We start from the raw sequence: 121,896 nt of genomic DNA, 5'->3' as shown, positions 1-121,896 counted from the left end.
AACCAGACAAACACTCCTGCTGCGGTCAGGATAGGGATCAGGACAGGGTGACAGCTGGGTGAGGAGGGGTGACCAGAAGGGAGCAGCAAGGGAGGCTTCTTGGGTGCTGTAACATTCTGAGTCCTGACTACAGAGGTGTGTGATTTCTGGGGAAATTGCTTGTATACTCAAGATCTGTGTAGTTTTCTGTATGTTATACTTTAATAAAAAATGTTGGGGGAGAGAGAGATGAGGGGGAGGGGGCGGGGGGTGTGGAGAGGGGACAGCAGGAATGGACACACTAAATAAATTACCTGGCAGAGCTCAGGAAATCAGACCTTAGTATGTACAAGGTTGCCTTTTTCCCAGGGGTGCATCCTGGCAGGCTCTTGGCAGGGGCAATGTCCACCAGCCCTTCTGAGCAAACCAGGCTTAAAGTGCTTGTGCTGAGCCAAGTCGGTGTCTCTGGGCATCAGATGTATCTTTGCTACAGGCTTCTCTGACAAAGGCTGTGAGTGAGCATGGGGTGGGCCACTTGCTGTGGGCATATCTGTGGTCCAGAAGGCACCAGACCTTACCTCCCATGGGCCCCTTACCTCCTCCACCACCATCCCTGTCAGCTTGACTCAGAGGTCCACTTGGCTCAAAGGCAGAAAGGCCCAGTCATCAGTCTTTTTGCCATCCATCCATCCATCCAAATGTCCATCCATCCATTCAAATGTTCATCCATCCATCCATCCATCCATCCATCCATTCAAATGTCTATCCATCCATCCATCCATTCAAATATTCATCCATCCATCCATCCATTCAAATGTCTATCCATCCATCCATCCAAATGTCCATCCATCCATTCAAATGTTCATCCATCCATCCATCCATCCATCCATTCAAATGTCTGTCCATCCATCCATCCAAATGTCCATCCATCCATTCAAATGTTCACCCATCCATCCATCCATCCATCCATCCATCCATCCAAATGTCTATCCATCTATACATCCAAATGTCCATCCATCCATTCAAATGTTCATCCATCCATCCATCCATCCAAATGTCCATCCACCCATCCATCTAACTACCCAACCATCCATCCATTCACCCATCCACCCATCCACTCATCCTTCTATCCTTCCACCCATTCAAATGTCCATCCATCCATCCATCCATCTATCCATCCACCCATCCATCCATCCATCCATCCATGCATCCATGCATCCATCCATCCATCCATGCATCCATCCATCCATCCATCCATCCATCCACTCATCCACTCATGCATCCATGCAAATGTCCATCCGTCCATCCACCTTTCCTTTCTCCCTCCCTCCCTCCCTCCCATATCCATCCATCCATCCATCCATCCCTCACTCACTCACTCATTCATTCAGCACTTTCTGGTGCCTCCTCCATGCCTGGCACTATGTCAGTGCTGCTTCCTGGCCTCTTTTCTGGCGAGTGTTAGCATTTCTCTACTTTGCTGTGGCTCTTACAAAACATGGATGGGTGAATGAGTGTTGCCGAAGTGCGGGGCACACACCACCTGTGGTGGGGGGCACGGGAACCTATAGGTGAAAGGGTGTGGGTGCTGGGGATGTGGGTGCCGGGGGCAGGGGCTCTGAGTCCAGCCTTGGGGAGGGGACAGCCCTGTCTCAGGCACACACCTTGGCCAAGCTCTGTTCCAGGGAAGCCCACAGCTGGTCCTGGATCCCAGGACAGGGACCGGGCCTGTGGCTTGTCTAGAAGGGCCAGTGACTCCAGGAGCTGCAGTCTCAGCCGCCCCCTCAGCCAGTGGGAGAGTGGGGAGAGGGGCCGTGATCGTCAGAAAGGACACGTGCCTTCTGAAGAAGAAGGGCCACCACTGGTCTCCAGTCAAGTGTAAGAATGTGACATGGTGAAAAATACAGCTGTGCCATCAGATGGCGTGATTTTTCAAGAGAACATACAAATCTGGATTTTTATGTGTATGTACCGGGTTTTTATATATTAAATTAACTAAAAAAATTTAACAAGCACTGAACCTATCAAACAGAGGCATCTTGGGCTGATTGCAGCTCACAGCAGGCTCCACCTTCAAGAGAGCTGCTGAGTCCCCATAAAAGATGCTGGCATGAGTGCCCCCGGCCCCAGACCTCAGGCCCCCTGCAGGCCCTGGTCCTTCACTGTCTGTGCTTGGGGGCCCAGCCCTGCCCAGCTCCCGCCACACCACTCCGGGGACCAGAAGCAAAAACTGTTCAGCGCTGGGTGCCAGGGGCCTGGGTCCGAGGGATGGCTGTGTAGCCAGCTTGCTGTGTGACCGGAGCAGAGCCCTGACCCTCTCTGGGCTTCACTGTGTCCATCTGTGAAATAATGGCACCGTCTGACCAGCTCATCTCTGGGGGTCCTTTTGCTGCCAGATCCCAGGTCTTTGTGATGTTAATCTGTTGGCTTTCTTCCACCCACGTCTACCACCCTCGTCCAAGTCCCATCATTGCTCATCTGAATTTCTGCGACTCTCCTCTGTGGCTCCCCACCCCACTGCAGTGTCCACCCAAAGCCACCAAGACCTCAAAATGTGAATCAGGTCCATCACTGACCTGGTTAAGACTGCCAGCCCCTGCCCTGGACTTACCACGAAGCTCGAGGTCCTCACTAAGCCGGGGGCTGGTGTGAGTTGGTCCCCGATTCCTGCCGCCTCCTGCCCCGTCTCCTGCCACCTCTCCCCCGTGCCTCCCCTCCAGGCATGATGAACTTCTTGCTGCTCCTCCAAATCACCCAGCACACTGCTGCCTCAGGGCCTTTGCACATGCACTCTGCTGCCTGAACCATCCTACCTTCCTCCAGGGTTTTACATTCTGGCTCCTCCTTGTTCAGACTCCAGGGGCCTCCCTGCCCAGCTTGGTCACTCTGAGTGACTCTCAGTCACACCTCTGTTTTATTTACATCAGCGCCCCTTCCTTCCTCGGAGATGATCTGGTGCTGGGTTCATTTTCTCGTTCAGCCTCTGATGCCCACTGCAAGAGGTCATCCCCTGAGGGAAGGGGCTGTGTCTCCCTTGCTCACGGCTTCATCTTGAACGTTGCCTGGATGGATCTCTCTAAGGGGTGCCAAGGAGCCCTGTCATCTTGGGCAAGTCACCTCCCCACTCTGAGACTGTTCGCTCATGTACTCATTGGGGCCAAAGATCCTCCCCCTGGGAGGACCCATGAAAGGGGAGGGCTTCCGGCAATGCTGGCCCTGGGAGCCACCCTCATCAGGACTAAGGAAGAGGTTCCAAAGCTTTAGAAGGAACTTTTATTTTTTTATTTTTAATTTATTTTTTGGCCGCCTTGCACAGCATGTGGGATCTTAGTTCCCCGACCAGGGATTGAACCCGCACCCCCTGCAGTGGAAGCGCGGAGTCTTAACCACTGGACCGCCAGCAAATTCCCCAGAAGGACATTCTTGACCAAGCAGCAGTCAGGGCCTCGTGAGCTCGGGTTTGCTGAGACTTCCCTGGGGACGCAGCAGCACAAGGGGCGCCCGAGGCCCGCCCTGGCCCTGCAGGTGTGCTGTTCGAGGTCTTGCTGACGCTTGAGTGCGAAAGATAGTCTTTCTTTCATGAAATGATGGTGATTATAGGTAATGAATTAAAGAAAAAGTGCCACCACTTGCCCAAATGAAAGCACTGGCAACCCTGGGATGGTCCCAAAAAGGTTTGGGGGAAATTTTAGGTCCACAAAATCCAAAATACTAAAATCTCTGTCGGGTTGCGGGCACCAGGGGTTGGGATTTGGGTATCGTGGAAGAGGCTGCTGGGAAGGTGTGACCACAATTCCCCCCCCCCCCTGCCCGGCGCACATACGTGTACAGGCATGCACACACACAGACAAAACAACACAAACGCATATGCACGCAAATCACACACGTGTGCACACAGACACACACGCCCATGCACATACTCGCGGACAGACAACGTCCCAGGAACATCCTGAACGAGCCATGTGTCTGGGGCTGAGGATGCGGAAGCTTATGAGTCCCTCCGCATTTGCAGGTCCAACCACGGGGCTCTGGGGTTGGCCCCTCGAGTTTCCTGGGGCAAAAGTCACGCAGACAGGGTTTGAGAGGAAGGTGTCATGTATGCAAATTTATTCAGACGAGCGTTCAGCCACGGTCCTCTGTGGATTTGTGTACATTCAGTTTTTTTAAAAAAAGAATGGTTTCCATAAAAGGATTTTTGGTAATCACCTCATTTTTAATACAATGTTTATATACAAAAAACCCCATTTCAAACCACTTACTGTACAAGAGAAAGTAGAAGCATCAGATTGCATGACTTTAGCAAATAACGAAAATCTGCTACACTTACGGACTTCCCCCCTACTTGACAGCTCACAGGAATGTCAGCGTCTCACCGACCACACGTTCAAGACAGACACGTTTATCTTTTCGTGCCTCCCTTCGGTGAAACATTTCTTTTATGTTTCTCTGGGCGCTTGAGAAATTTCAGATCATCGGTTAGTATAATGGCTGCAAATTGAGATCATTCTTATCAGCTATGAGATTTGTTTTCACAAGCTTTTAAAATGATAACAGTCCAACAGTAACATTCCTGTAAGTAAAAATATAGAGAAGTGTTACCAAAATAGAAGCCTTTATTAATAAAAATCTTTGGTATTAACAGTATTTTAAATTCCTCTCAATGATATTTGGTTAGCTAATAAAATAAACGCCTTCCGCCTTTGCGCTACAGAGAAAAAACCCTTACATCCACTGTAGAATTGATTAAAAAAAAAACCCAATAAATATTCTGAAGCTGCAAAAGTACCCCCAGAAGCCTTAAGACTTCTTGCAACCCTGAAGCCGTCTGCAGAAATGCCTCCGAGGTCATAATCCCTCACCGCCCGTTTTTCTGTCACCCTGAGGTGGGGGAGGCATGTGGTTGCTGGTGGGGACCCCAGAGGTGCCAGTCACCGCTCATTCAGGACACCTGCACCCTGCTAGTTCTCCAAGAGTAAATTCAGAGCTTCCTGGCCCTCTGGGTGGACAGAGCCAGGGCACCTCTCTTTCTGACCAGTGTCTCGGTTTCTGAATCCAGGGAAGGAAAAGGTGATGAAAAATCTCACTTTTTCAACCTAGAGACAGGTGATGTCTTTTGGAACTGGTGTCAGCATCGTTTATTCCTTACCCACTTCTCTGTTTGCCCTCAGATCTCGCACCAGCTTTTGTCTAATGCCTTGGAATACCACCTCGCCTCTCTCTTAAGGCATCAGGAGGATTAAAGACGATGTCTTCTGGGGGCTGTTGCTCACCGCCAACGGCCAGGGAGACCCCAGACTCCAAGCATCGCTTCCGCAAAGCCCCTGCGTCCGCTGTGTATCACCCTGTCCCCAGCAATCACTCTGATTAACCTTGAATACTAAAGATAACAGAATTCCCTGCCTAATGGTTTTGTGCAAAAACAAGAAAAACAAAACAAAACAAAACAGAAAAAGACGGGGAAATGTTGTCCTATCAGAAGAAAGTGGTCTTCCAGGCTCGTCACAAACCCAGGGGCCACTGGGCCAGGGGGTTGTGCGAAGTCGCCTGCCCCGGGAGAGGGTGCGCGTCGTCGACGGGGATGCCGGCAGCTACAGGGCGCCCCCGGGGAAGTCGGGGCTGTCCGGCGGGGCAGGGGGCGTGGGGCTGTGGTTGTTGAAGGGCTCCGCTTTCTTCCGGTCCTTCTCCATCCACGTGCCGAGCAGCTGCTGCTTGCCCTGTTCCTCCCTCATAAACAGCTCCACCATGAGGACCTTCTCCTTGTGCATCTGCTGGCTGATGTCCTTGGGGATGTCAGGGATGGCCCAGTCCACAAAGTCGCTCATGAACATGACCAGGTTCTGGAAGGAGAGCCAGCATCAGGGGGTGGGAAGGAGGACCTGGGAAGCACTCCCCCTTCCACCTGCACCCCACCTGGCAGTGCCTTGTCCCGTCACAGCCCGGCCCTGGGACCTCAGACACACCTGGACTTCCCAGGCCTCGGTTTCCCGGAAGGTATAAATGAAACAGGAAACCAGCCAGGGGGGGGCCTCCGGTGGCCGACTTTCTTGAAAGAATCTGAGCTCAGTAAATAGGAAACGTCTCTGAGTGGTTCTGAATCTCTTGGCTGGGAGGCTTAAGAAATGATCTGATTGGTTACACATCACCAAATATAACAAGTGTTAAGGCTTTAAGGGAAAACAGTCAAAATACAAAGAGTTCAGAAACGCAGGGAGCTTAAACTGTCTCTGATGATTCCGCAGGCCCTTCTGCCATTTGTAAGGTCTCCCGGGATCACCCTGAACGTTTGCCGCCTCCCTGGATGCATTTCTGGTCCCTAAGGTGCAAATGAGTTGGCTTTTACGGAAAAACGGAAATCTCTGGTTTTTAAACTTCTGTCTGACCGGCACTTGTTAGTATGTATGGCTGAGTTAGTCACCTTGTCACGGAAGGTGCTGGTGCCCCGCCATCTGCCATCACCTTTCTGGGTTGATGCTCCCAGCCCCCAGCTGTGGTGGGTGCTGGCCGCTAAGGCTCACAGAGGCTCGTCTCCAGGGAACCGTCCCCCCCCCCCCCGTCTCCCTGTTCCCGGCCTGGACGGCTGCAGTCAATGACTGGCCAGGTGGGCAGACTAAAGGCACTCTTTTGCGTCAAGGTGGGCCCACGTGTGCGGTGGGATTCATGGTCCAGCCCAGACCCCCTCCCAGCCGAGCTCCGTGCCCCCAGCCCCTTGCAGGGCCTTCCCTCAATGGCCGGCTTGCACCAGAATCCTTGGCTCAGGCTCTACTTCTAGGGAACTGGGCCCCAGACACTAGTTCTGGCTCCAGAGGGTTATGGAAAGCTGGAGGACAAGACAGTGGGGCCTCGGGGGCCGGAAGCCCTGCCAGGGCCCACACTGTGTAGAAGGGGCAGGGTTGGGGCTTGAACCCAGTGTCTGGATTCCAGGTTCTGGGGGCCACACAGGAGGGCAACCCCAGCACGGCCTCCCCGGCTGGGACCTCAGGGCCGCGTGCATCAGCTGCTCCCCAGTCTGGGGTCCTGTCCACTGGGAATCGCTCGGGCCTCAGAGTTAGCCCCCCTCCCCAGAGACTGGGCCAGGCGGGGCCAGGTCCCCTGCCTGCGGCAGGGGGCAGGGGGGCGCTGGTGTCAGCTGGGAGCCCACTGCCCTCCTGTCCCTGCCAGCCCTGTCCGCTGGGGCGCGTCTCCCGCTGCACAGTGACAGGGGAGACTGAGGTGGGTCCCTCCCAGGTCTCCTTCAATAAAGATGCCTTGCATTTAACTAAACCTGCGTTCCCTGGACGACTCCAGTCCTTCCGGCACCCCGTCCCGCCTTCCTTTAACTGAGGAGGGTCTGGGACCTGTCCTTGCCCAGGGCCTGGGGTCACCAGTACTCCCCACCCTTGGGTGCCCAGGGCAAGTCCTCCAGCCTCCGAGCCCCCGACGCCGGCCAGCTGCTGTCCCCCTGACCCCGCTCTGGGCACAGAGCGCCTCCTCGGTGCCTCAGTTCCCAAACCTTCTGGAAGCAGACAGGGCCCTCGCACCTGGAAGACGATGACAAAGGCCAGCCGGGCGGCCAGGACGGCCCAGAAGTCCTTGGAGATGTCGTACTTGTGTTCCGACCATGGTGGCTCCCGGTAATCTTTGTACCTGCAAAATGAAGGTGGGTCTTCGACAGGAACTGGGGTCTGGCCGCACCGAGGGGCTTGTGAGTGTCAGGAAAGCCTGAGTCGGACCCTGGGCCAACTGTAGGACAGCGCCCTCCCTGGAGGAAGAGGCCCCCCTCCAGCCCACTCACACGCCCAGGGAGTCTCCCCACGTTGGAGGGGGTGCCAGCACCCACGTGGGCTGGGCAGGCCAGAGGGGCGTCCCCATACATCCAGCCGTGGGCCCACAGAAGGGGGCTCTGGGACCATCGGGTCCAGGGGTTCCAAACTTCTGAAGGCAGTGGAGCCCATTTTCCAAAAAGAAATCCCACCTGAGACTCCGGTAGGTCACACAAAGCAAGTGGGGCCTCCCTGGTTGAAGAGGGGTGGGGTCCCTAAGCCTAGAACCTCAACCCAACCCCCATCATCCGCAAAACTCCAGGCAGGGTTCCATGAAATCCAGTTCTCCAGTCTCAACCCTCTCTGTCGGGGAAACGATTGGAAAAAATGAAACATTTTCTCAAAGTAGCCCTTGTACGATGTTAACCATACAGTTGGTGTGGTCAGGGCACCAGGGAACTGTCCCCAGGCCCGCCCTGCCCCACGGGGCCCAGTGCATGTCTCTCCCTCTCCCAACTGTTAGCTCCTTATCTCCGTGTAATAAATACCAGCCCACCCCTCTTCTATCACTTCCAGACATTGCCCACGAGCGCCTGCTGGGAGACAAGTTTGCTTACTTCCCTGGCCCCCAAGGTCCCACCTCTGTCCCTTGTGCAGCGGGAGTGGTGGGTACCTCCTGGGCTTTAGGTCTGCCTTTTTCTCAGAGGCCCAGATATGCCTGATGTGGGGCAGGTGAGGATGAGAACCCGGGTTTTGTCCCCACCAACCGCCCCCAAATTTGGGGGGTGCTTGGTTTTAACAGGACTGACCCCCTCTGTGGGGGAAAAGCTTCCGTAAAGCCGTGTGAGGAAGCCATGGCCGGGGCGGTTTCTAGGTGCTGGGCTGCAGGTGTGTCCTGCTGGTTACTGAAAAGCTGAGGCCCAGTTGGGGAGACTGGGAGAGGAGGCACCTAGCTCTGTGGGCACAGGCCTCGCATAGACCCAGAGCCGGCTCCCGCCTTGCTGTGCGTCCCTGCACCATCGCTTGGCCTCTCTGGGCCTCGGTCTGCCATTCCCTCACTTAGTCATGTCGCAGGTATTTATTGAGCAGCTACTGCATGTCCCTGCATTCCAGGGGCAGAGCTTGCGGGGGGCACAGACAGAGCCCCTCACCCAAAGAGCTTTGTGTCTGAGGGAGCTGGATGGGAGTCTCGGAGGGCCTGTTCAGAGCTAAGCTGCCAACTCCAGAGATAGGATTGGGCTGGGAACACACCCTCTGGTGCCAGCTGCTGAGCCATGCAGAAGATGCACCACCTGATCTCCGATGGGAACAGGCATCCCCTGTTCTCCCGGCATCAGAAGCCACACACATTTTCTCTTCCCTCTTCTTTCTGTTCTCAAGGCCAGCTGCACCAGGATGCTGGGAAATGTGTTTGGGTCACCTGGCAAACTCCTATGCATCCCTCAAAGCCCACTTACATAAGAACCGTCCAGATGCCAGCCCCCACCACCTGCACTGACCTCTAACAGAGATGATCTTACAGTTTTCCTTGCTTTGCTCTTGTGCTAAGCCTGCCAGCTCTCCCTGGGGAGAATAATAATGCCCTCTCTGGGGCTGCTGTGAGCATTCAATGAGACCATGCCTGTTGCAGTGCAGGAATAAATGGTAGCCAGCAGTGGTCACAGTGCTCAGCTCTGCTAAGCTGTCTTTCCCATACCTGCTGCCCCAGGCTGGGCTGGGTGCTGCTCCTCCCACAGCCAACCCCTCTGGGAGGCGGCTTGACAGGGGAGCGGCCGGCAGTACGGAGCTCACGGCACCTACAGCACTTAATAGTGGGCAACGGTTGGGTGGGCCTGGCTAAAGCCCGAATCCAAGGGAGCAGAGTGGACTGGCTCATGGCCTTCCTTCTCTGTGGGGGTAAAAGTAACAAGGGTCTCACTTAAAAACCAGGTCTCTGCTCTGTCTCCTTGGCCTCCCCCTGCGTGGCCAGGACTCCTGACCGATGCTTGGATGGGGAGCTGCTTCCGGGGGCTGGATGCCCGATGCCCGATTCTTACCCAGGAAACACCAACACTGACATTTCTGAGGGAATTTATAATAAAATGACCACCTATATCCCTGCCTTCTTTGTTCTAAATCATTCTTCCTCTAAAATTCATTTTGAGTTAAATTGGTCGGCCTGAGTGTGTTCTTGGCGTGGGATGTTCAAACAAAGCGAGAGAAGTGCAGCGCTGGCTGAGAAGCGGCAGGGGTCCTGGACCGGAAGCTCGGGGGTCTCTGGGGCCCGTGCCTGCGGAGGAGGGGGAGGAAGCGACCTTGAGCCCCTGCCCTTGACCCCCAGCTCTCCAGGCCGACCCTGCCTGAGGCGACCACGAAGGGGGCTGAAGCAGATCACCTGGGCCTTTCCTGTGACGTACGTGCTCACATACATGTGCCTTGAAACATGCGGTGGGTGGGATTCTGAAAAGCGGGAAGCATGTCGTGTTGCATGTTTGTCTGTCACATGCCCTTTCTCGTTGGCAGGCCTGGCTGTACCAGGTTCCAGAGTAGGTGTGGTCCCTGCCCTGACACAGAACACACGGCACGTCGTGTAATTTCTCTTTAATCACTCGGGGTCAGCCGGGCACATCTGCTGTTGCAAAGCCATCGGTAGCACCTATGCTGGATAGGTCTGCCTGCCTGTTCCAATGACCGCACGCAGTGCTGTTTTTCCATTTCTTGGACCAGTTTTTTTTTTTGCAAGCAGCCACATGCCACTGCTTGTTGCTGTCAGCACCCTGGACCCTGGCAGTCTCCTCCACTTCCTGCTACTAGGGCAAGGGTATGAAGACAGACAGGTAAGCTTGATAGAACTATGGGCAAAGTAAGAGTAAATAGCCTTGCGGTAAATTATCCGCCCTACGCAGAAAGGGCTGCGCGTCATGGCGTGGGCTTTGTGACACATGTTCTGGCCCTTGCAGTCTTTCGTGTTCTGAATCTCAGCTGGGCTGGAGGCGGTTCGGACTGCCAACAGATGCTGAGCGTGCCCCACTCTGCCTCCCCGGTCTCAGCCTCATGGCAAAGCCCGTGGCCAATCACTCCACAGTCGTCTGTTTCCTGACCCAGGATGCCGTGCCCCTGCCTGCGCCTTCAGTCCTACCGTCCACCACGTTTCCCTTTACGCTCCAGAAGAGGCTGCAGTTTCCCACCCACAGACACCCCTGCTCACCACTCTTCTTTTACCCACTTTGCCCCTCCCCTTGGAGTGACCCCTACTGCCTCCACCCTCTACCTGGGCTTCCGGCTACTATCACCCCTTTAACTCGATCTGTTTATGCTTCTGTTGCCCCTGCACAAAGTCCCTGGGCAGCAGGGATCATGTGGCCCAGTCCCGAGCCCCCAGCCCTGAGCCCCCAGCCCCTAACCCAGCTAGGCTGGCACGGGGAAGATGCACAGTGAATAGCCAGGCCTGGCTCTGCCCCTCACTCGTGCCCCCCCCTTCCCCGCCTCCATCTTTCCTGGGGTGCTCCCTGCCCGCCCTGAGTGTCTGGCCAGCTGATGGGGCCCCGCAGGTTGGACCCTCTCAGACATCTGTTGCTTTTGCCTGCCCAGCACCCAGCACCCCAGTTTTCCTTGGGATGCCCCCCCAGATCGATGGCCGTGACTCCATACCCTGGCACACGACCCAGACCTAGCCAATAAGAGCCCCGCACGCTCTGGCAACAGTGATTGGTTCAGGGATGGGCCTCTGACCCAAGACAGGTCATTGAGACTCAATCCTAGGACTTTTGCTGACTAGTGGGAAAGAAAGTCCCCCTACTGGGACTGCTGAGCAGAGAGGACTGCTGGGGGTCACTTACTGCCTGCCAGGAAATGATGCCCACATGCAGGAATGTATAAAATCGGGAGGCAGTGTCAGAATGGGGCCGGATGACAAACGGCAGCCCCTGGATCCAGCCGTGCCCGAAGCGTACTATGGACTTCTTAGTTAAAGAACTAATAAATCACCTCCTACCCCCACCCAGGGATATTTTTTTTTTCCCTTGAAGCAAGATTGAGCTCTTCTGTGATTTGCCCTGAAAGAATCCTGGCTTGAACCGGGGTTTTCCCAGAAGCCCACCAAATGGGGCTCTTTAAAGAGAGCTGCCTGGGTGGTACCTGCAGATCTGCACCTCGTAGCCCAGGTCTAGGGGGTCGTTGGGGGCCGTGCCGTTCTGGAAGTCGCTGACATTGAAGGAGGAGAGGGTGTGGTTGACAAAGCCGTGCATGGTCCCGTTCTCACTGTACATGTAGAGGTACACCAGGCGAGGGATGAAGTCCGACGTGAAGGAGATCACGAACGCCTGGGCCGGGGAACAGAGCAGTGAGTGCGGACGCCAGCTGGGAGGGGGAGGGGGACGCACCCCACCTGAGCCAGGGCAGCGCTGGCCCTGGGGCCCGGCCATGTGACCCAAGCTGGCAAACATGACCCCATGGCCTCGGCTCGTCAAGTGACAAACGAAGGGTTGGGGGCATTCCTGTCAGCCCCTCCAGCACCCTGAGGAGAGGGCCTGGGGGCTGGGAACAGGGCGCCCCTGAACGAGAAGGCTTGGGGACAATGTTGGCTGCCTCTCACTGAATGTGTGGCCCTGGACAAATTGCCTGACCTCTCTGTGCCTCCATTTTCTCTTGTCAAACAGGGCTAACAGCGCCCACTCTAGGTGCTTCTCCTTCCTGGCTTGTTTGAAAGAGAGCAAGGCAGGGAGGAAAAGTGCTTTGTAGACTGTGAAGTTCAGACCCAGCTCACCCTATTCTAGAGCAGTCCCCGGGGCAGCGTAGTGTGAGGCCAGTATCAGAGCATGGACCCGACAGCCTGGGGTAAAGTCCAGCTCTGCCTCTTGTCGGCTGTGTGACCTTGGGCAAGTCGCCTGACCTCTCTGTGCCTCGGCTGTATCACCTGCAAGATGGGGCAATAAACTTCTGCCTCCATGGGCCGTGTGTGCACTAGTGGGTGGGTGCACTGAATGGGCTTAGAAGGGCCTGGAGCATTCTAGATGCTCAATAAATGTTAGCTGCCATTATTATTATTGTTGCTGCTGGCTGTTCTCACGAGACGTCCAGCTTGTTCCTAGCTGCTCTGCTCTCAGCGCCCCCATGCTCATGCCCCAGAGGGGCTGTACCTTGGTGTTTCCAGCCTCTCCCCATCAAAATGTGCCCCCCAGCTCAGCCCGGGTCGCGGTGCGGAGATGTCGCTGTCCAGTGTGCAAGCTCAGCCCACGGCCTCCCTGTATAAGTGGGGTTTCAAAGCCTTAACCCAGGGAGCTGTCAGCCAGCAGGGAAAGCAGGTCCCAGGGCTCTGAGGGTCCCTTCTCCTGGGCCGAGCATCACTTCCTGTGCCATGGGAACTGAGTGTCAGGGCCTCACTGTGACCCTGACCCAGCACTGTGACCATCTGCTCCAGGGAGCTGCCTGCCCGCCCCCCGCCAACCCTACAAGACGCAAGGTGGCAGCTTCTGGGGGGCTCAGGCTTGGCCGGCTGGTGGAGGGGTTAGGGTCACAGGGCTGAGGCGTTGCAGACCCCCCTGGGGTTCTCGTGGACCAGATGCTGGGGCAGGGCCATGGAGGGCGGGGCACTGTCCCCAGCAAGCTCGTGTGTCTGTGTGTGCCTGTGTGCGTGTGTGTGCGACTGGCAGCTTCCTCTTCTCTCCGTGTTTCAGCATTCCTCAAACTTTCTTTAAAGAGCGGGCATGAGTTTCACATAAAGGGGGAAAGTTAATTTTGTTTTTTTGGCCGTGCCTCGTGGCCTGCGGAATCTTAGTTCCCCGACCAGGGATCGAACCCGTGTCCCCTGCAGTGGAAGCACGGAGTCTTAACCACTGGACCTCCAGGGACGTCCCCAAATTAACTTTTTAAAAAAAGAGCAGAAGAGTTGCTAATGAGGAATCTCTGTGTCTCTCTGTGTCTCTGTGTCTCTGTGTGTCTATCTCTCCTGCCCTCCCTGTCTCTGTCTCTCTCCCTCCCTGTCTGCCTCTATCTCCTTCTCTTGTTTGTTCTCAGGACTTGGGAGAGAGGGGACTTAGGGGCCAAGGTGGGCACGGTGGAGGGTTTTGCCCCCGGTTGCAGAGAAAGGTCGAGGAGATTTTGTCATTCCCGCCTGAGCCCGCCCCGCCCCTCAACAGGACCCATCCCCTCAAAGGATGCTTCTGAAGAGGAGATGCCTGTGCCAGCTGGGAACCGCTCTGAGGCTGGAGGGACGGACCAGCTCCCTGCAAGGGGAAGGGGTGCCCGACCACGTGGCAGCTGGGCCGGGCTTCCCGGCCGAGGTCCTGGCGTCACCGGTCACTTACGTTGATTATGACAGCAAGCTTCCCGACGCCTCTGAGGATATTGTACCAGATTCCTGGAGGGAAGGGAAGCACAGGTTTAAAGACCCCCTTGCCCTGGCTCTCAGTAACCCGGGCTAGCAGGCAGCAGCCCGGCCTTCGCAGGGGCCGGTCTGGTCCTTTTCTGGGGCAGGTCAGACACGTGGTAACAGGGAGTTGTTTGGGGAGGGCCTGGGGGAGCCTGGCTGAAAACAGAGCCCATGGCTTGTCCTGGCTCGTCAGCTGTCTGTAAGCAAACTGTGTAGCTTCTCAAAGAGATGCTTAGAAACATCTGGTCCCTGGTTCTGAACAATCTCCTGCGAAGCTGCGTAAGCTACTGATCGGCTTGGATGGAGCCTTTTTCTAGAGAGACAAAGATTCCATTTGGATGCAGCTCCTGCCCCAAAGAGCCCACGCAGCAGTAACTGGAGACTGAAACCACGAAGTTTGATGTCCTATGCATTTTCCGTAGCTCTAGTGCCAGGAAAACTGAATTTAGGGACAGGCCAGATGCAGGGCCAGTGTCAAGGAGCAAAGCCAGGGCCCCCGGCTGGTGAGGCTGGGACCATGGCCTGGCTATAATGACTGGACAGCAGTGCGGTACAAACCGTTTCCCGTCTGGATGCCCCCTTGTTCCCGTCGCCCCAAGGTGCAGCACTGCACCTAACCACAGGTGAACAGGAGGAGGATTACACTGCACCTAACCACAGGCGAACAGGAGGAGGATTACACAGCACCTGGAGAATCATGCGCTGCTCCACTGGCCTCGCTCCCGGCAGAGACAAGGACCAGAAAGTCCAGGAAGGAAGCACTTTACCCAGGGCCAGCCCCGCTCCTTAGGGCCTCAACGCTGCGACTCCTGGAAGGGCGCCCCGGGCCCCTGCTCGCCCCTGCCCCCGACCTGACCGCGTTCCTATCAGGCTAGGCACACATCATCGAAAAGTTGGGGCTGGAATCCCGTCCCAGGCACTCTCTCTCCCTGCCCGGAGCCAGATCTGAAGTGGTGACAACAGCACTTCTCAGAAAGGGCTGGAGGGGCCAGTGGCCGGGGCTTGGGGGTCTCTACCCAGGGCACACAGAGCCGCTCGTGGGCGTTCCTGCCCTCGCAGTGAGCGCCCGTCTCGGGGGTGTATGCTGGGGGTCTGCAGAGACAGCAGGGGTTCAGGCCCATGTAGCCCAGAAGCTGGAAGCCGCAGGCTGGGACCCAGCACCTGAGGTCTGCTGTGAGGGGGTTCCCCAGCCCCCGCCGGGCACCACTCCTCGAAGCAAGCATTTACGATGCCCGCTGCAGACCCTTCTGCGGGGCCTGGTGGGAGTAACGCTCACCTCCCTGCCCATCAGCCGTCCGTGCAGGCTATCACCGAACCCGAGATGGGAAGTTCGTCCCGATTCTGTTGGGTCTTCCCACGAGGGCAGCGGTTTTTGACTCACTTTCACGCTGGAGCAGTGGCAGGGCGGTCACGGGGCCTGCACTCCTCGGGGCGCTAGATCCACCCACCCTTCCCGTCTCTCCTGCAGGAAGCACTTGAGGTGCAAGTGAGCGGGAGGCGGATCCTCGGGCAACACATCCTTACAGAATCAGCGCTGTGCACGGCCCACCCTCACAGCTGGCCGTCTCGGGGGCTGGGAGCCCTTCTGCAGACTCCGAGCTCCCGGGGAGGCTGTGAACGGCACATCCTCCATCCCTCCCGGGCCTAGCACGCAGCCTGGCACGTGGGGCTGGGTGCTGTTGGGTAAGCGTTGGCTGAGTGACTGTATGAACGTAGAAAGCCCTTCCAACTAGGCTTCCCGCCCAAGCAGAGGTTGCCACATCCAGGTGCCACATCCAGGGTGTTTCCTCGAGCTTGCCTGCTACTTAAAAAATGCTGATGGATGTTTACAGATTGGGATGACATATTATTATTTTTTTAAATTAATTATTTATTTTTGGCTGTGCTGGGTCTTCGTTTCTGTGCGAGGGCTTTCTCTAGTTGCGGCGAGCGGGGGCCACTCTTCATCGCGGTGCGTGGGCCTCTCTCTATCGCGGCCCCTCTTGTTGCAGAGCACAGGCTCCAGACGCGCAGGCTCAGTAGTTGTGGCTCACGGGCCCAGTTGCTCCGTGGCATGTGGGATCTTCCCAGACCAGGGCTCGAACCCGTGTCCCCTGCATTAGCAGGCAGATTCTCAACCACTGCACCACCAGGGAAGCCCCGGATGACATATTTTTAAAAAGCGAAACTTGCTGCTTCTAAAGGAGCCTCAGCTCTTAGTCAGCAGCGGGCTGGCATCTCCATGACAACAGTTGGCCATGGCTGGCAGTGGTGCCTCCTTCAGGCCACACAATGCACTGCAGGTCTCTCTGTACCAAGGCAACTCCCTTTATCACCACCAGTCGCTTAGAGAAACATTTATCCAAACCCAGACCTGACTAAAGTGGGGAGACAAAAAACCCCGAGGGTTGGGTGTTTCGAGGGAGCTGGGAACAAGCACGCCTGGTGCGTGTGTTTTGTCCACTCCTTCTTGCGGCCCCGCCTGGCCCCGAGGGGTCTGAGTTTGAGAACTCCGAGTGGGGGACCGGGGTGCCGGTGAGCCGGGCAGGTTGAGGTTTCCGGGCAGGGGGCTGCCTCGGGAGCTGGCTCCTGAGCACAGCAGGAGGAAACGAGTCTGCGGCCGGCCCAGGGAGTGGCCCAACGGGCCGAGACAGGTGACAACAGAAAATGGGGTTGCTGAGCTGGGAGACGGATGGGCCAGTGAGAGCTTTCCCTGGCCCGGGACTAAGCCTGTCTTCCAGGTCCTGCAGTGCCTTTATGTCCAGGCCGACGGTCTTCTGTGTGATCCCCACCCCGGAACTGTGGGCTCCTGTTGAAGAAATGCAAAACCCGGACGCCGCTCCGGCCCGCAGAATCAGCCTCTTTTGGAGCCTTGACCCTGCGAGTTATTCAGACACACGCTCCGCACTCCAGGATAAGAATCATTGCTCTGACGACCTGGAGGTACAAGGGGCTGATGCTGTTTGGGACAAATCTTGGCTTCCTTCATGAAAATCTCGCGGGGCAGATGCCTCATTTCCATCTGCCTACTTCTTCAAGGCATCACTGCTGTCCCAGGAGACGCTAAGCCCCGTTTCCAAGCACATGTCAGGGAGGTGTTTAGACGTGCCTGTCAACTCTCAGCACCCAGGAGCTGAGCTCAGGCAGAGTTCCCCACTCGGAAGGCTCTGAAGAATGAGCATGAGGGCAGGGAGCACGTTGGTCTGGAGTCAAAGGTCAGGACTGGGATGCTGGAGCCGGTTCCCACGTGCGCACGGGGCTGGGTCCCCGCAGCCACTCGCCATGACCCGCCCCCCCGCTCCAGGGCCAAGCAGGGCAGTCGCAGCGCCTGTGCTTCGTGGCAGAGCTTCCTCCAGACACCCCTGGCGCCGTGGGTGCAGGTCATGGGGGCCACTGGGGCCCTCTGTCCCTTCAGGGCCCTGCACGGATCACAGGAGGAATACAAAAGCCTCTTCAAGGAAAGGTTACCGTGGAGGAGTCCATAAACAAACCCAGATTATGCTCCAACTGACCAGGCAGGAACCAGGAAGTGAGCAGCCAATCCGTAAGGACTGGGAAACATCGAGGAGCCGTGAGCAGAAACCCTGAGGATATGATCCAAGCCCTGCTCGTGGTGGGAACGACAACGCCCACCAGGGCCGCGGAGGGCCGGTGGCAGCGTGGTGCCCTGGTGCTCCCTTCCACCCTGGGGGGCTGCAGGGTCTGGGTGCTGCTACAGGACACAGCCACGGCTCTGCCAGGCACAGAGGCCAAAGCAAACTCTGGCCGCTGTGGACACGCCTGGGGCCTCTGTGTGCCTGAGAATCGGGCCTTTGTAAGCAACAAGTGGCGGGAGGCGACGCTCTTTTCTTCACGGCCACTGGGCACGGGCTCAGGATTCCCAAGGACTGTCCAGGGAGCGCCTGGCAGGCTGACCGTCTGCCCCATCCAGGCCTCAGGCGTGCACCTCACGGAGGTGTGCCAGGAGGGGCCGAGGGCTTGAGTTCTCCGGTTCCAGCTCCACTCCGCTAACCACCTGGCCTCAGTCTCCCCATCTGGAAAGTGGGACCAAGGATTTGCCCCAGCTTCCCCATGAGGCTCCTGGCGGGACTCGACAGATGAAAGCCCCAGAGAAAGTTCAATGCCAGACACAGCTCTCCAGGGTCGTCCTCAGAGCAGGGCGTGGTACGCTTCCGAGAGCCCTGGGTTCCACATCACCTTGATCTCGAGGGGGGGATTTGCAAATACGGCCTGTGGCCCAAATCAGTGCATGGCTGGTGCTTGTTCGGATGACCCACGAGCAAAGAACAGCTCTTGCATTTTCAAGTGTGAGTGAAAAAAGTGTGAGAAGCTTCGCCTTTCGTTGAGAATCCGGCACATCACCTCACGGTCCACAGAGACAAAAACGTTTACTCTCCGGCCATTCATGGAAACGTGAGCCGGGCTCTGACTCAGCGCAGCAGCAAATCCACTGCTTTGGACTGCTGTCCCGCCCGGCCCTGTGGCCACGGCCCTCCTGGCTCCTTAGGGGTGTGGTGTGAGGGGCGAAGGCTCGCTCCAAGGCCACAGATGAGGCAGAATCAGGGACCCTGGGGGCCAGAAGGGACTTCACAGGGCCAGTGAGTTCAGGGGCCTTAAAATCTTTTAAAATCATAAACGAAGTCTAGGAGGGAGGACATCTGTTTGCTGAGTCTTTGCTGATTGTCTGGGTCGTCCAGATGGGAAGGAGATTAAAGTGTCAAAACACAGGGCGATGACCTCTGGAGCTGGGAGCTGGGCTTAGACGTCCCTCCTGGTGGAACAGCGAGCGTGCCTGGACCCTCTCTAAGTCTGGGGCCGGCAGGTCACATCATGGACCCCAGAGCACAAATGTAAACCAGGTGAAATCACCGATATCTGAGCGTGTTTGAATTGTGAAAACGGCAATTTCATCCGGTTCAACCTGAGAGGCTGCACCGTGTAAAGCCGGATTCCAGGCTTCTCGGGGGGCAGGGGTGGATGGTGGAGAATCAATGGGCCTGGAATCATCAGCGGGTGGGGCCCGCACCATGGGGCCCAGCACGGGCCAAGGAGCCCCTGGCTGGGGATGCAATGGCCTCAGGGGCGTTTTCAACAAGGGCGACCCAATGCCAAGGGCAGGAGAAGGTTTTGGAAGGAGTGATGAAGCCCCTGCATTTTTGCAAGATTATATTTGGGCTACAAAAGCCCAACCCAAAGATCTCGCTGGTGTGCAAACCTTATTTTGGTAAAATGACAGATAACATCCCTAACACACAATTCAATCTTGTTTATTCTAGGAACCAGCACAGAACCAGCACAGGTGCTGTTGTAAATAAAATTGTGTTCAATAGGAGATAAAATGAATATATTTTGTAATTTTCCATCTCATTTCAAGATAAAATCCCAATAAAGACTTTCTTGTTTTCACCCTGAAAATTGGGTCCCGGATTAAGTTGATTCCCTTTAAGATACGATGAGCATCGTCCTTGTTGGTGAGGGCCAGCTCTGGCCAAGGCGTGCATGGGGCTCTGAGCCCTGCCTGCTAGATCCCCCCACTCCTGGACAGACGGGCACCCACATCCGCTTAAATGCCTCTGGTGACAGGGAGCTCACCACTCCGCAAGGATGTCGGTTCCACTTTCGACACCTTTGACTATTCGAAAGTTATTCCTTATGCTGATGTTAAATGACCCCCAACCCCAAGCCCCTCTTCCACATGGATGAGGAGCCCCTTAGTGACTCGGGGTTAAAAAGCCCAGGCTGCTCTCGGCCCTGACCTGACAGGCAGGTGACACGATGCTCTTCCTTCATTGGTGGGAGGGGGCTCCCTCCTTCCTTTACTCTTCTGTGAACGTTAAATGACTAAATGATACACTCTGTAGGAAGGCACTGCTGAGCAGCTAATATTAGCTGGTCTGGCTCTGTGCTCTGGGGCCATGCAGACATCCGGGGAGGGGCAGGGGTGCTGAGGACCGTCAGAGGGAATGTATCTTGTGGACCTCCTGGAGCAGCACGCCGGGGAGATACTCAGATATCCGAGACACGAGCTCTTTCCCAAATGTTCTCCGCGGCCCACACATCTCAGGAGTTGGGAGTTCGGGGTAGGGTGGAGAGGGGCCTGGAGGTCCTGCATCCTCACCCCCCGCCCCATCTCTGACTCTCTCCCCAGGGCAGGTGCAGTGAGGAGCCCAGGACCCCACTTTGCCAGCTCTGCCTCTGGCTTCCGGGGAGCAGGATCCTTTCCCCAAGCCCAGTATGTCCTCCAACCCCAGTGCCCGGGGCACTCACCGATGTCCTTGGCTCTGACGGCCACCGGCCTTCGGAGCTCGGTGATGAACTTTTTGGCGTCCAGGCGGATCTCAATGATGTTGTTCAGCAGTGCAAAGAGCGGGGCCAGCGGGAAGGACGCAACGAACAGGGTGACAAAGCCGAACTGGATGACTGCAGAGAGGAGGAGGCGGTGGTCAGCATGCACTGTCCCTGTTCCGGAATGGCAGGACCCCCGCCCCACACGCCCGGGTCGGACGGGGCCCTGCCTCGCGTGTGTAAGAGGGGATCTTGGACACGCCCAGGCCGGGAGGGAGCTGTGGGCAAGGTTCCAAGTTCTGCTCTGGACCTGAGTCTTGCCTCTTGAATAAAGGGAGTGTACTCACTTATCATATGTCTGATCTTAAAAAATCACCAATAATGGGAATAAGGTGCCCGTGAGCACCAAGGCCCAGCCTCAGTCACCCTGTGTGCGGGCTGGGACGGTGCCCTAGTGCTTCCCAGGACCTGGGGGGCCCGCGAGCATCACTGCGTCTCCAACAGCCCCCAGCGTCCCCCTCCATCGGGCCTCGGGGAGCCGGTCGGGGACCACCGCCCACTGTCCGGACAATCTCGCCCCTCTGCCGCACTCCCTTGCTTTTCCTTGTTCTCCTCATCGTGGACCGGCGGGGCAGGTCGGGGAAAGGGTGCCGAATGGAAGCGAGCGGGGGAAGCTGGCTCAGGAACCGTACAGCCGGACCCCACCCAAGGGCGCTCGGTGCCAGGCGGGAAACAAGGAAGCCGGCAGAATGTCGCCCCGGGCCCGGCGGGCTGAGCGTGACCATTGTTAGCGCGACGGGGTGCGGGTGGAGGCCCCGTGTGATCCCTCATCCCGGAGCCACGTCCCTGGCCCCTCACGTGCCCCACGGGGGCTCCGCGGGATGCTTCTGTGTGGATGCTGGCCTCGCCTGAAGGCTCTGGAGGTGATGGAGGGGATGGAGGCCACTGGATAAGCTCGGCGTCGTGGCCAGGGGGCTGCTGAGCCCCGAGGCTGCGGGTTCCCCGACTCCCGAGTGACACTGCCTTCTCTTGCAGGGACAGCAGGGGGGAGGGCAGCTGGAGGTGCGGGTGGGTCATGCCCACTGGGCCTTTTCTTCCACCTACCCCATCCCAGCCCGAGTCGGCCGGGAGGAGACTGCCAGGCACGGGGCAGCTGCTCCTTGGGTGGGCAGGAGGGGCCTGCCCCAGGAATTTCATTTCACTAAACCCCAGAGGACCCAGGACTCTCCAGCCACCATAACAATTAAAATTTGGGGACTTCCCTGGTGGCGCAGTGGTTAAGAATCCGCCTGCCAATGCAGGGGACACGGGTTCGAGCCCCGGTCCGGGAAGATCCCACATGCCGCGGAGCAGCTAAGCCCGTGCGCCACAACTATTAAGCCCACGCGCTGCAGCTACTGAAGCCCGCACGTCTAGAGCCGGTGTTCCACAACAAGAGAAGCCCCCGCTTGCCGCAACTAGAGAAAGCCTGCGCACAGGAACGAAGACCCAACGCAGCCAAAAATAAATAAATAAATAAATAAAATTAAAAAAATTAAAATCTGGGGAAACGACCGACTGCAGTCTCTCAGCGGATCATAGGCTGCTGTTCTCGGTGTCCATCCTCCCACGGGGTCAGGCAGTGGAGACCCTCCTCCCAGGCCCCACGATGAGTATAAACAGCCAGGCAGAGGGCAGGCCTGGGGAGGCGGCACCCACAGGGCAGGGAGCTGCCCGCCTGCCTCGGGTTCAGCCTGGGTTTGATTCCGGGACAAAACAGAGGATGTCACCCAAACACCACACCATCTCCTTGTTTTAAGTCTCAGAGTGTATGGCACCGTCATCCGGGAAGCTGGGAGTGACTTACTGGGACCAACTCTGCCAACAGGGATAGGGCAGGGAAGCGCCCGTGGTACAACTAAACAGAACCGCTCCTGCAACCCAAGGCCACCCCACCCCTGACCAGCTCACCCTGCAGACCAGTCCCTGGCTGGTTCACCCAGGTGCCTGTTAAAATGCAGAGTCCTGGGTCCCACTCCGCGCAGACCAGGATTGGGCCTGGGAGCCAACATTAAAAAATTTTTTTTTGGCTGCACTGCGAGGCTTGAGGGACCTTAGTTCCCCGGCCAGGGATCAGACCCGGGGGCCCGGCTGTGGAAGCCCGGAGTCTTAACCACTGGACTGCCAGGGAAGTCCCCCAGCATTTAGGATAAGCTGTCCATGGTGGTCAGGGGGCACGACACTGTGGGACCCCTCTGCGTGAGTCTCAGCCTTCACTCATCCATTCATTCAGGGAGCACGTATTGAGCACCCACTGTATAGCTGGACCTGTTCTAGGTGCAGGGGGTACAGCAGTGAAGAAGGAAAAAAGACCTGCTTTCATGGAGCTTTGATTCTACAGGAGAGGCAGATGGGGGAGGAATGAGAAAGGGGTGGGGACTAAAGATATCAGCTGTGGTGAGAGCCAGAAAGCAGGGGGAGGGGCTGCCCCTTGTAAATGCTGCGGTTGGGAAGACCCCTCTGGTGGGGGACATTCTGAGCAGAGCCCTGGAGGAAGGGAGAGAGGGAGTGACGCTCATACCAGGGGAAAGCATTCCGGGCAGGGCACAGACAGTGCAAAGGCCCCATGGCAGGAGCGACCTCTATGAGTTTGGGTAACAGCAAGGAGGCCAGTGTGGCCCAAGTGGAGGGAGAGGTCGGAGGTGGGGTCAGGGAGGCTCCAGGTGTCTGCCGTGCAGGCCACACCCGGCCTGTCCCCTCTCTCCCTCGCCCCACTCCTGGGGGGTCATGTGCCGCCTCCGGCCATCCTCCCATCCAGCAACACAGCTGCAGGTGACACGGCTGAGTCCGGGGTGTGTCCCGCTCCGTGTAGGGACCGCAGCGAGCCCCAGGCGGCCAGCTGGCCCTTTTCCGTCCTGCCCCGTCTCCCAGGACAGGATTCTCCCGTCACTCACTCATCTCCATGTACTCCGGGGTGAGGCCCGCGAAGGGCTCCAGCGTGTAATCCACCTCGTACCGCTGCTTCTTCTTCACGTACTCGTCGTGGTCAGAGGGGCTCTGGTGCTTCAGCCTCAGATAACGGATAAACTTCTTCATTTTCCTGAAAGACACACGACGTCACCTCGGTTAGGTTTCCAGGAAGGTGGGCTTGGGGGTCTGGCCCCTCCAAGTTGTTTTTCCAATTCTCTGAGGCATTGAGTGTTCTAAATCCTGAACTAACATCTTTGCGATGACCCCTCTGTGGATGATTTCCTTTGCCGTTTTCCCCAGGGGCAGGGGGCAAGCGTCACTGCTTTGTTTGTGACATAAGGAAACGGAGGCCAGGGAGGGCCCCTCAGGTGTCAGGGGTCTGGCTGGGCCCAAGCAGACTTGGCTGCCTTGGACCATGGAGGCTGGCACGTGGGTTTGGGGCCGCCTATGGGTACCCTGCATCCTCAGCCAGTTGGGAACAGGGGTCATCCTGGCCTCGTCCCTGCCCTCGTCCACTAGGGGTGGCTACTGCCCATCTTCCTCCTGTGTCCTCACCATCTCCCCGTTTCCGGTGCCCCCACACCCTGGCCCAGGCCCCGCATCACCTGCCACCCAGACTACTGCAAGGGTCTCCCGAGCAGCCCAAGGCCCTGATCTCCCCCCTGCTCCGCTGTGACCTGAAGCTGACGCTACTCACGGGATGCCAATCTCAAACAGGTTGTTCTGAATCAGCTGCTTCCCCAGCATGATAATGCTCAGCTGGATGCAGAGTTCCATCAGGCATCCCCCTGGGGCGCACTGCGGCACAGAGAACAGGGGCGTCAGCCCCGACCCCCGCCCTGCCTATCGGGAGAGACGACCCCAGCCCCCAGCGAGGGGAGGTCGGCCCCCGTGCTGAGGGTTGAATTGTGTCCTCCACATCCCAACCCCCGGAACCTTGGAATGGAACCTTATTTGGAAATAGGGTCTTTGCGGATGTGACCGAGTTAAGATGAGTTCGTGCTGGCATAGGGTGGACCCTGCTCCAATGGCTGGTGTCCTGATAAGAGGAGGAAACACACAGGCACACTGAGGGGAGGAGGCCCTGTGAAGACGAGGCAGAGATTGGAGAGGCCCGTCGATTAGCAGGGGGACGCCAAGGATTGCCCGCGGCCGCCAGAGCTGGGAGAGAGGCCTGGAGGGACCCTCCCTAAAACCTTCGGAGCGAGCGTAGCCCTGCTGACACCTTGATTTTGGACTTCTGGCCTCTGGACCCATAAGAGAATAAATCTCTGCTGTTTTAAGCCACGTGGTCTGTGGTATCTTGTTACAGCAGCTCCCGGAAGCTAGTACAACCTGGCTGACAGGCTCTCGGGGCTGGAACAAGGCTCAGAGAGCGAGCACACTGCCAGGGAGTAGGCAGCGGTGGGGCTGGATCTCAGGGCTCCTCCTCCCCCAGGGCCACGCAGGCTTGGGCCGTGCAGCTGGGAAGCCGTGGGGTGAGGAAGCCGGCCACCCCTCGGAGGCCTAATGCCCTGTCCTTCGTGGGCTTGTACTGGGGGCCGGGCAGGCGGTCAGAAGCTTAACTTGTCCAAGTGAAGGGAACTCAGGGGACACTGGGTGACACTCTGGGGCACAGCTCACCCCTCTCTGAGTCCTGAGCAAAACTTTATACACCATTACCAAAAAATTTATCTGGGACAGCCATCATTTCATTAAAAAAAAAAAATACGTCCTCTGCTTTATTCTACTCCACAAAGGCATTTCCCCAACTTCTCCAACCATTAAAGAGCTTAACAGGGTGTCATCTATGTAAATGATGTGTTATATAGCGGGGGAGCACATCGTGGGCTTTTTGCAAACATCCCTTACTGCGGATGAGGCCTATGTCTTGGGATGTTCAGGGGCCGGCATTCAGGTGGCTGAACTTCTAGACTGTGCCCCAGGCAGCCAGATCACCCCGTACCTGATGCCCACCCCAATCCTCCCTACCCTGTTTCAGAGAATCTTTATCAAGAAGACCCTGATAAAAAAGAGCCTTCTTTTCCGATAAGCTGAATTATTCTGGAAGTTGGGAATTTGGACTGGTTTCCCTAAGACCTGAAGCCTGGCTTGGTCTGACGGAGCTGACAGACCAAGTCTGGGGGCCAGGACTCAGCGGCACAAGGCAGCTGGACGACTCACCAGACCTGGAGTGGCCGGAATCGCTGAGCAGAAGCCAAAGATCACCAGCATTGTGCTTGGCGAGGAGAGAGGTGGGCATTTCAATGTTAAAGTAAAAGAAGTCTGGCTGAGTCCTGTTTTTTCCTCACTAATTCATCTTAACCAAAGAGAAAAACATTCAAGGTCTTACAGAAAAAGAAAAAAAAAAGCGGGTGTAACTTTTTGGCTTCCATGACCCTGAAGAGATGTTCTCCTTTTAGGGTAATCCTATATGGACAGGCCACAGAAGATCGAAGCCCCATCCCTGCAGCTGGAGAACAGAGCAGGGGTCTTTCATGGCAGGGAACTGTCAGGTTTACTGTGTGAACAGAACCAAGAAAGCAGAGCAGCGCGTACGATCTCGTTACCTCTTCCATCCGGAAAGAATGGAAAATGTACACATAGTCGCCTGGGCGTCCGACGAACCTGCAACAATTGGGGCTCATTTAGAGAGGGGAGAGCGGGCTCGGGGAGACCCCCAGGTGGGGACTGGGCCGTATCATGATTCCCCAGGTCAGAGCCTCCGGAACCTCACAGGCTTTTCTCTCCGCCCATTTCACCGACTAAGAATCAGCCACAGGGGTTTTCTGTTGGTCGAACGTTCATGTGATTCCCAAACCGACAGGTGGGTAAGAAAACATAGCTTCAACAGGAAACCGAGAGGCTGAAGGGCAGATGGAGGGGAGGGAGCCCAGGAGGGGAAGAAGGTACAGCAGCCTAAGGGCAGAGGGTGCCCCCCGCCGTGGCAGGGTCACGGAACCACGCTGGGGACCGCGGACTGGCTGCGGTGCGGGTGGTCCCTGAGGCCGCCTCTCAGCCTCCTGTGGGATGTGGGAGTAGGGGGCCTCTGAGAGCCTGCTCCGATGTGGGTGCTCTCAGGGGGGCCTGGGCACCTTGGCCCAGCTCCAGGACCCCAGGGTGGAGTGGTACTTATAAATCACATGATGCCGAGGAAGGTGACTTCGGGAGGGGTTCTGGGATCAGCCCTGCCAGCCCCTAGGCGGAGGGGTGGTGGGGAGTCTTGGTGGGTGGGCCACAGGCCCCGATAAACCCAGGACGGCTCCAGAGGGTCAGGGCATGGGGTTCACACCCCCCACCAGCCTGGAACACCAGCGGCTGCCCTTCCTGCATCTTCTCCTGCAGCCCTCATCCCCCCCACTGTGGGACCCCCTGGAGCTTGCTGCCTGGGGTCCCTGTTCCCTGGGGTCCCTGCTTCCCAGGGTCCTGTTCCCTGGGGTCCTCAATGTCTAGGGTCCCTGCTTCCCGGGTCCCTACTGCTTGGGGTCCCTGTTCCCTGGGGTCCCTGCTTCCCGGGGTCCTTATTCCCTGGGGTCCCCGATGTCTAGGGTTCCTGCTTCCCAGGGTCCCTGCTGCCTGGTGTCCCCAATGTCTAGGGTCCCTGCTTCCCAGGGGACCCTGTTCCCCGGGGGCCCAGCAGGAGCCAGACCTCTTCCCAAACTCGGCGGCAGTGGGAGCCACACTGACTGCTCTGCCCTGGGCCCAGGTGCCTCCCACCTGAAGAGAGATGAGGGAGGGGAGCCTTGTACTGGACTGGGGAAAAGCAGTGCGTTTCAGTCACTGAAGAAGCCCCTACCGGCCTTTGAAGAACGCCACGTAAAAGATGGGGGTGTAGGAATTCACGAACTTCAGCAGGAAAGCCTTGAAGATCAGCCTCTCCTCGAAGCTCTTCTCGGTCTTTGGAACCTCTAGAAGGAGTGAGACACATGCTGCTGAGCCACTGCCCCGGGCCAGGCTGACCACGTCCCTCAGCTGTCACAGCAGTGACGCTCAGAGAGGGTGGGTGACCAGCCCAAGGCCCCACAGCCGGAGGGAGGCGACCTGGGGCCACCTGGTTCCAGGGCCTGGCCGGGGCACTCACCGATCTTGGTGAGCCACCTGGCTATGCAGCCGTACACCTCGTCCAGCAGGATGATGACCACCAGGTTGATGATGACCGCCGTGGCCGTGACAGTGACCCGGATGTTGGACCGCACAGAGGGGGAGGAGTTCATGGCTAAGGCGGCGGCCGTAGAGATCCTGTAGATGATGACGCCGAGGACGATGGCGAAGGTCACTGCGATCTGCGGAGGGAGGAGGGGACTCTTGGCTGGGTCCCCCTGGCCCATCGGACCACCTCCTCTGGCTCCCTGGGCCCAGCTGTCCCCCCACCCAGGAGCACTTCCGCTTCAAAACAAAGATGGGTGTTTCTTGACACCCACCAAATGCCACGGGCTTTATCGGTGCTAACTTCACAGATGAATGAGTGGCTAGATTCTGTTTTATAGAAGAGGAGACAGAGAGGTTGGGTCACCAGGCCAGGTCACCCAGTGCATGAACTGGGATTTTCCAGGTGGGTCTACCAAGCTTGGAATGCAATGTTCTGCTGCTCGCTATGGGGCATTGCGACATCTTGCCCACTGTCCCCGACAGGATTTAGGGTCGCTGCAACCCCAGTAGCTGCCTGGCTCATGCGACGGCAGGCTGACTACAGGGGGGGCTTCCCCTGAGCCTGGATGACCGTGTGTGGAAGCAGTGACGTTCTCGATGCTATTGCAGGAGGTGGGTGGGGCGTGGGGCGGTCTGGTCCCACCGGGCGACGCTGCAGGCCTGGCTGGGACAGACAGATGGGGTCCCTTCTCCCAACCTCCCCAGGAGCCACCCACACCCTTTGGCTTGTCCCTGGGAACGAGACCCTCATCTTGCCCAAACCACTGTGGGACCAGAACATTCCCTGAAACTTGGACTGGCGGTTGCTCGAGAGAGCGGGCTGGGCGAGGATGACAGGTCTGCTCCGTGTGGAGCTGTCTGTCTGCCCGGGCTCCTCTTCCTTGCCCTCCAAGGCCCTGACTCACCCTGGAAGACCTTGTCCTCACTCTGTCCTGCCCTAAGCGTGAGGACGCCGGCAAATCCCAGTCCCGAGGGGACACTGAATGGAGGGCAGCTGTGCAGGGCGGTCACCCGAGCCCGACTACACTGCACCCTCTGTGTGTCCAGGGTCCCGGGCGTGTCACTCCCACTGAGGCAGTGCAGGTCCACCCCTGCCAGAACGGCCCCGCGAGGCTCCCAGGACAGCCGTGGAGGGGCACCGAGCCATGCTGTGTGCCTCTGACTGCACCTCGGAAGGGCTGTGGCTGCTTCACCCCACAGGGAGGCCACAGCGACGGGCATCTCCCAGGAAGCTCTTCTTGTAAATTTTGGACCAGTAACTCTGTAGCTGTCCCCATCTGCGGGTGACTGAACGGTGACCACACATGCCCGGGGAACGTCCTGACGAAGGGGGTGTGCCCTGTGGTGAGGTGTGGGTACCTCTCCCCGCCAGCTCCCAGCTCCCGGAATGCGGGCTTTCCTGGGAAAATCCCTCGCTCCTGCCAAGAGGCCCCTCCCAGGGGAAGGCACCGCCCTGGGCCCTGGGATGTCCCTCCTGCCTGTGTGTGGAGGTGCAGACAGGGCGCCAGGCCTGCAGGGTGACTCAGCAAGGTGCCCCCTTTCCCTGTCAGAGGGCCGGTGCACCCCCATGACAAGCCCTATAGCTGTGTCCCCTCCTGGGTGCAATGCCCCCTCTGGAAGGAAAGGGCTGTGAGGGCCAGTGTTCGGCCATTGTGCTCATACCAGCATCTCCAGGGCCAGGAGCATGGGGGCACCTTGTAGGTGCTCCATTGCTATTTGTTCGGAGAATGAAGCTCCCGAGTGCAGGACAAAACTGATTCATCTGTGATGGGGTCCCCAGTACCTCAAGGGACAGCTAGTTCCCTACCCACTGTCCCACCTTTGCGGCAGTGACAATGTGCCCATTTCCCCGCCTCTCTGCAGACAGGGGTGGCCAGATGCAAGCAGAGGTGTGGGCAGGCCTTCTGGGAAAGCACATTCAAAGAGGGGCTGCCTCCGCTGGCCTCTGTCTCCTTCCCCTTCCTCCTGCCTGGAAAGTGGAGGTGATATTGGAGGTGGAGCAGCCATGTTGTGACCAAGAGGGACACAGGCACAGGACAGGTGTGCAGAAGGCCAGAGAAACCTGACGGAGGTGCCAGACCAGCCCTCCACTGCCCACCACCTTGATCCTTATTACGAGAGAAACTCAAACCCCCCTGAAGATGATTCAAGGAAGTGACACGTAACCCGAGGGCTCTTGTCCGAACTTGCCGTGGCGCAGAAGGGCCCACAGCCTCCCACCTCCTGTCACCCCCTTGCTGGACCTTCTGTGATGACATTGCTTCTTCTCTGCCAGGAGGGGCTGAACCTTGGTGCCTGAGTCCCCTCTTTCCCGCACCCCATCCCCTGTGGGGTGAGCCCCGGGGATGCTCTGGGCAGGGACCACGTCATCCTAGGTTACCCCGCCAGCACTCCTGTGCGTTTGGGGGGTGTGCTCCAGGACCCTCAAAACACGGCTGCGCCCACTGCCACCCAGTCATCCTGACAGCCCAACGGCCCTCCCCCCACCCCCCAGTGGCTCCCACCCCGTGGTCTCGGGGGTCCCCACCATGGACTTCTTTACATCAGAGAGGTCCTTCTTGCCGTGTGAGAGAGCGTGAGGGGAAGCGGAGTCCTGCCTCTGCTTCAAACTGTTCAGCTTAGGGGGCCTCAGATGCCACCCCCAGTGGAAAACCAAGGCAAGCCCACCTGTGTGTCTCCAAGTTCATACGGAAGGGCGGGGGCGTCTCAGGGCAGACTGTCTGTCTGGCCTCCGGCCTGGGGAGGGGGGTGAGACCTCTGGCCTCCGTTTCCTCATCAGCAGGAGGGGGACAGGCAGGTGTGAGGCCCTCAGGCCACTGGGCACAGCCCAGCCCTTGGTCCACAGCAGCCATGCGGATGACCTTGATAGCAAGGTCATTGCTACAGTGACCACGGGTGGCCCTGACCCATTGTGGGGGGAATGAAAGCACGGCTAGCACGGGCCTGAGGCCTTCCAGGGATGCAGCCCAATTAACTGGGGATTGAAATCCCCTAATAGAGCCGGCCACGGTGTTGGCAATTTATTCACATCAGCAGCGTCTGGATGAGCCTGGCGTCACGGGCCCTCCAGCACCTGAGTGGCATCGTCCTGATTTTTGTCCTGTGTGTTCTTCACTGACTGGTTTTCTTTAAAAGCCCTCCGTTTTGTCTTAAATAATACCTGTGAACTCCTGGGTTTGAATGACTAGTTACTTATATGTGTCACTCTCAGAACGAAAGATGTGTGTGTGTCAGGGACCAAAGGAAACCGCCGCACGGGCCCCAGGGCTTGGGAAGCCCCCTGGGGGTCACTGCACAACCCTGGCCCCTCCCCAGTTTAGGGGGCTGGTGGAATCCCCCCATCACCCTGCCCAGCCTGGGTTGAACACAACTGCCACGAGGATGGCTGGCCCCATCCAGGTGAACACCGCACACCTTGGTACACCTCCCTCCTTTACCTCCCAGAGCTCACCATGAAGATGATGGAGACCAAATTGGTGAAGTAGGCTGGGAACCGGTCTTGCCAGGTCAGCTTCACCTTGTCCGTCTACAACACGAACAGGGCTGGGTCAGCGGTGGGGACCATCCCAGTGGACAGATGTGTGTGTGTGTGCACATGTATATGGGCGTGAACAACTTGGACAACAGAAACACGGTTAAAAAAAAATGATGATGAACGAATGCAAACATCTGGCATCTGGGGCCTTATCCCTGATGAAATGATGCTACGAAATGATAGAAATAACAGTTGTCTAAAAACGTGAGTCCTCTGTGTACGGGGCGTGATGGTCCCAGAGGCTTTTCTAAATTAGATGATCAGACCCCCGTCTGGGAGAAGCCCGGACTCCTTTTCTTGGCTGAAGGTCTCATTTCCAAGGCCAGAAGATCTAAGCTGTTTTCCTTCGCCACCCAGACCATAATAGTAATTTTCCTTTGCAGAGCAAGTTGAAACAAGCCACCAGCACTCTAAGTTCAAACGCTGCCCGCCACGTAGCAACGGCGGAGAGCGGGGACACGTGGTCCGAAGGCTCTGGCACAGGGAGAGCAGGGTCTGGAGGGACCTGAAGTGGACGCTTGTTGCTAACCTGGGATGTTTCAAGAATGGGGTGGATTTTTAACGGGAAAAATGCATGGACGAGGTCAAAGAATGGTGGCAGGCATGACACCCGAGGCCACGCGTTCCAGGGCAGGTGGCATGCATGTTAATGAGACCAGGGACCGCTGGCAGGCAGCTGTGACAGGCACGTTTCACAAGCTCCAGAGACAGCCGAGCTCCCCCCCATGAACCCACCATAGCCATGCACAGACATCTCAACACACGTCACAGCCCGGGGGTGCCGAAGGAAGGCAAAGGAACGTGGATGTGAATGTTAAAAGGATGATACAGCAGTCAGAGTCGGTTGAGGAAAACACAGTGGACTTTGATCATCTGCAAACACTCAAGACTCGCAACGGCCCGACGTGACATGTACCAATTTCACCCCCGCCATGGCTGTCTTAACCCTCTGCCTCCATTTGTTTGTTGGCTCCTCCGGAAGGTGCCGGCGCTTCTGGGGCGGGTGGAGGGAACAAGAGAGCACCGTGGGGTGAGACCGCCACCCAGGCCCCCATCGGCCCCCTGGGCAGCCAGTGCATCCCTGGCTGTGCCGGCTGCTGGGGCTGATTCAGGCTCTGGGCATCTTAAACCCATCGGAGATGGCAGAGACCCACATTCTAAAAGAAAGGCTGCCACAAAGGTAATGGAAATGAAAACTCCAGCCTGGAAGCTCGGTGGGCTCCACGGGGCCCCTCTCACCAGACGGTGGCCGTAATTCGGACGGTGCATCTTATGCAAAGGCGAGGATGACCCTGAGCATTTTACGCCAACGAGAAGGAAGCCACGCTCAGAATCCTAACACGCCAATGAAGGGGTGGACCTTTTCTTTCCTAAACAAATTTGGTGCCGTAGCTGGGGGGGAAAATTAAAACCACAAAGTTGGGAGCCAGGGAAACGGAGGAGAAAATCAAGGGAGGGTGTGGCCCCGCGGAGGCATTCAGGGCCTGGCGTCACCACCAGAGGCTGGCAGAAACGAACCCTGACCTTTGTCTCTCTTGTGATCAAAGAGCTTGGGTCAAAGCCAAGAAGCAGATTGACCGGGAATCTGGCATGGCTGCCCAGGCCCGGCGCTCGGGCTTGGTCGAGCCCCTGGCTTCAGTGGATGTGACGTGGGCCACTGAGCCCTTTTTCCCTTAGGAAGGAGTGAAATCCCATCCACGTTCACGCTACGAGGGGCCACCGTAAAGCCGTGGGCGAGGATGCCGCACTGCACGCGGGTCGTGGTGGCTCACCGTGGGGGCCTGGGGGCTTCAGAGCAGCGGCGATCACGCCTCCCCCTTTAGGAGAGGGGACGCAGCCCGGGGGGGGGGTGCTGTTGGAGCCCTTGGTTCAAGGCCACAGGGCGGCTGCTCTGAAGGCAACGTGCACGGGACATGCAGGCGTTCGGATGCGTTAAGTTAAACGGACTGTCTCCTCATTTGGGGTGAGGACTCACGCTTTTGTGCTTATTTCCTCTGCACCCGCGGTCCCTCTCGGACTCTGAGTGCAGGGAAGTGCACCTGCTTTCTGGCTGCAGGAGGACTGAGCTGGGCGTTTGCTCTGTTACGGGAACTGGGGCCCGAGAGGGGGTTTTTCTGCACCCACTCTGCCCCCCTAGAGGGGACTTTTGGTAATTAGGACCCCCGGCCACTCTGTACCAGCAAACTCTGTCCATGGGACACAATGACAAGAAAAGATCAATGCAGGGGTTTGCTCTGGTCACTCCCAGCGGCCGAGGGTGCAGATGTGACCCAGAACACCAGGATCTGGGAAGAGTGTCCGCAATTGCTCCCCATCCCTTCAAGACCTGACTTTCCAGCCTCAGTGAGAGGTTGACAAGGTCCCGGGGGCTCTGTGCTTGTCCCATGTCATATAAAAAGGCTCCGTTAAAAAAATAACCAAGCACCCCCAGAGGTCTGTGAGAATTCAGGCTGTAAACATGACTGCCAGTTTGAATGAGAGGTTTTGGGGGAAAAGAAAGGCATTTGTTATAAAAAAAGGTGATGGCTTCAGGAACATCACAAAAACACTTCTCTCTCTCATTCTCACGGTCTGTGAGTGAGACAAGGAACTGGCCAGCTGCTCAGGGACCCTGCTGGGGCAAACCCTTCCAACCATCATTCAATGTAGAACTGGAGGGCTGGACAGAATGACCACCCAGAGCAAAAAAGCTGCAAAGCTACTCGGTTCTTGATGTTGAAATGTTGTCTGAAGTTTGAGATCACCCTCAGGATAGATCAAGAAGGTAGATCTCTACTCTAGCAGGTTTGACAAATCGGCCCCTTGCTTGTTTTATAAATAAAGTTTTATTGGCACACAGCCAGACCCATTTGTTTACCTGTTGTCTATGGCTGTTTTTCTCCTACAATGGCAGAGTTGAGTCGCTATGACAGAGGCCTGCAGGGTCTAAAATATTTACTATCTGGCCCTGTCTGGGGGCCGGCCCCCCAACTACACGGTGTTTGCTGATCCCTGGTCTGAAATGTTGATGAATGTAGAATGTTTTACTGCTGGGAAAGCCAACTGGCAGCGGCCACCGTACCTCTTTGTTTTTGGATTCTTTCCTAAGAGACTTCTCCAAAACTCTGGCTTCGTATTCGGCTCTGGGATGGTCCTGTGAAAGAAACCAAGTCAGCGGGGAGCCTTTGTTAATTTTGTGAGTTTGAGACCCTCAACAGGAGCACGCATGGCAAAATCAGCCCAGACATTCCCTTGGACACCCTTTGGGGCCAGTTCCTAGCTGGCTGTTTGTACCATTTCCAATTTAGAACTCATTGCATGCAGTTCATCCAGGATTCTCCACCTTGTGGGGAACCCTAGCCCACTGGGAATGCCACAGAATCGGGCTCTGTGTCCTACAGGCAGGTCAGTCTGCACCAAGCTGCAGCCCATCCTGCAGGCCACTCACTCTGAACACCCAGCCATGAACTGGCCCCTGAGAATATCCTATCTGGAGCCGTGGGGGTCAGAAGAGATGGCAGTAAGTGTCAGCAAGCGGGGGCAGACCAGAGGCACCAGACCTCGGGGGAGCCCAGAGCAGATCAGCGAAGGGCACTGGAACAGAAGAACAGGGGTTAAGAGAGACCCAGAGGTGGGGGAGGAAACGGAGACCCCTGCCCGCCATGGAAGAGCTGCAGGGAACCGCTCAGCAGAAACAGACGGATCAGGTGTGCGAGAAGGTCCCTCTCCCAGGGAGACAGGCTACCGGAAGACAGAGGAGTGACAAAAAATTCCAAACCTTGACAGCCTCCTTCCGGGAACCAGAAACGTAAAACAAAAACAAAAAGATTTCATTACTTGTGTTGTTTTTTTAAGAAACAGGCTACGTCTGCTAAAGATGATATTCTTAAGAACCTGGATGAACGTAGTTGGACGTGGGTGGATAAGGAGGGCTCGCTAAAGGCTGATGCTACTTTAGGGTGACCGTGTGTGTTGCTGCTTCTGCAGGTCACATGGTCTAGGTAATTCCCGAGGGAGTGCTGGGCTGAACTGTCTTAGACTCAGGGAAGGAACACACAGGCCAGATGACTGGGTACAGGTTTCCTTCTGCTCTGAGAGCGGACACCTGGGGTCCTGTCGCGGAGAGGCTGCCCCTTCGTCTCGGGTGATTAACCCCAGAAGAGGCCCTGGCCAGCCGTGGGGGGCTCGCTTTCGGGGACTCATTCAGGGCCCTTGGGGACCCAGTGGCTCTGATCGCCACCCCACCATCTAGGGTCTGAGCCATCAGGGTGAAGAGTTCATGGGACGGGTCCCCAAGGGGTCGAACTGCCCCAACCCCAGGGACATCATGAAAAGGGATGTTCTAAGTCTACTTCCAAAATAACAAGACAACACTGCTTTTTGTTCTGTTTGAATCTTTAGAACACGCTCTGGCAAACAGCTGACCCAGGGCCCGTCATAGGGGATGGAGTTCCACGCCTGTCTCTGCCCCTAAGGAGCCGCGCGTCTCTCCTTGCATCAGCCTCGGTCCCGCCATTTGTGAAACGGGACGATGAGACCCACTGGGGAAGAGGTTGAACCCAGAGGTGGGAGACGGGTTAAGGGACACCCGCTGGTGCCAGGCCCTGCTTGAAGTGCTTTATATCTGCTGACCCAGGGAGACCCCCTCAAACCCTACTCCTCCATCCCTGTTTGAGAGGTGAGGACACTGAGGCACAGAAAGGTTAAGCAACTTGCCCCAGGTCACACAGCGAGGGTGGTGCAAGGACAGCCTGGTCCCAGAGGCTGTCTCGTCTCCACTAAGCTGGTGCCTCTTCCAGCAAACTAGTGCCCTTGTCTGTTGACAATACTTTCAGCACAGAGCCTGCACAGGGGATTCTCAGCTACACATTTGGCTAAAAAGTGATCCAGTCTTGGAGGGAGTGCATGTGTGGGGAAATATAATAATAGGGATGTTTAAAAAGATGATGGAAGAGATTTTCACATTACAGTGAAAACGGATGAGCAGCTTCTCTTTAAAAAAACTGAGCAAAAGATTTCATAGCATGAAGTTGTGGTCATTGTGGCCACACCTAATGGCTCTGCTATTTGGGAGACCTTGTTCCTTTTTATTCCCACTCATACCATGGGGATTCTGGCTGGAGCTGGCAATTCGGGATGGGGCAGTGGCAAAGTTTCTCCTGGGCAACCCCGGGGAGGGGGGTCCACCTGCCATCGCAGTGGCCATTCGATCCCGAATGCCCCTCTCTTTGGTGCACGAAGATGCCCAGTACGTGGCTTCCCTCTATTAGGGAAGGATCTGCCCCACTTCTCAGCCACGTCCGACTGCAGGCCAAGAGCTGGCTCTAAGGATCGTGGGTTTGGTGCCTGAGGCAAAGCCTCACGGCTGCCTTTGGGGACTCAGCCTCGTGGGTGGTGATGATCCCCTCCCCAGACCCGCGGTGCTGCCCCCAGACAGGATGAGATCAGCATGGTGAGCCTTGGCCGGAGTCCCAGACCACGCTGCTGGGTGGTGTGTCCATGTGAGCACGGAGATCAAAAACACTAGAACAGACATCATACGGTTGCCCTGGCAACTGCGGGGGATTCAAACATCAGGGAGGTGAACTGAGAAGCAGGCAGGGAGCAGCCTCGCCTGGGCTTTAGGACCTAGGGCTTCCACGTGAGTCTCCCAGAAGGAGCAGGGTGGGGGCCCGGGGGGGACACGGGGGAGGGCACGGGGGGCGCGGTTGCCGAGCCCACTCACCTCCTCCTCCTCGAAGCCTGTGAGGTCCCAGCGGTAATTGAGCCGCATCTGTTTCCGCTTCCAGTGCTCCATGAAGGTGGCGGCTGCAGGGAGGGAGGAAAACCGGGAAGTTAGGGGCTCAGAAGCCCCACGACATCAGATGCCATGAAAGCATTCTCCTCTTCTGCACCATTTGGTAAGTGAGGGCAACAAGTGCTGGACCAAGAACTTCACGTGAATTAAACTGTTCAGCTCTCCCACTGACCCCGTGAGGCAGGGATGATCTATCGCTCATTTAAAGAAAAAAAAACTTATTTATTTATTTATTTGGTTATTTATTTATCTGGGTCTTAGTTGCAGCAGGCGGGCTCCTTAGTTACAGCACGTGGGCTCCTTAGTTGCGGCTCGCCGGCTCCTTAGTTGTGGCATGCGAACTTTTAGTTGCAGCATGCCTGTGGGATCTAGTTCCCTGACCAGGGATTGAACCCGGGCCCCCTACACTGGGAGCGCAGAGTCTTATCCACTGCACCACCAGGGAAGTCCTTATTGCTTACTTTACAGTTGAAAAAACTGAGGCACAGGGAAACCGAGTCCCAGCCAAGGTTATTCTGCCAGCCGGTGAGGGGCTGGGCAGGCTGGTCCCAGAGCTTGTGCTCTTAACCATCCTGCTCCATCGATCTTGGGGATCCCAAGTCACAGGTGGGGTCAGAAAGAGTGAAGGGGGAGCCAAGGCCACTCACTCAAGCTTCAAACCCCCGCAGGTGGCCTGACTTTAGAGCTGCACTCTTAGCTGCTACATCCTGCTTTGTATTCCCAACAGACTAAGCATAGTTCAAATGCCACCTCCTCCAGGAAGCCTCCGATCATCCCCCTCAGTGTCAGGAAAGAAACCAACTCCTCTTGGGACCTCTCTTGTTCATGCTGTCCATGCCACCTTCCATTATGATCCCTGTCCCATGTCTCGTGGCCCTTCTGGGGTGTGGGGCAGGGATGGGGCCTTGCCATCTGGGTCCCCCACAGAGAGCCCAGTGTCGGGCAGAAACAGGTGCCTCAAGAGAGCTCACTGAATGAATGAATGGCTTTTATGAGTAGACACTTGCAAATGGAGATATCACTGACTGAAACATTTATCATTAATTCTTCCCACCCATAAGGGAAAATCAGCAGAGGCTGAGGGTTGGAGTAGTGATAAGGGTGGCCATAAAGTTAACCAGAGCTCCGGATTCTTGAGCTGCTATGTGCCAGGCACTGTTCAAAGAGCTATCACATGAAGTATTAATCTCATTTAAACCTCACAGTAATCATAGGAGGGAGGTGCTATAATTTTCCTCATTTTACAGATGAGAAAACTAAGGCTCGGCAGAATTAAATGGCTTATCTGATAAGTGGCAGTGTCAAGATGGACATTCAATGAGGACTTTACTGCAAATTCTCCAATGTCATCCTTCACCAGGAAAGAATACAGGCGTTGGACCTGGCAAGAGATGGGTCTGAATCTGACTCACCTCCTGGTTCAGAGAACATGCCCGCCTCCCCATTAAGGTGAGGTGAGAACAGGGCCTCTGAGCTTGCACATATCTGTGCATAATGGGTATCTGCCCATCAAATATTAGCTACTGTACCAACCAGCTCCAGCCAGGAAACAGGAACCTCTTAGGTCTTTCGGACTGGGGTAATTTAATCCTGGGACTTGGCCACGTAGACAATGGGAAGAGCTGAGAAGACAAGCAGCGGATGGTGAGACCACCCAGAGATTAGCTGCTGCCTATCTAGGGGTGGCGGGACAATGGGAGGTGGGGTCCCCAGAGCCAGAAACTGGAGCTGCCCAGAAGCTAGGATCATGGAGGAAGGGCTTTCTGGAGGGAGGTAGAGCCAGGGAGAAGGCGAAACCTTTGCCAGAGGTGCCCCAGGAAGCAGAGGAAGAGGAGGAGAAATACCCTGACTTCTCCCTTCCTCCCACCTTCTGGTCCCCCATCAGGGCTTCCCATTGGCTGAGCCTTCCAGGAAATGGGACAGCAAGGGAGCCTGGGAAATGTAGTTCCCTGTGATACAAATGTACTCTCAGCAGACACATATGGCTGGTGGGGCAGGCCCATCTGCAGCCTGCACCGCCTCCTAAGAAGGAAGGTGTGAGGATGTTTCCTTCTGTCTCTTTCAGCATGTCCCTGGGTCACTGTAGTGGAGGCCCTTGGTTGGGGCCCATTCCCACACCGCCACCAGTTCTGGAAGGCCTGTCTCTCCTTCACTGTGTTCTGACAGCGGTCCCTCTCCGGCCTCCTCTGACTGCCCATGGCAAGGCCTCCTTTGAGACCTTGGGCTGAGTGGGGGAGGAGGGCTGGCTCCACTCACAGCAGGGGAGCTGGCCTGTTAACCTTCCCTGTCTCAGCCTCCCCATGTCTCCCCATTGCTAGGCTCACCGACCCACACCTCTACCTCCTGGACCTCCCCTTCCCTCCACTCACCAGCCTGCAGTGTGATAACTGTTACCTTTTAATGAGGACTCAGTCTGCACCAGGCTCTGTGCTAGTGATTTAGCGACACCAGTTACACGAACCCTCAAAACAACGCCATGCAGTAGGAGTGATTTCCACTCACTCTTTTACAAATGAGGACAGAGACTCAGGATTAAATGCTCTGCCCAAGGTCAACTTCAGGTTAACAGCAGGAGTGGGATTTGAACCGAATTCTATTTGACCCCAGAGTCTACACTTAACCACCATACTTGACCGACCTTCTGCACAGATATTTGCTTTTCTTTACGGGAATAACAACTGTAGTCGTAATAAGTCTGATGATTACAGCAAAACTTGTATTGCCATTTTATGGATGAGGAAATAGAGGCACAGAGAGGTTAAGTAATTTGTCCAAGGTCACACAGCTAGGCAGCTAGTATTTAAACCCAGGCATTCTTGCTCTAGAATTTTACTGTTAAATGTCTTAAGACAGATACAAGGGCCCTCTCCCAGGGGTATCTGTAGGTTGACCAGGACCGAGAATGGACCTGAGGTCACACCTTGGAGGCCAAGGAGTGGAGATGGTACATAGACAAGGCTTGTTGTGCTCGGCTATGTTTAAGAAATGCAGGCATTTTATATAAAATCATGAGTTTCCTGCTTCTCTTTTAAAAATCAGAAACTCTGGCACCAGGAGGCTGGAGCCGAGGAATGACAATCCATTTGTCAAGGTTTGGGCATGCCTTCTCTGCCGGGCCACAGACCCCACCATGCCCTATTGCCTGGGCTCTCTGGCTCCGAGTTTGCCACGCCTTTGCTCTGCAGCAAAGGGGCGGAGCTGTGACGTTCAGGCTTGGCCAGTAGGACGGGCGATGGGAAGGCTAACGCTGAGTTGGGGGCAGTCCTGAGGTCTCAGCTCAGAATCAGGCATCGTGAGCAGTGTGAAAACCCGCCTGCTACTACTGGACTGGGCAGAGGCAGGAAGAAAACCGAGGGCCCCTCCTTTGCAGCTGTGCTACTGCGGCCCTCCCTCCCTATACCAGCCATGTGGACAGCAGCGGGTCCTGGCAGGTTCCCATCCCTTGCCTTCAAGGTACCCAACAATGGTTCTCCTGGCTGACGTGCCAACTACATCACACAGACGTAACGCGGTGTCTACCTGGTGTCAGGTGCTGGGTATGCTTGGGGCATCTCCTTTCATCCCACCCGCAAGCCCTCAGCGCAGAGATAACGCACTCCTTCACACTGATGGGTAAACTGAGACCCTGAGGAGTCAGGTGACTGGTTAATATACAGCAGAAACCTGGATCCAGGACTTCTGACCCCAAGATCGACTGGGGTTAGGGGTGTGGCTTCCCACCCACATGAGGACAAGCTGTGGGCTAAACCCGGTCCAGGGTACAAAAGACATGAAGAGACGGCCTTGACCCCAGCAGCCATACAAGGGGGCCAATGAGACAAGACCATCCTCCCAAAATCCAGAGCCCAGAGGGCAGTGCAGCAGAAATCGCAGGTAGTGAAGAGGGAACCCAGGCCAGGGTGCAAGCAGGTGTTTGAGCTTCTCCCTTCACACATTTGTTTTAATGACAACGTGTTAGACAAACACATTCTTGTAGAGGAGCCCAGAGGCAGCAGGTGAGCGATGGACCCTGGATCTACCGTGGATCAAAGCAGGTATGAGCTTGGGCATGGGACCGCCCCCCCCACCTGCCTGCCAGCCTCAGTCTCCATGTGTGTACAATGGGCTTGATAACAGTGCCCGCTGTGGGGCCTACGGTGAGGCGTCCATAAGCCGATGCGCCGCGGAGCCCAGGGCAGGGCCCACCCGTGGCAAGGGGCTCGACAGAGGAGCGGCCCCATGACCCGGCTCACCTGAAGGATCTCCACCGCTTCTCATTAAGAGGCTGACGATAGAACAAAACATATGGTTGGTTCCATTTATACAAAGCATCCAGAATATCTACAGATAAAACCATCATAGAGGCAGAAAGCAGACTGGTGGTTGCCAGGGGTGGGGACAGGGGGAAAGGGACAGATTGTTAAATGGGCCCCAGGTTGCCACCTGGGAGGATGGTGGTAATGGTGGCACGACATGGTGAGTGTACTAAATGCCACTGAACTGTGCACTTAAAACAGTTCATTTATGTTATGTAAATTTCATGTCAATTAACAAAAAAAAAGAATCACAGAACAATGGGTACAGATCCTGCTTATGGGCTTAAGTGCCCCTGCTGTAGGCTGGAGCTGCAGAGAAAATGGACCAGGACACACCTGCATGGTTACGTGGGGAGGGGACAATCTGTCCATTTCCCCCAGGATTTCTTAGAGTGTGGGCTGTACCGGAAGACGCACCGCAGGGGGCTTGCTGAAATACAGATTCCTGGGCACCACGCTGTCCTGGAATCTGCGTTCTGGACAAGCTCTGCACGTGGCGCTGTCCACACAGGTGTCTGGACGCACTGACCTACTCACTGTCTGTCCTTTCCTTCCATCCATCTCTCTACCCATCAGATGAGCTGCCGGTCTAAACCCCACAGGACCCCGGGCCTCTGCTTCGGCTCTCCTCCCAGGCCGCATCCCACCCTACCTCCCTCGGGCCCTGCTTGACCTGTCCAAACTGCTTTCACTCCTAGGCCTGACCCCAATTTCCCTAATTCTGGATGCTTCCTGGGCTGGCTGCTGACCAGCCTCCCCCCACCCCCACCTTTCTGAGCTTTCACCCTCCCCTGAAACGCTGCTGCTGACCCTGTGGCACGATCCTGGACGTGTCGTTAGACCCTCCTGGGTCGGCCGTCCGGTGGTCTTTTGTGCCCGTGGGAACCTCACAGACTCTCAGGCCTGCTGTGGGAATCTCACAGGCCACGGAGGGAAGGTTCTGACGGATGCTGGGGCGCTTCTGCGGCTGCCCGGAGAACAGCCCCGTCTCCCTGGTGAGGTCCAAGCTCCTTATGGGCCGGGGTCTTGTCTCCCAAACCTGTGCCAGGCACTCTTGAGCCTTGGAGGCCCCGGGGGGCAGGCAGGGCCGCACCCTCCTTAAAACAAGACCCCTGAGAGCAGAGACCAGCTTCTCAAACCTCTGGCTGCTGACAGTCCGACGTCTGCTCAGCACAGACTCCTTTCTCTGAATGTGGAGATCAGAGATGCATGTCCTCGGGCTGCAGGAACCGGACAAGAGAGTGACCTGAAACTGAGCGGGGCCCTGTGGGGCTCCCTGGCACGGAGGCCCTTTTTGTCCCCCATTTCTTGTAGGCAAGACTGCAGCCCCCATGACCGTCCCTGAGTTCCGAAGGGTGGATTCAAACAGTTGCTAATCAATGGAGAAGCAGCCAAGCAACCACCGGGGGCAAGGTTAAAGGGACCAGAGAAACTCATCAAGATCAGGGGACAACCGCTGGGCTTCCCTGGTGGTCCAGTGGTTGAGAATCCGCCTGCCAATGCGGGGGACGCGGGTTCGAGCCCTGGTCGGGGAAATAAGATCCCACACGCAGTGGGGCAACTAAGCCCCCGCGCCGCAACTACTGAGCTCCGCGCCTCAACTAGAGAGAAGCCGGCGCACCGCGATGAGGAGCCCACGTGCCGCAGCGGAGGATCCCACATGCCGCAACTAAGGCCCAACGCAGCCAAAAATAAAATAAATTAAAAAATCGGGAGACGACCACCTGAGATGAGATTAAGGGAGTGCAGGCCCTGCTCACCACACCCTAATCTTGTCAGAGAACGACCCCCCTGCCCTTTGAACCACTGCCATAAAGCCCTTCATCAAATCCTCTGGCGGGGGACACACACAGTTTTTCGAGGCAGAAACCGGCGTGTCCCCCTTTGCCTGGCAAAGCAATAAAGCTCTCCTTTTCTACTTCACCCAAAACTCTGTCTCCGAGATTTGATTCGGCACCGGTGCACAGAGAGGCCGAGCTTTCGGTCACAAACACACCTGTCGGCCCACAGGGGAGACAGGGCTCCCGCACAAAGGCCCCCCGCCCTTCATTTTCTCACTGATTCTATTTATTTATCCCCTGAACAAGTGTTCGCTCACAAACCCGCTGCTGGCCTTTTAATTCCAGCAGAGACTCAGTCTCTCTCCATTCGTCCCCACCCAGTGTGGGTGACTCAGCCGGTGACCTGCCCACTCCATTCAGAGTCTCGGGTGCAGCCCCCCCCCAGGAGGGGTTTCAATCACACCTGTCATTCCACTAATGCCGGGACCATCTTTCTCCAGTTCCGTGCAGCCAGGCTCAAATCAAATAACCCCCTTTGTTCTGCCTGGAACTGACAAGGCTTTAAAGCCCCATTATTATGCCATAATTTCAGAAAATTGATCTCGGGTGCCAACAGCTAAATGGAGCTCAAAGTTTCTTCGTGTGACACCTTAGTGAATGAAGGCTTTGAATTGTCATAAATCCCAGGCAGCGGAGAGCTCAGCCAGAGCTCAGGGCTCCAGGACCAGCGGGTCAGCCTCTGGGCAAACCGGACCCCACAGCAGAGCAGAAGCGACATGAAAACAGCGGCCAGAGGTGACTCCTGGGGCGGTACAGCCCCGCTACCGTCAGTGTCAGGTTTGGGGTTGTTCTCTGTCACCGTGCGAGCAGAAACCTTAGCAGCTGGAGGACAGGAAAAGAAAGGACACAGCGGGAGAAGAAACACCAGTGGGAAAATGATCCTTTAGAGGGTAATGAACAAGTAACTGAATAAGGGACTAAAAAAAACCCCTCAACAATGGCAAGCTGGCTGCTAATTACGCCTGACAGCGTAAAGTGTGAAAGAGCCCGGGGGATGATGGAGGGACTGAGTCTCCCTCCACCCTGGGGGCAGGGGCGGGTTGTCAACAGGCACCTCTCAGCCCAGCAGGCCCTTTCCTGTTGCTTCTGTCTTGATTTATAATAAGCTCCTCTTTCCGTAAGTGCTTCATGAGAGTGGTTTGGCTTTTTTGTTGTTTTTTTCTTTCTCCCCCAAATGGGGGGTGTGTAGACTGAACTTGCCCTTGACACACAGGCACCTCTGTTGTCTCCTATGGTGGAAGTGGAGCTGGAGGACGTGGGGACAAACAGCGGAAACACAGATTTGCCCGTTTCCCTGCATCTTGGATAGGGGAAGGATGGGACCATCTGTTTTTCTCCCAAGGACGGGGCTACTGGTAAGGGCTGGCCAACACCTTTGAGGCTGTGAAGTGGTACCCCTTTGCACACAGTAGGTGCTCAATAAAGAAGCATGACGTGACCAAGCTGGCTTCATTGAGGGGGTGCACAAAATTCAACCAACTCCCTGCCTCCTGGCGGGCTGAGTGGCATTGCTGCCTGTGTGCCCCTCACCGCCAGCTCATGGTGAATCTCTGCTCCCCCAGGAGGGCACAGAAGTGGGGCGGAGGATGTTTGGATGGAGAGGTGAGACCAGGGCACTAGCTTGGACCGCGAAGGCCGGCGGGCCAGGCACAGGTCTATCATGTCTGTTACAAATCTGCTAGATGTGTGACCTTGGGCAAGTCACTTAACCTCTCTGTGTTTCCGTGTCCACATCAGAGAATAATAGGGTTTCTCTCCAGGGTTGTTGTGGGGACCAGTGAGGTAGCCTGTGCAGAACTCTGTGCAGAACTCTGGAGGGGAAAAGGGAGCCTGTTTGTTTGGAGGGAGCTGGGGAAACTATTCCAGGTGAGAGAATGAATTTAAGGTAAGCCTGCCAGGAATAAGCACACACATGAGCTAGACCTGATTAGTAACGCTGACAGAGGGAGTAAAGCCCAGGGGTCAAGTATTTGGGGCTGGGGATCCAGAACGCTGGGGTTCAAGTCTTGCCTCTGCCTCTTGTTAGCTGGTGTAACCCTGGGAAAGTTGCCTCAATTTTTTCATCTGCTAAATGGGGTAGTAAAGCCTGTTTCCCTCCTATAGTTACTGGGAGAATTATTGAGTCGCTCACATAAGATGCTCAGGACAGTGCCTGGCACACAGTAGGAACCAGCCAGCCAAAGCTAGTGTTCTTTTCTGAAGGAGATGAAGTGACATAATTCACAGAGACCCCCAGGCACAAGGTGACAGGTTAGATCTGAGCTCCAATCTCCAAGGGTCTAGGCTGTTTTCACATTTTCAAGAAGCAAGGGCTCACTGATCCGATGTAACAGCCAGCACGACATGACAACTAGCACCAGGCACAGCCCTAAGACATCACAAGACGTGACTCATTTGGCATTCCCAACCACTGTCTCCATTTTACAAACGGGGAACCCAGGGCCCAGAGAGTTGAAGCCACTTTCCTGAAGTTGCACAGCTGGCGGGTGACAGAGCTGAGAGCTGAACCTGAGTCTGGCCCAGGGACTGGTACTATTACCTGCTGACTAACCATCCTGACCCACAGCCAGCACAGCTGGGTACTGAATTGGACCAAACCGTCTAGCCGGCAGCTGTGCATCTGGGCTCCGCCGTGGGCGTGAATGCTGACGGGTGAGCCTCCCCCGCTCGGAGCTGGGGAACCGGGAGGCTGGGTGCCCAGCCGGGAGGTGTTCCAGCCTCAGCTTGGAGCTTCCTGGGCCCCGATCAGAGAGGAAGGAAGGGAGCCAACCAGAGATCTTGAGGAAGGCCAGGGAGGCTGGCAATGAGAAGCAGAGGGTGGTGGGGGGCAGAGGGATGGTTCTGAGAGACGCAGGGTCCAAAGAGACAGGGGCGGGCAGGGGAGGCGGAACAGGCTCAGGGCAACGTGGGCTCCATTCCTGGCCTGGCCAGTGGAGACCCACTTTCCTCATCTGTGAAATGGGGACAATTTCTCAGCTGTGGGATAAGGTGGGATGAAGCTCAAGGAGCATCCAGCCCCATGTCAGACACGTACACATCAGCTCAGTGAAGATGGCCATTGAGCCTAAATTTATAGTCAGATTGATCCCAGAATTAATCATCCGAGCTAGAGTGTGGTGCGGGGAATCTTCTCATAAGCCACCATGAACCACACACAGACATCACCTCCCCATGCTCTGTGGTAGCCCCGGCAAGGACTCCTCCAACCTCAGCTTGAATGCCTCCTGAAACAGGCTGCTCACCACCTGCCAGGCCAGCCCAGCCCAGCACTCACTGCTGGAAATCTCTCCCTTACGCTGAGCTGGTGACCTGTGACTCTCATTCTCAGCCTCGTTAGGAGGACCAGCTTGTGCCCATGGCGACTGCACTGATCGTGAAGCTGTGCTTTGAGCTCCCGGAGCTTGGGTGGATGGACAGTCCTGGGTGTCTCTATTACTCGGGTGTCCATGGGCTACAGGCCACTGCCGAGCCAGGGGGGGAAGGATGTGGAGGGGTGATGTCCATGAGTGGGGCGGGGGCTGTCATTTGTACCCCTGTGCTCCATGCGACACGGGCTTCGCCAAGCCTGAGGCATCTCCTTAGCTCACAGGAGGGGTGGGCACGAGAGCCCTCTGGAATGATCAGAGTCTCCTCCATTGGAGGCCCTCAGTTTGGCGCAGCTGTTACTGGGCGTCTAGGCAGGACAGTGGGAACAGATGGCACACAGTCGGGGAGCCCAGGGCCAGGGAGGGAGGGCGCAAGAGGCCCGCTAACTGCTGCTCTTGCGCTTTCTCACTGGCCTTCTTCCCCCCACGGTGCCGCCCTCGGGAGAAACAGCTTCTCGCTATCACGTGCGTGCGGGTGGTTGAGCATCTGCCCTGGAGCTCGCGTGGGTCTTGAGCGAAAGCCCCGCCGCTGTCCCCAGTCAGAGCTGGGTCAGCTTCCCTCTATCACCTCCCCAGCTGCTTCTTACGTAAGTTGCCGTCTCTGACTCAAGTTTAAGATGAGAAAACCTCTGATACAGCGGGCCGACTGCACCGGCGTCTGAGTCCTCCCAGCGAGAACACAAAGTCCTCTGCGGCCCTTGCTGGCCTCCAGGGTCCTCCTGCTCTCACTCCCACTTGCTCCCTGCACCCGCAGGCTCCTTCAGCAGGCCTGCACCCTCACCACAGGGCCTTTGCACATGCTGCGCCCTCCTGAATCTTGGACTAAGTCAGTGGATGCAGTGGTTTTTCCTCCCATGGTTTCCCCTGTGCCCAGCACAGGCACTTAGTAAATACCGGTTGGTACACACGCTACACGCAAGGCACATCACCTTACTCAGTCTCACACCCCCGCTGTGTGTCAGGCAGCCCCGCCTGTGGTCTGTGGTCAGAAGGGCAGGACCGTTTACTGAGAGTCAGCCATGTACGTGCTAAGCACTGGCTGAGATTTTGCGCCCGCTGTCTCTGATCCTTGTCACACCCCCATTTTACGGGCAAGGAAGCTGAGGGTTGAGTTATGCGGGGAAGGGCAGAGCTGACGTCCCTCCCCCAGGGCTCCTGTGCCCTCTCTGTGTGCAGCTCCATCTCCTACTAGCTGGGAGCCCCTGAGGGCAAAGACTGGGGCTCTGGTGCCCAGGGGACGGCTCAGCACACGGGTGCCCGAATCCTGAAGGCCCTGCTGGCAAAGGCTGTGTCACGGGGCCACAGAGGAGGAAACAGGCTTATCTGCTAATCCAGAAACGTCTGCGGAAATGCATCCAGCCACCACTTACCCACCTCCCGTGCCCCCCAAGCCTGAGATGGGTACCAGGTAGGACCTGGATTCAGGAAGAATCCCGGAGGAGGAGCCGTCTGCCCTGGACTCCAGGTAGCAGTGGAGTCCAGTGGTTAAGGGCACAGGCTCTGGAATCGTATGTTCACTCCTTACCTTGGCCGCTCGGGAGCTGGGTGGGTGATCCTGGGCGAGTCACATCAACTCCCCCTGGGCCTTGGCTTCCTTACTTGTAAAATGGGCATGTGACACCTGTAGGGGTGCTGGGGGATAATGAGAGCTGTGCCCCAGGGCCTGGGCCTGGTCAGCTTTCCCAGCGTCATCGGGAGGAAGGCAGAACCCTCGGCACTCCTTGTTTTAAAGCAGCAACAAATCCCGGCCCCAGGAAAGAGGTCCCGGTTCCGGGAGCAAAGCACCCTCCTAGGCTTTTCATGAGGGGCTCTTGGCCGGGTCAGATGCATCTGTGGGTCGTGACCCAGTACAGACCCCGGTAACCTGCAGACAGAAACCTGCGGATTCTTTCTGCTGACCGTTCCTCCTGTGTGCATTCCTGGCAAACGGTCCTGCGGGTAGCCTCAAGGAGAGGGAGGGAATGTGTGGGACCCACCCGAAGTTGCCTCTGCCCCACAGATGGGGTGGCGGCGCTCGGCTTACCCCAGAGGGCCATGAAGACGGAGAAGAAGACAGTGGCGGGGTTGTCGAAGAGGTGGCTGGCGCGGGCCGTGGCGCACGCAGAGCTCATCTTCCAGTAGCTGCAGGTCTTGTCACACAGCGGGCACATGGTGATGTTGTGTCTCTGGTCACACATCTCCATGCTGGAACAGAGGGAGCAGCCCAGAGTCCCCTGGCCGATGGGCAGGGTGCCTGCCGGCCCACGTGGACCGGAGCCTCCCGGAGCCATGTCGGGTGGGAGAAAGTGCTGGGGGTCCCCGCCGTGGTGGTCATGGTCTGGCTCATTAGCCAGCTTCCGCCGGCGCTCACATCCCTCTTCTCCATCCCAGGTGGGCTTCAGGGACGTGTGACAGGTGCTGCCACACAGGGGCCCCAGCTCGGTTTCACACTCTGTCCCCCTCTTAAAGCCTTAATGATTTTTGAACAGGGCCCTGCATTTTAATTTTGTACCCAGCCTGCAACTTCTGTAGGTGGTCCTGGGTGTGGACCCATCGGACTTGCTGTGTGGCCGGTGAGCGTTCATCTTTGAGGCCGAGGTCCCAGCCAGCCTCCCTCTGATAACCAGGCACCGTCAAGGTTGTGCTAAGAGGGAGTGCTGTCCAGGTCCTGACCTGACAAGGCCCCGGAGACCCGAAGGAGGAATGGGATCAAGGCCCGAGAACACCACGCCCCTCCTGAGCCCTGGCCGTGAGCCTGGCACCTGCTAAGCGCTGTTCCTGCGGGCTTCAGTCCATCCCTGTGGGGACGCCGTGGGACAGCTGGCCCCGGGCAGGCCTGGGTACCAGCCTGCGGACATCGCTGGGCACTCTGGGCCCCTAAGAGGATGGAGAAATGGTTCTCCCGGACCTCGTCCCGGGAGACGGGTGGTTGGGTTGGAAGGAACACACCCACAAGCTGCCTGGGGTTGGGGACCCACCACGCCGGGCTCACCCCGAAAGTGAGGGGGAGTTTCTGCTCAGGATACTAGTCCGGCTCAGGGCAGGGCTTTTGTTCTGCTGAGTCTGGGGCTCGAGCTCAGGGGGTGTGGCTGGACAGGATGGGGAGCTGCGTGATGCCCAGTGGCCTTCCTCCTCCGCCCTGCCCAGCACTCAGGCTCTCTCCTACTAACACTGAAAAATACAATACGGGCCATTAGCTGGGTGGGCAGGGGCCTGCACCTGGCCTGGACCAGCTCTGGGGCTATGACAATCCCATCTTCATAGATGAGGAAGCGAGCCCAGAGAGGGGAAGTCACTTGCTCAGGGCCACACAGCAGAGTGGGGATTGAGCCCTGGGCTCAGTCTGTCAAGCCCGGGCCCTGCACTGCTCTCAGCTGATGCCCAGAGGCCACAGGAGGGCTCCCTGCTGAGACCAGGGGGCGTGGCCCAGGTCCTTGATGGGTTATTCCTGCGCTCTGTGCCCCCGGCCCAGTCCTTTAGCCTCAGACTCAGTTTCTCCTTCTGGAAGATGAGAAGGGAGGCCAGAATTAGGCCCTGCCAACTCTGCCCTGCCCTGCCCTGCCCTTCTCCCTGCTAATTTGGACAAGATACTGAGCTATTGTTAGACATGTGGCAGGAGTCTCATTCCCAAGGGTTAGGTGGCTATCGAGGAGGGGGCCGAATCGGGTGGTTGTTCTTGGCTTTTAAAAAAAATTTCTGGATGCACAGAATCGTGGCTGGGCCACAGCCATCGGTGTTGGAGAAACACTTGCTGAGAGGCTGTGAGGGACCCTCCTCTGCTAGCACTGCGGGCATGCAGCTCAATTCTCTTCTCACGGTTACTCTTACTATAGACTTATTAAGATTGTGCACATGCTATATGTGCCAGGCACGGTGTCAGGCATGGGAGAGGGAAAGATGGACCAGCTGCTGCCTCGAAGCATCTGGGGAAGTGCGTGTGTGAGCATGCGTGTGTGTGCCTGTGTGCACGCGTATGTGGGGCGGGGACAGGCACACAGAGGCCATAGGGCACCGTGGACTCGGGGGCGAACCAGCTCTGGATTTGGATCTCAGCTCTACCGCTTGTGAGCTGTGTGGCCTTGGGCAGGTTGCTCCAACTCCTTGGGCCTCAATTTCCCCATCTATAGAATGGGGATGCTGAGAATAGAGAACCCATTTTTCTTTTTTAAAAGGCCATGGCATTTTATTCAAGTATATTGGGTTTTTTTTGGTTTGTTTTTTGTTTTGGCTGCGCTGCGCAGCACATGGGATCTTAGTTCCCCAACCAGGGATTGAATCCAGGCTCTCGGCAGTGAAAGAGCGCAGCCCTAACCACTGGACCACCAGGGAATTCCCTGAGAACCCGTGTTACTGGGTTGTTAGGAGGATTAAACAGGGGAACGCACGTGAAGCCCTCGGAACGGCCCTGGGACTCATCCTCTCTTTCACCATCATTATTGTGGGAATAATGGAGCACCGGCAGCTGCTGTGACTTTAAAAGGAGGCGGAGGAGCCGCCTCAAGGGGGTCCATCTCTTGTCCCTCCCTGAGCTTCCTCTCTTCTGGGGGCCTCTCCTGAAGGGCAGAGGGGCAGGACACCCCACCCGTGCAGGACCCCAGCCCCTCTCAGGGAACCTGTGGATGGAAGGCCCCCTCCACCATTGTTAGGGTGCCGCCTGGGGCCCTGAGGATGGGAGGGGCCGGGGGGAGCCAGGGCCCGCGTCTCTGCCTGCCTGTGAGCCCCACGGCTGCCCAGCCCTCCTCCCTGCCAGCTTAAACAACTGTCAACCAGTCAAAAAGCCTGTTTCTGCTGGTTTTAAACCCTCAGCCTCTCCCTTCACTGCCTTCAGCCAAAATAAAGACAAGCCATGGGTGGGCATACTCTTTGGGGGCAAATAGAGGGGCAGGGGCGGCAGGGCAGCATCGTGCGGGGCGCAGGGGGTGCAGGGGGCACTGGCTATCCTACAAACTGGCTTGCGCCAGATTCCAAGGGGAATGCACACTTCCTGCTTTGTTCAAGGCACCAAGTGAGCAGAGGCCGAGGTCAGACGGGGCTCCAGAATTCCCAGTAAACGCTGTTTGCATCCCTGGCTGTGTGACAGCGCTGGCCTGGCCTGGCCTGGCCTGGGGATGTCGGCGTCCTTGTCAGGGAGCCCGCGCCTGCCTGGGCAGAGCATCCTGGACGAGGCCACCAGCCCAGCTTCCCCTCCAGGACCGGCAGGAAGGCAGATGGAGAAGTCTCCGTGGGGGGTTCCTCACCCTCCACTCACAGCGTCTCTCTGGTTTTGGAGTTCAGTCCCCTCCGCGTCTGGGCTACTTTTTGATCTCTGCCTTCGTCAAACCCAAGCACAGTGAACTCGTGTCATTAGCAAACAAAGGGACAAGCTTTCTCCTGCCTGTGCCCAAAATAACCCTGGAGAGACATAAGCCAGATTCCTTCAACGTTCTGATTCCGGGTGGGTGGAATATTTTAGGTGTTATTCATGTATTCACACATCACTTGCACAAAGTTACTGGATGTGGCCTTTCTGCACCGCTGAGTCCTAAGGAGTCAGTTTCTCCACCAAGTAAAAGACTCCTTCATTGGCTCTTTTCTGATGAGAACCACGGATGGATTGTCTAAACCACAGCTCTGCTTCAGAGACATTGGGCTGAGCTGTAAGAAACGTAAACTGCGCTGATGTACCGGGACTGTCCCCGACAGACCGCCAGCTCCCAGGAGGCAGGGCCAGGGGCGTCCACTTTTCTATCCAGTGTTTTGTCCATTGGCACAGTGTTCCCTAATGGAAGTTAGGCCTGAAATCCTGAACTCATAACACAATCAGTTATCCCTGGGTCGGTATTAGCAAGTCTAGGAAACCACTAGAAAAGAGGGGAGATGGTGTCCTCAAGCTCCCGCTGCTTGACTCACGTTCTGGCTGCCATTCTGGGAGAACCACACCCGGCACGACGCCGGGCTGTCTCTGGGGTCCTGGCCTCCTTCCAAGAGCCCCCCACGCCTGGCCCACCCCTTGGTGAATAGTAGCAGGACTATCAGCCCTGCGTTCAGAGACCGGGGCCTGTTGCACCAGGTCAGCCCTCATGACGGTCCTGTTGTTGCAACATCTCCCAAAGCCGTGGGGACAGGGGATGCGGCACGGACAAGGGCCTGGCTGGCTGCGTGCACTGCCCCGAGGTCTCCAAATGGTCATCCGTCTCATTTCCTGACCGCACAGGGAAGCAGTCAATTTTCTTGTCACATAATGACCAAGAACTAAATGGGAAAAAAAGCTTCAAAGAACGAAAAGGAGTTGGATATTTATTTTATGTCTTCCTCTCGATAATAAAGCGTCTCCGAGGGCGATCGTGCCTGCAAAGGCCGCCCACGCGCTCAGACGGCTATTACACCCTTTGGACTGGGCAGCTCTCTTTCTGACAGCGCCTGGCCTGGCCTGTGACGTCCCCGGGGGAACTGAGCGGGCGCACGGCGGGGCAGGGGTTGGGGTGCGGGGCCCGAGCCCCAGGGAGTTCTGCTCCTGCAGTAATAGGAACGCGGCTCCTTAGTAAGATGAGGATGTGTTCGGAGGGAGGGGCTGCCCGCCTACCTGGGGATGTTCTCATCGACGGTGGCCCATCCGTAGAGGAAGACGATGATCCCGACCACGGAGGCGGGGATGAGCATCTGGGTGTAGACGCCAAGCCAGGCGAAGTACAGGCCAATCTTCTCCCCAAAATACTTCCTGCACCGTAGGGCAAAGCCAAACAGAGACACATTCTCAATCCACATCAGGGGGAAAAAATTACACCTACCCCCTCCCCACCAGCGAGGAATAGCTCATGGGGGGCCCCTGATTCTCTCAACCAAAGAAGCAGAGACTGGGGGCCCCTGAGCCAGGCTGTCAGGTTTGGGGTACTCTCTGCTTTCCCTATGCCAGCACTTCTCTGCTGTGCCCCGAAGGTGGGAGCATTTCCACTTGTGATGCCCACGCTGAAGGGCATGATGTTGCCCGGAGGCTGTCAGCTCTGTTCCAGCCCTGCTCAGCCTAAGGACAGGAATAAACTCCGGCCCCGAGGCACCAAGAGAACCAATCACTCTGCATATTAAGCGTTTCTGGCTCCTTGATGGTCTGAGTTCTGGTCTACGTGTCCCCCAACAGCACACCCATTGCCTGATCTGTTCGCCCCTTCCTGGCCCGGGATGGAGGTCCCCTCAGGAGAGGACGCATTGCCCAGAGGGGCAGTTCTTACAAATTCCCAGGCAGCTCTTTTCTTCCTTTCAACACAGAAAGAAATCACGCCAGATGCCTGGCTGGGTCAGGCTGGACTGTGGATTTAGGGAGAGACAGTGAATATGACAGATAAGAGCCCGTCCTGCAGTGAATTTGAATAAACTGCTTATCTAAGGCTCCGCCAGGCTCCCGTCCTGCCGGGAGACCTTGGCTTTCCTGCACAAGCTCTTCGAGTTCAAGCAGGCCCCCACGCACTGCACACTTAGCACAGTCGAAATGCACAGGGACATCTATCCGACCAGGCCTGCTCCCAGCGTCCCCTCTCACCTGACCAGGTCGATGGGCTGGTACTTGTAGAAGACCCCGTAACTCGCCCACTCTTCGTACAGGAGCTGGGAGAGAGGAAGTGGTGAAGGGCTGGGGAAAATGTAACGCTCCCAGGTTGCTCCCCAGAACACAGGGCTGCTGGGCCCCCGCTGAACTGAGGTGTCCGCTCACAGCTACGTCATTCATTCATTCAACAAACACGTACAGAGGGTCAGCCCTGTGCTGGGTACTGTGGTGGACGCCGGGTTCTGAGCTGAGCACAGCAGACACAGCCCTGAGCCCTGGAGCTCCCGTTCTGGTCAGGGAGACGGACATGAAAAAACGGGTCAAAACCTTCAGCTCTGGTAAGGGCCTTGAAGAAGCCGCGGGTGGTGGCGGGCTTTCCGACGAGGAATAGGCTTACGTTTTTAGGCGACGGTGGGGATGGGAAAGAAACTTCTGGCATCATTATAGAGTCCTCATTGCTCACAAGTTGATCTGGAATTGATCTCAAATGGCCTGCCACTGTCAGACAGCTCACTTTCTTTGTAAAAAGACAGACCCACCAGGCTTTGCAGCAGAGAAATACCAGTGGTACGATTTTTAAAAGTCTCACGGGATGCACAGACAGCCCGATGTGTGTCTCCTGAGCTGGGCTGTCTGATTAACACAGCTTCGTGAAATAAATGAAATCTACACACCCCATCGTGCCCCAGGCTTTGGGCAGGATGGCAATGAGCTTGGCGATTGGAAGCCTTGTATGAACGCATGGGTATAGGGTGTCCTCGGGAAGACGCTGGGTTAGGACTGACTGCTGGTTTTAATAAAGAAATCCCATGCATGTGGGTAATTAATGCTTTACCAACCTTAACTCAAAGCCTACGGTGACACTGCTGGCTGGAGGGGAGCTGGGCCCCAGCTGGGAACCTCGGCTGCCCATCTCTGCTGGCAGGAAGCAGGCGTGGGCACGCCGGTGAGAACTCACCATGGGCCCCAGGTCTCTCCTGTACACTGAAGCTTGGCTCGCATCCTTTTTCCTTTTCTTAATATTTAGACTTAAAAACTTGGGGGTCTCCTATATACAGATTCTGCTGTGGCCCCCGAACACAGCCTTTTATATCATCGCCCCAAATACTCTACACTATGGACTGAACGTGTCCCCCCAGATTCATAGGTTGAAGCCTTAGCCCCCAACGTGACTGTATTTGGAGGCTGTGTCTTTCCGGAAGTAATTAAGGTTAAACGAGGTCGTGAGAGCAGGGTTTTGACCTGACAGGACTGGTGTCCTTATAAGAAGAGGAGGAGACACCAGAGCTTTCTCTTTTCACGTGCACACACGGAGGAAAGGCCGTGTGAGGACACAGTGAGAAGACGGCTGTCCGCAAGCCAGGAAGAGAGCCCGCACCAGAACCCAACCCTGCCGGCACCTTGATCTGGGACTTCCAGCCTCCAGAACTGTGAGACATAAATGTCTTCTGTTTAAGTCTGGTATTTTGTCACAGAAGCCTGAGCTAATATTACATTCTCCCCCACTGACTTGGAAGATCCAGAGCTGATGGGATGGATTTCTATGCACAAAGATGCCTTCAATTGAGTCTCTGAAAATTAAAGATGTGTAAGAGGCTCACGGGGACGGGGCCAGCTTCCACAGACCAGAGAGTCAGGGGTCCCTAGAAATGACCTTCTAGCAAACTTTTCCATTTCCTCTCTCCTTCTGCAGCTCTGAAAATAATACTCAGGAGAACACAAGTGCTGTGTTTCATCAAAAGTCAGCACACAGGGACAAAATAAGCAGGGAGGAAAAAACAGGGAGGAAAATAACATAGAAAAGCTAAATGCATTCTTAATAAATTATGAGCGAACCTTGCTGTCAAAATCCTGGGTTTCGCCGGCTCTGATCTTTATTAAGGGTAGCTTTCTTTAGATTTTAAGTCTCTCTGTAAGTGGCGCAAGCAGGATGTGTTCAGCATGATTCCAAGTTCTGAAAGACTTAATGGCAAGTCTGGCTGCTGGTGCGGGAGCCTCTGTAGCTTCTGGGTAAGGAAGTGGGATGCCCAGGGCCTCCCCCCATCTCAGAGGAGAAGGGGTCCAGGAATTGGAGCCGTGGTGCCCTGCTAGGACGGTGGCTCTGCTGGGTCTGGAGTGGGTGTCCTGGGCAGAGTCCCGAGTGGGTGATCTGAGCCAGGCCTTCCCCCTCTGATCCCCGCTGGGTATCCAGGGCAGACTCCCTCCCCTCTGAGCTCCATCACCTCCTTGATACTGAAGGAGTCGGTCCTTCCTCCCAGGTCACGGAGTGGACCCAGATGGGCTCATGCTTTGTGAAGTGAAGTGCTGGGCGCTTGTTATGTGCCATCTGTCTGATTACGCAGAAAAGGAGGAACAGCCTACAGTTTTACTCTCTAAAGGAGGGGTCTGAGCCAGCAAACTCTGATGAGATCGCACAGCACCTCTGGAAAAACAAAGCGGCCGTCACCAGTCACCAACCCGGCAGCTTCCTCCCCTCAGCTGAAATTTACACCATAGACCAGCATCATGGGGGGGGGGGAGGGAGTGGGGAGGGATGAGGGGAGAGACCCTGGGATGGAAAGAGAGGGAGTGGAGATTGCCGCGGGGGAGGAGAGGCACAGAAAGACCCTCCGGAAGGCTTGCCCTCATCATGCTGGTCACCCTGTTCCCGGGCCCACTGGGACTGGCCACAGCAGGCCGGCCACCGTCCCCTGAGAGATGTGGCAGATGGGGGCACACTCCAGCTTTCTACATAAACCACTTTACCTCGGTGGACTTTTCTCCCTGCCAAGAAGAGAACATCAATCACCCTGTAGCTGTCAGCGTAAGGAAATCAAGCATCAGATTTCCTGGCTATGGTTGGCAGAACTCTGGGGGCCCCTCAGTCTGTGAGCAGGTGGGAGGTGTCGGGGGCCCCTGGGGCAGGTCAGCTGGGCACCAGTGGCTCTGGTCACCGTGACCCTGGAGCCTTCCAGCACCTGGACCTCAGAGGGATCCTGGCTCCCTCCACCGGCATCTCTCCTGCCCTGACCTCCCACCTGGGCCCATGTGGCTGGGCAGGTCCATCACAGCACTGACGCTGTCCTTAATTACTGTGTATGTACTCAACCCTTGCTGTCTCCCCCTAGGATGGAGGCACCAGGTTTGTCTGGTCTGTGTCATCCCCAGCTTCTCAGACAGGGCAGATAACAGGTTTCCAGTAAGTAATTGTTGAATGAATGAATGAATGAATGATGGGCCAGGGCCCCGTGGCTCTCAGTGCAGTACAGGAATGAGACCAGCTCAATCCACACCTGGAGTAACCCTCCCGCCCCCCAATCCTGGAGGAAGGAGTGCTTGGCCCCAAGGCCCCGAGTGTTTGTGGCCCAAAGATCAGGCCAATAGTTATGGCCTTGCTCAGCCCTGGCCCAGGCCTGCCTCTGCTGAAATATCCCTACTGTGCCCCTGCTCTGCCAGCTCAGCACAGGACCAGGGCCTTGTCTTGGCTACGTCCCCCCTTCTGTCCTCGGGCACTTGGGGCTCCTGCCACTGACGGGATGCCACAGATTTTGTCATTGTGAAAGCAAAATACTCAGAACCAGATCACTTTAGATGGAGCGACCAAGGGAGAATGAGTTCTCTGAGTTAGGACACAAACACGTTATCTGGAGCATTTCCCCTTCCTCCCTTCCTTCTTTCCTTCCTTCCATCCACCCACCACTACTCACCATCCATCCATCCATCCACCCGTCCATCCGTCAGTCCATCCACCCCTCCATCCATCCATCCATCCACCCGTCCACCTATCTGTCAGTCCATCTGTCCACCCATCCACCCACCCATCCATCCATCCACTCATCCAATACTCCCTGATCATGGACCAGGCTTTGTATTCATTGCTGGGACATAACATTAAGTGAGGAGAGGGGTGTGTAAAGTGGGCCGCATTCCAGGCAGAGAACTTTTGGGTCTGGATGAACCTGGAGCTGTCTGCTGGGCCGGCACACAATAGTGCCCAGCAAGTAGTTCCTGAGTAATAACTGAATGAGACAGTCTTGGCACTGACGTGACCATCAGCCGAGTCGTCTTTAGATTAGAAAGGCGGCAGTGCGGCTGGAGCATGGGGAAGAGGGTGGGAGATTAGGGCGGAGGGGCCTGGGACCTGGAGGCTAAATGGCCAGAAGAGGGTCTCTGTGGAGGAAGGGCATCAGGCAGTGGCATAGGGCTGCAGAGGGACGAAGGGGGCTGGGCTCTGAGGCCAGGTTTGGTGCAGGGCAGGCCCGTGGACGGGATGGAGGAGATCTGCAAGTCACGGGCTCTCAGACGAATGCCAGATGTTACACTAAAAATAACCAAATATGTAATTTTTGTGCTAAATCAGATAGCATCTTCAGCTGGATTCCCGGGCGGGCGGGCAGGCGAGTTGTATCAAGTACCGGAGGCTTAAAAACACATATGGGGGGCTGGAGGGAGGTGGGAACAGAGAGCATTCCACACGCAGAGTCTCCTGGGCCTTGCAATTTGGGACAAGGCCTCCATTGTGAGGTTCTCAGGGAAACATCCCCACCTAGCACCTTGGAAGGATCCGTTCTTGGGGAGCAAGAGATGGGACAAAGGGGGCTGAAAGGAACGTAGAGCCCAGGGAGGGCTGCTCCCTGAGGTGAGGGAGGGCAGGGCTTGTTGGGGAGCTGCGAGGGGCTCATGTGGAGGCAGGGAGGCTGGGATCCGGGTGTGGGCATGCGAGGGAAGGAGAACTGGCTGTGGTGGTGCGGATGTGGGGTGGGTGCAGGAGCAGAGCTTCCTGAGAGCCTGGGTGGGTGGAATTAGGGAGAACCATTGAAGAATAAAGGATCTCTAGGCATTTCCCAAAGTGTGTCCCATGGGACACCGGCTCCATAACTTTCCCATTAAAAAGGGTTCCAGGTCAAGTAAGTTTGAGAAACACTGGCTTGACCACCATCCATCGTGTTCCCCGTGCGCTGGTGGGGGCTGGGGCACTCCAGGCGGCTGGCCCCGTGGCTCCCAAACTTATTTTCCCGGAAGCCAGGCAGGATTAGGCCAAATGTCAGCAAAGAGCCCTGGAGGTTCTGACCCATCTGGTGAGACACAGGTTTGAAGCTGGCCAGGTCAGTGCAGGAAGGAAGGACAGAGGAAGTGCAGGTTAGTGCAGGAAGGAAGGGCAGGCGAGGGGCACGTCCCTTCCCTTCACACTCTCGGACAACCTGCCAAGGATGCTTTTGAGAATCAGAGAGGAAAAGAGTCCAACGAGGTGGGTTCACCAACCTTCTTGCTCAGATGTGGGGCTGCAGTGCCGTGACCCCCGAGCCCCTGTCCCCCGCTGGCCCCCAGACCCCCAGACCCCGAGGAGCGGTCTCCCGGCTCTGTAGCACCTACCTTCCGGTCGTTGAACTCCACGTTCTCCCCTTCATAGTCTCCCTGTAAAGACAGAAAGGTGTCTTACTGTCCTGTAACCTTTCCAGACATACACTCCAGCTGCCCCCACTACGCAGGTGAGCTAGTCCCAGGACAGAACTTCACACAGTGCGGAAGGGCGCCCAGGCCCCCTCCTCCTAGGATAAAAAGTGTCCCGGGAAAGCCCGAAGCGCCTTCCCCTCGACACAGAGACGATGTCCAGGATGGGAACGCAGTCAGGTCCTTGGAACTGGTGACACAGAGGAAAGGGGGCTTCAGGGGCTGGAGGGATTGTCAACAGGGTGAACATGCATCCCACTCTGCCAGGAGGGTACTGGCGTCTCATCCCAGGCCCCACTAGTGTGGTGCCCCCTTCCCTCTCAAGTGTCCCAGGAGGGACCATGAGTTAGATGATCCCAGTGCCTACAGATCGGTGAGCCCAATGCTCCCATTCTACAGATGGGAACACCGAGGCTCAGAGGAGCAAACTGACTTTCCTGGGAGAGACAGCAAAATCCGGTCAGACCTGGGACTTGGATCCAGGTCTCCAAATCCAATGGAAGAGAAGGAGTGTCTAAAGGTCGAAAGCTAGCCCAGTATTCCAACGGGTGACACTGATGACTAGAAGCCTGGCCAGCCGGTCCTGAGGACTGCCGGGCAGATAAAGCTCTGAGGGCTCTGGGAGGTCTGCCTGGTGCCCGCTCCTCTCACCAGCTCCTTCCGTGATCCCCCCTTCCGGCCCCGTCAGCCCCCTCCAGGCGGGGAGAACTTGACCACCAGGTGGGCAACCGATGCCTGTGGTCTTTGAATGAAGATGCTCTGGGAGCAGTTTAACCAAATTCGCCCTCGAGTCTTCAGGGGCCCTCCCCACCCAACCCAACCTATCCCCTTCCCAGAGTTTTCCCTCTTGTCTAAGACGGCCCCATGATTCCAGCAGCACCTCATTTCTGTAGAGGTCAGTTAGCCGGTGACCTTGAAGGGGGCAGATGCCAACCAGGAAGGAAGCCAAAAAGCCACCCAGCAGCGGCTGAAACGCCAAGTCCTTCTCCGGATTCGAATGCTAGTTATGGAGTAGAAGGCTCTTCCTCTATGTGCAGTCCTAACAGGCTGCTGTCTGGTTGGCAATGACCCCGGCCCCTGGCCTGGCAGATGCTCTTGTTGAATGAATGAATGAGTGAGTGAACGCAGCAAGCAAGGCCCTGGAGAGGGTGGGATGCTCTGGGCCACGCACTGAGATGTGACCTAGGGCAGCTCAGGGGTGAGAGGCAGATGGTGAGAAGCGTACACGCGCGGGAGGGGCCTGCTGCCTGCCAGAGGCCGAGGTGCAGCCTAGCAGCAGCCGGCATCCTCTGTTTAAGGCATGGGGTCCACAGGGCTAGCTTCAGAAGGATTTATCTCCCCAAATATTTGAACATCGGCTTTGGCACTTAACGGGGTGTGTGTCCATCAGCTGTACGGAAAATTCATGGATGTAAAAGTCTCATATTCCCTCGAGATGACCGAGATCCATCATCCCGCTGGAAAGAACCCTGGAAGCAGAGTCAGAGGATCTGGGCTCCACTCCTTGGCTGTGTGCCCGTGGGCAAGTTGCTTGAGCAGCTGCAGCCTCAGTTTCCCCATCTGTAAAGTGGGAACAGACCCCACGTGGCGGGCTTCCCTACTGCTGTGTAAGGGACAAAGATGATGGTGCGCAAGGAGTTTCTAACATGAGGATCTTGGAGATGCTTTCTGGGGGCTCAGTGGAAGTCTTGTACTCGTCGGTTTAAACTGCTGCGAGAATCGATTCCTAAGACAAATGCGGCAGCGAAGCCTGAGAAGAGGGGTGCCTCGGCCTCCAGGGGAGGACGCAGTGGTGGTGCAGCCAGGGGTGGAGTAGCCTGCTGTCAACCAGGGCTGGCCTCTGGTGCCAGCTCCTCCACGGGGGCTGTGTGAACTTGGGCGAGTCACTAAAGCTCTCTGAGCCTCCGTGTTTGCACCAGATTAAATGAGCTAAAGCTCCTACTAGACACAGTTCTTTGCACACAGTAGGTGCTCAGAAATGTTGATCTTTCCCCTTTCCCTTTCAAGACTTAAAGGGCTGAATCAAACAGGCAGGGAGGCCCTGAAACGTTTCGGCTTCTGTCCCTGACGTCTTGGCAGGAGTGACAGCTCAAAGGCCAAGTGGGGCTGAGCAAACCTGAGCGGCACAGACGGGACGGCTGAGCGAGGCGCCTCTAGGGAGAAGCCAGGAGCGCCAGCGGGGACCTGCGGGGTCTGAGTCCTCCCTCGAAACATTCATCCCGCAACAGGTCAATCACCAAGACAACTCGACTTAACCCCACACTGCATTTATTGAGCACCTACTAGGTGCAGAGGCTTTCATGAGATGCATGCATAATGAACGGTGGCCAAACAGTGTTGTCTTTGTGGGACAGGGAGCGTGGAGGTCCAGAGAGGAAGGAAGACTCAACCGTGCCGGGGAGGTGGGGAAAGGAAGGTTCCATGGGGATGTTTTGTTTGCCCTGGGGAGGGGTTGTCCAGGCAGAGGAGGAGGGAAGAGCGCCACAGGCAGAGGGAACAGCATGAACGGAGGCGCAGAGGTGGGAAAACGGGATCAGTTGAGCCCAAATCCTCACAGTGAGTGACGGGGGACGGCGGCAGGTCGGCTGAGCATCTTTCCCTCTGAGTCAACAGTCTGGGTGGACAGCCCTTTGCTGTCCAGCCCCACCCCCCGTTCGTCCAATGTCTTACTGAAAGCCCTTCTGTTTCTGAATTCCTGCTAACACCCTCTGCAGCCCTGGCAACTGGACAGGGCAGGTATTATTTCTGACTTGCAGATGGGGGCACTGGGGCTCAGAGAGGACAGGGGCTGCCTCTGCTCAAGGTCACAGAGGAGTGAGCGGCCAGGACTAGAATCTGGGTCCCCGGGCCCCCATGCCTGTCCTCTCTCTCTCCTAGCCTTTGCAGTAACACACATTTGGAAAGTTCCAGAGATCCTCTGTCCGGAGTTCCCACACTGCTCAGGCCCCATGGCCCATCCCCAGTGCCCTGTTGAACTCTAGTCCTTGTTTCCATAGAGACAATAAGAAGAGAATCTTCTCTCTCTCTATCCCAAGCCAAGACAACGCGGCCATGGCCACAGGCTATATTTGTCAGGGGGGTACCAGTGGGATTTGGAGATTCGGCTCAGGAAACTGGCCACTTGCTCTGCAGAAATAGATACATAACAGAGCTCTCTGGTCATTCTGCCAGAGCCCGGGCGGGGGGGGGGGGGGTAGGGGAGACTGAGCCAGGGAAAGTTCTTGCGGACCAGCTGGCTGTGAGGTTCAGATATGGCCGTGCAGAGTTTCTGCCACAAGTGCCCCTGTCTTGGTGGAATGATTCAGTAAGAAAAGATGGCTCTGTGTGTAATTCTGGTCCCCACCTGGGGAACCAGGAAGGGCCGTGAGCGGCTGACATTTACAGGCGCGCCAAAGCAGGAAGCCCCGACCACAGGATAAGGAGATCTCCCTGGGGGGTGTGGCCCTTGGGGTTTGGAGAATCAAATGACGCGCGGAGATGAACTATGTTTGTCAAGGTTACTTACATCGTGCAGTGGGTAGGCTGCCGAGTAAACGCCATTGGCCAGCAGGTTCCTGATGCCTTGAAAACAAAGGCAGAGAGAGGATTACGGACCAGGCCCGTCTCCGACGGCTCCGTGTTCAATCACAGTGGTCCCAGGGCTGTCTCAATCACCGAGAATTTTCTCAAAGCGAGCCACACCTGGTTGCACAGAGCCCGACCACCTTTCTGGGGTTTCCTCCCCGGGTTCGACTAGGAGATGATAAAAACATGCTCTATTGGCAGAATTAGGAAGACACAGAGGAAACCCCAAGAGGAAGTTACATCTGGGAGGAAGGAGGTACCCTCAAACCTGCGATTCACCAGCTACCCCCGCCTGCTGGAGGGCAAACCTGCAGGTGAGGAAGGGGGATTGTAAGTGGTTAGAAAAGCTGAATCATGAGAAAAATATGGATGGAAAAATTGATGGTGTCAGAAAACACACATACAATTTGGAATTAGATTTTAGGTTGATTGGAAAAGCCAAAGAGGAGGCCTGCGTGCCCCACGCAGGGGCAGAGCACTTACCATATTTACCACATTTTCGCCTTTTACTTAAAAGGGCAGAATCCTTCTTTCCTCCCTCTCCTTGCCCTGTTTACACATCCGGCTATTAGTTACATGCAAAAGGGCCCGAAAGGGTCAAAGCTGCATTTGGGGGGCAAAACACTCACGCTCACAGTCTAGCACTCCTGGGGGCAGGGGAACGATGGCTGGGCCCCTTGTTTGCTGCCTGAAGCCCTGCGCTGGGAGCAGGATAAAAATAACCACACCTGCACCTCCTAGAATCCAGAGGTGTGGGCTTGGGCCCCCAGCCCCAGAAGACAGCGTCGTGAGGGGGTAAGGCAGAGCCCGGCCACGCATGGGTCTGGGGCTTCCCAGAGATCTGATCTTGCTTTGCACACATCCTTGGGGGCCAGTACTGCCCAGGAGTTTCCACAAAGCCCTTTGCTGGTCACAGAACCCTCTGCCTGGATGAAGAGGCTTTCTAGGTGGGAAGGGGGTCAGATTTTTCATTGGCCTGGCCGGCCCACTCTTGACTACCCTGCTGTGACACTGGTGGGAAAGGCACTCCCTGAAATCCACTTAAAAATAGACCATCTCCTCAGCTAGTGATCTGGAATGGTCAGGGCACCTAGGGACACTTAGAAATCCAGACCGGAGCCAGGTGGGAGCACGTGGCCAAAGCCCCATGAATGGAAAGTTCAGCTGCAGTAAAAAATGAACAAGGGGCCGGATTCAGGTTCACTGGCTTCTCACCGTCCCTAGAATGCTCTCAACACCGTGCTGCCACAGGGGCTCCCTCTATCCGGAAGCCTCACCCCTCCAATGTCACCTCATCAGAAAGACCTCTGATCACTGGTTCAACATCCCCCATCACTGGTTCTACATCCCCCATCAGAAAGACCTCTGATCACCGGTTCAACATCCCCCATCACTGGTTCTACATCCCCCATCAGAAAGACCTCTGATCACTGGTTCTACATCCCCCATCACTGGTTCTACATCCCCCATCAGAAAGACCTCTGATCACTGGTTCTACATCCCCCATCACTACATCCCCCTCAACCTGCAAGATTATGTTCTGGTTTACCTGGTCATCTCGCCTCTGTTTTCGTCCTCCAGAATGGAAACTCCCTGAGGGTAGGGACCTTCCTGGCACAGAGGCTGGTGGGTGACCGAACCCATCAATGAATCTGGAGGTCAGGAGGGCTCTCAGACAAGGCCAGTGTGAAATGGGGTGCAGACAAGACCCCTTCATCTCTCTGCTTCGTCACCGGCACTGGGAACCAGCGCTGCCAGGGAACTGGCCAGAACACACAGCATGGCCCGGGGTGGGGATCAGCTCTAGCTGAGAAGCGCCAGACCCTGGATTCTCTGCAAACCTTCACAGCAACCACACGAGTCTCTACCAGAAGGGCCCCTACAGGACGCTAAAGGGAGACTGAGTTCTGAGATGCGTCGCTGGGACTAGACCCACGCTTCTCCCCACCTCTGGTGGCCGGGACCATGTTGCTCCCTCGGGGACGGTTTTCCTGGCCTCCTCTCGACTCCTGAGTGTCCGTCCCCCGCCATGACTTAGTACACGGGCTTAGAGAGTTCAGGCCCAGAGGGCGGGCCCGTGCCTGACCGCTGGGCCACCCTGGGCAGCCTGTCTGACCCTGGAGGTGTCGTCCCCCCCCCCCACATCCTGGGCCCGCCCCAGACTTCGGCTGCGAGCACCTGAGTCCTCTCCTGCTCTTGCCTTCCTTCCCTCGCAGGAAGCCAATAGGCAGGGCATCTCTCCCGATACAGAGGCTCTTACCAGCCCTGCCCTGCGCCCTCGAACCACAGGCTCGGAGCTTCAGATGCTTCCAGAGCATGAAGGATTGTGCCGTGAGCTCCGCTCTCAGCGGGCCACAAAGCAGCTCAACAGGAAGGGGGGAAAGACTGGGGAAAGGCATCACTTTGCCCTGAAACGTTTTGCTTTAGCAAACTCAGCCTGCGGCGGTGGGCAAGGAACCTGCATGGCGGGGGTGGGGTGGGGGTGGGGGTGGTTCCCTGTGCACGCTTTAATCGAGAAGGTTTTGCACCTGTGGTTGAGGTGTTCTGTAAACCGGTACCCGAGGAGCCCAGCGGGGACGGTTTTGTGGCAGGTTCCGCCTAGGGGCACACGTCGAGGGGCACCCCTTCCAGCAAGGCCCCGGCCCGGGGTGGGGCACCTTCTAGACTGTGTGCGTGTCTGGCTGCTGCCCCGGCTGGAACCCTAACTACCTCCCCCTGGACTGTAAAGGTCAAGAGAGGGTCAGGACCCCTTGGTCACCCTCCAGTTTCCAGCAGCCAGGATTTACCGCCTCTGCATTGAGAGGCTCCACAGGCCACCACAGATGCCTCAAGCCAGAGAGGAGGATCCTTTGGTGCTTAAAAGGGCTGTAAAACCGCCCCTTGGTCCCGGAACGGCCCTCCTGCCTGAGACTGTTACACCAGGCTTAAATCAAAACCCTCTAAAAAACCCCAGCCCGGCCACCCGCCTCCCACGGAGAAGATGGGGAGGCAAGATTACACAGCGAGATGAGTGCTGAGCTCAAGACCCAAGCACGCCCTTACCCATGCTGTACTTGGCTTTGGTACACGTTGTTCTCTTCAGGATTTCGTAGACCTGTTGTGGAGACAAGGGGGGACCAGAGCTACTCCATCATGGGTCACCGGGAAGGGAGGTGGTGACTGTTACCAGCGCCAGCCTCCTGCGTCCCCCAAAGATGGGGTCAGGACTTGCGTTCTTGGGGACAAGGTCACCTCGAAAGGCCCACACCGTGCTTGGGCTCAGGAGTACGGGGTCCTGTGCACTCTGGTGGTGGATTTCCACCCCTTTTGGCTGAGAGGTGAGTTGGAATTCAGAGGCGTGAGGACTCCGCTGATAGGATCACTCTCGGGTGTGGCCCTGAATGTTCTAGAAACCTGTGCCCCTTTTACGAACAAAACATTTCACTTCGCTGCCTCAGGAGTCCCGGCTTGGGGGTCTGCCTGCCTGGGTCTGCGTCCTTGTAGCCGTGTGGTCTTGGGCTATCTACCTCGTGCCCCGTGCCTCAGTTTCCCCATCTGCAAAATGGGGTGAAAAGAATCAGCCCTGTGCCATAGACGCGTGGGTCAGAGCACTCTAACCCCCCGAGACCCCCTCGAGGTCCCACCCTCCAGTGCCCCCCAGGCCCTGGGCCATCTGACCTTCTCTCCTCCTCTCCGTCCGCCCAGCCCTGTCCCAGCAACCCGGCCTCCTGGCTGCCCCCCCTCACTTGCCAACCCTCTCCTGAGGCCACAGGGCCTTCACCCTGGCTGTTTCTTTTGCCAGAAGCGCTTCTCCCCCTGAGAGCTAAATGGCTACAGAGCCACCTTAACAAACAGGTCATCGAGCAGACACCGTCCCTGTTGCTCTGCCTTCTAACTTTGCTCTTTCTCTCTCTTTTTTTTTTTTTTTGGCCGCCCCACTCGGCTTGAGGGATCTCAGTTCCCCGACCAGGGATGAACATGGGCCCTGGAGGTGAAAGAGAGGAGGGCTCAGTCCTAACCACTGGACCACCAGGGAGTTCCCCAACGCTGCTCTCTTGTCCCGGATTACTCACCCCTGCCATGTGCCTGTTGCCTCCCTCACCTCCCGCCCATCTTGGGCAGACACCAGGTGCTCAGTAACGGACTGATGAATGAATGAATGACCCAGTTGGCTGGCTCTCTCCCCGGCACCTCTTGAATCTAATTGGTGGCCTCATCCTGACCTTGCTGATTCTCCCATAACCACCTCCTCCCTTCCACGTGCAGCCACAGCCCCCCTTCACAACCACCCCTGTGATCCCACATCCACCCTCCATCTGCCCTTCCACGACTGGCCACTGGCAGTGATCTTTCTAGGACCTTCCTCCACAACCATCTATGGCTCCCTAGTGCCTACAGGCTGAAAATCCAAGTCCTAAGACCAGCACCTCAGGTCCTTTCCCATTGTTCCTTGCTGATCCCGACTCCTACCCGCCTGCACACTGGGCTGCCCCGATATGCTAGGAGCACAGGGAAGGAGACAGGAGGGACTGTTATATCTTTGTCTAGAAGGACGTTGGGTCTCAAGACCACAGGGTCCAACTAACCAAGGGCAAAGTTTTGAGTCACCAAAGAGTTTCTCTGGCGCATTGGTGTTCTACAAACAGGCCTTCAGGGTCTCTGGGAGAGAGTGCCCCCCACCCCAGAGGTAATCGGAGTCATGGATCATTCAGCTAACACTGGCTCGGACAGAATTGCCTTCTGTGACTTGGGGATCACGGTCTGAGCTCAATTTTAAAGTGGATTCTCCACGAGAGGGGGCCTAAGAGCTTCCATTCACATATGCCCCCCAACCCCAGGCCACCACCCCGACAGCAAGAGTGAATTTACGGGGACTTCCCTGGCAGTCCAGTGGTTAGGACTCCGCACTTCCACTGCCAGGGGCCCGGGTTCGATCCCTGGTCGGGGAACTAAGATCCTTCAAGCCACATGGTGTGGCCAAAAAAATAAAATAAAATAAAACAATAAAGTAAAAAAAGAAAAAAAAAAAAGAATGAATTTACGAATCTGCACCCTGCCCTGTGCTTCCAGGAGCATCCTGGTGGCTCCAGATAATGTAAAAACTGGGGTGCACATACGTATGGAAACACAGCACGTGCCTCAGTTCCCCCAGCTGGCCATTCCAATTCTCTCCCATCCCAACATGACAGAGAAAAAGTGAAACCGTTCAGGTTCAACTGCGTCTGGTTCTCCCGAGGGGTCGGTGTCCGAGAGGGAGAACTTACCTCTCCTGGACCACATGTCAGCCCCGAGCTACACTGGCTGCTGACATTTTTGCACAAACGAGTTCCTCATTGTTTATTATAATGAGATTTAATTGCTAATTTCACCAGTAACATGGTCAATAATAAAAACCACAGCAGCGGCTGTGTTCCCGGCGCTGCATCCAGGTTACCCTTGGTGTGGGCGCACGGCTGCCCTTTGAGCAGGACACCACCTCGTCCCGTTTGCCAGTCGCTAGGCTGGGAGGGGACACAGGGTTGATGGGACCGGGCTCTGTCTGTCCAGGCAGTGGCCTGAGCCCCCCACGCCAAGGCGGCCTACACCACTCACTGTCCTGTGCCCGGGTGCCTGCCAGTCTCAGGACGTGGCTGTGAGGGGCAGTTATCTGCTCAAGGCCAAGCAGCCGCCTCCTCCCAGCCCTGCCCCTCTCCTCGCCAGGCTGGGCTTTCTGGGCCAGGAAGAGAGAGAAGCAGCAGCTTGGCTGTGAGGTTAATACTTGTTTAGACAGAAGTTGGGTCCTGAGCCGCGCACAGCCCAGCTTGGCTGGCGGACAACTTGGCGGCCGATGGATAAACATTAAGCCAATACCTGGCGTAGGGCAAGGCGGCCTGGTCAGATTTCAAACCACAGTTTGCTCGTCTGGCAAAGCTCTGGAAATCTACCCAAACCCTCGCCCCTTTGCTTACACCACCCCATCACTCCTGCCAGGCCTGCCTGCTCACAAACCTCCAGAGAGACAGGGACGTACTGATTCCACTAAGGGCAAGTGGCAAGGAGGCTGGAGAGGCGTGCTGGGAACTGCAAAGATGCGGGAACATTTTGAAATAACCCAGCTGGTCTGGAATCCCTCTGCTTCTTCCCTGCTGCCCCACCCCGGCCATCCCCGGGTCCCTCAAAGCCCGCTGGTTTTATTATTCTAATTATTTCTGTTACAGACAATTAGAGCCCCTTCCACCCAGAGGAGCTTGGCTGAAATGAAATTATCATCCCGTTTCCCCAAGGCCACCTTGCTGGGGAGCTATGGATTCCCACGAGTGAGCGATACTTACTATCGTGCTCCGGGTTTTGCTGTCGAAAAAGGAATCCTTGTCAGACAGGTCAAATCTGTTGAAATTTTGGGAACAAAAAGAGACACAGCTCACTGGAGTCAGTGCTCCCGGTTTCCGAGGCCCTGGGGGACCACGCTACCCCCATGAGCGGTGACCTTGAAATTGACAAAGCTCTGTCCGCACGCCGGGTGTGACCCGACCCTGGGCATTTGGAAGAGTCTATTCATCCCCTCACACCTCGGGGAGGCGGGGAGGCTGGGAGACCCCCGTGGGTGGGAAGTGACCCCAGGGGCAACTGAGGTCAGACCTCCCTCGCCAAGGATCCCTTTTCCTTCCAATGACACCCTCGGGGGCAGATTTTAGTCTCTGCTGCAGCACTCCTGGGGTGATCCCACCATCGGACACTTTACTATTTAAGGCAGTCTCCCTATAATTTCCAAATGGTTTCCGTCCGGAGGTCTTGGGCCACACAGAGATTTCCTAAGGCTTCCTGAGGGCAGAGGGTTGCCTCTGGAACACATTACCCGATTCCCAACACACTCAGGGTAGAGCCGGGGAGGGCGACTCAGGGTTGGGGGTGGCCCAGAGCCTGGAGGTGAGCCAAGCCTGGCAAGGCAGGGGGTGCCAAGGGAGGTGGCCAGGGCCCTGGGGGTCATGGAAAGAGGGCATCTCCCTCTAATGCGCGGGGGGCCCGGGTCCTGGCGCTGGTGGGAGGAGTTGGGCCGGAGCCACTTCCTTCTCTCTTATGTCTTATCCCCAGGAGGATCGGGAAACAGCGAGTGAAGCATGTGGCCCCGGCCCTGTGACTAATGCCCGGGCCAGGGCGGAAGCCCCAGTTCTGAGCGGAGGCTCTTCATGTCCCGTGGGACCAGGGGTGTCCAGGAGCCTCCCATTCCCTAGAGCTCGTCATCCTAGCCCCACAGGATTCCCAGACTCCAAGCTTTCTATTCCCACCCCTGCCCTCGCTCCAGCTCTGCCCAGTGAGGCCCCAAGGAGGCCTTGCAGCTGCCGCTGACCCAGGTGGCTACGCCTCATTGCCCCTCAGGAGCAGGGGAGGAGGGAAGGTTCCAGAATAGGTGCAGCCCTGCCAGGCAACCGCACTGGCTGTGAGTCTCTGGGGCCTCAGGACTCCAGCTGGGGCTGCTTTTCGGTTCTTGGCTCCCAGAGCTCGGCAGCCTTCAGGAGGTGCAGCTAACCAGACCCAACTCCTCGGGACACATCCCAAGAGGGACAGAGAAGGGCAAGGGGAGGGTACCCAGGCCACTGCTTTGGGGCTTTAATCCCAGGCCCAAGCCTTCCCTCACATGGGCTCAAGCTAGTTTTCCCAAGTGTCACCCAGCAGGACAAGACTTGTCCCCTTAATTCCTCAGTGAATAATGACCTTGGATATTATTTCCAGGGCCTCTTCTGTGCTCAAGAACCACAAGCTCTTATGCGAATATGCTCCAGGGGCTGAAATCCCCACTTCATTGGGGGGATGGAGAACTCCCTCTGGCCTCAGAGGACCACGTCCAACACGGGGTGGAATCACCACACAGCGGGGGGGGGCCCTCGGGAAGGGGCAAGTGGGTGGGGGGGGTCCCCACTTACAGGTGCTGCTTCTCCCGGGAGAAGGGATAGGAGAGCCTCTTTGTGGTCTGGGGTCTGTGCTCCGCCACCTTGGGCTGGATGGGGTCCGTGATCTTCTGGAGCACAGAGTTGATCTTTTTCAGGAGGCCACGGGTCTCATTAATGTGATACAGCTGCGGGCGAGGCAGGGAAGGGGGACGCATGTCACCTGCTGAGCCATGACTCTGGGAATCTATGCTGAGACGGGCAGGGAACTAGCCCCCCGCCACAGAGACGGCCCGCCCTGGGAACAGGGGGCGGGGATGGGCCACGATGCCCCCTCCACGCCCGCGTTTCTAGATGAGCCTGAAGGCTCAGAGTTTCGGGAGATCCCGGCCAAAAGGGCAATTCTAGTACATTCCAGAGAACTTCCCCCAGCTTTACTTTTGTTTAAAAAGAGGTAATCCAGAGGATTCTGGCGGATTTGAGAAGCTGGGAGCTGACTTGCTGCCGAGAACAGCTTCATCCCCCCCTGCTTTCCTCCCCAAGGACCAAAGTAAACCCCGATGCCTCGCTAAGCTCCTCGGACGCACTGGCAGACTGCTTCCCAGCCCGAAGCTGTCAGAGATTAAGAAGAAAAACCCCAGCAAGCGAGGAAATGGAATTAAAGTGAGTCTGATAAATTAGCTGAAATACTGCAAGTACGAACGGTCAGAGCGGGAAGTTTCACTGTGTTTGTATCTGTGAGAAGTTCCCGGGCTCCTCTGGCATCTCTGGGGGAGCGGGTTATACTCTCCGCCCGCAGGACACGGGAGCCCTCCTGCCCTCCCGGGGGGGGGGCTGAAGCTCCCTTGGGCTTTCGTAACAGCTCAGACCCTCCCGATGACGCTTTCCTGCCGGGCATCCCCTAGAGGACCCCTGTGGGGTAGGGGCACCACTCACCTTCTTCGTCGGCATCTTCAGTTTCAAAAACTCAGCCTCTCTGCACAGCACGTTCCAGGGTGCGTGGATTTTTACAAACCCAACCCCGTGAATTTTCGTCTAGAAAGAGGGGAGAGGTCCTTGGTCAGCGTGGGCAGATGTTTGGGGCTGAAAACCACTTTCACCCTCGGGGGCAACTACCGTTTACTGGGCAGCTGCTTCTGCCTGTCACCTCATGGCTCCTCTGACGATGCTTTGAGGCACTGCTACAATCCCCTCCTTCCAGATGATGGAAGAAAGCTGCGGGGCTGAGAGGGCTCCCCCACCCCCCGGGTCCCAAGGGAATGATCAACAGCCGGGAGGGTGCCTGGAGGGAGGTCCCGGATCCCACAACACCTGGGAAGTTCTCAGAGAGGTAGCCGAGGGGCCCCAGAGCAGCCTGAACCGCAGAAGGCCGTCCACAACTGACAGCCCAGGCCCTTCGACTGAGTGGATGTACTCGGTGTCCCCGGGGTGCCCAAGCAGAGGTGAGGAGGTGATGGTGAAGATGGTCCCCTCTGGGCATCTCTGTGGGGTCAGGACACACCTCTGTCTGGACCCGGCCACCCCCGGGGTTCCCTGGGTCAGCACTGACTTTATCCTAATGCGAGAGGACTCGAGGCAACCCTGCATTCGAGTCCAGCCCTCCTCCCCCACTAAGCTGCTGTGAACCTGGACGAGTCACTTCTGGTCCAGCGTGTCTGAATGACAGGACTGGGCAGCCGAGGGTCCCTGAGTGCTGCCCCACCAGGAACTGCACAAGCTAAGAGCTTCGAGAACTGACTCCAAAGCTCGATGGGAAAGGCAGGACCACTGCCCCGCTTCACGGAGGGGAACACTGAGGCTTGAGAGAGTAAGTCACCGCCTAGGTTCCTCAGAAAATTAAAACTAGAGCCACGATATGATCCATCCATCCCACCTCTGGGTAGTTATCCCGAGGAATCAGGATCTGCACCCCCATGTTCACTGCAGCATTATGACAGCCAAGATACACAAGCAACCTAAGTGTCCTTGGACAGATGAATAGATCAAGAAAGTGTGGTAGACATATACAGTGCAGTATTATTCACCCATAAAAAAGAAGGAAATCCTGCCATTTGTGACAACATGGATGAACCTGGAGGACATTCTGCTACGTGAAATGGGTCAGAGAGACAAGCATTGCATGGTATCACTTATATGTAGAATTAAAAAAATGCTGATTTCATAGAAACGGTGTAGAGTAGAACGGTGTTTGCCAGGGGCTGGGTGTGGGGATGGGGATGGGGAGATAGGTCAGAGGGTACCAGCTTTCAGTTATAAGATTAAGTTTTGAGGACCTAATGAACAGCAGGGTGACTCTAGTTACTAATATGGTATCGTATACTTGAAAGGTGTTGAGAGATCGAAGTGTTCTCAGCGCGTGTGCACGCACACACACACACGCACACACACACACAGAGTTAACTGTGTGAGGTGACGGGCGAGTTAATTACCTTGATCTGGGTAACCATTCCACGGTGTCTATGTGCATCAAGTCATCACAGTGTAGACTTTAAATATACACAATTATATTTGTCAATTACTCCTCAGTAAGGTTGGGGGTGGAAAGTCGGGGCCTGGCATCTTGCAGCTGGCGGGTGTGGGAACCCGGGTTCACATGCAGGCCACACACACTCTTAATCGTGGGTGAGACCACACACATCCCAACAACTCTATTTTTCTGGTTTTCTCTGTTCCCCGTACATTTCGTGTTTAAGAGATTCCCTTTATTGAGCGAATAGCATCAATGCGGCGATAACACGTTTCCCCATCTAAGACGCAGGTAACACCAGCAGACTTCCCAATCACCCCGAGATAACTGGGGTGCCCCATTGCAACAAAAAGCAAAGAAACACAATATTCCCCTCAGACAGAGCCGCCCTATGGCAGTGGGGTCCTCAGTCCACCAGACATCTCAAGGGGACCCCCAGGGGCTTGGAGCCCACGCTGGGCCCCCAGGTTGAGGTCCCACTTCACCTTTCCACAATTCCGGGGGTCCTGGCAGAAGGGAGCCAGGCCACGGCAGGGGGTGTGTGTGGCCGGCACTCGGGACTCAGTGTGGCGCTGACTCGGGTCTGCGCTGGGCTCTGAGCCCCAGGTCCCGTCACCAGCCTCAGTGTATACCCAGCTCATGGGATCACTGCAGGTTTTTGGCAAAAAGCAACGGAGTCAAAGTCACTTGGGACTGATTTTTAAGAAAAAATCCTCAGTGGTCCAAACACATTCGTCCAGCGCCAGCCTCGGCCCCCAGTGAGACGTGGGGCTCCTGGTCGTCCACGTGGAGAGCCACAGATGGCTCTGCCCACACCCTGCCTGGGCAAGGGGACCCTCCCGGATGCCAAGCTCCATGTGGGGCTCCTTCCTCACCTCGAGAGAAGGGCCACACCTGCTGGCAGAACTCTGGCTCATCTCTCCATCTCTGATGCAGAGGCCCCCATGCCCCCCACGACAAAAGAGCCAGCCTCTCCCTGGGGCCTCAGTGTCACCGCACAGGCCTTGTCTATGTGGCCCCAGCAGGCAGGCGAGTCCTGTCCGGAGCCTCCCAGCTCACTGGCCCTGCTGCCCACGTCGGGGCAGTGCACATGCTCCACGTGTCCACTGAACGAGCGGATGAAGTCCCCTAACAATGATGATGACGAGGGGGGGGAGGAGGAGGAGGAGGCTGAGACCCACCGGGCGCTCACTACGTGCCAGTCCCTGCTTCAGGCATTTGTGCGCATTCACTCATTTAGCCTCACGACAGGCCCGTGAGGGTGACCCTGCCGCTGTCCTCACCTTGGAGCCGAGAGGTTCACACTCTGCAAGTTCACTGTGTCCAGGGCAGGCTGCAGCCAATGGCCACAGATTGGGCAGCTCTAACAACACAATTTCATTGCCTTCCATTTCTGGAGCCAGAAGTCTGTGACCAAGGTGTGGGCAGGGCCGCGCTCTCTCCAGATGCTCCAGGGGAGGGGCCCTCTCGCCTTGCCCAGCCGCCGGGGACCCCACGCCTTCCTGGGCTTGTGGCCATATCACCCCAACCTCTGTGCCCATCTGCACAAGCCTTCTCCCCTGTGTGGCTCTGAGTTTCAAGTCTCCCTCTCTTTTCTCTTCCTAAGACACCTGTCACTGGATTTAGGGTCCACACGAATCCAGGAAGATCTGGTGCAGAGATCAGTAACTTACTTACATCTGCCAAGACCCTTCTTCCAAATAAGGTCACTTTTGCAGGTTCCAGAAGGACAGCTTTTGGAGCTGCCACTTGGCCCACGATACTCACCATGAAGCAGCAGGTCAGAGCCCCACAGGGCTTGGTGCAGGGAGCTTATCAAAGTGGCTGGAAGCTTTGAAGAAGCAGGTCCAGGAGCTGGGTCCTGAGGCTGCTTCAAGGACCAGGGTGCCCGGGCACAGGGGCCAGATGTGCAAGGCTCGAGGTGTGCTGGCTGGCGTGGGGCACACCTGCAGGGAGCCTGGAGCCCGACACCATGGCCCAGGGCTGGGGACTCGGCGCACGGGCTTGGGAACGGACGCGTGGACTAGTGTGGACCAGAGGAGGCAGCCCGGGGGCTCGGGCAAGGGGAACCCAGATCTTCCTGCTGCCCTCAAGGGGCAGGTCGGGTGGGCACCGGGGGAGGCCATGGATTGGGCGGCCTGGGTCCGAGTCCTGGCGGGCTGCTGTGTTGTCTCCAGCAAGTGACTCAACCTCTCTGAACCCCCTTTTGCTCAGCTGCAAATCTTTGCAGTACAAGGCTTGCTTCACAGGTGGGGGAGTCCCTGATGCTCCTAGCACTTCCATCCAGCCCCGTGGCTGGGGCTGGGGCTTCTCTCCGTGACCCTGAGGCTGGTGAGACCACGCCTGCATGGACTCCTTTGGCCAAGAAGCTTGAAGATGCCTCCCCAGCTCCAGGAAGCCCCGGGGGCACCATGAAATGACGGAGAAGTGACCACGGACGGCCCCGTGCGGCAGACCCCCTCTTTCCCGTTACAGCCCAAGTTTATCTCTGTGCGCACTGCTCAGCCGCATGCAAAGACCCAAAATATATTCTTCCGAGTCCGTGGAGAGTTCTCTCGATGGTGGTCAAGGACCAGTGCCCAGGCCGGCCTCCCTGGGAAAACACGCTCTGCTGTTTACGTGAGCAACGGGGTCCCTCCCAGGGAAATATCTGGCAGGATTGGGGAAAGGGGTCGTGGGACCAGTTCGATAAGAACACATATGGGATGTTTTAAACCTTGGTGCCCGGCCTGACAGCAGCCCGGCCGCTGCAGGAAGAAATCGTGAGACGTCGGGTCCCCTCCCTGAGCCAGATGCCCCGGAGCCGTGGGTTCTGTCCTGACTCTGGTCCCTCTGGTGTGGGGAGGTTGGAGGCCCCAGAACTGCCGGGGCCGTGCACCATGGTGTGGGCATGGGGAGGGCCAGGCGTCAGGGTCCCGCAATGGCCTGCCACCAAATGCTGGACAAAATAAATAAATAAAATAAATGGCACGTCTTAAAGTTGCTGAAGACCTGAGAAGACCCAGAGGAGCAACCTAGACCATGTCATCCAAGGGGTTTCTACCGATGCAGACTCTTGGGCTGGAGGGGGGAGGGAGGTTTCTGCCCCAGGCCCGCCCCAGATGGGGAGTCTAACAGAAGACCCTCCCCCGTGGAGCCGGACCCCCATGAGATGACACTTTCAGGTGACCCAGAAAGGGTTCCCTCCTCCAACCCTGGGGATTACAAGGCAGGCAGTCCTGGTACTGAGCAGGAGAAGGGGGGGATGAGGACCACCCCGAGAAGTCCTGGTCCCAAAGGCCACGCCCCAGTGGGTCTGGGCACCTCAGCCTGTGACCTTGGCTCAAGGTGGTTCTGTCTATACTGCCCTCAGATGTGACGAACGCAAGCCTTTCTGGACAGGGGCATCTTCCTCCTGGGCTTGGGGAACCACCGCCCCCCACCCCATCATGGGCTACATAAGGGTGGTGGCCAGTGGGCAAGGGTGCCAGGCCCACCAGGATGGAAGACAGCTGGAGGAGAACCAGCAGAAGTGACCCCCTCAGCCTTGGGATTCTGAGAGGATTATATGGATAATAAATCAGCTGTGCTCACCTTGTTTAAAGAAATAAACCTCAAGACAGAAAGGTTCTGCAAAGGACAGGAAACTATTAAAAAATGACACAGCCAACTTGGAAAAGAACCAAACAGAACTTGCAGAAATAAAAAAGTGTCATAATGAGAAGTGAAAATTCAACAGACACGTTTGAAGGTACTTGACCTCTCCAAGGAAAGGGAGACACATGGGCGTATAGCAGGGAGATGCCAGTAAGGAGATGCCAGTAAGGTATGCAACCCTCCACAGCCCCCCTGCTCTCAGGAAGAAAAAACCAACCCTGATCTGTAGCTGCAGCATTTGCCAATTTCCACAGTGTACATACTCCCGCCATGGTCTATTTCAAGCTACCAAAGTGTTAACACCCGGCTGGCAGAATTCCTGATGAGCCAGAAAGAGCTGACTCTGGCACACCACAGGCCTAGAGACACAGGAGGATGTCAGAACTGCAGCCAGAATGACACAGATTTTAGCCCGACTACTTGGGACCTGGGCAGAGCTGCCCTTGGGGAACTTTAAAGACATGACTTTTAAAAAGTGTCCAGAATTCACTTTATAGCAAGTATGCTTCCACAAAACCAAGACAGGCCCAAAGGAAGTCAGGTGGGGTGTGTAAAAGCCTCAGCACTTAAGACTCAAGAGACATAAAATCTTTAGGGCCAAAGAAATAAATGCGTAATGGTGGAATTGTGGAGAAATGAGAGCTTCAGGACTAGACAATGGCCCCTAACATCCCACTGTAGGAGAGGCTCATGGCAGAGGCACTAAGCCTGGGGATGGGAGTGGGGGGCTGAAGACCACATGGTTCAGGGCAAAGAGCGTGACACTGGGAGCCAGGACCCAGGTTCAAGTGCTGGCCCTGCCCCTGTTGGCCCGGTGGCCTTGGTCTCCTTGCCCCGCCTCTCAGAGCCTCAGTTCCTTCCCTCTGTAAAGGGATCTGATCCCTGTGCCACATGGCAGGCTAGGGCGCCCACACCAGGTGGGCTGGGGTTTGCTTCCAAACTGACAAGTCCCTGAGAATGTCTGTTGCGCCTTTGTCCTTATACATGCAGATGTCGGGATTAGACCTCAGGTTCCTCAAAGTCAAGGACCCCCACCCCAACGCCCAGCCTGCGAGGAGGGACCGCTCCTCTGTGCTCATCACCATGCTTATCCAAGCCCCAGAGCCGCCTCAGAAACCAGCTCATGCCTGCAAAACCTCAGCTGGAAACTGCAAGAAACACGTCCCCCTGCCTGTCCCATGACCACCCCTCCAGGAGGAAGGACGTGCCATCACCTCCATTCTACAGATGGGAAAACTGAGGTCCAGAGGGGGGAAGCCACTTGCCTGAGGCTGCTCGGCCAGTGGCTGAGCAGGGTCTGGACCTGCACACGTGGCCCTCACAGGGGCCAGGCGGGGTCTGAGCCTCATTGGGAGCTCAGATACAATCACCACCTGACGGTGCATCCCGAAGTTTGGTGTGGAAGCAGCACCCATCCTCCCGCAGTCAGTTCCTCACTTGCTTTTCAAAAGCAACATCCACAAAGATGGGAAACAGATGCCACGACGGCCCACACCAGCTTCGGGTAGGAACACGGAGAAACAACAGCCCACCAGCCCCGGGGCGAGGAGAGGAGCCCCGAAGAGCAGCATGAAAGCAAACTGATTTTACAGGGTTCGCGTGTCCGCGGCCTTAACAATTCTGCCAAAGCCGGGGTCAAGTTCAACTTCAGGGCAGTGTGGGCCTCGGTCACCCCCAGCACACAGCCGGCATTTTAGTGTGTGGCCTTCTTGGCAATGGCCAGTGGACATAAATAATGTCCCAGCTTTGAGGCTGGACTTGAAAAATGCTGATGGATTTCAGTTGCAAGGAAATGTGTTGGCCACAAGCTGCTCTTGTCCGTTTACTGGGAACCCTGGACGCTGACCCCACTGCCGTGGGGGGTGGGGTGGGGTGGGAGGAGGGTCTCCTTGAGAAGGAAGGCCTGGGCCGCCTGTCTCCACGACCTTTTCCTCCCTCATTTCCTATCACGTGTGTTGTCCCAGGGGGTCTCTGACAGGACACCCCTCTTGGACCCTCATGTGTGAAACCGACTTTGGGGGCCTTCCTCTGGATCAGGCGCCAGACCCTAACTTGACACCCAGGGCCCCTCTCTTGCAGGGAAGCAGTGTTCACATTGGGTTCCCCTGAGCCTGCAGTGCCTGGGGGAGGGTGGGAGCAGTGGGGAACCTATGGTTAGAGCCTGTTGGCCAGGCTCAACCTCTATCCATCCTATAATGAGGGTTATGAGCACATTTCTTCCAGACCCATCACTTCCCTCTCCACGGTTCTTGGCCCAGTGCACCCAGTACGGGGGTCTCTGTCTGGGGCTACCTCTGGGGCACTGAATGGTGGATCGGGGGCTTGCGTGGATGTTGGGGGCCCCTTCCCTGGGATGTTTCTGATGGCTCATGGGGAACAGGCTTGCACGTTCCTCACACCTCCAAGTATGGTCCAGGGTCGGCCGCGTCGTATGCCCTGGGAGCAGGTTAGAAGCGCAGTGTAGGGCCCACGCAGACCTGCTGAGTCAGAGCCTGCATCTTGGCAGGACCCCACAGGGTTCCCGTGCACATCCCGGGCCCTGCACCGAGGCAGCCAGGCCAAGGCTTTGTCCCCCCCAGACCACCTGCCCTGCTCTGCCCTCCAGCCACGAGCCATGCCTCCCCCACCCACTGCCGTACCTCTAGGGGTCCTGCATGAGCCACCCCACTCCTGGGCTAACACCCCTGTGCAGAGTCTCAGCTCTGTAGCGCGGTGAATGGTACCCCCCAAAAGAGACGTCCACACCCTAACTCCCCGTATCTGTGAATGGGACCTTATTCGGAAATGGGGTCTTTGCAGATGTAATCAAGTTAAGATAAGGTTACACTGGATTAGGATGGGCCTTAAGCAGAATGACCGGTGTCCTTATGAGAAGAGGAGAGACATACAGAGGAGGAGGCCACGTGAAGACGAGGCACAGGTTGGAGGGACGCGGCCACAAGCCCAGGAACACGTGGAGCCCCCAGAAGCTGGAAGAGGCGAAAGGAATGCTCCCCTAGAGCCTTGGGAGGGAGCGCGGCCCTGCTGACACCTTGACTTTGGACTTCTGGCCTCCAGAACTGGGAGGGAATCAACTTGTGTTGTTTTAAGCACCCCCCCCAAGTTTGTGGTCATTGGTTCCGGCAGCCCCAGGACACTCACCGTTCTGTGTCCCTAAGAACCGCCCCCCACTGTGCCCTCAGCCAGGCCGGTCTTCCACTGGTCATCACGGGATGTCTTCACAACAATAAACCTCCTGACTCGGGAGAAAGGCTCGCACGGCACACAGGGGCCCCATCCGTGTGGGGCTCGTGGCCCACGCTGCCCAGGAGCGGCTCAGTCTCACACACCCGCTGGCCCCTGGGGGAGCAAAGGCAGGTCACACACCTCTGTGCTGCTGGTGACCTCCATGTGCTGCCTGGTCACAGCCGGGCTAGCAGAGAGTTGAGGAGGGGTTGCCAGGTGCTCAGGAGGCCTTATTTATCTGGGGCGCCCCCCATTCCTCTCGCTCTCACTTTCCTTTTGCCCTCCACACCCACCCCTCCACCACCATCCCTTCACCCCCATACAGCCTTTAAAGCAGGCTCTCAATGTTGGCTCCCCGGGGATATTGGTGATGTCTGGGGACATTTTTGGTTGCATTTAGGGATGCTGCAACATACTGAATGCCAGCAGTGCCGAGGCTGAGAAATCCCGCTTTAAAGCAACGATTCTTCATCTTCTGGGCGTCATTGTTTGAGTATCTGATGGATTCCACGGATTTTTTTCTCCCCAGGGAAGTGCACATAGGTCCCTAAATTTTGCTTCAAAGTGGGTAAGATTGTGCGATTGGGCTCTCTCTCTGAGGCTATCTTGTTCCCCAAACTGCAAACCCTTTCACTCCTTGTAATCAGAGCACACCCCGGGAATGAGTCATGAGCCGGGCATCTCTCTGCTAATCTCACCGGCAGGGGACCGTATACACCCCGCAGACTGCACGCACCCGGCCGGCCGGCCCCTGAATAGATTCTGGTCTCAGGTGAGCAGGTGAAAGGTTGCAGCAAACGAAGGTCCTTTCAACAGCCTCGGGGCCTAGTTCACCTCAGAGGGAAGCCCGGGGTTGCAGGGGCCCATGGGAAACTCGGTTATGATCTGAAAGACGACAGCAGGAAGACGGCCACACTCAACTCCAGCTGCTCTGAAACCCTGAACTGTCTAGTTTATGCCACAGTAATATTTTCATTTAAAAAAGACCCAATCTGCATGAAGAACCTAGGGGCAAGATGGGAATAAAGACACAGGCCTACTAGAGAATGGACTTGAGGATATGCGGAGGGGGAGGGGTAAGCTTTGACAAAGTGATAGAGTGGCATGGACATATATACACTACCAAACGTAAAATAGATAGCTAGTGGGAAGCAGCCGCATAGCACAGGGAGATCAGCTCCGTGCTTTGTGACCACCTAGAGGGGTGGGAGGGAGGGAGATGCAAGAGGGAAGAGATATGGGAACATATGTATATGTATAACTGATTCACTTTGTTATAAAGCAGAAACTAACACACCACTGTAAAGCAATTATACTCCAATAAATATGTTAAAAAAAAAAAAGACCCAATCTGAAAAACTGAAACCATTTCCTCTAAGATCAGGAACAAGACAAGGTTGCCCAATCTCACCACTATTATTCAACATAGTTTTGGAAGTTTTAGCCACAGCAATCAGAGAAGAAAAAGAAATAAAAGGAATCTAAATCAGAAAAGAAGAAGTAAAACTGTCACTGTTTGCAGATGACATGATACTATACATAGAGAATCCTAAAGGTGCTACCAGAAAACTACTAGAGCTAATCAATGAATTTGGTAGAGTAGTAGGATACAAAATTAATGCACAGAAATCTCTTGCATTCCTATACACTAATGATGAAAAATCTGAAAGAGAAATTAAGGAAACACTCCCATTTACCACTGCAACAAAAAGAATAAAATACCTAGGAATAAACCTACCTAAGGAGACAAAAGACCTGTATGCAGAAAACTATAAGACACTGATGAAAGAAATTAAAGATGATACAAACAGATGGAGAGATATACTATGTTCTTGGATTGGAAGAATCAACATTGTGAAAATGACTATACTACCCAAAGCAATCTACAGATTCAATGCAATCCCTATCAAACTACCAATGGCATTTTTCACAGAACTAGAAAAAAAATTGCACAACTTGTATGGAAACACAAAAGACCCTGAATAGCCAAAGCAATCTTGAGAAAGAAAAACAGAGCTGGAGGAATCAGGCTCCTGGACTTCAGACTATACTACAAAGCTACAGTAATCAGGACAGTATGGTACTGGTGCAAAAACAGAAATATAGATCAATGAAATAGGACAGAAATCCCAGAGATAAACCCACACACATATAGTCACCTTACCTTTGATAAAGGAGGCAAGAGTGTACAATGGAGAAAAGACAGCCTCTTCAATAAGTGGTGCTGGGAAAACTGCACAGCTACATGTAAAAGAATGAAATTAGAACACTTCCTAACACCGTACACAAAAAACTCAAAATGGACTAAAGACCTAAATGTAAGGCCAGACGCTATGAAACTCTTAGAGGAAAACAGGCAGAACACTCTGACATAAATCACAACAAGATCCTTTTTGACCCACTTCCTAGAGAAATGGAAATAAAAACAAAAATAAACAAATGGGACCTAATGAAACTTAAAAGCTTTTGCACAGCAAAGGAAACCATAAAAAAGACAAAAAGACAACCCTCAGAATGGGAGAAAATATCTGCAAACGAAGCAACTGACAAAGGATTAATCTCCAAAATATACAAGCAGCTCATGCAGCTCAATATCAAAAAAACAAACAATCCAATCCAAAAATGGGCAGAAGACCTAAATAGACATTTCTCCAAAGAAGATATACAGTTCACCAACAAACACATGAAAGGATGCTCAACATCACTAATCACTAGAGAAATGCAAATCAAAACTACCTCACGGGCTTCCCTGGTGGCGCAGTGGTTGAGAATCTGCCTTCTAATGCAGGGGACACGGGTTCGAGCCCTCTCCTGGGAAGATCCCACATGCCGCGGAGCAACTAGGCCCGTGAGCCACAACTACTGAGCCTGCGCATCTGGAGCCTGTGCTCCACAACGAGAGACCACGATACAGAGAGGCCCGCGCACCGCGATGAAGAGTGGCCCCCGCTCGCCGCAACTAGAGAAAGCCCTTGCACAGAAACAAAGACCCAACACAGCCAAAATAAATAAATTAATAAAAAGAACAAACAAACAAACAAAAAAACTACCTCACACCGGTCAGAATGGCCATCATCAAAAAATTTACAGACAATAAATGCTGGAGAGCGTGTGGAGAAAAGGGAACCCTCTTGCACTGTTCGTGGGAATGTAAATTGATACAGTCACTATGGAGAACAGTATGGAGGTTCCTTAAAAATCTAAAAATAGAGCTACCATACGACCCAGCAATCCCACTACTGGGCATATACCCTGAGAAAACCATAATTCAAAAAGAGTCACGTACCACAATGTTCATTACAGTACTATTTACAATAACCAGGACATGGAAGAGACAAGTGTCCATTGACAGTTGAATGGATAAGTAAGATATGGCACATATATACAATGGAATATTACTCAGCCATAAAAAGAAACAAAATTGAGTTATTTGTAGTGAGGTGGATGGACCTAGAGTGTGTCATACAGAGTGAAGTAAGTCAGAAAGAGAAAAAGAAATACTGTATGCTAACACATATATATGGAATCTAAAAAAAAAAAAAAAAAAAGGTTCTAATGAACCTAAGGGCAGGACAGGAATAAAGACACAGATGTAGAGAATGGACTTGAGGACATGGGGAAGGGGAAGGGTAAGCTGGGACAAAGTGAGAGAGTAGCATTGACATATCTACACTACCAAATGTAAAATGGATAGCTAGTGGGAAGCAGCTGCATAGCACAGGGAGATCAGCTCGGTGCTTTGTGACCACCTAGAGGGGTGGGATAGGGAGGGTGGGAGGGAGACGCAAGAGGGAGGAGATATGGGGATATATGTGTATGTACAGCTAATTCACTTTGATATACAGCAGAAACTAACACAACACTGTAAAGCGATTATACTTCAATAAAGATGTTAAAAAAAAAAAAAAAGACCCAATCAACTTCTGAAAAAGCTTTTTAAGCTCTAGAGCTAAATTATCAATGGAATTTTGGGTCACTGTGATCTTGTGATTTGTAATAAGAAATAGATTTTCAGTCTTTGTCCCCCGGTCCTGGCACAGAGTTCCTAAAACTCTAGGAATTTCCTAAGTGGGGAGAGCAATAACGGTGTCTCTTGTTAGGTGAATGAGGTGACTTTTTGGAAAGAACCTCCTTTCCAAAGAATGGGGGCTGGTTGCCAGGGGAACCAACCACGTAGTTAAAGGGTTGGAACTTCTGGTCCCTCCCCGGATGTCTGGGCAGGTGAGAAGGGCTGCAGGTTGAATCAATCGCCAATGGCCAGTGATCTAATCAATCGTGCCTGTGTAATGAATCCTCTATAAAAACTCAAAAGGACAGGGTCTGGAGAGCTTCTGGGTTGGTGAACACGTGCAGATTTGGGGAGAATGGTGCTCAGAAAGCATGGGAGCTCCACGCCCTTCCCTCACACCTTGCCCTGTGCATCTCTTCCATCTGGCTGTTCCTGAGTTATTTCCTTTTATAATAAACCCGTGATCTAGTAAGTAACATGCTTCTCTGAGTTCTGTGTGTTGCTCTAGCAAATTAATAGAACCCAAAGTCCTTAGAACCTCTGAACTGTAGCCAGTGGGTCAGAGCACAGGTGACAACTTGGGCTTGCAAGTGATGGCTGGTGGGGGGTGGGTGGCCTTGTAGAGCCCTTAACCTTGGGGTCTGACGCTACCTCCAGATGGGTGGTGTCCAAATTGAGTTAAGTTGTAGGACACCCAGCTGGTGTCGGAGAAGTGCTGGGTGGCGTGGGGAAAACAACCCGTACGTGTTGGAATTGGGTGCAGAATCCTCATCACTTATTGGGACAATTCAATCTTTTTTGGGGGCCGTAATCAATGTCTTTATGTTTGCTATTTATTTCAAAGTCATGGAGCTTTTAAAAAGATATGTGTGGTGTAGTATTCAATTGGACTTGGAAAGATTCTTTCCTCTGTCCTTCATGAGCACGGCCATTCCATTTCCATATGAGCAAAAATATATGATTGAATATTCACATCAGCCAATGAGAATTCCCCGACTGCCAGACTCTGAGTTAAGTACTTTATGACAATCCAGTGACATAAACACGATTGTTATCTCTGTTTGACAGATGGGGAGGCTTAATAAGTCTTGCAAAGGACAGGTCTGGGATCTGGCCCGGAGAGGGAGAGTGAATTACCAGACCCAGGGGGCGGGGATGTCCTTTCAAACATGAGATTTCAGAGCTGTAGTCAGGAAAGTGAGAGAGAGTAAATCTCTCGGTGAACAAAAAGGCACGCGTAACACTGTGCCCAAGATCACAGCTCCCAGGAGAGGCCCCTGCCACCAGCCTCCCTCCAGCCTCCCCTGCCTCCAACGGAGGCCATTTGTTCCTCCAGTTATAAAGGACACTCTGAAGTCAAGCCTGTATCGTAGCAGTATTGTTTCGACAAAAGGCCGTGGGGCTGGCCAGGCGGGACCGGGAAAAGTCAGCGTGAATGACTGTTCTCTCTCCCGAGCGGCCTCAGCTCAGGTCTAAGACAAAGTGAGACAGAAACCTCCAAAGGACCAGCACAGGCCTGTCTGCAGCTGCGGCCCTCAAAGTCAGAGAGACAGGCTCTCTGTCACCCGGTCAGGATCCAACCTTTGTTTCCTGATCATCAAAGCGTTTTAAGGTCCCTCGCGCCCTCGCAACTCCAGTTTGAACCAACCCTACAGCCAGAACTCACCAACACCTGCCGGCAGCCAAAGCCTCACCCAGAGGGGTGGTCCCCGTTGAGAGCAAGACGCCTCTACCACCAACCAGGTCAAGGTAGAATGAGCCCCGCTGAGCATATCTGGTTGCTTTCAGGGGAAGTAACATCATCTTGTGAAACAGCGTTCACACCGGCTCCGCTATTGTAGCTTTCTAGTCTAGGTACCCCTAAAAGTCTCCTCACCACCAGACCCAAGGCCTTCACTATTTAAGGATGCGGTGGTTCTCATTGATGAAAATAGCCAACTAAGACCAACTTCTATTTTAAACATTCACGATGGACTCATGGGTCCCTAAGTCAACCTGCTGACGACTCTTTCTGCTCCTAACGTGTTGTAGAGACTTTGGCTGATTCTTGGTTAATCTGCACAGAGACAGTTCCTGCGGGCTAGAGGACTGACCCCCGCTGTTCATGGGAGAAATGCTCCCCACCCCACCGTGCACAGAGACGTTAAGGAGTTGTCAGGGGAGCATCAGCAAACCCGCTGAGAAGTTGAGGGGGCCGGCCCGCTGTCCCCAGGGCTGCCAAGGTCAACTCTCCGTGCACTGCCGTGCCTTCTGCCACCAGGGCAGCCAGCCGGCCAGGCGGCCGACCTTTTGCTCTCCCCAGAAAACTTCCCTTAGAAAGACCCTCAGGCTTTGCCAAGGAGAGAAGCTCTGGAAACCAGTGTTACGGTCACAGATTTCAGTGCGCCGGGGGGCCCCCGGGGATCAGCCAGGCCAACCTCCCCCTTTGACAGATTGAGAAACCGAGGCCCGAGAAGCCAAGGTCAAGCGCCAGGGAGACTCCTACGAGACCTTCGTCCTCCGCCCGTGAAACGGTCATCTGCCCATCTTCCCAGGGGAGGAACTGACCAGAGCAGGAAATGCCTTGACCCCGGAGGTCACTGCCGAGAAGGCCAGCCCCTCCCCGGGGCAGATGTGGGGAGGCCGTTGGTTCGGGCTCCCCACACTCGCGCAGAAGGGCGCTGGCCTCGGCGCTTTTCTAAGAGCAGGTGACGGGAGAAGGCCCTTCCCGCCCGCCCGGCCGCCCGCCCGGGAGGAGGGGATAGTTACGTCCTCGTCCCGCTCCAGCTCCAGGCCGGCCTCCGCCAGGTTGCCCTCGTACTCCTCCCGGCGGAAGCGCTTGTCATCCTCGTGGTAGTCCAGCGGGGGCTCGGGCTCGCCCGCACCCACGGGGCCCGCCTTCCCGGGCAGGGGCCGGTCCTGCCGGGCGCTGCGGGCGGCCAGGCCGGCGTCGCTGTGCTGGACCCTCCTGGCCAGGGTCCTGCTGCCCGAGGCCCTCTTGTGATGGTACACCAGGACGTAGTCCGCCTTGCGCGCGCCGTCCCTGAAGTACAGGCCATACTTGCACTCGGCGTCGGGGTCCACGGACAAGGAATTCAGCAGCTGCGGGGCGAGAAGAAGAAAGCCACTCGCCGTCAAGGGCTCAGGGATGGGCCTTCGGAGGGGAGCGCGTCTCCAAGACACCTGGCCACCCACCTGCCCTCCCCAACTCTTTCCACTCATGCCGTGTGATCACTAGGGGCCCAGATGGCTGAGAACACTGCAGAAGGCCCTGCCTTCAAGGAGCTGACATTCAATAGACGTCGCTGCTCACGGCACATGAAGATGCCAGGCTGGGTGCTCATACGCAAAGGCCCCCCGCCTCTCCCCAGCGAGCTCAGGTTGCCCGGGAGGGACCAGGCGGCTGGAATGCGATGTGAAATCTGCACGGCCAACCCCCCGGGGGGTGCTCTTCGCACAGGCCCACAGGGTCCCAGGCAGAGCGGAGCTGAGCTCAGGTTCTGCACATCGCAACCTCTGATGGCCAGCAGGCGTGGCAACGTCGTGTCAGGGTGGCTGCGGGACTGTACCGGCCCTCGCCTGGCCCGGCTCTGCCACTGATTAGCTGTGTGGTCGGGGCCAGGCAACCACTGTGTTAGTCTGGACTCTCCCAAGTCAACTCCCAGACCGCAGTTTGTCTGGGGGGGTGGTCTCAGGGGCCAGAGCGAGGTGGGGGAGGGAGGGCGGTGGCCGGTAGTGACGGGATTCAGGGTGGGTCGCTGCACATACAGTCCTGCCTTGGTTTCCTTATCCTTATCTGCCTGAAGGACTCCAGGGGGCCAAGGAGACGGGAGCCCGCCTGGGGTGGATGATTCAAAGTCCAGGTGCCGCGGTTCATGGCTTCTGCTAAAGCCACACCCGGATCTCCAGCATCCCCGTGGGACTCGGCTGGTTACTGAGGGTATTAGGTTCTGCTGCAAGCTGGTCTTAGGAAATAAGAGAAAATAAATAAAATCATGCTGGGAAGAGGTCACATGAGCAACTCTGCACCATTCAGAGTCTTCGGAGCTGCACCAGGGCTAAGGAGCCAGGCCCACACCCAGGCGGGCGGCTGGTGCTGGGAGAGCTGGGGGCCTGGGTGGGAGGAGGGAGGCCCAGCCCCCACCAGCCCAGGATAGAGACCATGGGCCACCCCAGCGTCTTTGGTGGGTCATGTTGCAGGAGAGGCGGGAAAGAGTTGTTTATCTCAATTTGTCAGGGGAAACTGAGGCCCGGTGGGGTGAGGGGCACCCGAGGTGACAGCGCAGGCAGCCTGAGCCCAGCCTGGAATCCTGTCTGCACACCCAGGGCGGCCCTCCTCAACAGGAACAGGGACTTGGGGTGACACTATTTCTCAGCATGGGGCACATCCTTTCACGGAGTCCCCGCGTGAGGGCCACTATAATCAGGGCTACTTGACCCGGAGGAAGTTGGGGCTCACGCGGGTGAAGCGATTGGGCCCTTGCTGCCCGGCTCCACTGGACACTGTTAGGGTGAGTGTAGCCGCTCAGCTGAGCTGCAGTTCCACCCTCACTGCTCCTGGAACCACAGGTCAGGTCAGGGTGGAGGGGAGCTGTGGTCAGCGAGAGGCCTCAGGTAAGTCCAGGCATGGTCCCTCTCCAGCTACGAGTCCTGGGGGGATACTCTACCCTCTCCGGGCCTCGGTTTCCGCCTCTGTAAAGCGGGTGGATAATAGAAGCCGCCCCCACTGGCGGCCAGGAGGACTGAGTAAAAGAACGTCTGGGCTGGGCGGACTCTCCCTCTAACCCCTGGGACAGGCGTCCCGGGCCCGTCCCGCCTCCCTGCCCTCCATCCCGGTGTGAAGGCAGGTGCTCATTCTCCTGGATTATATCAGGAAGGGCAGAGAAATGCAGCGTCACGGGGGAGCTGGCCGCTAAAGGTGGTGCCTCTCCTCGCAGGAGAGCGGGCAGAAAAGCCAGACCCGAAGGCTGCCTGGGGGGGAAGGTGGGAGACGCTGGCTAGCGCTGGGGAATAACGCTGCTGCTGACGGGCAGGGCAAGAGCATGGGAGGTGGTCAGAGCCAGGTGGACACGCGGGCTCTGGGCGGGCAGGGCACCCCGCCTGCCGCCAGCATCCTGGGCACTCCGGGACTCTCAGCGTCTCTACAGGGGGCTCATCCCTATCTTCCAAACGGGGAACGCGGATCTTCTGAGCTGAGCCAGGGGCCGTGTGCCGCCCCCGAGGGCCGGAGAGGTCATCCTTGTCTCCTGCCTGCACCACCTCGCCAGCTTCCTCTCCCACCCCGCACCCCGGCACACACCGGAGCCAGGGCATCGCACCCCCTCCTCCCTGCCTTTGCACGTGCTGTGCTCCCCAGTTGCACGCCTTCCCTCCCTCCTCTGTCCTTCGTAGTTCTCCCCAGCTGCCCCAGCACTGACACACCCCCTGTCCTCTGTGATCTGAGGTCCCTGACCTCTCCAGATCTCATGTCCTGGGACTGCCTCGGAGCCGTCCATACATAACCTCTTAACTCACGGGGGCCCCTCAGCAGGCTGGCAGGACGCCGGGGGCTGGGCCAGGAACTGCCCCTAACGCACTTCCCTCCAGGACCTGCTGCACACACAGCGGGCTCAGCGCCTGGTGTGGGTCCCAGAAATGCTCCTGGTTGGCTGGAATAATGGCTGGTACTGAGCAAAGCGGACCAATGAGTCCTTAGTGAATGGGAAGGAAATTCAGAGTGACCCCCATCAAGTCAGAGAGCAGGGAAATTAACGTAAGGAGAGAATTCCCCACCAACACAAGACAAGAAAATGTTACCAGGTTCAAATGCCCATCCATCCACTGGGGACTGATCGAGGACCCTCAGAGTCTGACAGTCTGGGGAGCACATAAACATCCCCTAAACATCTCCTGCCACTGGGGGGAGTGGTAGCATGGAGGCCAGACAAGAATGGGTGTCCTTTGCTTTCTTTCATCTGAAGACCAGCTCTGCCACTTCTAGCTGTGTTACCCCTAGGCACGTAGCTTAATATCTTTGTCCCTCTGGACTTCTCTTTGTAAGATGAGGGCCAGAGGGAATAAACAGACCTCCCTCAACTAATATGACTTCCCTCAAAGGGTGGTTGGAAGGATTAAACATGTTAATATATGTAAAGGGTTTACAACAGGGCCTGGGATACGGTGAACCCTCAACAGAAATTTGCTCTAATTGGGAACTGAAACATGGCATAAGTAAAGAACTAGGGGAGGACAGGAAAAAATAATCTCATGGTCGAAGTGGACCACAAGTTAAAGATGGTGGCAGTGGAAAAGGGAGCAGGTCCAGCAAGAGGCAGAACCAAGCGCTGCTGTGAGAGTCCCAGATCCTCCCCCAAGACCTGGCCCTGTCACTAATTTGTTGTGTGATCCTGGGCAAGTTGCTTTGTCTGTCTGCATCTTGGTTTTAAAAATTGGGGATGATCCTACCCGAATAAGTGTAAGGGGCGCGCAGTCTTCAAACAGAAAGTATGGGCTCTCTTCCTAGTACATTCAACACAGGCTGGTAGGCCCGCAGGGTTTGGAGAGCAATTCTGAGCGGGGCTCAGAGGGAGCTGGGGAGGTAGATGCACAGCGAGGAGGCTGTAAGGGTGGCCACAGAGGCTGTCAGGGTGGCCATGTGACTTTATGGGGCCCTTCCATGGAGCCAGAGTGGTTGCTTCTCTTGTGCAGGACAGGACAAAAAGGCAAAGATCTAACTTGCAGTGGGAGCGATATGGGTTAGACTGAATGCCTGACTTCCCAATTCAAAGGCTTGCGAAAGCTTCAGAATATCCCTTCTGTATCCTTAAGAAAGGGACAGTGACCTCTTGGTGCACTTTTGCTAAGGGCGAGGGATTTCTCATTCATCTTTTTAATGCTCGGCACCGAACGCACGGTTCTGGAATGAAGGCATGCATGGGGGAATGAATGACAGAGGTGTGGGGTTTGCACTCTGCTACTGGGAGGGGCCACCAGATCAAGGACCTCGAAGCTTAGACCCCGCCAGACCAGAGCTTAAACACCGCACCCCCCAGCTCCGAGCCTCAGTTTTTCCATCTGAGAGATGGGGACAAAAACGTCTCCTCGACTTAGGTCACAGGATTCTCGTGAGCACCAAGTGTGATGGGAGAACTGAACGTATTTTGAAGATGAACCCCCAAGCTGTCCCAAGGAAGGTAGAAAGATGGCTGTCTGAGGTTACGTGGGAAGAGGTCAGGGGCCAAAAGTCCCCTTCACAGCAGGTGTGCCCTGACCCAAATACCACGAACAGCGAGAGGGCAGTCTACCTGTCTCTGCAAACTTCCTCCCCAGACTCTTAGAAAAGGGCAGAAGAGGAGAACGGAGCCCTGTATCCACACCTTGGTCGCTAGACTGGGACCCAGTGCATTCTTTCTTTTTATTTATTTATTTATTTTTATTTATTTATTTTTTATTGACGTATAGTTGATTTACAATGTTGTGTTAATTTCTGCTGTACAGCAAAGTGATTCAGATATGTATATATGTATATATATACATTCTTTTTAAAAATATTCTTTTCCATTATGGTTTATCATAGGATATTGAATATAGTTCCCCGTGCTATACGGTAGGACCCTGTTTTTTATCCATCCTCTATACAATAGCTTAGATCTGCTAACCCCAGCCTCCCACTCCATCCCTCCCCAAACCCCTCCCCCTTGGCAACCACAAGTCTGTTCTCAATATCCAGGATCCAGTGCGTTCTTTAATTTGGCTTCTTACCTGGAGTTTGGAGCTCCAGGAACGGAATTCACACATTTGGGTGAAACAGCCCAAGTCAGGGAGAGTCTCAACGATCATTCTAAGGGAATCTACTGTATTCACTTTTTCCATTTTATGGGGAAAATGAAATCGGTGACCTGCAAACTTTCTTTCCATTTTGGGACTCTTTGAATTTCAACTCCGAAGGGAACATCACTCTTAAACACTTTTATTCCAAAAAAATTTAGATTAAATCACTCACACTGCATATCAATTTATGATTACTGGGCGAATTCCGTGATCTATCAACAGATCATCGCCAACAGCAGATAAAGAGGATGCTCTTATCTTGAAGGCAGGCAGATGCCAGCATCGGGTGCCTGTCCCTGGGGTGTCTGGGCTTGTTGGGACACAGATCCCGGGCCACTGACGGCCGTCAGTTTGAAGGAGGAAAGTAGAAACACTCAAAGATTAACATAAAGAAAACTTAATGAAATTAAGTTTAATGAAACTGCACCCAACCTGGGCTCTAGCTTTTGAGTCATCACTTACACATCTTTTTACAGAAACAATGAAATGACTTTTACCCTTGAACTTGGGAATGACAGAGGGAGGAGAGGCACAGAGACAGGGGCTGGAAACCGCAGCCTGCCTGAGAGGGGTGTATTCTGATGGCCGATTTAAATGACGTTGACACCCCAAGTATGCGATGCATATTTGGGAAGGGCTGGGAACTTTCTGAAATGCAGTCCCCGCCCTCTGGCCTTTTTGCCTGCACAGAGCCACCTTCGCTGGGCGACTCAAAGTAATGACTGAGCAACAATTATTGGCTTGAGCTGTGCCGGGGATGCCCTCGGAGGCTCTCCCTGGCACACTGCCTGCCCTGCACGGACAGGCCCCCAGCTCCTAAAGCCACTGCTTCCAGCCTGTCTGTGGCCATTTCTCTGGTGGGACGCTGCTCAGCCCTCCTTCCTGCGCCCACGTGCTCCTGATTCACAGCCCTCCAAGCCCGTCATACCTGAAGCCTCCCCACCGTTAAGAGTTGTGTGCAAAATAAGTCACTAGTCTCCTCTGGGCTTGTCTGCTTGCTTCTGGGCTGTGAAAAGCTTGAAATAAGAGCCGAGCTGCCTCTTTGCAGACTTTGTGGCCCTCACCAGAGTTTGGGGGAGCCGAGAATTTCTGGATTGGGATAGACAATGGGTGCCTGAACTAAAATTCCAGAGCCCAGGGGCCATTTGTCAAGGGCTCCATTTTTAATTTCACAGCCCGTTCATTCTCAAGTTGAATCTGGTCTACTTTGGAATGTCTGTTTCTCTCTATTTCCTTAGCTGCCACCCCTACCTCATGCCTCCTAACTGGTGTCCCCCTCATTCCCACCTCTGGGTCTTCAAATATGTGATTTCCTAGTGTGAAAGGCCCCACCCCACCCCATTATGGGTATAACTGGCCCCTTCTCCTTCAGAATGCTCATCCCTCCAACAGGCTGTCCGTGGTCACCTGCCTCTGTGTCTTGGCCCTTCCTAGCTCTCCTCCCAGCTGGTGGGTGACATGGGACAGTCATCTGCCCCCTCCTGGCCTCAGTTTCTTCATCTGTGGTAACAGCACCTACCCCATACGGTTACTGAGAGAGTGAAAGGAGTTAACCCACAGCGGCTGGCCCATCGCTCTGGAAGCGTCCCTTGTCGCTGTCTTGGGTAACTTCCACCACTGCTCCTTAAGCCCTAGCTGGGCGGGGTTCCCCGGCTCGTTCCCTCTGGTGGTGTCCAGGATCCCACAGGGCCTGGCACGCAGCAGGCACACAGTGTGCGCTGAAATGATGACCCTAAACTTTCAAGGTCACCACCAACACTGGTCCCTCACATTGCCAGCATTTCTGCGCAAGCCCAGCTGTAGAGGACACCCCCAAAGCCTACAGGAGCCCAGTCACGACCCCAGGGGGTGCAGGGCCGGAGGGTCTCTGCCTTTCCCGGACCGCACCCCACAGGCACCTCCCTGGATGCCCGGTTGGACTCTGGCCGAGGCTAGAGAGGCAGTCTAGGGCAATCCTGGGCTTGGTCAGAGGGAAACACGGGGCTGGGGCCTCCGCATCTCCTGGGGAGGGGCTTTGGCAGTGGCTGTGTGGGCACCAGGGAGAAAGGGGAGTCTATTCTCTGGCCCTGGAACTAGCGGCAGCGGGGCTCCCCGGCTGAGGCCGCTGGTCTCAGCCCTTCCCCCTTCAGGCAAACTTCGTTCCAGCGTTAAGCCAAAACCCACTTGGGCGAATTCTGACCTCCGGGGATCCTTACGACCGCTGGGTTCCGCCCCAGAGAGAGTGGTGGGGGTACCGGGGACCCCAGACAGGGGACCCAACCACGTGGTCGGCCAGGCGATGGCCCACGCGGCCCGGCTACCATCCAGGTCGGGCGCGAGCGCCGGGCTGGGGACCGGGACCAGCGCGGAAAGTCAGTCTCGAGCGACCGGCGCCCGCCTGCTGCCCGGGGTGTGCGGAGCTCCCGTGCCGGACCCCGCGCCGCCCCGGGAACTCCGCGCCCCGTACAGGTCGGTCCCCGGAGGGTGGCGGCGCGGGGGGCCTGGAGGCTGCCACCCTCCCGGGGCGAGGCGGCTATCCCACCCGGGGCCCCAGCGGCCCGCTCGGGCGAAGCGGCTGCGGGCTGGGACATGGGGCCGGTGGCCGCCCCCCCACGCGCCCCGAGCCCCGCGGACCTGACGCGCCCCGCCCCCCACCAGTCGCGCCCGTCCGGGGCGCGGCGCAGGTGCGCGGCCCTCCCGCCGGATCGCGACCGCCCGCACTCACCGTGCCCTCGGACGGCAGGTAGCCGATGTCCTCGATGGCGCAGATGTTGATGATGTGGACGCTGCGGTCCGCGGCCGGGAGCGTCGAGTACTTCTCGTTGACCCTCATCGCGGCCGCCTGTGCGCCAGGACCGCCGGGCGGCGCGCCCTCCCCATCCACGGCCCCGGCGGCCTCTGCAAGCGGACAGGCGGCGTTCGCTGCGCGCTGGCTCGCGGGGGGCCGGGCCTCCCGCTCCGCCCGCCGCCCGCGCCGCCCGCGCCGCCCGGCCCCGGCCCCGGCCCCGGCCCCGGCCCCGGCCCCGGCCCCGCGCGCTGCGGTGCGGGAGCGCCCACCCTGCCGGTCCCGCGGGGCCCACACGCCGGCCGGCTTCCTTTGCCTCCAAGAAAGATAATCCGCGCTGTGCGCCCGCTTATGGCCGGGGCGGCGGCCACGCGGGTCAGATTTTCCGTAGAAATTTAAACACAGGAAGAAAGTATTCCATTCCTGCGGGCCCCTCCAAGTTTTATTTTTATCCGGGGAAAGCGCCCCTTGGTGGCCCGGATTTCACGTCAGGGAGGAAAGGTCCAGTAGCCCCTACCTTGCAGAAAAGTCTCTGCAGTTCAGTTGCGGGTCACCTTGCAGGGGAGACACGCTTCTGAGAGTGAAGCCAGGAATGCTCTCCCTGCCCCTTCCCGCTCCACCCGCTGGCTGACTCCGGCTGGCCGTCACTCAGCTCTCACCTCCTCCGGGGAGCCTCCCCTGCTTTCTGCATGCCCGCTCCAGCTCCCCGGAGCCCCCTAAGGTTGCCCGCAGCCCCCATTTATGGAATGTTTAGTTCTCTGTGCCTAGGCACGAGCAGAGTCTGGGACACAGTTCATCTCATTTAACCCCACACCCTGGTCCTCCTTTTGCAGAGGGGGCTGGGGACTTCGGAGGCCAAGGAAGTGTGGGCGGAGGGGGGGGGGAGCTCATGCAGAGTTGCCTGCACTCCTTCATGATGCTCTGCTGCCTCCCTGAGGGAGGGACGGTGACTTGGATGGTCTCATCCCAGGACTAGCAGGGCTCGGGCACACAGTTGGCACTCAGGACATTTTTAATCCTCCATCCCTGCAGGAGGGGGATGCAGGTCTCTGGGGGCAACCATGCTGAGGTTTAGCCCTCGGGGGCCACACTAGCAACCCTGCCCAGTGGTAATGAAGTCTCCCGTTTTTCTGCCCCTCTGCATGCCATTAGATCCTCAAGGTGTGTGTGCCAAATGCCACCTCCTCCAAGAAGTCATCCTGGACTGCTCCTCACCCAATCACTCAGGCCCAAGAACCTGCCTGTACCTTGACTACAGCACTTTCTTTACTCCACCTCATTTTACAGTGGGTTCATACAGTTGATGCTCAATAATTGCTTGTCAAATGGCCACGGAGGAACAGAAATGATTCTACAGAAATGATTCTAAAGAATGATTATAAAGTTGCCTTCTAAGGCCATGATGTCATCAGCCTGCTGTGGTTCCAAGAATGCATTCTGGGATCAGACAGGATGGGGTGGGGGAGATGGGATGGGGTTGGGTTCCCGCTCTGGCACTTTCCAGCCCTGTGACCTTGGACGAGGCTCCTTAAGCCTCACAGAGACTCCGTCTTCTCCCGTGAGCATCTAGTGTGTGTGAAGCTGCAGCTCAGTGCCGGGCACAGGGGAGGCTGGGCAGTGGCCACCACTGTTACTACAAACTATCATCTTGTCATTGTCGACCTTCTTCCCTCCCCCATTTAGGCTCAAGTTCATGAATTTCTTGAACTTGGAGAAACGCAAGAAGGTTACTCCATCCTTGGGCTGGCCTTGCCAATGGGAGCTGAGTGGCCCTAAAGGACTCTTTATCTGCACCTTGGACAGCTAGAGTAGGTTTGGAGAAGTGTGCTAGGCTGCCCAAGGCCGGAAACAGTCCTCCACAGTTTCTGCCACGCCAGGGAGACCTTGCCCCTAAAAGTTCAAGTTTTCAGGGCTGGGAAGAATCTCTCTCTCTCTCTCTCTCTCTCTCTCTCTCTCTCTCTCACACACACACACACACACACACACACACACACACACAGAAGATTATGTAACTTCATTCTCTTATCCGTGTTGGTAAACAACCAAGATTGTGTAACCCTAATGTACCATCTTTCTAAATTTATTTTCATGTGGCAAAGGGTCTTGCGGAAGTCTACGAGATATAATCTGTGAAGAAAAGAGGAAAGATGTAATTCCTCAATTCTAGGTACGTTGGCATTTCCAAATGTTTGGCTGGTGACACTTGACTGCTGACCCTGGGAGGGCCTGGGGGCTTTGTGCCTGAGCCCTTCTGGGGGCTGCAGGGTGGGGGACAGTCTTTCAGGCTTGGCAGCTCCCCACCTCCTCCGGAGACAGCGCCCCCTCTGGCTTTGCCCCAAAAGCTGTGTTTCTCCACTTGTTTCTGTGATTCATGCCTTAGCCAGGTTTAAGACATCTGCTTGCCTGTAAAGCATCACTTTCTTTGCCACATACAGTCGATTTCCTTGCTTTGCCCCGCTCCCTGCATCTGCTTCCTCTCGCCCCCTCCCCTAAGGTGGAGGTGTAGAAATGCTTCATCAAGGGGAGGGGAAATGCAGGGTGGCCTCTGCACAGAGCAGGTGCAAGCATGGGCCAGCTGGGATCAATTCCGTCCCCGGGCCACTTATGGCCTGGGCCGGGGGGTGGGGGTGGGGGTTCTTGGGTCTTGGGATTCCAGGGACCAACAAGTAGTAAAAACATTCCCACCAAATCAGGAAGGAGGAATGGGATGCTTCTAGCTGAGGTATCTCTTAAGTTAGAAGGACTTTAAAGGGTCCCTTTTGTTCTGGTGATGATTTCACCTCCTGGGTTCCCTGCCTTACACTGTCTCACGGGCCATCATGTTGGGATTCTGTCTCTACTCTGAATCGCTAATTGCTTATAAACAGATCCTCTAGATAAACTGTTTCATTAATTTTGCGTTTTCTTCTTTTTGACTCAGTGATTCTCACCGTTAAAGATCCAAAGGGACTGATTTCACCAGCAGGATTAATTCCCCGCTCATGAATTAGTAAAAACCCGTCTCATTAGTTTAAGTGGTACCTTTTATTATGGGAAGTTCTGGGCCTCACAGCTCACCCTTTTCTGCCACCGTGTTGCCTTTTCGTGTCATTGTGATGTCACCCACCATTAGGCACTTTCATCTCTGCTGACATTTTAATAGTCACCAGGAGTGCAAGCACAGAGTGACAAGGGACACAGGAGAGGAGGCCGAGCATGCTACCGGGTGAATGCCTCCTTTGTAAGTGGCTCAGGAGGGGGCCCTTTCCAGTGGTGTTTTCTTTGCAACGTCAGTTTCATCTCCTTGGCATTGTGCAGGAGAAAGAAAGAACTGTGCACGAGAAAGAGAGAACGTCTCGCATTCTTCCTGCTCAGTGGCACCGGTCTGAGCCTCCCCAGGAGAGCAAATCAAGCTTTGCACAGCGAGTGGAATGAGGCCATAGTGAGCCCGGGGCAGGGATTTTTCCCGCAAAGGTCTCTCTGATATGGCGCTCTCCGGTGGGGCTTCTCACCTTGGCTCTGTCGACATCTGGCGCTGGATGGTCATTTGTCCTGGGGCCGCCCTGCGCCCTGTGACATCCTCAGCAGCACCCCTGACTTCCTCCCACTAGATGCCAGCAGCACCATCTCCCTCCCAGTGTGACAACCAAACACATCACCAGACATTGTCAGGTGCCCCCTGGGGGCAAAACCCCTCCCTGTGGAGAACCCTATTCCCAGGCTGCAAGGAAGACCCAGGAGGCTGATCTTACCACCCCCATTTCTCTGATGGGAATGGAGGCCTGGAGAGGTACTTGGCTTTTTATTAGAGATACACGAGGTGGGAGTTATGATTTGTTTTTACAAAATACACAGATGCCCCCCCAGGGCTGCTCTCAGTTGGTGGAGGGGCTGGCACAGCCCAGGGCACACCAGGCCGCTCTGTCCCTCGTTCTGGCCACCCCTGCACAGGGCAGCCTTCTTCCCAGGACAGATCTCTGCACTCAGAGGTGCTAAATAAATGCCGTTGACTCACGGGCAGCCTGGGTGGGGAGAGGAGTGTGGAAGAAGTGAGCAGCTCATGACTCAGGGCTATTATGAGCGCCAATGGCCACCCATCCCCCGCTGGCCCTGCGCCCCCTTCGAGTATCTGGTGGGCAATCCCTGTAGGAAAGAAACGAACACCCCACAGGTATATGACCTAACATGCTAAAAGCGACTCAGGGTGTAATTACGCTCAGGGAAGATGTGCCTGGGGAATGTGTAACTGAGATACGGTGGGTGGGAGACGGGACCCCTGTCATTTCCTTCCTTCGAATGATATCAGACCTCTGAGCAGAAGCTTGCAAGCTGCAGCTGGATGGGAGACTCCTTGGGCACGGAAACTGCCAGCCCAGAGTTGTGGAATGTAGCCAAAGCATGCAGCTCTGTCTGGGGGACTTCCCCCACCCACACAGACTCCATGGGTGTTGTTTCCATCAGAGGGTTTTCAGATGTTTTATGTGTTTTGTTAACCCAAGGCCCGCCTTCTGAGAATTCCTAGGAACTCTCAAAACATGCCCAGGGTAAGTTAGAACCCAGCCCGTCACCTCCTCCTGGAAGCCCTTCTGGCCTGAGTCAGTTGGCATTACTCATCTCTGTTCTGCTGGCTCCATCCAGGCACTCAGGCCCATTTCTGCTCCGTCTCCCTCACGTCTCCTACTTTATTTCTCCACTCTTAACCCGCCCCCCCCACCCGTCCCATCTTTGGCACAATATAGATTTCCCTGTTTATGTTTATTTATTTAACAAGCAGTGGGGCAGTGCTTACTACAAGCCAGCACCGTGCTAAGCTCTCTACAAATATTAACTCGAATTCTTATAGTGATTACAACCATTTGCAAGTGGATTCACACAGATGTCACCCCTCCACCCCCGGCCAAGGTCCTTTCTTTGGAGGTCTTGGGAGAAGTCCAGACTGAATCTCCAGTGGCTGCTCCCTCCTCCCCAGAGACCCTACAGGAATCATGATATTAATTCCCATGATGACAGACACTTGGGCACCAGAAATCCTGCCCACCGGGGATGGGATGCAGGATTCAGCCGAGCCAGTCTCTGGACCACCCTGCCCAGCAGAGTGTGGAGACTCCGGTCACAGCGTGCTGACTGCCCGCTTCTCAAAATGAAAGCCCTGCCCAGGGGTCTAACGCTCCTTCTTGGGTCTTGAAAGAATAGCAGAGCTTCAACCTGCCTTGCTCTGAGTAGTAGCTATTCCCTTTCATCAGCACTCCCCAAGAGAACAAAGGATTTCCAAGTCCCACGCACAGATCGCCTTCGTCTGGGCTCACACCACACCAGGCAGAGCCTTCCAGATCACAGAGCTTCTGAGAGATAAGAGCCAGGAGCTCCAGGCTGAAGGTGGCGTGAGGCCCCCAGGCTGCGGAGCTGGGATGGAGCTCGGCCCACGCCCTTGAAACGTGTGAACAGGAGCAACCGCTCTCACCTGCACAGCCCAACCGCCTGCATCCTCCCCATGCACGCATGCGTGTGTTTTGGAGTGCATCACATGTGCATTATTGCTGTCCTGGGGTCAGTGGCCACACACAACCCTTAATTTCCCTAAAGACCCATCTCGCGGGAGGCTGGACCCTGACGTCACAGCCTAGGTCGGTGACCTGGGTCTCCCTCCAGAGCTGACCCTCTTGGACCACTCTGTGTGACCTCACACAGCTTCCCCAAAGATCAAGCAAAACCAGAAATCCTTGGACAGAGGACCAGGCTTAGGTATCTTTATGGGAAGACCCTGATGCTTTCCTGTGAGACCCCAGGGCTGGAATAAAAGATCTTCTGGGTTTTTTGTGAGGCCACGAATGGCCTTTCCCTGGAAACCTTGCTGTTCATGTGGTTGTGCCTTCAGGTGTGTATGATTCAGTGCAGAGCTTCTGTTTTGTGTCAGGCCTCTGCTAGGTCCTGGGTCTCCGTCCTGCAGCCAGACTGCTGGGCTGCAAGCTTCTCTCGGGTACAAGCTCACTGCATCCTGTGTTCTGGGGCCTGCCTGGCTGGACACCCAGCCCAAAGCAATGACCCGAAGTTTTCGGGAGGCGTGAGTGAGCTGATGAACCAGAAGTCTCACCAACAAGGCACTGGCTCTCCCTGCCCCGGTGCTGCGGGTCAGAACCACGGGCCTCCTCCAGGTTTGGGACCCTGGACCTCATCCTCCGATGGAACTTTCTGGTGTACTAAAGGAGTGGGTTCTTGGGCCCTACGGAACAGCACTGTCCAATAGGAACGTGATGTGAGCCACTGGTAATTTGCGATGCTGAAATAGCCACATTACAAGAATAAAAATCATCAAGGGAAATTGATAAAGTGTTTTATGTAGCTTATTCTAGAAAATGTTATCTTTTCAACACGTGATCAATAAAAAAATTATCGATGAGCTAGTTGACATTCTTTTTGCCCTATAACAATTTGAAATCTAATGTGTATTTTATACGTACACAGCACATCTTAATTCAGACAAGCCCTATTTCAAGGATCAGATCTGCCTTTGGTCAGGGGTGAGGTACTGAACAGGTTAGCTACAAAGCCTTTTCTTATTATGTAGGAAAACTATATCGGATGGTGTTTATTTTCTGCTTTACATTTCTCTGTGTCTTTTAAGATTTCTGCATTGAACCCAAATTAGTTTTATCACCAGGAAAAGGGAAACTATTATTAAAAACTCTGACATACCATATAACCTGCAGGGTTACATGGTACCCTTTTTACTGTTTGAGGGAAAATGGCCAGTTTATCGGATTTTTATCTGTACAGCACCAATTTAGAGAAAACCACCTTTGCTTAGGGCCAACTGGAGACACGTTCCTAAAATATTTTGACAAAGTTTAGTCTTTAATTACAAAGCTTATATGATTACACAGCTGGTCACAGCGGCTTTTGAGTGGAGGAGGTGAGAGAGCTCTCTATTTGGAGACCCAGAGGGTGGCCACCTGGTCCACCTGAGGGCATCCTCCAAGGGTCCCCATGCTAAGTGTTAGGTTCAGCAAACGTGGGCTGTCTGCCCCACCATGGAGCACAGGAGCGGATGCTGTCTGAGATGCCAGCCCAGTGCATGGGGTGGGGCATCTTACCCAGCTGCCTGCCTGGAGGACTCTTGGCCCCAGGCTCTTCTGATAGCACTGCCTGGGGTGGTGGGGGGGGTCATTCATTCACTCACCCATGATTTACCCACTCAGTCATTCATTCACTTATTCATTCACTCACACAGTCATTCATTCATTCACTCACCCATGATTTACCCACTCAGTCATTCACTCATTCATTCATTCATTTACTTATTCATTCACTCACACATTCATTCATTCATTCACTCATCCACTCACTCTCTTGTTACCTCCCCCCCAACGCCCTGTCCATCTCTGCAGATTTCACCCCACCCCTCAGCCACTGCATAATTCCCTTCATTGTCTCGTTTCTTGTCCGCCCCACCCCCTCCCTTGGCTAGAATGTCAGCTCCAGGCTATTTTGTCATGATTCATTCAGTGACTCCAGATTTCCGTGCCTGAAGATGACACCAGAAGTAAGCCATCAGACGAAGACAAAGGTACAGAATTGAGCCAACGATCCAGTGAGTTTGGGCCCCAAAGCATTTTCTCTTAAGAGGTAAAATGTTGGGAGGAGGGGAGAGGGTGAGAGAGAGAGGAGACTCTGTGAGCTAGAACGGCGTCTGACCTTGAGAAGGCATTAATGACCCACAAGGAATTAACTCAGCCCCTTCCGTCCCTTTGCTTATGGAGACAAAACCCCAAAGTGCGTGTCCTGTAGAGTTAGTAAGTACACACACACACACACACACACACACACCACCTGATCCCTAAAGGGTTAAAAATGGGCCCAGAGTATATGACCTTCTCCCTCACGCTTATACAATTTGTGGTCCTGGAATCTCCCCAGAAGCTCACCACGACCACGGCCCAGATCCTCCACAATCTGTGATCCTGCAGATGCTGGAGGGCCCAGGGCCGCCCCCTCTGTGGTGCCCGCATGCCTGCACCTGACACCATCACTTCCCAAAGCAGTGCCTGAGTCACCTTCCCTGCTTCTTGTGTGAGAATTATTACATCTGAAATCAGGCTTTCTGGAAAACCCAATGTCTTCTTTTTTCCTGCCCCTTCCATCCACCCCTACGTGGCAAGAGAGTCCCTTGGAGGAGAAATTTTTGATTAATTCATGTTTTAGTCTACAACTCGATTCTCAGGGCAAGCGCCTTGAGATCTTCGTAACCACCCACCCCCCCTTCCTGCTTTCCGCCCCATTTGGCAAGAGGCTGACCTCTGACCTCAGCCCCAGACCCCTCGCCTCCCTGTAGAACTCACTCCCGGCTCCTTCCGGAAGAGAAAGAGCATCCTGTCCTTTGTCAGGGAGGATGTCGGTGCCCCCAGTTCCTTCCTGGAGAAGGAGAGCAAGGGAGAAGCATGGTGCCCTGAGGTGGATCCTGGCCCGTGTGAGCAGAGGCATGTCAATCGTCTCGTAGGGCAAAGCGTGTAGGGGAGGATGTCTTGTTATGGGGGGGGGGAACCGAACCAGCCCGGCCCTCCAGCCTGAGAAAGCACGCGGGCACATCGCTGTCGGCTGCGACCCCGGCATGGATCTGGACGGGCCTCTGCGGCGCCAGTGACATTTGGGAGCAGCTGACAAGGGAGGGGCCGGGGGGCAGGGACCCTTCTTTCTCCCATCACGGTCTGTTGACTTTGGGGACCCCAGCAGGGGACTGTTTTTCCTTGAATGAGGGCCGGGATCCCCTCTCCATGGCCAGACACTTGTTAATGGCTTCACAGGAGTTAACTTTCTCCCTGGGGTTCCCGCTCAGGTATCACCTTTCCCGAAGGCCTTCCCTGTTCCCCCCCGCCCCCCCCGCTTTGCTTCAAGCAGCACTTGTTACCCGACTGTTTACTTTCTCTCTGTGCCAGGAAAGCAGGGCCCTTGTCTGTCTCTCTCGGCTGTGTTCTCAGCACCTAGCAAAGCACACAGCAGGTTGCAAAAATATTAGGCTGGCCAAAAAGTGCGTTCGTGTTTTTCCATACATTTCGGAAAAACCCGAATGAACTTTTTGGCCATCCCAATATTAATCGAAAGCACGAATGAGTGAGTAACGTGTGCTTCGCCAGTGTCTGCGGACACCAGCACCACGCAGAGCAAGCACTGTTACGAGGGGACGATTTTAATCTGACTCAACCAACCCTTGAGCTGCCTCTTGGCCAAAGGAGGTGCGGAATCTTCACCAACGGGTTCTCCCAGGAGCCCGGAGGGTGGAGCTAATGTCTTAACATTTTCAGGCCGCTGGGGCCGCTGGGGAGAGTCCTGCGGCCACAGGAGCCCAGTGACCAGCCGTCATCAGACCTCTGAGCTGCAGGAGGGAGGGAGCAGGGCTGGGCTCTCCAGGCAGCTGGGTTCCTCTCCCTCCACTGGGCAATCAGCATGTTCACTAAGGTCCTACTGTGTACAACCACAGAGCTGTGAGCCCCAGACACAAACGGAAAGACAGACCTGCCCGCACGGCGCTCACATTGCCGGGGAAAGTCAGAAAACCCAGGGAGAGGCCCGAGAAAGAAAGATCACGGAAGCTCCTGGAAGGTTCTCCAGAGCGAGTGGTTCTCAGCCGAGCCCTCAAGGGTGACCGGGAGCCAGGGGGATGAAGAGGAGGGGACAGCTGCTCCAGGCAGGGGAAAGGCCTGCAGGCGAGGGCGCCAGGGGTCTGGTAGGGGAGACGGTACTGTCTGGAGGGGAGGGCAGTGGGGAAGGGCGAGGGATTGCCGATTCATCCATCAGATAGCTTCCCCAGTAGTGCTGTCGCCCTGTCCCCGTGAAGTTACAAGGCTGCCGGCGCAGGGGAGAGGGGAGGGGGACGCCCCCAGAGAGTGGGGTGGGTGATTTTTCATGGGCGGCCACAGTGGCCTCTCCGTGAAAGGGACATTCATAGCCACTCAGGAGAGAGAGACCTTGGGAAGACTTTGACACCCAGACTCTGTTTCCATGCAAATAAAAGGATTTCTAAGGATGTGCGCTGGTGCTTCCTTTTCAAGAGCAAGGACTCCCCTGCAGGGGTGGAGTTGAGGGGGGCAGGAGAAGGGAGCAACCCAGGCTGAGCTGGTCTGGGGGGTGTGGGCGCCTCCTCCCTCTGGACCGCAGTGAGGCTGTGCCTCGGGGACCCCTTCATCCAGCATCCACGGCGGAGTGGAACGTCACGATGATGGGCTGGCTGCATCCCTGCACCTGGAAGTAATTAAAATTCCACGGGACAGCAGACGCCTCTGCTGTGCCATTACCAGGTGAAGGCCAAGGTCACCCTGCCTCTGCACATCCACGCACACCGAATCCCCAACGAGAGGGAGGTGTCACGTGCTTCGGCCCTGACACACAGTACGTGCTCACAAACGCTCGTGGAAGGGATTGTCCCAGAGGACACTTGAAAGTGTTGACTTATCTATCAACATGGCGTAGGCTTCTTCCCTCCAGGGACCTGCGTGCCTGCAGGGTGACCTTGGACAAACTAGGGAGACTCTGGAGCAGGACCCGGCAGCATGAGAGGACCCAGCCCTGGACAGTCCGGGGAGGAACATTCCAGGTGGAGGCTGCAGCCAGGCGGGGCCCTGAGCTGGGATGAGCGTTGAGTGAGGGGCATGAGCATGGAGGCTGCCGGGGCTGGTGGCAGACCTGGTCAGAGCAGAGGCGGGGCGGTCGGGCTGCAGGGCCTCGGCCCCTCTGGGTGGGGGAGGAGCGCAGGAGAAGAGGGATGCGGTCCGAGCTCTTTGGCTCAGCAGATGGAAGGGTGGTGCCAGGGTTTGGCAGAGTGTGGGGACCCAGGATGTGCATTTTAGCCAAGGACCCCGGAGCCTCTGATCTGGCACCACCCCTCGACAATGTGCAAGGCCTCCTCTGATGACGGCTGAACCCAGGAGATCTCAAGCCCTGGGATGGAGGCTTCACTGCCTCTGAGGGCAGCTGACTGCCCCTGGGGCAGCTCTGAGGGAACCTGCTCTGAAAAGCCAGCTCTGCTTCCAGGCTTGGGCCACCTGCAGAACTACCCCATCACGAGAACAACATCCAAAATTTAGAGTCAGCCGTGCAACAAAGCTCCCTGTATCTCCTCCTTGCTCGGACAAGCAGCCACAGTTTTCTCTACTGCCTGTCCCCAGTAATGCCACGAATCACTCTCAACCGTATATTTTCAAAATCCTTTGTTCTGGAACATGGACAGATGCAAGCTAAGTGAGGACTCAGTGTTGGCAGCTCGGTGTGTGAGTGCAGGGCTCTGCAGAGGCCCTCCTGGGTCGCATGCCCCTCCATCCTTAACTCCTGTTCTCCTGGAACTGCCCCAAATGTCTATATTGTGGCCCTAAGCTCTTCATTGACTGAGACAGCAAATCTCATGAGAACAGGCAAACTACTGATCTAATTTATACTAAGGTGTAAATGACTTTTTTCTCCCACGTACTTTTAATAGGGGAACAGGGCAACGAGCATCAGGTCCACAGACATCTGGGGATGGGGGAAGTGGAGAGAGGGAAGAAACTTCCCACGGCAAAGGGAAAGGGGAGAAGGAAGAGGTTTGGGAGAAGGGGGGCAGGGAAAACCTTTATTTCCTGTTGGTCTGGCCTGGACTGACCCAGTCCTTCACTGCCCGCTGACTTGACTTTGGAGGCCAGCACAACCAGGGAGGGGCCAGCATCTGTCTGCTCCCTGGGGGCAATTTTAAAGCTCACTTCAGTCCAAGGCTTCCAACGGAAAAATCTCTCCAGAGCAGAAACAGAACCAAGAACAAAGGAGAAAAAATTGTGAAGCCCACAACAAAGGGTGCATGGGGGACTGAGAAACCTGTTTCTCAGATAATCATCTGGCCTTGGAGAAGTGTTCCTTCTTGTTTGCGGGGCTGAGGCTGGAGAACCAGCCCTGGGGGGCGGGGGTGAAGGAGACACGTGGTGCTCTTCTCGACAGATGGACAGATGGACAGACAGATGGACGGATGGTGCCCGAGAGGTGGCCATGCTTCTGCTCCTCGGGCACAGGCTGTGAGACCCCTACCCTGGCCCCAATCTACCCTGCAGGCTGGGGGTCCAACCACCCCAGCATGATCTCGGGAGCAGGAAGGGCTCTGCCTGGCATTTCATAAACCTCCTTCCTTCAACAAGCCATAAATCTGCCACATACCCATTGCCGGAACAGCCTCTGTGCGCTGGGAAAGTGCCCCCCACCTGTACGCGCCAATCCGCTTCCAAAGCGTGAAGACTTCTGGTACAGAAGAAAGAGGAACGAAGAAAAGAGGGGAAGAAAAAAGAACTAAACAGGAGAATGAGGGAAATAAAGAGAGAGCAAGATTCCCTGGAAACGTAAAGACCTGCATCTCAGAGAAGAGGGACGGGGAAGCCCCAAGGTCAGAGTCAGGACCTCCCCCCGCCCGTGTCATATTGAATATAGTTATTGGTGGTGGCTTGACTTTGATTCATCAAAAATTTACCCAAATATCATATAATATTGCTTATATGTGGAATCTAGAAAAACGATGCAGATGAATTTATTTGCAAAGCAGAAGTAGAGACACAGATGTAGAGAACAGATGTATAGGTATCGGGGGGGAAGGGGGAATGGGATGAATTGGGAGATTGGGATAGACATATATACACTATTGATACTATGTATAAAATAGATAACTAATGAGAACCTACTGTATAGCACAGGGAACTCTACTCGGGAAGGAAATCCAAAAAAGAGGGGATATATGTATACGTATAGCTGATTCACTTTGCTGTACAGTAGAAACTAACACAATATTGTAAAGCAACTGTACTCCAATAAAAATTAATTAAAAAAAATAACCTCTCTCTCTAAAAAAAAGTTACCAAAAGACGGGGAAAAAAAAGACTTGCTATGACCAGGTCATGTTTCTCCAGAATCAATGGGGTTGTGAAGCCCAGGGTGGGTGGGGTATGGAAGGCCCGATTTCCATCATCACATGTAATGAGACACCAAAAAAACAGTGGGCGAGACACTTGGGGACGGCTTGGCTTCCCAGGAAAGGGTACTAATGCCAGGTGGTGTGGTAAGACTTGCATTAGCGTAAATTTAATCTTATCTTTAAGAAAGTGGGGGGCTTCCCTGGTGGCACAGTGGTTAAGAATCCACCTGCCAACATGGGGGACACGGGTCCGAGCCCTGGTCCGGGAAGATCCCACATGCTGCGGAGCAACTAAGCCCGTGTGCCACAACTACTGAGCCTGTGCTCTACAGCCCGCGAGCCACAACTACGGAGCCCGCGTGCCACAACTACTGAAGCCCAAGTGCCTAGAGCCCACGCTCCGCAACAAGAGAAGCCACAGCAATGAGAAGACCACACACCACAACTAAGAGTAGCCTCCGCTCGCCGCAACTAAAGAAAGTCCGCGCACAGCAACAAAGACCCAATGCAGCCAAAAATAAATAAATACAATAAATAAATTTATTAAAAAAAAAAAAAAAAGAAAGGCGGGAATCGCTCAGCTAAAATGCGTGCTCATGCTGCCAGGCCACTGGTCAGCAGACCAGGGTGGACCTTGCTGGGATTCGAGGGGCTGAATGCTCCTGGCCCCTCCCCACTTGCTCTCCACCTTCCCCTCCCCGCCCCCCCACAACAAACATAGAGTACCAGGCACGCTTGGGCCTATGGCAGTTTCTACCCCAGGGAAGTTCAGTGTCTTGACTAATGTTTGTGTCGGGCTTCACAGTCTGAGATTTTCAACTGCTCCCAGGGGCTCACAGGGCAGCTAAGTTTGGGACCCACCTAGTCTCAGGGGGACAGACACGCACACTGGTGACCGTGGTGCCGTGGGACCAGTAACCCTTTATGGAGACAGGCATGGAGTCCACGGAAGCCCCGTGGAGGGAATGCTGAACAAAGCTCCAGAGGGAGGGCGGCTTCTGGACCCTCTGCCCACCTCACTCCAGCCTGGTCCCTTCAGAACCCGCAGCGCCAGTGCACATTTGTTCCCAGGGTTCTGCCTTTGCTTACAAGATTCAGCTCACTGGGCAAGTGTCTTTAGGGTCTTCTGGAAGATGGGTCCCCTGGGGAAGGCTTCCTGGAGCACATACCAATCCTTTGCAGATGTTTGTAAATATCTATCAGGGGTGTGGCACCTCCACACAGCAAAAGGCTCTGGTCCTGATTCTGCCCCTGTATTCAGGGCTCACAGCATCTTCTTAATTAAAAAAAAAAGTCACATCTCTCTTCTCAAAGTACCCTTGGCTGCATTCCCTAAGACTCATCCTCACACAAAGTCTATGAAATACACGGCACAGGTGTCATTAGACCCATATTGCAGATGAGGAAACTAAGGCCTCAGAAGATCCAGTGGCTTACTCACGGTCATGCATTGGAAGCAACAGAGGTAGGGGACCCTCCCCTGACCACCTGAGCCCAAGAGCATGCTTTTCCGCTGTTGTCTGAGAAGTTCCAACTCTCAAGGCCACGCTCTGTATGTACACCCCTCTAAGGCATAAAAGGGTCTGCAGGAGGTAGCAGCTGGTAAGATGCATAACGGGAGCTCTGCTTCTGGTCACAAGAGTGTCAGAGTAATCTTTCTGCCAAGGACAACTGTAGAAGCTGGATAAAAACAACGCCCCCAAAAAACACCCCTAGGTATTGGAAGAAATTGGAGGACAACTGAGGCAGACAGGACTCAAAGGCTAAGACCCCAGAGAGAAGGGAACCATGGAGAAACGGGCTCAACATTCTGTTCACTTTATTCCCAAACTGCTCATGTACAAGGCTGAGCAGCTGAGAAATAAGGCAGAAAGTGATAGCTAAAAGGATACAAAGGCAATCAGAGATTTGGGCAGTCTCTTGATTCTGGGAAAGCAACAACTGGAGTTCAGGGCCTGCCAAGAAAGGGGTGGGTCCTGGTAAACTGTCCAGCTTTCAGATGAGAACCCTGAAAGGCTATGTTCCCGAAGGAGACCATCCTTCCCCAAATCTTGAAGTCCAGCCTCAAATCACATCCAACCCTGATAGAAACAAGCTGACCTGTCTGTATTCTGCCCACCAAAGAACCTAAAATCCTCTCTGGAAGAAGCAAACAACATCCACCCCGTTTTTCACACACAATGTCCAAGATTCAATGAAACACTACCACAAGTGCCAGGAAGCAGGCTCAACTCATTAAAAATCAAGCAATACAAATAAGCAAAGGAGTCAGAAGCAATACTTGAAAAGAGTTCGACCAAGAATTTTCCACAACTGCTGACAGATACCAGGCCACATTTAATTATGGATGTGAGAAGCTCTATCAACGTCAAGTGGGGACATACAAAGAAAACCACATGTAGCTACAAGTGTACCTTGTTTTATTGTGCTTCGCTTTATCACGCTTTGCATACATTGCATTTTTTACAAATTGAAGGTTTGGGGCAATGCTGCATTGGGCAAGTCTCTCAGCCCCACTTCCCAACAGCCTTTGCTCACTTTGTGTCTCTGTGTCACATCTCAGTAATTCTTACAACATTTCAAGCTTTTTCGTTATTCTTACATTTGGTATGGTGATCTGTGATCAGTGACTTTGATGGTACTATTGCAAAAAGATTACGACTTGCTGAAGGCTCAGATAATGATTAGCATTTTTAGCAGTAAAGTATTTTAAAATTATGTACATTGGTTTTTTTTAGACATAATACTCTTTCACACTAAAAGACTACAGTATAGTATAAACACAATTTTTATATGCACTGGGAAACCAAAAAATTCATGTGACTCACTTTATTGTGATATTTACTTTATTGCAGTGGTTTGGAATCAAACCTGTAACATCTCTGAGGTATGCCTGCACATAATAGTGACACTGGTGAAAACAAAGGACAAGGGAAAAAGATCTTAAAAGCAGACAGAGAAAAAAAGACACCATTTTCAAAAGATCAATAATAAGGTTAATGGCTAACACTTCCACAGAAACAATGGAAGCCAAAGACAATAGAATGGCACATTTAAATTGCTGAAAGAAAACAACAGCCAACTTAAGATTCTATATTCTAAGTATTTTTCAAGAATGAAGTTGGACTGTAAATATATGAAAGATTTAAATGGAAAAGTAAACTTGCTCATGATGCCATGGAAACTCAAAGAAAAAATATTCTTAAAATGTTACTATGGGTATTTTCTTTCTATGAATACAGACTGGATTTAATGTTGCTCTGGGGGTCTTAAAAGCTGAACTAAATAAAGATTTGTGAAATAAGTTTAAAAAAAAACAATGAAGGTGGAATAAAGATGTCTTCTGAGGAACGAAAACTAAAAGAACTCATTGCTGACAGGTCTGCTTGGCAAGAAATACTAAAGGGAGTTTTTCAGACAGAAGGGAAATAATCCCTAATGCAGGTAGAAAGGAATGAATATCACGGGAAAGGGAAAATCTGATGAATATTGATTGTTTAAAATGGCAATAACAGTGTCTTGTGGGGATTGAAATATAGATAGAATTAACACCTGACAAAAATAAGACAAAAGGTAAGGGGGTGAATGAAGTGAAAGGCATTTAAGGTTCTACATAGTCCAAAAGTGAACGGTAAAAGCACTATTATAAGACAGACTCAAAAAGCTAGGATGTATTTGAAAAATACATTGTAACCACCAGAGGAAGAATAAAAGAATGTATAACCAGACAATAGAATAGAAATTGGAATTAAAAAAAGATTTGATTAATCAAAAAGAAGGAGGTAAAAATGTACCCCCCAAAACCCAAATGGGACAAATGTGAAACAAAGAGTAGATGATGGGTGTAAACCCAGATATGTGTCAACAATTACATTAAGTATAAATGGGCTAAATCCTCCAATTAAGTGGCAAAGTAATCAGACTAGATTTTTTAAAAACTTCAACTCTATACTATTTACAGAAGATGCACTTTAATATAAAGAACCAGAATGATTAGATGTTGAAGGGTGGAAGAAATATATACCATGCAAACACAATCAGAAGGAGAGTTGGTGTAGCTATACTAATATCAAATAAGGTAGATTTCCAGGTAAGAAATTTTCCTAGAGATAAAAAGCAATGTCTTAGATCAGTTCAGCAGAAAGACATAACAATTCTAAAATATGTTTACCTCAAAGTACATAAAACAAAAACTGACAGAATTAAAATAAAAAATAAATCCTCAATCATAATCGTATGTTTAACTGTGAAAATTTAACTTTCAGAGAATGGTAGGATTGCAGACAAAAATATCAACTAAAACTACAGAATACAGATCCTTTTCAAGCAAATGCAAACCATTTGCCACAATGGCCCATGTCGGGCCATAAAGCCAATCTTAACATATTTTGAAGGACTGAACTGTTATTTTCTGATGACAGTGGAAATAAACAGAAACCAATAACAAAATGACAATCCCCAAATGTTTGGAAATTAAGTGATACTCTTCTGAATAATCTATAGACCAAAGAAGAAATCACTTTGACAATGTGAAGATAGTTTGAGCTGGATACAATGAAGATATGATATCCCATACCATATTATCATATGTAGCTAAATCTGTGCTTGAAGATTGTATAGCCCTAAAAGCACGTGCAATCAAAAAGAAGAAAGGCTGATATCAAGGATCTAAGTGTGCATATCAAGAAGCTAGGAACAACCAGCACATCAAACTCAAAGCAGAAGGAAGCAAATAATAAAGATGAGAGTAGACATCACTGGTTTAGAAAACAAATGCATCATGGAGAAATTAGCAAAACTAAAAGTTAGTTCTTTGAAAAGACTGCTAATATCGATAAACTTCTATCAAGACTCAGGCCTGCCCCTAACAAGAGAAGACTGTTAGCCATATATCTAATATTTAAGTTATAAATCAAGCTAACAAACTATTAAATAAAATATTTTCTCTCCTCCTACTATGAGAAATACACCTTTGCACAGCAGAGAAGGTAAGGTCCACATCTAGAAGTGGCAAAGTCCTCAGAGATCTGTGCTGGAAGATGGGGTGTTGGGGAGATGATGCCTTTCCCCCAGTCTTGTCACTCCGGCACCACCTCATACCATGAGGATCCTGCACATCCACGCTCTGACCACAACTCCGCAGACAGCTGCCCTCAGCCACCCAAGGGGCCTGCACAGCAAGCCCATGCTCTGCCTTTGAGAGGGCAGTCTAGGGAAGGGGCCCAGGCAGGCTCTGGGGGACATTTGGGTAGGATCTTTGGAGCCTGAGTGTCCAAGCATGGTATCAGAAGTAGGTGTGGGCTCAGGGTGGGCACTGATTTCACCCCATGGGGAGGGGTGAAAAGGAGGAGATACAGAGCAAGGCACATGTAGAAGTGGGTTCTGAGCAGGGCCCCTCTTGGTGGGGATAAAGAAAAGGAAGTCCATGATCACTGACAGAAACGAGAAGGCAGATATCACTACAGCTCCCACAGACATAGAGAGATAGCATGAGGGCATCATGAATAACTTTACACAAATACATTGGAAAAGTTACACGAAATGGACAGTATTCCAGAAAAACACAACTTCTTAAAGTTTTCCTATGAAGAGATAACCCCAATAGTCCTATATCTATAAAATAAATTTGATTTAAATCCTTTTCACAAAGAGAATTCTAGGTCCATATGGCTCTGCTGGTGAAATTTTCTAAATATTTCAGGAAGAAATAACACCAAGGTCCCACAGACTCTTCCAGGAATAAAGAGGGACTACTTCTCAATTCACTTTAACCAAGAAAGGACATTACAAGGCACAATATCTCTCTTAAACATATATGCAAAAACCCTAAACAAAGAGATTCCATTAACAAGGGTAACATATTATGACCAAATTGAATTTATTTCAGAAATGTAAGGTTGGTGTAATATTTAAGAATTAACAAAGTAAAGAAAAAGACAAGTGATCATCTCCCTAGGTGCTGAAAAAGCATTTGGTAAAATTTAACACCTGTTTATGATAAATACTCCTAGCAAACTAAGGATAAATGTCTAAACCTGCAACAAATAGCAACTAAATAGTGAAATATTGAAAGCTTCGACCCAAGGTTAGAACTGAAACACGTCTGCCATCTCCACTTCTATTCAATGTTACCCTGGAGGTTCTAGGAATGCAATAAGGCAAGAAAAATAAATACGAAGCTATGGACTGGAAAGGAAGAAACAAAACTGACATTATCCACAGACAACATAATTCTGAATGGAGAAACCCAGGAGTATCTACAGATAAACCATTAGAATTAATAAATGAATTAGGCAAGGTCATTGAATATAAGATTAACATTTAAAAGTTAATTATTCTTCTGTATTCTAGGAACCAACAAAATCTGAAAAACTTATGCCTTTTAAAATAGCATCTGGGGGCTTCTGGTGGTGCAGTGGTTAAGAATCCGCCTGCCAATGCAGGGGACACAGGTTCGATCCCTGGTCTGGGAAGATCCCACATGCTGTGGAGCAGCTAAGCCCATGTGCCACAACTACTGAGCCTGCACTCTAGAGCCCGCGAGTCACAACTACTGAGCCCACGTGCCACAATTACTGAAGCCCGTGCGCTTACAGCCTGTGCTCTGCAACAAGAGAAGCCACCACAATGAGAGGCCTGCGCACTGCAACAAAGAGAAGCCCCCGCTCACTGCAACTAGAGAAAGCCTGCGCGTAGCAAAAAAGGCCCAACGCAGCCAAAAATAAATAAATTTATATAAAAAAATAGCATTAAAAACGTGAAGTAGCTGAGAACAAACAAAAAAATATGCATGACTTCAACAAAGGAAACCAGGAAATCCATTCTGTGTTTATGGATTGGAAGACTTAATATAGTATTATATGTTGTCAATTCTCCCCAAGGTGATCTATAGATTCAATGTGATCCCAGTCAAAATGCCAGAAGGGGTGTGTGTGTGTGTGTGTGTGAGAGAGAGAGAGAGAGAGAGAGAGGGAGACAGAGAGAGAGAAGATTGACAGATTGACAAGCTGATACTGACATTTATATGGAAATGCAAAAGGCCAACAATGGTAGAGAAAATTTTAGTTCAGGGTAGAGGACTTATCCTATCTGACGTGAAGACTTCTCAAGCTACAATATTTAACAGTGTTATGTTGTGCAAGGATAGAGAAATAGATAAATGGAACAAAGCAGAGTCCAGAGACAGACCTACACACATACTGTTATTTGACTTACTGCAAAATTGCCACCGGGGGGGAAGGGATCATCTTTCCAACAAATGGTGTGAAATCAATAAATGGTGTGGACAGCCCTAGGGAGAAAGATGAACCCTGACCTCCTACCTCACACCATACACAAAGCCAATTTCAGATACAGGAATAATACAACAAAGCTTCTAGAGATACTATAGGAGACTATCTTCACGACCTTGAGATGGAGAAACATTCCTTAAACAGGACACAGAGAACGGTAACCACAAAGGAAAAGATTAATACATTGGACTTAAAATGAAGCACTCTTAAAATGAAGAGCTTCTGTTGATCAAAAAATACCATTGAGTCAAAAGGCGAGTCATAAAGCAGGAGAACGTGTTTGCAATACATATATACCTCAAAGGACTTGTATCCAAAATATATAAACAAGTCTTATGAAGGAATCAAAAAAGACAAACAACCCAATTAAAAACCAAAACCAAAACCCAAACAAAACAACAACAAAAACAAACCTGTACAAGCTCTTCCTCAAAAGAGGCTTTCCAAATGGCCTATATGCATGTGAAGTGGTGATCACCATTATTGGTCACTTCCTGGATTACTACCACTACCTTTTAGCATTTGTCTAGTGAGCTAAATTTAAGACTAAGATTTATAAAATCCATCCTTAGTGCCCGTAACAGTGCCCATAACATAGTAAGTACTCAAAGCACCACCTGCTGAAGTAATGAACAAACTACCATTTATTCAATAACAACTACGTGGTAGGCATTGATTGCATTTTATACCCGTTGTTTTGGTCATCTTTGGGAAAATCTCTAGGCAGGGACTAGTATTCCCATTTGACAGATGAGAAAACTGAGGCTTAGAGAGGCAAAGTAACCTGGCCAAGGTCAGGGCTTGGAACTGCAAAGCCAGCATGGTGGGCAATGAGGCCCCCAGGCTGCTGCTGTCTTGGCTGGGTGACTGGGAAGTTGCAGGCAGCAGGAGCTGACGTCCCCGATCTTACTTCCTGCCAGGCCGTAGCTTACTCTGCTGAGCTGGATTTTGACAACTTTTTGGATGTTAGATTTTCACCTTCCAGGTGCTGCAGCCAACTCCCAACATAAGCGACCAGAATCAATCAGGGGCTGTCGCCGTTGGCAACTCCTGTGAAAAACAGTCGTGGTTCAGGAAGAAAACATATCCTGCCCATCCGGGAACCGTATGCCCATGTGTTCACAGGACACACAAATCAACCCGAAGAAACTAGGCATAGCCCTTGACTTTCAAGAAGAACCTGTTTCCGCTGGCAAACACAGCACCTCAAATCCTGTCTATCCACTTTCTGGTGCGGTGGTGAGGCCCCCAGGTATGTCATTTCCTGATAAGCAGAGACTACCTGCCAGTTTGGCTGCCTCCAGGGTGTGCTACACAGCACCTGTGGCTGGCAAGGTGACTGCCACCTGTGCCCCACTCTGGGCAAGGAGAGAGAGGGGAGAGGAGGGGGGGGGGGGGAGGGGGGGGGGGGGGGGGGGAGGAAGGGAGGGAATGAAAACCAAGGATAAAGTTTATTTCAAGTTTTGGAGTTCCTGACGTTCAATCTTACATCTAATCAATAAGCCACTCCTCACTCATTGCCTAACCTCAAAAACTTGATTAAACACAAGCAGAGATGGCCTCCATAACCATTTTTGAAGCAAGATGGGGAAGAATATAAACTCATCTTAAAAAAAATATTCTGGGTGAACCTTAAACTTTATTCAACCTTCAAAGAAGCTAAAACATCTAATAAATTGATACAGTTTATAGAAACTAGATAGATTATTAAATAGGAAAATGTTTACTATGTTTCAAAAATTCAAATCCACCAGTTCATCCATTGGGTAAATGTTTATCTAAAAGTTCAGGGGCAAAGTTAAACAGTTGAAATAAAATGGAATTAAGCCTTAATATTTTGTTTTACTTTGAGTACAGAGGGGAGACAAAAATAATATCTCATAAAACGGAAAGTTTCTATTTTCACCAAAATATTTGGAAAAGTTATTTTATTTTTAATTTGGATTACCTAGATTCCATGTAACTTTTGCAAGGGAGGTTTCAACATAATACTGGGAGCTGGAGCCTAGCTGGAAACTGGCTTAGGTTATTATTTAAAACATTCATTCCACAAAGATACAATTTGTTTCAAAAAGTGTCAAACCAGCCAGAAACTGCCTGTTAATGTGGTGCTTGTAAAATCCTGATGACTCCAGGGGAATTTCCATTCTCCCTTCCTTTCATTTGACTGTATCTCAGGTAAAAAGGCTCATCCTGCATCTTCATACTTAGGTACTGCCCTACTAGATGCTGAGTTCTTCATTTCTGAGTGTTTTTTTTTTTCTGGGTCTTTCGTTTATGATGATGATTTTATACGCAATCATCAGAATTCTTTTAAAGAGTGGCACGGAAATGCGGTATTACAAGAAAAGGTCGTTCTAATTCAAACAATGGTACCGAAAATGTTATCTTTTCTCCTTGTTTTCAGTTGAGAAGAAGGTCTTCAGAGACCCAAAAGTAAATGAAGTTATTCTTAATAGAAAGCCCTTCTTCGGTATTTTTTTTCCCTCCACCCCCAACTGCAGAGGAAGAGTTAGTTTCAGCCTATTTTTCTGTCTTCTTCATACTGTATCAAGTCTTGGCCTCACACATGTAAGCTTTCAGAGTCATATACCTTTAATGTCTTTCAATCTATTGTGGCCATTATTCTTATTTTTCCATACATTTTTTGTTTGTTTTAAAATAGCTTCAGATTTACAGAAAAGTTGAGGCGATAGTACAGAGAGTTCCCATATACCCCCCCCTATTACTAACAGCTTATATTAGTATGGTGTATTTGTTACACTTAAAGAACGGATATTGATACATAGTTATTAAATAAAGTCCAGACTCCATTGAGATTTCCTTAGTTTTTACTCACTATCCTTTTTCTGTTCCAGGATTCCATCCAGGACACCACATGATGTCCTTATTCTTTTTGATGCTCTTTCTTACTCACTCATTCAGCTTTGAACATTTTTTTTTGCTGCCTGGTACAATCAGATGCTCCAGGCTCATTTTGGTCCTTTCTTACCCTGGGACCTGGAATCATCCAGTTCTCACAGGATCCCGGGTGGTCTCATTTGCCTTAAATTGCCATATTCCTAGAAAAGCTAGAAATCACAATAAGCCAGGTTGTGTTTGTGTCTCCCAAATGTTAGAGCTGCTTTTGCAATATTTGTAGCCTTTTTTTTTTTTTTTTTGGTGCTCTTTGCCCAGGTAAGTTTTGCTAAGCTCTCTGGACTAGAGGTTCCCAAGCCTCACACATTGTTAAAGGGCTCCTGGAGATGGAGTCTTGGGTGGATGTCAGGTGACAACCAGCTACTGTTGCGTGTCACCCTTACACTTTGCATCCCAACGCTTGGATAAATAAAAAGAAACTGCTCCACAGGGGACCATGTGTGCTTTTACGGCATTTAAAGGGCAGAAAGTTGCCACTGCAACACAGGCGGGCACTGGGCATTTCCTGCAGAGACAGTTCTTTTTCATGGTTATCCGTCACAGCTTTCTTGTGCATTCAGAGTTTTTTTTTGCTCTTCCCTGTGAGGCCCGTGTTGGCTTGTGTGATGCCCAGACCGACTCAAAGATCGGATCTCGGTGATCTGGGGACTGAACTCCCTGCTCCTGTCTTGCACCTAGTTTCTGAACAGTCATCTAAGTTGATGTCACATATTCCAGAGCAAGAAAAGACTGGACTGTGGGGGAAGGGATAAGGAGCATCCCTTTTTCTCCCAAGGCCGGTTCCAAGTGAATGAAACCCTCACCATCTTGGATCCCTATCTGTCCAGATTCTGTACCACACACAGAATCCTCCTCCTTTCCATCTGAAGCTAGGCAGTCTGCTGTTTGGTCCCCAGATGCGGGGGTGCTTATCCAGCAGTGCTTTTTCCCAGGGATGGGAGTGGGAGGGGAGAGAGCTCTGGAAAGCAAAGCTCTTCCCTAACACATCTCATTCATAAGATATTGAAAACAATCTGTTGTGTAAATCATGCTCAGCTTCACATCCGTAAATTAGAAGCTCCATTAATTCATTAGCAACTGAACCTTGGCCCTGGTGGCCTGGCCTGGAATGTTTGTTGATTCTTTTGCTGGTGCCTTCCGTGTCTCAGTTATGAAATTTTAGGGCCAAGTGGAGGACGATAGAACCTTTTGCTCTAAAATAGCCTTATTCTTCAGATTTGTTTTCTTTCTACATGAGCACAGCTTCTTAACATCCAGCCAGTTCCAGAAATTCTGCTTTCAGAACACATTTGGGATGAACCATTACTTACAAAAAAGGAACAGTCAGTTCCAAAGCACTGAATTTTTAAACATCCTTTTTATTTTGGAAAGAAATTTAATATTGAATAATTTCGAACACATAGAGAGGTTTCAAGGATGGTACAAGGAATACCTGAATGCCTTTTACAAAGATTCACTAGTCATTTCTGTCCGCCCCATTTGCTTTCTCATTCTCTCTTTACCTACTTCCATTTCTATTTTTATTTCCATCTGTATGTATCTACAGAGTATTTCTTTCCTGAACCATTTGAAAGTAAGTTGGTAACTAAATACTTCCGCATGTATTTCCTAAGAATAAAGACATTCTCTTACATAACCACAGTACAATGATAAAAATCAGGACACTTTACATGGATACAATGCTATCTAATCCACAGTGTATATTCAAATTTTGTCACTGTTCCAAAAATGTCTTTAATAGCATCCCACAGCCCCACTCCAGATCCAGAATTCAATCAAAGACCAAGGGTTGCATTTCACTGTCACATCTCTTTAGTCTCTCTTTTTTTTTTTCTTTAGTCTCTTTTGATCTGGAAGAGTTCTCCAGCCTTTCTTTGTCATTCTGGATCTTAAAAGTTTTTAAGAATACAGGCCAGTCACTATTTTTTCCTTTGTAATTAGGAAGAAACTTGTTGAGAGATAACCTTATGACTATGTAAATGTTATGTTCTTTATCAAGCATTCACTGTCAGAAGTAGCTTTAGCTACTTCTATATTTATAATTTAGTATTCAATTGTAAGGAAGATCTTCCTTTTCTCCCTCTCTCTCTCTTTCCCTACGGACTCATATCTTTCTGTTTATTTAATGAATTACAATCTGTTACTATAGATTTATTTTGATGGTCCAACTGTTCTGGACTTGGCCAGCGAGAGTCCTTTCAAGCCGATTCCTTTTGTTAACAACATACAATTAAGTCTTATTTTTTGATCCAAATTGATAATCTCTGCCTCTTAAATGGAAAGTGTAGACCTTTTATATTTAATGTAATTATCAATAAAGTGTAGTATAAATCTACCATCATTATATATAACAAGCATATATATATATATATATATATATATGCTTTCTTCTGAATTAATTGAGCATTTTTTATAATTCCGTTTATCTCCACTATTGGATTACTAGTTATATAATTTTGTTTTATTTTACTTTTTAAGTGGTTGCCCTTAGGTTTACAATAGACATTTTAAACTATAATAGTCTACCTTCGAATAATATTTCACCACTTCACATACAGTTTAAAGACCCTACAACAACATACTTCCATTTCTCTCTCTCATCCTTTGTGCTAATGTCATCATACATTTTACTCCTATGTGTATTGTAAACCCAGTAATACTTTTGTTTTTCTTTTTTTTTTTTTTTTTGCTATAACAGTCAATTATCTTTCAAGGAGATAAAAAATAAGAAAAAATTTTATGTTAATCCACATATTTGTTATTATTTGTTAATTATGGTGCTCTTCATCCCTGCGTGTAGATCCAATCTTCATTCATTATCACCTTTCTTTTACCTAAAGAACTTCCTTTATCATTTCTTGTTCTTCTGGTAATGATTCTCTCAGCTTTTGTTTTTCTGAAAAAGTCTATATTTCATTTTTAATTTGAAATATATTTTTACTGAGTGTAAATTGTAGGTTGCCAATTTGTTTCTTTCAATACTTTAAAGAGGCTGCTGCACTGTCTTCTGACTAGTCTTATGTTTTGAGGAGAATTCTGTTAATTCTTAACGTTGTTCCTTTTTATATAACATGTCCTTTTTCTCTGGCTTCTTTTAAGATTTTCTCTTTGTTACCTGTTTTCAGCAGTTTTGACTAGGATGTGCCTTCATGTGTTTTCTTTACGTTTTTTCTACTTGGGGTTTGCTAAACTTTTTAGATGTATGGGCTTGTGGTTTTCATTCATGATGGAAAATTCTTGGTCATTATTCCTTCAAATACTTTTTCTGTATGCACCCCCGCCCCATTTCTTGGACTTTGACATTGCCCCACAAGTCACTGCTGTTCTGTGTATTTTTTTCCTAGTCTTTTCCCCTCTGGGCTGTATTTTGAAGTGTCTCTATTGCTGCATCTTCAGCCTCACTGATCTTTTCTTCTGCAGCACCTTATCTGTTGTTCATCCCATTCTGTGTATTCTTCAGATCTAGAAGTTCTATTGGGATCTTTTTCATATCTTTCATTGTTTTCATCATTTGCTAATGATTCCTTCTACTTTTTTAAATATATGAAGCATATTTTTAATTGCTGTTTTCACATTCTTATGCTCTAATTCCATCATTTGTATCATTTCTGGGTCTTTTTTGTTAATTGACTTTTCTCCTAGTTATGCGTCATATTTTCCTGCTTCTTCACTTGTCCGGTACTTTTTAAATTGGATGCCAGACATTGTGATTTTATGCTGTTGGGTGCTGGATTTTGCTGTTTATTCCTTTAATTAGTGTTAGACTCTGTTCTAACACTAAGTGAGGTTGCTTAGAATCAATTGAATTCTTTCAAGGTTTGTTCCTATGCTTTGATACTGTAGGTCCAGAGCAGACTTGAATCCAGCTAATGCCCTGCTGTGTGATGCCCCATGTATTATGGGATTCCCCCACTTCAGCTGGTGGGAACACAAGCCACTCCCAGACATCTGTGAGTCCTCAGAAGTGTCTGATTTACTGCTTTCTGTTGGTTCTTTCCCCAGCCTCAGGTGGTTTCTTCTCATGCCTGGGAAGATCAGTACTTGCCAAAGATTCAAGGGCACTCTCTGCAGCTTTCTCTCTCTCTCTCTGCTGCATCCTCCTCTCCACTCTCTGCTTCACAAATTTTAACTGCCTTCGCCCCCTTCACCTCTGATCTTTGTATCCTCAACTCAGTGAGACTTCTGGGCTGTTTGGGCTCCTCTCCCTGCACGGCAGCCTGAACACTGCCTCTAGGAAGGAAGATGGGGCAATTATCATGGGTTCACCTTCTTTGCTTCCCTTTTACGAGGAATCACAGTCTTGAGCCGCCTGTTGTCCAAAATTTGAAAGCCACTGCTTCATAGATTA

General features: G+C 53.9%; 1 protein-coding gene across 5 annotated transcripts; it reads right to left on the bottom strand.

Annotated features, from left to right (window-relative positions):
- Positions 1–4,172: 4,172 nt before the first annotated feature.
- Positions 4,173–95,011, bottom strand: ANO1 (anoctamin 1). 5 transcript variants are annotated; one of them, XM_036862640.1, is made up of 28 exons: positions 94,963–95,011; positions 94,386–94,558; positions 86,642–86,974; positions 71,493–71,591; positions 70,593–70,744; positions 69,003–69,057; positions 65,755–65,806; positions 63,196–63,261; positions 62,654–62,709; positions 59,071–59,112; positions 53,713–53,777; positions 52,762–52,896; positions 48,244–48,404; positions 36,648–36,730; positions 34,701–34,712; positions 34,005–34,076; positions 31,860–31,937; positions 30,860–30,934; positions 27,341–27,542; positions 27,056–27,167; positions 25,830–25,887; positions 23,978–24,078; positions 23,265–23,410; positions 20,314–20,466; positions 14,003–14,055; positions 11,835–12,019; positions 7,497–7,602; positions 4,173–5,816 (listed from the first exon to the last, which is right to left on the bottom strand). In XM_036862640.1, exons 2-28 carry the CDS (start codon positions 94,491–94,493, stop codon positions 5,568–5,570), a joined length of 3,009 nt encoding a protein of 1,002 aa, XP_036718535.1. In that variant the 5' UTR covers positions 94,494–94,558; positions 94,963–95,011; the 3' UTR covers positions 4,173–5,567. The 5 variants fall into 5 exon arrangements, with proteins under 5 accessions (XP_036718535.1, XP_036718536.1, XP_036718539.1 ...); XM_036862641.1 differs by having other exon boundaries at positions 34,701–34,709; XM_036862644.1 differs by lacking the exon at positions 31,860–31,937.
- Between the last annotated feature and the right edge of the window lie 26,885 nt (positions 95,012–121,896).

Source organism: Balaenoptera musculus, chromosome 8 (assembly GCF_009873245.2).
Source record: "Balaenoptera musculus isolate JJ_BM4_2016_0621 chromosome 8, mBalMus1.pri.v3, whole genome shotgun sequence".
Taxonomy (NCBI): Eukaryota; Metazoa; Chordata; class Mammalia; order Artiodactyla; family Balaenopteridae; genus Balaenoptera; species Balaenoptera musculus.
Note: the sequence above shows the minus strand (reverse complement) of the source record. Positions and strands in the feature narration are given on the sequence as shown.

Excerpts from the sequence above, each read along its gene's own strand:
- ANO1 (XM_036862640.1), bottom strand. The coding sequence starts at position 94,493 with ATGAGGGTCAACGAGAAGTACTCGACGCTCCCGGCCGCGGACCGCAGC. Across the intron at positions 63,262-65,754 it reads CAAAGCCAAGTACAGCATGG|GGCAAGGAGAGGGAGGAAAG; the intron begins GTAAGGGCGTGC and ends ATGTGTAAACAG. Across the intron at positions 5,817-7,496 it reads CCTTTGTCATCGTCTTCCAG|AACCTGGTCATGTTCATGAG; the intron begins GTGCGAGGGCCC and ends CTCTCCTTCCAG.